This window comes from Strongylocentrotus purpuratus, unplaced genomic scaffold (assembly GCF_000002235.5).
Source record: "Strongylocentrotus purpuratus isolate Spur 01 unplaced genomic scaffold, Spur_5.0 spur5_scaffold_14, whole genome shotgun sequence".
Taxonomy (NCBI): Eukaryota; Metazoa; Echinodermata; class Echinoidea; order Camarodonta; family Strongylocentrotidae; genus Strongylocentrotus; species Strongylocentrotus purpuratus.
Window position 1 is genome coordinate 16,979,338 of NW_022145599.1, and position 138,049 is coordinate 17,117,386.

A 138,049-nucleotide genomic window follows, 5' to 3' on the forward strand; every position below is an offset into this window, starting at 1 on the left:
AATTGAAAATGCTACTGTTAAGAATCATGATTATAATAAGGATCTATCATATGTAGTCATTTTTCAGAGATGCTTTAGATAATATATATTGATTAAATTAATGCTCAAATGCCTCCTTTTCCCTTTTCTCTCTCTTTCTGTCTTGGAAGGCGTTTTTAATTTTAATACATGGGCCTTTCTACCTTTAATGCATTTTTTTTTCTTTTCAAGAAAAAACAAGTATAATAACCTTTTAATATACCATTTTAAGATCTTTATATAATGAAAAATAAATTTGCACTAGATAATCATTCTACTCATGTTTCAGAGTGTAATTTTCTTGTTAATCCAAACGTGTCTAATGTTGTGTTTAACTTGATAAGGACTTCATTTAAAAGCACACATTGCTTCCTAAAGGTCGTGGCCTATTATTTACTCTGTGTTTATCATCTGTACTTGATTTCTTTTTTGATGATGCCAAATAGATTGAGTTGATTTTAATTGAATTTTCTTCAAATGTTACTCATGGCGCGGTGGAATAGATGATTCCTTATTGTCTGGTCTTCCTCCTCATTTTCAATGCTCATAGTGTTTCTAGGCTACAGTCGTGTTATCTGAAATAGAATTAGATTCAATAAATTCAATTAAATGTAAAAGTTTTTTTTTTGTATTAATAATATAAGTAAAATTATATAATGTTTTTTTTTCTCATAACGATCAACAACTGTTATAGAGCATATTAACACAAAGACGACGGTGTAATGTAATCCTAGTTAGCATAGGCCTTTGAGGGAAATGGGAATATACACCTGTATAAAGACAATATAAATATACGTGTAAGAACGCAAGGAGAGAATGATGAAGATGAAGAAAGGAAAAGAACTTAGGTGGTAAGAATGGGGAAAAGAATTTCAAGTAAAGAGGTTGGAAAAAGTTCGACAGGCTGGAGGAAGAAATATTTACATGAATTAAAAATGAAGGCCACAACTCCATTCTCAATTTATATTTACATATAAATTGGGGGTCGTGAATAAACAATAACAACATTTAACCAATTCATTATTCAATTTTAAAAATGTTTGGGGTATTGGCATGTGATTTCATTCATAAATAGTTAACTCCTCGATGCTAACTATTTGTTTAAAATTTTACTGTTTTCTTTGTCTGTATTTATGATAATAACTTAAGCCTTTAGATTTTGATGACTTTAGACTGAGAATTTGGGGTGTTATAGGGGAAAAGAGGGAGGGGGAAGTGAGAGAGAGAGATTTGGTGCTCGTGTGGGTGTGTATGTAAGTGAAAATGAATGAGAAACGACATTTTTGTGTTGTGCAAGTTACTACTAAAAATTTAGTTATAAAGTAATAACATCATCAATAATATTGCTTATTTAGGAACGCTTACACAAACTTCTATTCCAACCGTAGTTCAAAAATATTCAAAGGAACAGAGTTTTTAAACCCTAAAAGTTATCATATTCTTATGTATGACAGATGATACACTTACCGTTCATAATCCATAATAGGAATATATACTATAAGATAGTTGTCGAGTTCCAGGCTGGAATTTAAAAAAGTAGAGAAACATGGCTTACAGTATTACATAACTAGAAATATCGCAATCTGTATTGCCTCGCAATGCCAATGTATCCCCCGGCATGGGTAGCGATTTTGTGCCATCCTTATATTCGAAGGAGGGACAAAGATCCTCTCTCCCCTCCCAGAAACATAAGGATGGCGTAGAGATCACCACTTGTGGCTTGGACCATTGTCACGACTAGGAGCAGCATCACCAAAAAAACATGTGACTAGACTAGAGTATAATGCATCTCTGTAGAAAATTTGAAAGAAATCTGTCAATAAATGTGGCACAAAGAGTGCACAAAAGACAGCCACCAAAATATGACCTTTGACCCTATAACTGACGGAACACAAGTGACGGCATCACCAAACACTAAAGATGTATAGATTGTACTAAGACACACCTCCATACAACATTTGAAAAAAATCCGTCAAGAAATATAGTAGTTAGAGCGCATAAAAGATATATGACCTTTGACCATATAAAAGACGGAACAATGAGGACAGACTCGCCCAAATGTGAAGATGTGTAGGTTGTACCAAGATACATCTCCATTCGAAATTTGAAAGAAATCCGTCGTGAAATATGACCTGCAGAGCGCACACTAGACACCCACCAAAATATGAACTTTCGACCTTATAAAACACGGGACACTGGTGGCAGCATCACCAAAAACTATAGGTGCATAGATTTTACCACAAACACTTCCATACTGACAGGTGTGTAGATTATATCAAGATACACCTTCGTTTAAAATTTGAACAAAATCCCTTGAGAAATGCGGCCTATAGAGCGCACACAATCCACCCCCAAAATATGGTCTTTTACCCTACAGAAGACAGAACACTGGGGGCAGCATCACCAAAAGTTATAGGTGTATAGATTATACCAAGATACACCTCCATAGAAAATTGGAAATAAATCCGTCCAGGAATGATGCAGTTAGACCCCACAATAGAGTGCACCCAAGCTATCTATCAAAATATGACCTTTGACCCTATAAAATACGGAACACTGGAGGTAGCATCAATAAAATCTACAGGTGTGTAGATTATGCCAAGATACACCTTCGTTCAAAATTTGAACAAAATCCCTTGGAAAATGTGGCCTACAGAGCGCACACAAACCATACACAAAAGTATGGCCTGTTAACCTATAAAAGACGGAACACTAGGGGCAGCATCACCAAAAGGTATAGGTGCGTAGGAAAACGCCAGCAACCGCGGACCACTCCATAGAAAACTACTTCAAACCGCGGACGTACCTGCAAGCAGCCGCGGACCACTCCATAGAAAACTACCTCAAACCGCGGACGTACCTGCAATGGGGGACCGTCCACGGTTTCGATACCGGTTCCGCCGTATCAAATTTACGACGTAGGGGGCGTTTGAATATTAGATGTCACAGCGTGTAGGCAACATCGACTGGATCAGTCCGATGTGTATCGCGAAATGTCACAGCGCCCCCTTTTGACTGCGCGGGAGAGGCTCTCGCTACCTGGATCATCCCATAGGAGGTACGTCCGCGGTTTGATGTAGTTTTCTATGGAGTGGTCCGCGGTTGCTGGTGATTACCTACGCACACACACACAAGTACTAAACTTGGTCCACGGTTGACAGCATTTCCCTGTAGTGGTAGATAAAACCAAGGAAATCCGTCTGGGAATGTGGCAGTTAGTGCGCGTCGTAACGCTGCTGAATCCACAGTACCCCACCGGCATCGAAATCAGTTGAAACGGAATTTGAAGAGTACCATTTCAGAAATATTCAACACTTAATTTGTCAAACCATGACTGAGAAGCAAACTTACCTTGATGGTATTCACAATGCTCTCCATAATATCCATCTGGACAGAAACACGAAGATGAATTTCCATTGCTGTAACACGTCCCACCGTTCAGACAGGGTGCAAAACTACACGGGTCGCTCCCGTTTCCTATTTAAGAAAGTTGATGAAGATTTTCACTCTTATATTTTCTAAACAATGAAGAAGGTCAACAGACGCTGAGGCACTCCATACAGATTTATTTCTTTTTTGGGTCTCAATTGCTTAGGCGATTTGAGCCTGAGGATCTCCTCTTTTACCCTACTTAGTAAAATTAAAAGTTAATTTCATGTTTGAATTATTAAAATGTTTCAAAACTGAGATAAATTTTCATCGAAATCAGTTGAAACGGAATTGGAAGAGTACCCATTTCAGAAATATTCAATACTAAATATGTCAAACCATGACTGAGAAGCAAACTTACCATGATGGTATTCACAATGCTCTCCATAATATTCGTCTGGACAGAAACACGAAGATGAATTTCCATTGCTGTAACACGTCCCACCGTTCAGACAGGGTGCAAAACTACACGGGTCGCTCCCGTTTCCTATTTAAGAAAGTTGATGAAGAATTTCATTCTTATATTTTCTGAACAATGAGGAAACAGTCAACAGACGCTTTGGCCTTTCATGCAGAATTGCTTCATTTTTGTGTGAAAATGTTTTATAAGTGAGATAAATTTTCATCGAAATCAGTTTTAACGGAATTGGAAGAGTACCCGTTTCAGAATTATTCAATACTTAATTTGTCAAACCTCGACTGAGAAGCAAACTTACCATGATGGTATTCACAATGCTCTCCATAATATCCGTCTGGACAGAAACACGAAGATGAACTTCCATTGCTGTAACACGTCCCACCGTTCAGACAGGGTGCAAAGCTACACGGGTCGCTCCCGTTTCCTATTTAAGAAAGTTGATGAAGATTTTCACTCTTATATTTTCTGAACAATGAAGAAGGCCAACAGACGCTGAGGCACTCCATGCAGATTTATTTCTTTTTTGGGTCTCAATTGCTTAGGCGATTTGAGCCTGAGGATCTCCTCTTTTTCCCTACTTGACTTACTTGACTTACTTGACTTAAGCCGTCCACACCATCACTGGGATGTATGATGGCTTCTGTTTCACTATGGCTTGCCACACCTTCCTGTCTTCTGTTAACCTTGTAGCTTTAGTCAGGGAGTCAACTTGTCTGTTTTTGCAGTCCGCCTTGATGCAGTCTGTCCATCTCTTAGCTGGTCTTCCCCTTGGGCGTTTGCCATGTATATTTCCATTGAGAAGGATGTGGGGGTATCTTTTTGAATTCATTCGGTTGATATGTCCAAAGTATCTCAGTCTTTTTGTGGCAACCCTGTCGATGATAGTTTCTTCCATATTCAGTTGTGTTCGTATGTGTGTGTTCCTTAGCCTGTCATATCTGGTCACACCCATGATTCTCCTGAGGCATGCCATCTCAAAAGTGTGAAGTCTATTTTCATCTACCTTCTTTAATGTCCATGTTTCTGCACCATATAACAGAATAGACAACACCAGGACTTTGTACAGATCTACCTTTGTTGAGCAGCGTATATCTTGTGATGCCCAGATTTTCTTGAGTGCTTGGAATGCTCCTATTGCCTTTCCAATGCGGTGCTTTACCTCTTCCGAGCAGGATCCTGTCTGGCTTATTGTTCCTCCCAGGTACGTGAACTTATCTACTTGTTTTAGCTGTTCTCCTCCAACGTTTATATTCAATAGTTGAGGCTGTTTGCTTATGGCTTGTACTTCTGTTTTGGTAATGTTTATTTTCAGTCCAAAGTTTGAGCTGCTCTGATGTACTAGGTCAACTATTGTTTGGAGGTCTCTGTCATTGTCAGCTATAAGGACTATGTCATCCGCAAATCTTAGGTTGTTGATTAGCTGTCCCTGTACTCTTACGCCGATCTTGGTGTCAAATCCAAGGCAGTCTACACAACAATCAAACAAATCACTAAGAAATCTAGCATCAGAATGCAGGCAGTGAAAAGCAAAGATGGAGAAATCCTTACCGAGATGAAAGATGTTAAAGAGAGATGGAAAGAAAGCTTTGAGGAACTGTACAATCACCAGAACCAAACAAATGGAGAAGCTACTAACATACCTCAGATGGCCAGCCTCGAACCGGTTCCAGACATTCTGCGAGATGAAGTAGAATTTGCTGTACGAAAACTCGCAGAAGAGAAAGCACCTGGATTTGACAGCATCACAGGAGAGGAACTCAAAGCTACTGGGCCAACAGGAATCACCATACTTCACAAATTGTGCAACATAATATGGCGGGAAGAAAGTTTTCCGGCTGACTGGGGAAAAGCCATAATAACACCAATCTACAAGAAAAAAGACAAACTCAACTGTGGAAACTACAGGGGTATTAGCCTGCTAAGCCATGCAGGGAAAGTATTCAGTATCATCCTCCAGCGAAGGATCATGAAGAAAACAGAAGAAGTGCTGTCCGAAGCACAAGCTGGATTCCGACCAGGACGTTCCACTATGGATCAACTGTTCACCCTCAGACAGATAATGGAAAAGCGCCTTGAAAGAAATCAAAGTCTCCTATGCTGCTTCATCGATTACGAAAAGGCATTTGACTCAGTCTGGCAGGAAGGGCTGTGGAAAGCAATGAACTTCTTTGGATATTCATCAAAATACATACACCTACTTCAAGCACTCTACCAACAATCAAGCAGTGCAGTCAGAGTGAATGGTGAATTGACCGACTGGTTTAAAACCACAGTTGGGGTACGCCAAGGATGTGCCCTGTCCCCACAACTTTTTAACATCTTACTCGAAGCTGTGATGCTTTACGCTATACATGACACCAAGATTTTCCCTACTTAGTTAAATTAAAAGTTAATTTCATGTTTGAATTGTTAAAATGTTTCAAAAGTGAGATAAATTTTCATCGAAATCAGTTGAAACGGAATTGGAAGAGTACCCATTTCAGAAATATTCAATACTAAATTTGTCAAACCATGACTGAGAAGCAAACTTACCATGATGGTATTCACAATGCTCTCCATAATATTCGTCTGGACAGAAACACGAAGATGAATTTCCATTGCTGTAACACGTCCCACCGTTCAGACAGGGTGCAAAACTACACGGGTCGCTCCCGTTTCCTATTTAAGAAAGTTGATGAGGAATTTCATTCTTATTTTTTCTGAACAATGAGGAAACAGTCAACAGACGCTTTGGCCTTTCATGCAGAATTGCTTCATTTTTTGTGAAAATGTTTTATAAGTGAGATAAATTTTCATCGAAATCAGTTTAAACGGAATTGGAAGAGTACCCGTTTCAGAATTATTCAATACTAAATTTGTCAAACCTTGATTGAGAAATAAACTTACCTTGATGGTATTCACAATGCTCTCCATAATATCCGTCTGGACAGAAACACGAAGATGAACTTCCATTGCTGTAACACGTCCCACCGTTCAGACAGGGTGCAAAGCTACACGGGTCGCTCCCGTTTCCTATTTAAGAAAGTTGATGAAGATTTTCACTCTTATATTTTCTGAACAATGAAGAAGGTCAACAGACGCTGAGGCACTCAATACAGATTTATTTCTTTTTTGGGTCTCAATTGCTTAGGCGATTTGAGCCTGAGGATCTCCTCTTTTTCCCTACTTAGTTAAATTAAAAGTTAATTTCATGTTTGAATTGTTAAAATGTTTCAAAAGTGAGATAAATTTTCATCGATATCAGTTGAAACGGAATTGGAAGAGTACCCATTTCAGAAATATTCAATACTAAATTTGTCAAGCCATGACTGAGAAGCAAACTTACCATGATGGTATTCACAATGCTCTCCATAATATCCGTCTGGACAGAAACACGAAGATGAATTTCCATTGCTGTAACACGTCCCACCGTTCAGACAGGGTGCAAAACTACACGGGTCGCTCCCGTTTCCTATTTAAGAAAGTTGATGAAGAATTTCATTCTTATATTTTCTGAACAATGAGGAAACAGTCAACAGACGCTTTGGCCTTTCATGCAGAATTGCTTCATTTTTTGTGAAAATGTTTTATAAGTGAGATAAATTTTCATCGAAATCAGTTTAAACGGAATTGGAAGAGTACCCGTTTCAGAATTATTCAATACTTAATTTGTCAAACCTCGACTGAGAAGCAAACTTACCATGATGGTATTCACAATGCTCTCCATAATATCCGTCTGGACAGAAACACGAAGATGAACTTCCATTGCTGTAACACGTCCCACCGTTCAGACAGGGTGCAAAGCTACACGGGTCGCTCCCGTTTCCTATTTAAGAAAGTTGATGAAGATTTTCACTCTTATATTTTCTGAACAATGAAGAAGGCCAACAGACGCTGAGGCACTCCATGCAGATTTATTTCTTTTTTGGGTCTCAATTGCTTAGGCGATTTAAGCCTGAGGATCTCCTCTTTTTCCCTACTTAGTTAAATTAAAAGTTAATTTCATGTTTGAATTGTTAAAATGTTTCAAAAGTGAGATAAATTTTCATCGAAATCAGTTGAAACGGAATTGGAAGAGTACCCATTTCAGAAATATTCAATACTAAATTTGTCAAACCATGACTGAGAAGCAAACTTACCATGATGGTATTCACAATGCTCTCCATAATATTCGTCTGGACAGAAACACGAAGATGAATTTCCATTGCTGTAACACGTCCCACCGTTCAGACAGGGTGCAAAACTACACGGGTCGCTCCCGTTTCCTATTTAAGAAAGTTGATGAGGAATTTCATTCTTATTTTTTCTGAACAATGAGGAAACAGTCAACAGACGCTTTGGCCTTTCATGCAGAATTGCTTCATTTTTTGTGAAAATGTTTTATAAGTGAGATAAATTTTCATCGAAATCAGTTTAAACGGAATTGGAAGAGTACCCGTTTCAGAATTATTCAATACTAAATTTGTCAAACCTTGATTGAGAAATAAACTTACCTTGATGGTATTCACAATGCTCTCCATAATATCCGTCTGGACAGAAACACGAAGATGAACTTCCATTGCTGTAACACGTCCCACCGTTCAGACAGGGTGCAAAGCTACACGGGTCGCTCCCGTTTCCTATTTAAGAAAGTTGATGAAGATTTTCACTCTTATATTTTCTGAACAATGAAGAAGGTCAACAGACGCTGAGGCACTCAATACAGATTTATTTCTTTTTTGGGTCTCAATTGCTTAGGCGATTTGAGCCTGAGGATCTCCTCTTTTTCCCTACTTAGTTAAATTAAAAGTTAATTTCATGTTTGAATTGTTAAAATGTTTCAAAAGTGAGATAAATTTTCATCGATATCAGTTGAAACGGAATTGGAAGAGTACCCATTTCAGAAATATTCAATACTAAATTTGTCAAACCATGACTGAGAAGCAAACTTACCATGATGGTATTCACAATGCTCTCCATAATATCCGTCTGGACAGAAACACGAAGATGAATTTCCATTGCTGTAACACGTCCCACCGTTCAGACAGGGTGCAAAACTACACGGGTCGCTCCCGTTTCCTATTTAAGAAAGTTGATGAAGAATTTCATTCTTATATTTTCTGAACAATGAGGAAACAGTCAACAGACGCTTTGGCCTTTCATGCAGAATTGCTTCATTTTTTGTGAAAATGTTTTATAAGTGAGATAAATTTTCATCGAAATCAGTTTAAACGGAATTGGAAGAGTACCCGTTTCAGAATTATTCAATACTAAATTTGTCAAACCTTGATTGAGAAATAAACTTACCTTGATGGTATTCACAATGCTCTCCATAATATCCATCTGGACAGAAACACGAAGATGAACTTCCATTGCTGTAACACGTCCCACCGTTCAGACAGGGTGCAAAGCTACACGGGTCGCTCCCGTTTCCTATTTAAGAAAGTTGATGAAGATTTTCACTCTTATATTTTCTGAACAATGAAGAAGGTCAACAGACGCTGAGGCACTCCATACAGATTTATTTCTTTTTTGGGTCTCAATTGCTTAGGCGATTTGAGCCTGAGGATCTCCTCTTTTTCCCTACTTAGTTAAATTAAAAGTTAATTTCATGTTTGAATTATTAAAATGTTTCAAAACTGAGATAAATTTTCATCGAAATCAGTTGAAACGGAATTGGAAGAGTACCCATTTCAGAAATATTCAATACTAAATATGTCAAACCATGACTGAGAAGCAAACTTACCATGATGGTATTCACAATGCTCTCCATAATATTCGTCTGGACAGAAACACGAAGATGAATTTCCATTGCTGTAACACGTCCCACCGTTCAGACAGGGTGCAAAACTACACGGGTCGCTCCCGTTTCCTATTTAAGAAAGTTGATGAAGAATTTCATTCTTATATTTTCTGAACAATGAGGAAACAGTCAACAGACGCTTTGGCCTTTCATGCAGAATTGCTTCATTTTTGTGTGAAAATGTTTTATAAGTGAGATAAATTTTCATCGAAATCAGTTTTAACGGAATTGGAAGAGTACCCGTTTCAGAATTATTCAATACTTAATTTGTCAAACCTCGACTGAGAAGCAAACTTACCATGATGGTATTCACAATGCTCTCCATAATATCCGTCTGGACAGAAACACGAAGATGAACTTCCATTGCTGTAACACGTCCCACCGTTCAGACAGGGTGCAAAGCTACACGGGTCGCTCCCGTTTCCTATTTAAGAAAGTTGATGAAGATTTTCACTCTTATATTTTCTGAACAATGAAGAAGGCCAACAGACGCTGAGGCACTCCATGCAGATTTATTTCTTTTTTGGGTCTCAATTGCTTAGGCGATTTGAGCCTGAGGATCTCCTCTTTTTCCCTACTTAGTTAAATTAAAAGTTAATTTCATGTTTGAATTGTTAAAATGTTTCAAAAGTGAGATAAATTTTCATCGAAATCAGTTGAAACGGAATTGGAAGAGTACCCATTTCAGAAATATTCAATACTAAATTTGTCAAACCATGACTGAGAAGCAAACTTACCATGATGGTATTCACAATGCTCTCCATAATATTCGTCTGGACAGAAACACGAAGATGAATTTCCATTGCTGTAACACGTCCCACCGTTCAGACAGGGTGCAAAACTACACGGGTCGCTCCCGTTTCCTATTTAAGAAAGTTGATGAGGAATTTCATTCTTATTTTTTCTGAACAATGAGGAAACAGTCAACAGACGCTTTGGCCTTTCATGCAGAATTGCTTCATTTTTTGTGAAAATGTTTTATAAGTGAGATAAATTTTCATCGAAATCAGTTTAAACGGAATTGGAAGAGTACCCGTTTCAGAATTATTCAATACTAAATTTGTCAAACCTTGATTGAGAAATAAACTTACCTTGATGGTATTCACAATGCTCTCCATAATATCCGTCTGGACAGAAACACGAAGATGAACTTCCATTGCTGTAACACGTCCCACCGTTCAGACAGGGTGCAAAGCTACACGGGTCGCTCCCGTTTCCTATTTAAGAAAGTTGATGAAGATTTTCACTCTTATATTTTCTGAACAATGAAGAAGGTCAACAGACGCTGAGGCACTCAATACAGATTTATTTCTTTTTTGGGTCTCAATTGCTTAGGCGATTTGAGCCTGAGGATCTCCTCTTTTTCCTACTTAGTTAAATTAAAAGTTAATTTCATGTTTGAATTGTTAAAATGTTTCAAAAGTGAGATAAATTTTCATCGATATCAGTTGAAACGGAATTGGAAGAGTACCCATTTCAGAAATATTCAATACTAAATTTGTCAAGCCATGACTGAGAAGCAAACTTACCATGATGGTATTCACAATGCTCTCCATAATATCCGTCTGGACAGAAACACGAAGATGAATTTCCATTGCTGTAACACGTCCCACCGTTCAGACAGGGTGCAAAACTACACGGGTCGCTCCCGTTTCCTATTTAAGAAAGTTGATGAAGAATTTCATTCTTATATTTTCTGAACAATGAGGAAACAGTCAACAGACGCTTTGGCCTTTCATGCAGAATTGCTTCATTTTTTGTGAAAATGTTTTATAAGTGAGATAAATTTTCATCGAAATCAGTTTAAACGGAATTGGAAGAGTACCCGTTTCAGAATTATTCAATACTAAATTTGTCAAACCTTGATTGAGAAATAAACTTACCTTGATGGTATTCACAATGCTCTCCATAATATCCATCCGGACAGAAACACGAAGATGAACTTCCATTGCTGTAACACGTCCCACCGTTCAGACAGGGTGCAAAGCTACACGGGTCGCTCCCGTTTCCTATTTAAGAAAGTTGATGAAGATTTTCACTCTTATATTTTCTGAACAATGAAGAAGGTCAACAGACGCTGAGGCACTCCATACAGATTTATTTCTTTTTTGGGTCTCAATTGCTTAGGCGATTTGAGCCTGAGGATCTCCTCTTTTTCCCTACTTAGTTAAATTAAAAGTTAATTTCATGTTTGAATTGTTAAAATGTTTCAAAAGTGAGATAAATTTTCATCGATATCAGTTGAAACGGAATTGGAAGAGTACCTGTTTCAGAAATATTCAATACTAAATTTGTCAAGCCATGACTGAGAAGCAAACTTACCTTGATGGTATTCACAATGCTCTCCATAATATCCGTCTGGACAGAAACACGAAGATGAATTTCCATTGCTGTAACACGTCCCACCGTTCAGACAGGGTGCAAAACTACATGGGTCGCTCCCGTTTCCTATTTAAGAAAGTTGATGAAGAATTTCTCTCTTATATTTTCTGAACAATGAGGAAACAGTCAACAGACGCTATGGCCTCTAATGCAGAATTGCTTCATTTTTTTTTGTCTTAATGCTTAAATTAATTGAGCCTGAGGATCTCCTCTTTCCCCTTCTTTGGTAATTTCAAAATTCAACATCAAATTCTGTAAACAAAATTGCGGGACTTATAAATATGTCATGTATGTCCTATCTGTATAATCTAAACTTTAGCAGTTTCCAAATCTTCAAATTATGCAGAGAAACCTAACAGTCGTTATACTCACACTTAAAGACATTTCCAAGCTTCCTATTTCGAGGGAAGTCCTAAATTAGTATTATCTTTCAAATGCCGTTGGAATTTAACCTTTTCATTTTAGGCCTGCAAATTGGACAAAGTACCTTTAATGCTTAGGCGAGTTGAGCCTGAGGATTTCCTCTTTTTCCCTACTTAGTTAAATTGAAAGTTAATTTCATGTTTGAATTGTTAAAATGTTTCAAAAATGAAATAAATTTTCTTCGAAATCAGTTGAAACGGAATTTGATAAGAACAGTTTCAGAAATATTCAATACTAAATTTGTCAAACCATGACTGAGAAGCAAACTTACCTTGATGGTATTCACAATGCTCTCCATAATATCCGTCTGGACAGATACACGAAGATGAATTTCCATTGCTGTAACACGTCCCACCGTTCAGACAGGGTGCAAAACTACACGGGTCGCTCCCGTTTCCTATTTAAGAAAGTTGATCATAATTTTCACTCTTATATTTTCTGAACAATGAGGAAACAGTCAACAGACGCTATGGCCTTTCATGCAGAATTGCTTTATTTTTTGGTCTTAATGCTTAAATTACTTGAGCCTGAGGATCTCCTATTTTCCCTTCTTTGGTAATTTCAAAATAAATTTTATGTTTGAATTGTTAAAAATGTTTTAAAAGTGAGATACATTTTCTTCGAAATCAGTTGAAACGGAATTGAAAGAGTACCCGTTTCAGAAATATTCAATACTAAATTTGTCAAACCATGACTGAGAAGCAAACTTACCTTGATGGTATTCACAATGCTCTCCATAATATCCGTCTGGACAGATACACGAAGATGAATTTCCATTGCTGTAACACGTCCCACCGTTCAGACAGGGTGCAAAACTACACGGGTCGCTCCCGTTTCCTATTTAAGAAAGTTGATCAAGATTTTCGATCTTATATTTTCTGAACAATGAGGAAACAGTCAACAGACGCTATGGCCTTTCATGCAGAATTGCTTTATTTTTTGGTCTTAATGCTTAAATTACTTGAGCCTGAGGATCTCCTATTTTCCCTTCTTTGGTAATTTCAAAATAAATTTTATGTTTGAATTGTTAAAAATGTTTCAAAAGTGAGATAAATTTCCTTCGAAATCAGTTGAAACGGAATTGAAAGAGTACCCGTTTCAGAAATATTCAATACTAAATTTGTCAAACCATGACTGAGAAGCAAACTTACCTTGATGGTATTCACAATGCTCTCCATAATATCCGTCTGGACAGATACACGAAGATGAATTTCCATTGCTGTAACACGTCCCACCGTTCAGACCGGGTGCAAAACTACACGGGTCGCTCCCGTTTCCTATTTAAGAAAGTTGATCAAGATTTTCGATCTTATATTTTCTGAACAATGAGGAAACAGTCAACAGACGCTATGGCCTTTCATGCAGAATTGCTTTATTTTTTGGTCTTAATGCTTAAATTACTTGAGCCTGAGGATCTCCTATTTTCCCTTCTTTGGTAATTTCAAAATAAATTTTATGTTTGAATTGTTAAAAATGTTTCAAAAGTGAGATAAATTTCCTTCGAAATCAGTTGAAACGGAATTGGAAGAGTACCCGTTTCAGAAATATTCAATACTAAATTTGTCAAGCCATGACTGAGAAGCAAACTTACCTTGATGGTATTCACAATGCTCTCCATAATATCCGTCTGGACAGATACACGAAGATGAATTTCCATTGCTGTAACACGTCCCACCGTTCAGACAGGGTGCAAAACTACACGGGTCGCTCCCGTTTCCTATTTAAGAAAGTTGATGAAGATTTTCACTCTTATATTTTCTGAACAATGAGGAAACAGTCAACAGACGCTATGGCCTTTCATGCAGAATTGCTTTATTTTTTGGTCTTAATGCTTATATTACTTGAGCCTGAGGATCTCCTATTTTCCCTTCTTTGGTAATTTCAAAATAAATTTTATGTTTGAATTGTTAAAAATGTTTCAAAAGTGAGATAAATTTCCTTCGAAATCAGTTGAAACGGAATTGGAAGAGTACCCGTTTCAGAAATATTCAATACTAAATTTGTCAAACCATGACTGAGAAGCAAACTTAACTTGATGGTATTCACAATGCTCTCCATAATATCCGTCTGGACAGATACACGAAGATGAATTTCCATTGCTGTAACACGTCCCACCGTTCAGACAGGGTGCAAAACTACACGGGTCGCTCCCGTTTCCTATTTAAGAAAGTTGATCAAGATTTTCGATCTTATATTTTCTGAACAATGAGGAAACAGTCAACAGACGCTATAGCCTTTTATGCAGAATTGCTTTATTTTTTGGTCTTAATGCTTAAATTACTTGAGCCTGAGGATCTCCTATTTTCCCTTCTTTGGTAATTTCAAAATAAATGTTTTGTTTGAATTGTGAAAATGTTTTATAAGTGAGATAAATTTTCATTGAAATCAGTTGAAAAGGAATTTGAAGAGTACAGTTTAACAAATATTCAATGCTTAATTTGTAAAACCATGACTGAGAAGCAAACTAACCTTGATGATATTCACAATGCTCTCCATAATATCCGTCTGGACAGATACACGAAGATGAATTTCCATTGCTGTAACACGTCCCACCGTTCAGACAGGGTGCAAAACTACACGGGTCGCTCCCGTTTCCTATTTAAGAAAGTTGATCAAGATTTTCGATCTTATATTTTCTGAACAATGAGGAAACAGTCAACAGACGCTATGGCCTTTCATGCAGAATTGCTTTATTTTTTGGTCTTAATGCTTAAATTACTTGAGCCTGAGGATCTCCTATTTTCCCTTCTTTGGTAATTTCAAAATAAATTTTATGTTTGAATTGTTAAAAATGTTTCAAAAGTGAGATAAATTTCCTTCGAAATCAGTTGAAACGGAATTGAAAGAGTACCCGTTTCAGAAATATTCAATACTAAATTTGTCAAACCATGACTGAGAAGCAAACTTACCTTGATGGTATTCACAATGCTCTCCATAATATCCGTCTGGACAGATACACGAAGATGAATTTCCATTGCTGTAACACGTCCCACCGTTCAGACCGGGTGCAAAACTACACGGGTCGCTCCCGTTTCCTATTTAAGAAAGTTGATCAAGATTTTCGATCTTATATTTTCTGAACAATGAGGAAACAGTCAACAGACGCTATGGCCTTTCATGCAGAATTGCTTTATTTTTTGGTCTTAATGCTTAAATTACTTGAGCCTGAGGATCTCCTATTTTCCCTTCTTTGGTAATTTCAAAATAAATTTTATGTTTGAATTGTTAAAAATGTTTCAAAAGTGAGATAAATTTCCTTCGAAATCAGTTGAAACGGAATTGGAAGAGTACCCGTTTCAGAAATATTCAATACTAAATTTGTCAAGCCATGACTGAGAAGCAAACTTACCTTGATGGTATTCACAATGCTCTCCATAATATCCGTCTGGACAGATACACGAAGATGAATTTCCATTGCTGTAACACGTCCCACCGTTCAGACAGGGTGCAAAACTACACGGGTCGCTCCCGTTTCCTATTTAAGAAAGTTGATGAAGATTTTCACTCTTATATTTTCTGAACAATGAGGAAACAGTCAACAGACGCTATGGCCTTTCATGCAGAATTGCTTTATTTTTTGGTCTTAATGCTTATATTACTTGAGCCTGAGGATCTCCTATTTTCCCTTCTTTGGTAATTTCAAAATAAATTTTATGTTTGAATTGTTAAAAATGTTTCAAAAGTGAGATAAATTTCCTTCGAAATCAGTTGAAACGGAATTGGAAGAGTACCCGTTTCAGAAATATTCAATACTAAATTTGTCAAACCATGACTGAGAAGCAAACTTAACTTGATGGTATTCACAATGCTCTCCATAATATCCGTCTGGACAGATACACGAAGATGAATTTCCATTGCTGTAACACGTCCCACCGTTCAGACAGGGTGCAAAACTACACGGGTCGCTCCCGTTTCCTATTTAAGAAAGTTGATCAAGATTTTCGATCTTATATTTTCTGAACAATGAGGAAACAGTCAACAGACGCTATAGCCTTTTATGCAGAATTGCTTTATTTTTTGGTCTTAATGCTTAAATTACTTGAGCCTGAGGATCTCCTATTTTCCCTTCTTTGGTAATTTCAAAATAAATGTTTTGTTTGAATTGTGAAAATGTTTTATAAGTGAGATAAATTTTCATTGAAATCAGTTGAAAAGGAATTTGAAGAGTACAGTTTAACAAATATTCAATGCTTAATTTGTAAAACCATGACTGAGAAGCAAACTAACCTTGATGATATTCACAATGCTCTCCATAATATCCGTCTGGACAGATACACGAAGATGAATTTCCATTGCTGTAACACGTCCCACCGTTCAGACAGGGTGCAGAAATACAAGGATCGCTTCCGTTTCCTATTTAAGACAGTTGATCAAGATTTTCGATCTTATATTTTCTGAACAATGAGGAAACAGTCAACAGACGCTATGGCCTTTCATGCAGAATTGTTTCATTTTTTGGTCTTAATGCTTAAATTACTTGAGCCTGAGGATCCCCCTTTTTTTCCTTCTTTTTCTTTGGTAATTTCAAAATTTAACATCAAATTCTGTAAACAAAATTGCGGGACTTATAAATATGGCATGTACTATGTCCTATCTGTAAAATGTAAACTTTAGCAATGTCCAAATCTTCAAATTATGCGGGGAAACCTAATAGTCGTTATATTCACACTTAAAGACATTTCAAGCCTCCAATTTTTATGGAGGTTCAAAATTAGTATTATCTTTCAAATGCCGTTGGAATTTAACCTTTTCATTTTTGGGCCTGCAAATGGGACATAGTACATTTAATGCCTAGGCGATTCGAGCCTGAGGATCTCCTCCTTTTCCCTTCTTTGGTAATTTCAAAATTAATTTCATGTTTGAATTGTGAAAATGTTTTATAAGTGAGATTAATTTTCATTGAAATCATACAGTTTCAGAAATATTCAACACTGAATGCAATTGAGAAGCAAATTGAACTAACCATGATGATTTTCACAATACTTTCCAGTGTACCCATCTGGACAGTAACACCAAGATGAGTTTCCATAGCTGCTACACGACCCACCGTTCAGACAGGGTGCCGAACTACAGGGATTGCTCTCCTTTTCTGTATGATGAATATACAACAGGGTACTTTTCTTTCCTCCATTTGAACTTGACCGTATGTTACGTTTGGATAATAAGATTAGGAGATATATCAAAATATACGATTAATTAGAAGTAAAGGACTAGTATTCCAGTCGTTTATACACTTGAATGGAGATGCACAGGTCGTGGGTACAAACCATACATTGCACTTTTGTCCTCCAGCCATATATTTTTCTTGAGAAAATAAACTCAACGTCGCTTTTCTTCACCCATGTGTTAGATAGGTGCCCAGTACTAAAGATGCGAAAGTCATTGAGGTTACACTGCCCAGCATCCTGAGCGCCTAAACAAAGGCGCCGGGCTGGAATGCTCCTCTTCAGACGTATGCCTTATAATTATTTGGTTACATTCCGTAAATGGCTCATTGTGGGTTACTTTTTAGTTGTTTCCATATCATATACGAATTTTTGTTCAATAATGTGTACACACACGCACACACCACATACACACACACACGCGCACACACAGACCGTCGTATACACCAATCGCACACGCATAGTTATTTCAACTGACTCTGTCTGGCCTAAACCGTGAGTATTGAAGGTTTGAAGAAATGAATAAGTTACCTTGGCATCTCTCCCCAAAATACCCAGAAGGACAGGTACATGTAAACGTTCCCCCAACACTGTCACAGAATCCACCGTTCTGACAGGGTGTTGACTCGCAAGGATCTGTAGAAACACCGAAGTTAATAGGCTAAGCACATAATATCAGCAGGCACAGACTCTAATTTATCACTAGAATACACTTCAGCCTTCAGCTGCACCTAACACTAGTCTAGGGCTTTGTCAGGGCAGCTATGGTAAATATCCTTTTGGGTACAAGAGACCGTTTAGTCTGCAAGGGCTTACGCCTACAAAGTACATTATTTCAGCCGTTTTCATGAACACAATCACTCAAAAATCAACCTTCGCATACTCTCAAGTCACTAGCCCTAGCCATCACATTTTGAATTTTGCGAATAATGCAATGACTTCAAACATATAGCCCGAACATTTTTTCACAAGGCGTCATTTTGCTTGCGCTAGGGACTTTTAGATTTGCACGTCGACATAGTGGACTGCTACGTGTGACACATGCCTTAAAAGGACGTCACACGTAGTAGTCTACTATGTCGACGTGCATATCTAAAAGTCCCTATTACCTGCGCTAATTAAACCTTGGGAAGCATACAATTAATGCGCATACGTCATTATCATGAAAGTGTGTACACTGTTATTAAGCAATGTGTCATTGTTCAATTTAAAAAGTCCTACAACTCGTTGGCGCTTGCCTAAAGTCAGTCAGTTTACGCCTGGTGTTTAACGAGCTTTAAAATTAGAGAAGCGAGGTAGCCATGCTAAAGAACTGTGAATGTTTTATAAGCACTGGGAATTTTAGCCCTTCAAACACTTTTGCTTTCGAGCAGTTTGAATTATCAAAATTTACCAGTGCTATTGGTAAATTTCAAATATTTTAAATAGCTACTAAGGCAATTCCATGGTAGGTGCGACCATGAAAATCTCAGAAAATGCAGTTCTTATATATAATTTCCAAATGAGAATAGCAGAATAGCAAATCGTTCGATTGTAGTCAAGAAACATTGTTTTAAAGCTAAAATAATACCAGTCTTGAAATGGAACTTTACAACATAAAGAGTTTATTATTTACAATTTTATCACTAACTCGATTGCCACCGCGAAAACGCTCATTGAATATTGTAAAATGGCATATGCTTCCAATAATTATATTCATTTGAACCGAATTCATGACCCCATACCAGGACTTTGTATTTACCTGTAAGACAATGTCCTAGGAATTCTCTATAATTATAAACAATAGTTGATCTATTAGGCCTTCAGAGATTTAATTGCCCAAACACTTACCAGCACAGTGCGTTGCGTAGTCTGAGCAACAATCACCGGCTGTCTGGCAATAATTATCGCAATAACAATTATTGCCACCCATAAAGCCGCAGTCACAGCACCCTTCGCACGACCCTGAAAATGAATAAAATCAAATTTATTCACCACTTGCCTTTAAAAAATATATCATGCAATCACAAAGAATACAATACATACATAGTTAACAATAACACGAAAAATACATTGTAGGAATTTATGAATTGGTTGAATGTTTAAAACTTAACAAAAACTTATATTAGGTAAAGATTATCTTAGACAAAACGCAAAGAAACAAGTCAAAACGACAACGAAATGATAATTACAAACATAAACAGCGGTTATTAATTTATCTTTAAAACACGAGATAGATAATTATGTTTAAGCCATTATTTATGTACGTATTTTCCCTATTTTTAAACTAGTGTGGATTTTTTGTATATAAATAATATGTGCCAAAATACTTTTTTAAAGGGTAGTAAGTAACCTATCAAAAAATTCTAGGCTGTATTTTAAGCATTATAAATTTGACAAAAGTAGATTTCATTTAAATTAATTTTGTCACCACTCTATACAAAAATCCTTTGAACAAAATCCTTTGAATTTTCAAAATTAGGTCTTAGACGAACCAAGGCCATGAGATCTGTACATATCTGTGCTTTATATGGAACACGTGAATACTTTTGTGCATCGAACTCGCCAATACATTTGAGAAACGCCACTACTAATGATGCTGCTGCTGCTGCTACAACGTGTGTCCCACTCCCCGGCCTAATACCATAGCATCGTCTACAAGTGATGTCTACATCTATGAATAAAATAAGAACACTTACCCCTTTGAGCGGAGACATGATGAGAAACGAGTCCAATGACGACCAAGCAAAGTACCAGACGACAGTCCATGGCGGCCATTTCTTCTTTCTACCGATGATATGAGAATATCAAATGCAAGGTCTATGTCTATTCTGAAAGAGACGAAGACGACTTGTTTTCTGCTAAGTGGTGCTTTGGTATTTATACATTTTTAAGGTAATTTTGTCTCATTGTTTAGCAGCTGAGGCAACATTTGGGTTGGAATCGAAACGTTGATAGTTCAAATATATCGTCTTTCGTTAATTGTTAAGTTATTGATTGTTCATATAAAACGCAATTTCCTGTAAGAGTAAATGTCAAAGAAAGTATAGATGTAGAAATCGTCAATAGTTGTTAATACATAAAAAGTTTTTTGTGTGCTTTTGAGACAACTTGAAATATTTCTGCATTTCATTTGTGCGCCAACTTTTGCAAAGTTTAAAACACCTGTTCCCATTGTCAGCAAGTTTCATAATATATTATCTTTAAAAAAATAATTTTTCCAAAATCTTTTAAACAGTAAATCACTAATAAATGTTATAGTTTAAACTAATCCCGATGTTTTGATTCTGATTTGAAAATAATTTAAAAAATTACATACGAGCTTAGATTTAAAGAAAACAAGTTGTCAGAGAAATGTAAAAAGGCATCTTTTGGATGGCGGACTTGAGGAGTCTTGTTAAGCCGGAGTGAAAATATCACAATTAAACATATAATAGGCTTAACAAGTTTTATTTAAGTCTAAAAACTAAAGTTCGAAGGGTTTTAGAAATAGGAGAGAGAGAGAGAGGGGGATAACGATAGACTGCGTAGGTGTTAATATTTTGCAACGTGTGCTCAACCATCTCTTTAAAAAAATTGAATGAAAGGTAGAAGAAGAAAAGTGTGTTGCAAAGGCTTCATTTAGATATTGTTATTATCAGGACCATTTACTTGTCTGCACATTATGGTCTGTAATTCACGTCAAAGCTAAGGCTCGTCCAGGTGTGAACCGGCAACACAAATCGGCGGTCTATAAAGATGTAAAATGTTATATGTGTCATATTTCTGTATCTATATACTAACGCAGAGCTGACTGAATATCCGCAGGAACTTTTTTCCGCACAGTTTTCATTCATTTACACATTAAAGAAAGAAACAAACCGCGGCAGCTTGTTTTTGCCGGTCGTTTACCAGGCCATATGTGAACGAGCCTGGAGGCTGTTTCGATAAACTTTTCAGTAATCGCACCTGGCCAACATGAAACTAAACTTCATAAAATTAAATCTAACAATATCGAGGACCCAACGTTTGCTTACACGGGGGTGGTGTTAAAACTCAAATAGTACGATCGTTATTTCAATATAAAAAAAAAAAGAACGCTTAATAGCTAGCAGGTGCAAAGAAAAATGAACTACCAACATGTCTGTAGAAAAACTGTTTTGCCGGCTGTTTCGACAAACTTTTCAGTATTCGCACCTGGCCAACATAAAACTAAACTTCATAAAATTAAATCTAACAATAACGAGGACTTAACGTTTGCTTACACGGGGGTGGTATCTAGACTAAAATAGTACGATCGTTATTTCAATATGAAAAAGAAAAGAACACTTAATAGCTAGCAGGTGCAATGTAAAAATAAACTATCAACATGTTTGGAGAAAAACCGATACACCTGCTGCCAGTTCGGTTTTTTATGAAATAGTCAACCATTGACATAAAAATGCACGGCATGCCATTTAGGAAATTTAGCCCATTTATCGAACGACTCACACGAAAGCGAGCGAAACGTTTACTTTATTTGTCGGCTATTATTATCCAGTTCCAATTATCAAATAATAACTAAAAGGAACTAGTAAGTTTACACTCAAATCATTTTTTGGGCGGCAAAACTTATACATTAGTCACACCACCAAGCGGACTTGAAATCGATTTTTAAATCGACAGATCTTTGGCCATTCAGTGTAAAACACGGTACCACCCCCCCCCCCCTCCCCCGCCCCGTAAAAAAAGGAAAAAGGAAAAAAGAAATAGCATTCTTCCAACAGTAAAATGGGGTTTAACTCAAGGAACCAGTGCAAGGTGGATCTTATTTTGTGAAAATCGATACCAAGATTGATGAATTCGGTCAAAGTTTTTGTTTTTGTTTAGCGTCGCATTATGTGACGCAAGGTACAAATTTGCTTAGTATCAACAAAACTGCATTTTGAACTATTCATCGCGCGACCACCCGACCGGACGCCATATCATTCTGGCTTACTTCGGATCATCGGGTCATCGCGTCTGGTCGGGTACAACTGCACACAACGAAATATCTGCGCGTATTCACGAAGCTCTGTGGTATTAGGATTACCGAAATGCGACGGGTATTACACTTTACGTCATTAAAGACAGCCAATTTTTGTTTGGTCGGGTCGTTTTTTAACGCGAGCCCTTCTCGGTGTGAGCTATACTATAATTGTAGACCAGTAAATGGTTTCAGTAATCACATCATCAAAATTGAGCCTTTATGACACACTTTTTTTTTCTTTTTTTTTGTTAACTTCTACCTGTCATACAGTTTGTCTCAAAAGCACACAAAAAACTTTTTTATGTATTAACAACTATTGACGATTTCTATATCTATACTTTCTTTGACATTTACTCCTACAGGAAATTGCGTTTAATATGAACAATCAATAACTTAACAATTAACGAAAGACAATATATTTGCACTATCGACGTTTCGATTTGAACCCAAATGTTGCCTCAGCTGCTAAACAATGAGACAAAATTACCTTAAAAATGTATAAATACCAAGCCACCACTTAGCAGAAAACAAGTCGTCTTCGTCTCTTTTAGATTCGACATAAACCTTCAATTTGATATTCTTATATCCTCGGTAGAAAGAAAAGTTGGCCGCCATGGACTGTCGTCTGGTACTTTGCTTGATCGTCATTGGACTCGTTTCTCATCATGTCTCCGCTCAAAGGGGTAAGTGTTCTTATTTTATTCATAAATGTAGACATCACTTGTAGACGATGCTATGGTATTAGGCCGGGGAGTGGGACACACGTTGTAGCAGCAGCAGTAGCAGTAGTAGTGGTAGAGACGTTTCTCAAATGTATTGGCAAGTTCGATGCACAAAAGTATTCACGTGTTCCATATAAAGCACAGATATGTACAGATTTAGTGCCCTTGGTTCATCTAAGACCTAATTTTGAAAATTAAAAGGATTTTGTTCAAAGGATTTTTGTATAAAGTGGTGACAAAATTAATTTAAATGAAATCTACTTTTGTCAAATTTATAATGCTTAAAATACAGCCTAGAATTTTTTGATAGGTTACTTACTACCCTTAAAAAAAAAAGTATTTTTGCACATATTATTTGTATACAAAATATCCAACTAGTTAAAAAATAGGGAAAATTTGTACATATGCATGGAATCTTAACAAATGAAATAATGGCTTAAACATAATTATCTATCTCTTGTTCTTGATTATCTTAATATTATTTTTGTGGAAACTAGTAACCGCTGTTTATGTTTGTAATTATCATTTTGTTGTCGTTTTGACTTTTTTCTTTGCTTTTTGTCTAAGATAATCTTTACCTAACATAAGTTTTTGTTAAGTTTTAAACATTCAACCAATTCATAAATTCCTACAATGTATTTTTCGTGTTATTGTTAACTATGTATGTATTGTATTCTTTGTGATTGCATGATAATTTTTTGTAAAGGCAAGTGGTGAATAAATTTGATTTTATTCATTTTCAGGGTCGTGCGAAGGGTGCTGTGACTGCGGCTTTATGGGTGGCTATAATTGCTATTGCGATAATTATTGCCAGACAGCCGGTGATTGTTGCTCAGACTACGCAACGCACTGTGCCGGTAAGTATTTGGGCAATTAAATCTCTGAAGGCCTTAATAGATCAACTATTTTTTATAATTATAGAGAATTCCTAGGACATTGTCGTTTAAAAGGTAAATACCAAGTTTTGGTATGGGGTCATGAATTCGGTTCAAATAAATATAATTATTGTAAGCATATGCGATTTTACAACATTCAATGAGCGTTTTCGCGGTGGAAATCGAGTCTAAAGTGATGAAATTGTAAATAGTAAACTCTTTATGTTGTATAGCTCCCTCTCAAGACTGATATTATTTTAGCTCTAAACCAATGTTACTTGACTACAATCGAAAGATTTGCTATTCTGCTATTGTCGTTTGGAAATCATATATCAGAACTGCACAGTAACTGCATATTCTGAGATTGTCATGGTTGCAGCTACCATGGAATGGCCTTAGGCGCTATTTGAAATATTTGAAATTTACCGGCATTTACCGGCATTTACCGGCATTTACCGGCAGCACCGGCAAATGTTGATAATTCAAACTTCTAGAAAGCAGAAGTGTTTTAAGGGCTACAATTCCCAGTGCTTATAATACATTCACAGGGGCATCCAAATATATCAACATTTCAAAGAATTACTATACATCAAATGTTATGCATTACATTTAACTATGTTCTTTAGCATGGCTACCTCGCTTCTCTCAATTTAAAGCTCGTTAAACACGAGGCGTAAACTGCCTGAATTTAGGCATGCGCCAAAGAGTTGTACGGCTTTTTAAAATGAACAATGACCGATTGATTAATAACAGTGCACACATTGTCATGATAATGACGTACGGGCATTAATTGTATGCTTTCCAAGGTTTAATTAGCGCAGGTAATGTTCGCACAATTCAAAATGTGATGGCTATAGGGCTGGGTTGAAAGTATGCGAAGGTTTATTTTTGATTGATCGTGTTCATGAAAACTGCTGAAATTAAATAGTTTGCAGGCGTAATTGCAGACTAAAGGGTCTACTGCACCTAACAGGATCTGTACCCTGGCTGTCCCTGACACAGCCCTAGAATGGCTGTGTTAGGCGCAGCCGAAGGCTTGATATGAAAATGTATTCTAGTGACAAATTAAGGTTTGTGCCTGCTGATATTATGTGCTTAGCCTATTAACTTTGGTGTTTCTACAGATCCTTGCGAGTCAACACCCTGTCAGAACGGTGGATTCTGTGACAGTGTTGAGGGAACGTTCACATGTACCTGTCCTTCTGGATATTTTGGGGAGAGATGCCAAGGTAACTTATTCATTTCGTCAAACCTTCAATACATTAGCTCAAAACTGAAAGGTTACAATTATTTGTAGCTACAACGTTGAAACTGATTAGGCCAGACAGGCTCAGATGAAATAACTATGTGTGTGCGTTTGGTGTATACGACGGTCTGCGTGTTCGTGTGTGTTGTTATGTTGGTGTGCGTGTGTGTGTGTGTACACATTATAAGAAAAAGGGACGCTTTATTTCCGTATATGATATCGAATCAGCTGCTTGTTATATGAATTCAATCATTCAACTAAAAAGTAGCCTACAATAAGCCATTTTCGGAATGTAACCAAATAATTATAAGGCATATGTCCGAGGACGAGAGTTCGAGCCAGGCGCCTTTGTTTAGGAGCACATGATGCTGGGCAGACCTCAATGACTTTCGCATCCTACTGGGCACCTATTTAACACATAGATGAAGAAAAGCAACGTTGAGTTTATTTTCTCAAGAAAAATATATTGCTCGAGGACAAAAGTGCCACGTATGGTTTGAACCCAAGACCTGTGCATCTCCATTCAAGTGTCTTAACGACTGGAATACCAGTTCTTTACTTCTAATCGTAACACAAGGTAAAGTTAAAATGGAGGGGAAAAAGTACTTGATGCCCTGTTATATATTCCTCATACAGAAAAGGAGAGCGACCCTTGTAGTTCTGCACCCTGTCTGAACGGTGGGTCGTGTAGCAGCGATGGAAACTCATCTTGGTGTTACTGTCCAGATGGATACACTGGAAAGTATTGTGAAAATCATCATGGTTAGTGCAATTTGCTTCTCAATTGCATTCAGTGTTGAATATTTCTGAAACTGTGGTCTTCAAATTCCGTTGCAACTGATTTCAATGAAAATTAATCTCACTTATAAAACATTTTCACAATTCAAACATGAAATTAATTTTGAAATTACCAAAGAAGGGAAAAGGAGGAGATCCTCAAGCTCGAATCGCCTAGGCATTAAATGTACTATGTCCCATTTGCAGGCCCAAAAATGAAAAGGTTAAATTCCAACGGCATTTGAAAGATAATACTAATTTTGAACTTCCCTCAAAATAGAAGGCTTGGAAATGTCTTTAAGTGTGAATATAACGATTGTTAGGTTTCCCTGCATAATTTGATGATTTAGACACTGCTAAAGTTTAGATTTTACAGATAGGACATACATGACATATTTATAAGTCCCGCAATTTTGTTTACAGAATTTGATGTTGAATTTTGAAATTACCAAAGAAGGGAAAAGAGGAGATCCTCAGGCTCAATTAATTTAAGCATTAAGACCAAAAAATGAAACAATTCTGCATGAAAGGCCGTCTGTTGACTGTTTCCTCATTGTTCAGAAAATATAAGATCGAAAATCTTGATCAACTGTCTTAAATAGGAAACGGGAGCGACCCGTGTAGTTTTGCACCCTGTCTGAACGGTGGGACGTGTTACAGCAATGGAAATTCATCTTCGTGTATCTGTCCAGACGGATATTATGGAGAGCATTGTGAATATCATCAAGGTAAGTTTACTTCTCAGTCAAGGTTTGACAAATTTAGTATTGAATATTTCTGAAACGGTACTCTTCAAATTCCGTTTCAACTGATTTCGATGAAAATTTATCTCACTTATATTAATATCGAAATTACCATAGAAGGGGAAAAAAGGGAGATCCTCAGGCTCAACTCGCCTAAACATTAAAGGTACTATGTCCCATTTGCAGGCCAAAAAAATAATAATATTAAATTCTCACGGCATTTGAAAGATGATACTAATTTAAAACCTCCCTGAAAAAAGAGGGCTTGAAAATGTCTTTAAGTGTGAAAATAACGACTATTAGGTTTCCTTGTATAATTTGAATATTAGGACACTGCTAACGTTTGAATCTTACAGATAGGACATACATGACATATTCATAAGTCCTGCAAGATTCAACAGAACTTTATGTTCGCTGCGAAAGGGACATAGTATCTTTAAGACCCCCCAAAAGGCAATTCTGCATAGGACGCCCTAGCGTATGTTGACTGTTTCCTTATTGCTCAGAAAATATAAAAATGAAAATCTTGATCAATTGTCTTAATAAGTGAGTATTGTGGATATCATCATGGTAAGTTTGCTTCTCAGTCATGGTTTGACAAATTTAGTATTGAATATTTCTGAAACTCTACTCTTCAAATTTCGTTTCAACTGATTTCAATGAAAATTTATCTCACTTTTGAAAAATTTTCACAATTCAAACATGAAATTAATTTTGAATTTACCAAAGAAGGGAAAAAGAGGGGATCCTCATGCCCAAATCATCTAAGTATTTAGACAAAAAAAAACATGTACTCCTTAGAAGCATGATAGTAGCGAACACTGCTTATTCTACTTGGAGGAAATCTGTATGGAGTGCCTCAGCATCTGTTGAATTTTCTTCATTGTTCAGAAAATATTAGTGTGAAAATCTTCATCAACTTTCTTAAATAGGAAACGGAAGCGACCCGTGTAGTTTTGCACCCTGTCTGAACGGTGGGACGTGTTACAGCAATGGAAATTCATCTTCGTGTATCTGTCCAGACGGATTTTATGGAGAGCATTGTGAATACCATCAGGGTAAGTTTGCTTCTCAGTCATGGTTTGACAAAATTAGTATTAAATATTGCTTGAACTGTACTCTTCACATTCCATTTAACCGATTTCAATGAAACTTTATCTCACTTATAAAACATTTTCACAATTCAAACACGAAAATAATTTCGAAATTACCAAAGAAGGGAAAAAGAGGGGGTCCTCATGCTCAAATCATCTAAACATTTAGACAAAAATACATGTTCTCCTTAAAAGCATGATCTTAACGAACACTGTTTATTCTACTTGAAGCAATTCTGTATGGAGTGCCTCAGCGTCTGTTGACTTTTCCTCATTGTTCAGAAAATATAAGAGTGAAAATCTTAATCAACTTTCTTAAATAGGAAACGGAAGCGACCCCTGTAGTTTTGCACCCTGTCTGAACGGTGGGACGTGTTACAGCAATGGAAATTCATCTTCGTGTTTCTGTCCAGACGGATATTATGGAGAGCATTGTGAATACCATCAGGGTAAGTTTGCTTCTCAGTCATGGTTTGACAAAATTAGTATTAAATATTGCTTGAACTGTACTCTTCACATTCCATTTAACCGATTTCAATGAAAATTTATCCCCCTTTAAAACATTTTCACAATTCAAACACGAAAATAATTTCGAAATTACCAAAGAAGGGAAAAAGAGGGGGTCCTCATGCTCAAATCATCTAAGCATTTAGACAAAAATACATGTTCTCCTTAAAAGCATGATCTTAACGAACACTGTTTATTCTACTTGAAGCAATTCTGTATGGAGTGCCTCAGCGTCTGTTGACTTTTCCTCATTGTTCAGAAAATATAAGAGTGAAAATCTTAATCAACTTTCTTAAATAGGAAACGGGAGCGACCCGTGTAGTTTTGAACCCTGTCTGAACGGTGGGACGTGTTACAGCAATGGAAATTCATCTTCGTGTTTCTGTCCAGACGGATATTATGGAGAGCATTGTGAATACCATCATGGTAAGTTTGCTTCTCAGTCAAGGTTTGACAAATTTAGTATTAAATATGCTGAAACTGCTCTCTTCAAATTCCGTTTCAACTGATTTCGATGAAAATTTATGTCACTTATAAAACATTTTCACAATTCAAACACGAAATTGATTTCGAAATTACCAAAGAAGGGAAAAAGAGGGGGTACTCATGCTCAAATCATCTTAGCATTTAGACAAAAATATATGTTCTCCTTAAAAGCATGATCTTAACGAACACTGTCTATTCTACTTGAAGCAATTCTGTATGGAGTGCCTCAGCGTCTGTTGACTTTTCCTCATTGTTCAGAAAATATAAGAGTGAAAATCTTAATCAACTTTCTTAAATAGGAAACGGAAGCAACCCCTGTAGTTTTGCACCCTGTCTGAACGGTGGGACGTGTTACAGCAATGGAAATTCATCTTCGTGTATCTGTCCAGACGGATATTATGGAGAGCATTGTGAATACCATCAGGGTAAGTTTGCTTCTCAGTCATGGTTTGACAAAATTAGTATTAAATATTGCTTGAACTGTACTCTTCACATTCCAATTAACCGATTTCAATGAAAATTTATCTCACTTATAAAACATTTTCACAATTCAAACACGAAAATAATTTCGAAATTACCAAAGAAGGGAAAAAGAGGGGGTCCTCATGCTCAAATCATCTAAGCATTTAGACAAAAATACATGTTCTCCTTAAAAGCATGATCTTAACGAACACTGTTTATTCTACTTGAAGCAATTCTGTATGGAGTGCCTCAGCGTCTGTTGACTTTTCCTCATTGTTCAGAAAATATAAGAGTGAAAATCTTAATCAACTTTCTTAAATAGGAAACGGGAGCGACCCGTGTAGTTTTGCACCCTGTCTGAACGGTGGGACGTGTTACAGCAATGGAAATTCATCTTCGTGTTTCTGTCCAGACGGATATTATGGAGAGCATTGTGAATACCATCAGGGTAAGTTTGCTTCTCAGTCATGGTTTGACAAAATTAGTATTAAATATTGCTTGAACTGTACTCTTCACATTCCATTTAACCGATTTCAATGAAAATTTATCTCACTTATAAAACATTTTCACAATTCAAACACGAAAATAATTTCGAAATTACCAAAGGAGGGAAAAAGAGGGGGTCCTCATGCTCAAATCATCTAAGCATTTAGACAAAAATACATGTTCTCCTTAAAAGCATGATCTTAACGAACACTGTTTATTCTACTTGAAGCAATTCTGTATGGAGTGCCTCAGCGTCTGTTGACTTTTCCTCATTGTTCAGAAAATATAAGAGTGAAAATCTTAATCAACTTTCTTAAATAGGAAACGGGAGCGACCCGTGTAGTTTTGCACCCTGTCTGAACGGTGGGACGTGTTACAGCAATGGAAATTCATCTTCGTGTTTCTGTCCAGATGGATATTATGGAGAGCATTGTGAATACCATCATGGTAAGTTTGCTTCTCAGTCAAGGTTTGACAAATTTAGTATTAAATATGGTGAAACTGCTCTTCAAATTCCGTTTCAACTGATTTCGATGAAAATGTATGTCACTTATAAAACATTTTCACAATTCAAACACGAAATTGATTTCGAAATTACCAAAAAAGGGAAAAAGAGGGGGTCCTCATGCTCAAATCAAAAAATACATGTACTCCTTAGAAGCATGATCGTAACGAACACTGTTTATTCTACTTGAAGCAAATCTGTGTGGAGTGCCTCAGCGTCTGTTTAATTTTCTTCATTGTTCAGAAAATATTAGTGTGAAAATCTTCATCAACTTTCTTAAATAGGAAACGGAAGCGACCCCTGTAGTTTTGCACCCTGTCTGAACGGTGGGACGTGTTACAGCAATGGAAATTCATCTTCGTGTATCTGTCCAGACGGATATTATGGAGAGCATTGTGAATACCATCAGGGTAAGTTTGCTTCTCAGTCATGGTTTGACAAAATTAGTATTAAATATTGCTTTAACTGTACTCTTCACATTCCATTTAACCGATTTCAATGAAAATTTATCTCACTTATAACACATTTTCACAATTCAAACACGAAAATAATTTCGAAATTACCAAAGAAGGGAAAAAGAGGGGGTCCTCATGCTCAAATCATCTAAGCATTTAGACAAAAATACATGTTCTCCTTAAAAGCATGATCTTAACGAACACTGTTTATTCTACTTGAAGCAATTCTGTATGGAGTGCCTCAGCGTCTGTTGACTTTTCCTCATTGTTCAGAAAATATAAGAGTGAAAATCTTCATCAACTTTCTTAAATAGGAAACGGAAGCGACCCCTGTAGTTTTGCACCCTGTCTGAACGGTGGGACGTGTTACAGCAATGGAAATTCATCTTCGTGTATCTGTCCAGACGGATATTATGGAGAGCATTGTGAATACCATCAGGGTAAGTTTGCTTCTCAGTCATGGTTTGACAAAATTAGTATTAAATATTGCTTGAACTGTACTCTTCACATTCCATTTAACCGATTTCAATGAAAATTTATCCCCCTTTAAAACATTTTCACAATTCAAACACGAAAATAATTTCGAAATTACCAAAGAAGGGAAAAAGAGGGGGTCCTCATGCTCAAATCATCTAAGCATTTAGACAAAAATACATGTTCTCCTTAAAAGCATGATCTTAACGAACACTGTTTATTCTACTTGAAGCAATTCTGTATGGAGTGCCTCAGCGTCTGTTGACTTTTCCTCATTGTTCAGAAAATATAAGAGTGAAAATCTTAATCAACTTTCTTAAATAGGAAACGGAAGCGACCCCTGTAGTTTTGCACCCTGTCTGAACGGTGGGACGTGTTACAGCAATGGAAATTCATCTTCGTGTATCTGTCCAGACGGATATTATGGAGAGCATTGTGAATTCCATCAGGGTAAGTTTGCTTCTCAGTCATGGTTTGACAAAATTAGTATTAAATATTGCTTGAACTGTACTCTTCACATTCCATTTAACCGATTTCAATGAAAATTTATCTCACTTATAAAACATTTTCACAATTCAAACACGAAAATAATTTCGAAATTACCAAAGAAGGGAAAAAGAGGGGGTCCTCATGCATAAATCATCTAAGCATTTAGACAAAAATACATGTTCTCCTTAAAAGCATGATCTTAACGAACACTGTTTATTCTACTTGAAGCAATTCTGTATGGAGTGCCTCAGCGTCTGTTGACTTTTCCTCATTGTTCAGAAAATATAAGAGTGAAAATCTTAATCAACTTTCTTAAATAGGAAACGGGAGCGACCCGTGTAGTTTTGCACCCTGTCTGAACGGTGGGACGTGTTACAGCAATGGAAATTCATCTTCGTGTTTCTGTCCAGACGGATATTATGGAGAGCATTGTAAATACCATCATGGTAAGTTTGCTTCTCAGTCAAGGTTTGACAAATTTGGTATTAAATATGCTGAAACTGCTCTCTTCAAATTCCGTTTCAACTGATTTCGATGAAAATTTATGTCACTTATAAAACATTTTCACAATTCAAACACGAAATTGATTTCGAAATTACCAAAAAAGGGAAAAAGAGGGGGTCCTCATGCTCAAATCATCTAAGCATTTAGACAAAAATACATGTTCTCCTTAAAAGTATGATCTTAACGAACACTGTTTATTCTACTTGAAGCAAATCTGTATGGAGTGCCTCAGCGTCTGTTGACTTTTCCTCATTGTTCAGAAAATATAAGAGTGAAAATCTGAATCAACTTTCTTAAATAGGAAACGGAAGCGACCCCTGTAGTTTTGCACCCTGTCTGAACGGTGGGACGTGTTACAGCAATGGAAATTCATCTTCGTGTATCTGTCCAGACGGATATTATGGAGAGCATTGTGAATACCATCAGGGTAAGTTTGCTTCTCAGTCATGGTTTGACAAAATTAGTATTAAATATTGCTTGAACTGTACTCTTCACATTCCATTTAACCGATTTCAATGAAAATTTATCTCACTTATAAAACATTTTCACAATTCAAACACGAAAATAATTTCGAAATTACCAAAGGAGGGAAAAAGAGGGGGTCCTCATGCTCAAATCATCTAAGCATTTAGACAAAAATACATGTTCTCCTTAAAAGCATGATCTTAACGAACACTGTTTATTCTACTTGAAGCAATTCTGTATGGAGTGCCTCAGCGTCTGTTGACTTTTCTTTATTGTTCAGAAAATATAAGAGTGAAAATCTTAATCAACTTTCTTAAATAGGAAACGGGAGCGACCCGTGTAGTTTTGCACCCTGTCTGAACGGTGGGACGTGTTACAGCAATGGAAATTCATCTTCGTGTTTCTGTCCAGATGGATATTATGGAGAGCATTGTGAATACCATCATGGTAAGTTTGCTTCTCAGTCAAGGTTTGACAAATTTAGTATTAAATATGGTGAAACTGCTCTTCAAATTCCGTTTCAACTGATTTCGATGAAAATGTATGTCACTTATAAAACATTTTCACAATTCAAACACGAAATTGATTTCGAAATTACCAAAAAAGGGAAAAAGAGGGGGTCCTCATGCTCAAATCAAAAAATACATGTACTCCTTAGAAGCATGATCGTAACGAACACTGTTTATTCTACTTGAAGCAAATCTGTGTGGAGTGCCTCAGCGTCTGTTTAATTTTCTTCATTGTTCAGAAAATATTAGTGTGAAAATCTTCATCAACTTTCTTATATAGGAAACGGAAGCGACCCCTGTAGTTTTGCACCCTGTCTGAACGGTGGGACGTGTTACAGCAATGGAAATTCATCTTCGTGTATCTGTCCAGACGGATATTATGGAGAGCATTGTGAATACCATCAGGGTAAGTTTGCTTCTCAGTCATGGTTTGACAAAATTAGTATTAAATATTGCTTTAACTGTACTCTTCACATTCCATTTAACCGATTTCAATGAAAATTTATCTCACTTATAAAACATTTTCACAATTCAAACACGAAAATAATTTCGAAATTACCAAAGAAGGGAAAAAGAGGGGGTCCTCATGCTCAAATCATCTAAGCATTTAGACAAAAATACATGTTCTCCTTAAAAGCATGATCTTAACGAACACTGTTTATTCTACTTGAAGCAATTCTGTATGGAGTGCCTCAGCGTCTGTTGACTTTTCCTCATTGTTCAGAAAATATAAGAGTGAAAATCTTAATCAACTTTCTTAAATAGGAAACGGGAGCGACCCGTGTAGTTTTGCACCCTGTCTGAACGGTGGGACGTGTTACAGCAATGGAAATTCATCTTCGTGTTTCTGTCCAGACGGATATTATGGAGAGCATTGTAAATACCATCATGGTAAGTTTGCTTCTCAGTCAAGGTTTGACAAATTTAGTATTAAATATGCTGAAACTGCTCTCTTCAAATTCCGTTTCAACTGATTTCGATGAAAATTTATGTCACTTATAAAACATTTTCACAATTCAAACACGAAATTGATTTCGAAATTACCAAAAAAGGGAAAAAGAGGGGGTCCTCATGCTCAAACAATCTAAGCATTTAGACAAAAATACATGTTCTCCTTAAAAGTATGATCTTAACGAACACTGTTTATTCTACTTGAAGCAAATCTGTATGGAGTGCCTCAGCGTCTGTTGACTTTTCCTCATTGTTCAGAAAATATAAGAGTGAAAATCTGAATCAACTTTCTTAAATAGGAAACGGAAGCGACCCCTGTAGTTTTGCACCCTGTCTGAACGGTGGGACGTGTTACAGCAATGGAAATTCATCTTCGTGTATCTGTCCAGACGGATATTATGGAGAGCATTGTGAATACCATCAGGGTAAGTTTGCTTCTCAGTCATGGTTTGACAAAATTAGTATTAAATATTGCTTGAACTGTACTCTTCACATTCCATTTAACCGATTTCAATGAAAATTTATCTCACTTATAAAACATTTTCACAATTCAAACACGAAAATAATTTCGAAATTACCAAAGGAGGGAAAAAGAGGGGGTCCTCATGCTCAAATCATCTAAGCATTTAGACAAAAATACATGTTCTCCTTAAAAGCATGATCTTAACGAACACTGTTTATTCTACTTGAAGCAATTCTGTATGGAGTGCCTCAGCGTCTGTTGACTTTTCCTCATTGTTCAGAAAATATAAGAGTGAAAATCTTAATCAACTTTCTTAAATAGGAAACGGGAGCGACCCGTGTAGTTTTGCACCCTGTCTGAACGGTGGGACGTGTTACAGCAATGGAAATTCATCTTCGTGTTTCTGTCCAGATGGATATTATGGAGAGCATTGTGAATACCATCATGGTAAGTTTGCTTCTCAGTCAAGGTTTGACAAATTTAGTATTAAATATGGTGAAACTGCTCTTCAAATTCCGTTTCAACTGATTTCGATGAAAATGTATGTCACTTATAAAACATTTTCACAATTCAAACACGAAATTGATTTCGAAATTACCAAAAAAGGGAAAAAGAGGGGGTCCTCATGCTCAAATCAAAAAATACATGTACTCCTTAGAAGCATGATCGTAACGAACACTGTTTATTCTACTTGAAGCAAATCTGTGTGGAGTGCCTCAGCGTCTGTTTAATTTTCTTCATTGTTCAGAAAATATTAGTGTGAAAATCTTCATCAACTTTCTTAAATAGGAAACGGAAGCGACCCCTGTAGTTTTGCACCCTGTCTGAACGGTGGGACGTGTTACAGCAATGGAAATTCATCTTCGTGTATCTGTCCAGACGGATATTATGGAGAGCATTGTGAATACCATCAGGGTAAGTTTGCTTCTCAGTCATGGTTTGACAAAATTAGTATTAAATATTGCTTTAACTGTACTCTTCACATTCCATTTAACCGATTTCAATGAAAATTTATCTCACTTATAACACATTTTCACAATTCAAACACGAAAATAATTTCGAAATTACCAAAGAAGGGAAAAAGAGGGGGTCCTCATGCTCAAATCATCTAAGCATTTAGACAAAAATACATGTTCTCCTTAAAAGCATGATCTTAACGAACACTGTTTATTCTACTTGAAGCAATTCTGTATGGAGTGCCTCAGCGTCTGTTGACTTTTCCTCATTGTTCAGAAAATATAAGAGTGAAAATCTTCATCAACTTTCTTAAATAGGAAACGGAAGCGACCCCTGTAGTTTTGCACCCTGTCTGAACGGTGGGACGTGTTACAGCAATGGAAATTCATCTTCGTGTATCTGTCCAGACGGATATTATGGAGAGCATTGTGAATACCATCAGGGTAAGTTTGCTTCTCAGTCATGGTTTGACAAAATTAGTATTAAATATTGCTTGAACTGTACTCTTCACATTCCATTTAACCGATTTCAATGAAAATTTATCCCCCTTTAAAACATTTTCACAATTCAAACACGAAAATAATTTCGAAATTACCAAAGAAGGGAAAAAGAGGGGGTCCTCATGCTCAAATCATCTAAGCATTTAGACAAAAATACATGTTCTCCTTAAAAGCATGATCTTAACGAACACTGTTTATTCTACTTGAAGCAATTCTGTATGGAGTGCCTCAGCGTCTGTTGACTTTTCCTCATTGTTCAGAAAATATAAGAGTGAAAATCTTAATCAACTTTCTTAAATAGGAAACGGAAGCGACCCCTGTAGTTTTGCACCCTGTCTGAACGGTGGGACGTGTTACAGCAATGGAAATTCATCTTCGTGTATCTGTCCAGACGGATATTATGGAGAGCATTGTGAATTCCATCAGGGTAAGTTTGCTTCTCAGTCATGGTTTGACAAAATTAGTATTAAATATTGCTTGAACTGTACTCTTCACATTCCATTTAACCGATTTCAATGAAAATTTATCTCACTTATAAAACATTTTCACAATTCAAACACGAAAATAATTTCGAAATTACCAAAGAAGGGAAAAAGAGGGGGTCCTCATGCATAAATCATCTAAGCATTTAGACAAAAATACATGTTCTCCTTAAAAGCATGATCTTAACGAACACTGTTTATTCTACTTGAAGCAATTCTGTATGGAGTGCCTCAGCGTCTGTTGACTTTTCCTCATTGTTCAGAAAATATAAGAGTGAAAATCTTAATCAACTTTCTTAAATAGGAAACGGGAGCGACCCGTGTAGTTTTGCACCCTGTCTGAACGGTGGGACGTGTTACAGCAATGGAAATTCATCTTCGTGTTTCTGTCCAGACGGATATTATGGAGAGCATTGTAAATACCATCATGGTAAGTTTGCTTCTCAGTCAAGGTTTGACAAATTTGGTATTAAATATGCTGAAACTGCTCTCTTCAAATTCCGTTTCAACTGATTTCGATGAAAATTTATGTCACTTATAAAACATTTTCACAATTCAAACACGAATTGATTTCGAAATTACCAAAAAAGGGAAAAAGAGGGGGTCCTCATGCTCAAATCATCTAAGCATTTAGACAAAAATACATGTTCTCCTTAAAAGTATGATCTTAACGAACACTGTTTATTCTACTTGAAGCAAATCTGTATGGAGTGCCTCAGCGTCTGATGACTTTTCCTCATTGTTCAGAAAATATAAGAGTGAAAATCTTAATCAACTTTCTTAAATAGGAAACGGAAGCGACCCGTGTAGTTTTGCACCCTGTCTGAACGGTGGGACGTGTTACAGCAATGGAAATTCATCTTCGTGTATCTGTCCAGACGGATATTATGGAGAGCATTGTGAATACCATCAAGGTAAGTTTGCTTCTTAGTCGTGGTTTGACAAATTGGGTATTGAATATGAAATAGTACTCTTTAAATTCCGTTTCTACTGAAAATATATCTCACTTATAAAACATTTTCACAATTCAAACATGAAATTAATTTTGAAATTAACAAAGAAAGGGAATAATAAGAGGAGGTCCTCAGGCTCAAATCGTTTAACTGGGCAAGTATCGGAATCACAGAAATGTAGAGCAGCAGAAGCGAGAGCAAGACGCCTTCACACACAGCCGGGCGGAAATCATCGGAATCGATGTATAGCGCCGATAAACCCAACGACAACAACCATTTCATTGTCTGAAAAGTGTTGGAATTGTTGAATGCAGGGACAGGAAGAGCAAACAAAAAAAAAAGAAGAAGATTGAACAAAGAAAACTATAATATTATTGTTTCCCCCGGCAGTGTGCCGGTGGGGAACTTTGGATTCAACAGCGATACGACGCGCACACAAGAATATAACGCGGTGGACGCGGTCCGCCCCGTTATATTCTTATGTGCGCTCTAACTGCCACATTCCTTGACGGATTTCCTTTAAATTTTGTATGGAGGTGTATCTTAGTTTAATCTACACACATATAACTTTTGGTGATACTGCTCCCAGTGTTCTGTCTTCTATAGGGTAATAGACCATATTTTGGGGGATGATTTGTGTGCCCTCTATAGGCCACATTTCTCATGGGATTTTGTTCAAATTTTAAACGAAGGTGTATCTTGGTATAATCTACACACCTGTCAGTATGGAAGTGTATGTTGGTAAAATCTATGCACCTATAGTTTTTGGTGATGCTGCCACCAGTGTCCCGTGTTTTGAAAGGTCAAAAGGTCATATTTTGGTGGGTGTCTAGTGTGCGCTCTGCAAGTCATATTTCATGACGGATTTCTTTCAAATTTTGAATGGAGATATATCTTGGTACAACCTACACATCTTCACCTTTGGGCGATGCTGCCCTAATTGTTCCGTCTTTGATATGGTCAAATGTCAAATATCTTTTATGCGCTCTAACTGCTACATTTCTAGACGTATTTTGTTTTCAAATGTTGTATGGAGGTGTGTCTTAGTACAATCTATACATCTTTAGTGTTTGGTGATGCCGTCACCTGTGTTCCGTCTGTTATAAGGTCAAAGGTCATATTTTGGTGGCTGTCTTTTGTGCGCTCTTTGTGCCACTTTTATTGACAGATTTCTTTCAAATTTTCTACAGAGATGCATTATACTCTAATCTAGAAACATGTTTTTTGGTGAAGCTGCTCTTAGTCGTGACAATGGTCGGAGCCACAAGTGGCGATCTCTACGCCATCCTTTTGTTTAAGGGAGGGGAGAGAGGATCTTTGTCCCTCCTTCGACGGTAAGGATGACAAAAAATCGCTATCCCTGCCGGGGGATACTTTCGCATTGCGCGGAAATACAGATTGCGATATTTCTAGTTATCTAATACTGTTTTTAATAGTCATGTTTCTATAATTTTTTATATTCCAGCCTGGAACTCGACAACTATCCTATAGTATCTATTCCTATTATGGATTGTGAACGGTAAGTTTACCATCTGTCATAAAGTAAGAATATGATAACTTTTACGGTTTAAAAACTCTGTTCCTTTAAATATTGTTGAACTATGGTTTGAAAAGAAGTTTGTGTAAGCGTTCCTAGATAAGCAATATTATTGATGATGTTATTATTTCATGAATAAACACAAAAATGTCGTTTCTCATTCATTTTTACACACATACACGCCCACACGAGCGCCAACTCTTTCTCTCTCTCTCTCACTTCCCCCTCCCTCTTTTTCCCTATAACACCCCAATCCTCAATCTAAAGTAATCAAAATTTAAAGGCGTAAGTTATTATAATAAATACAGACACAGAATACAGTAAAAATTTAAAATAAATAGTTAGCATAGAGGAGTTAACTATTTATGAATAAAATCACATGCCAATTTCCCAAACATTGTTGAAATTGAATAATGAATTGGTTAAATGTTGTTATTGTTTATTCACGACCCCCAATTTAAATGTAAATATAAATTGAGAATGGAGTTGTGGCCTTCATTTTTAATTCATGTAAAATTTCTTTCTCCAGCCTTTCGAACTTTTTCCAACCTCTTTACTCTAAATTCTTTTCCCCATTCTTACCACCTAAATTCTTTTCCTTTCCTCATCTTCATCATTCTCTCCTTGCGTTCTTACATGTATATTTATATTGTCTTGTCTTTATACAGGTGTATATTCCCATTTCCCTCAAAGGCCTATGCTAACTAGAATTACATTACACCTTCTTCTTCGTGTTAATATGCTGTATAACAGTTATTGATCATTATGAAAAAAAATACATTATATAATTTGACTAAAATTGCAAATATAAAATAATGAAAAATAACTGTTTCTTTTAAATGAACTAATTGAATCGAATTCTATTTCAGATAAAACAACTGTAGCCTAGAAGTACCACGAGCATTGAAAAAGGAGGAGAAAGACCACACAATAAGGGATCATCTATTCTACCGTGACATGAGAAAAATTTGCAGAAAATTCAATTTAATCGATTCAATTTATTTGACATCATGTAAAGGAAAAATTAAGTACAAACCAATTTAGGGTACATTATAAGACAGGACCACTAAAAAGCAACGTGTGCTGGTAAATGAAGCCTTTATCAAGTTAAACACAATATTAGATACGTTTGTATTAACAAGAAAATTCCATTGTGTAACATGAGGAAAATAATTATTTAGTGCATATCTAATTTCATATATCTAAAGATCTTGAAATGGTATATAAAAGGTTATTATAATGGATTTTTCTTGAAAATAAAACAATCGCACGATAGGTAGACAGGCCCGAGTATTAAGATTCAAACCGCATTCCAAGAGAAAAAGAGAGAGAGAAAAAAAAGAAGAGGAGACATTTGAGCACTAATTTCATCAACATAAAATATCTTAGAAATAATTCATATCAAATATTTTTTTATACCAGTCACGGTATTTGTATACGTTAATCCAACGCAAACCATCCATAAAGAGCATTATAGCAGTTAAATGACGTCCATACGTCTTTTAAAAACAACGCACCACTAGCTTCATATGTTTACAGTTACTGTATGGATTTCAGAAAAGCTTAGTTTTCTTTGGTATAGAATAATATGCCACTATCTGAAATTCGAATTCCTAAAAAACAAAAATTGGATTTGAATTTGAATTATTTATCCGCCGGAAGTTTCTGTAATGGATTACCATTAATATCATTGTAATAAATCAATATTGGTCTTCCCTCAATAAACCAGTTTGCTGTTGTTTGTATGTGTCCAGTATGTAGTGTTAAATCATTAAAAATATTACGTGAAACCTAAATGTAAATTTTTCGTAAGGTCATTTTCCATTTTAAAAAATTAAAAAAAAACTTTTTTGGTTCTGAATACATATTAAATCACTGCTACTCATAAATAGTCCTAAACGAATAGTTCTACCTCCTATCGTTCATATATACGTCCCATTAATGAATTAGTCTAATGAAACCTAACCCTAATTCACCCCCAACAAAAACTCTTCCCGAAGTCTTGGTTGTATGTTGAAGTTTTCAAACTTATAACGTTGAAGTGAGCCTACCCCCTTCCCCACCCCCACCCCTTCCTAACAATTTCCCCCATTAAGCATATGGATCACTACAACGTATGACTTAATCGGATATGAGATGGGGACAGGAAGAGATAGAGGGTGGTGATTGGTAAAATCGTAAGATATATTGATAGAAAAAGAGGAACAGATACAAAGGTGGCAATTGATACAAATTCGAGATCTGAAGATATACATACAGAGAAAAAGAAAGGAGGGAATTCAGACAGAAAGACATTGGTATAAGAGAGGGTGAGAGAGAGAGAGAGAGAGAAACAAATTCGGAAAGAAAGATATTAAAGAGTAAGATAATTTTTTTGAGATCTAGAAAGATGGAGAGACAGATATCCAAAGGAAAGGACAGTTTACAAATTATTTCATTTACCTGTTACGAATAAATGTTTTTCAATATTCAGAAAGCGATTTGATCATATTAATTGTTGTAAGGTAGGACAAATATTATTTTTTTTAAATACGTACATCCATACAGCATCCAAAAGTGAGTGAAAACGCTGCTTCATCTCTTTACAATATGACGAATACATAAATAATTAATCTTCGTGATAGGCTGATAGGCTGCATAGTCGTTTGTAAATTATTAGAAGTAGAAGAAGAAGAAGGAGTAGAAGAAGAATTAGTAAAAGAATTTGCCGATTTCTGGGTTGATTACAATTTTCCTCACTCGTTCACCTATGAAACCAGACCCTTTCCTATCCGTAACTTTGACATAAACTACTAACCTAGGGCCACGCTATCTAAAATAATATTACGTAGACAGACAAATAATGGGAGAATAGCTCTACACCGTAATACAGGGGTGTCAACAAAAAGAGGAAACACAAGTCTATGGGTGAATTTAATAAACACAAACTCTATTGCTTAATGTGCACCTTATACACAATACATGAAGGCTATACCTCATCTAGTGCCACAGGCTTTAACCTTTGAATCTACAATACTTGTAACATAAATCGCCAATGTTCTGATCGTGGGGCTGGTTTTTATCGATCAAAACATTTTGCCCCTCCACATTTATGATAATTACATCCATTTTTTTTTCTGTTCAAGCGTAGCATATATTTAGAAAGTATTTCTTTCAACATTATTAAAGGTTAACTAGTAGAAAACGATGGTCGTAAAACTTGAAATTGCTGTTCTATGAGCTAATAAAAACTTATATCGGAAAATTTAATATTAATGATTGAAAGTTGAATACCTCAAATATAATTTTGTTTAGACTGGATTAACTGTTGATGACTATATTACAAATGTATGATGTTTGATGATTTATTGTTGCTCATATGGAAGATATATCTAAGTGAATATCTATGAAGAAATTAAAAGCATCATACTTATCAATTAGATCTTAGCTGTGCCTTTGTATTGTTGTTGTTTTCTTTTGTAGAAGTATAGAAGCGCCTCAATCGCAAAGATAATTCGCGATATCAACTAATAGACAATCTTGATACCCATTGTATTGCCTATCCTGTATAAATCTCATTCAGATTATGTCATACACTGTTTGTCACTGTAATGTTTGTACATGTCAAAGGTGAAACACAAAGCACAAAATTATCCAAATTGCATTGATATTTTGAAAGTCTTTGACATCGCATTCAGGTACAAACATTTGCATTTATACACACCAATAAACCATAGGAAATGTAACCTATTGCTTTGGAGGTGAGCAAAAAAAACTAGAGAAAAACACATTTAAAAAACGTGATTAAAAAACGAAATCTAATGAGAAAGTTTAAAAAAAGTTAGAGCGTTGAAATTTATACTAAATATGGGGAAATCTCAAAGTGGTGAATTGGTTATGATTGTTTGATGTAATCAATGTATACTAGAAGGGATAGCGGAATGTTTCACTGATTTCTCATTCTGGCCCCTTAAAAACAACAGATAAGTGATAATTATTTGTTGGTTAAATGACCCCGGTCTATGACAATGTGAATAGAAAATCAAATGCCGATAATGTAAGTATAGAAGAAGATAGGTGAGTTCAGACTGTAAATATAACCGAAATTTAATTCCTGTGTAAACACAATAATTTACAACCCATTTTAGATTTGAATCAACTGTATCTGGATAAATGGTAACTGGATAAATGTTGTAAACAAGAAGGCCATGCAACAATGTTCTTGATTGGTCATTGCCATTTTGCGAATAATGGCAAATCTCTTCGATATATATCGTGTTTACACAGTGATCGGCATCGAGGGTTGAAGCCGGGTTGAAGCCGGGTTGAAACCTGCAGTTTTATGTGTGTAAACGGGATCCCAGTGAGGATTGAAGCCGGGTTGAAGCCGCCCCTTGAATCCACCAGAATTGCAGGTCTCAATCCACCTCGCGGCTTCAATCCTGCAACTTGATGTCGTGTAAACGGGATCTGATCCGCCTCGAGGGTTGAAGCCATGTGGGCCGACGTGAGCAGCCAATGAAAATGGTAGTACTGATATGCACGCATAGCTTTCCTTTAAGCGCAACCTTAAAAGTATAAATAGGTCGCGCGTATGAAGCTGACGTAGGTCAAATTTCCCGCATTGTGACGTCATTGTAATCCGTCTCGAGGGTTGAAGCCGCCTTTTTTTTCCTGCTGTGTAAACACGATCACATTTGCGCGCTTTAGAGGCTTCAACCCCCTTGCGGCTTCAACCCGGCTTCAATCCTCGAGGCGGATCATTGTGTAAACACGGTAATACTCACCTCGGGAATGATAATTTTCCAGTCTGTCCGCGCTTTCCCTTAGCCCAAAATTACCGTGTTTACACAGTAATCCGCCTCGAGGATTGAAGCGGGGTTGAAGCCGCAAGGGGGTTGAAGCCTCTAAAGCGCGCAAATGTGATCGTGTTTACACAGCAGGAAAAAAAAGGCGGCTTCAACCCTCGAGACGGATCACAATGACGTCACAATGCGGGGAATTTGACCTACGTCAGCTTCAGCTGGGGTCCATTAAAGGCCCGGTCACACAGCCCTCCACGGGCGTATCGCGGCCGAATCACGGCCAAAAATTTCTGCCCGTGAAGCAGACGCTGTTGGACGCTTTGAGGTCGCGATAAAGACGCGATACAGCCGTACTTTACCCGTCGTTACACGCGGTAAGAAATTCACACGCGGTTGGCCGCGCGAAAAAGTTTTGGGCTACCCAAAAATTTAGACCGCGGGTAATCGCAGGCGGTACACGTGGTACACGTGGTACACACGCGGTAAAGACGCGGTACAGACGCGGAACGAACGTGCTAGGACGTGCTACGGCCGCGGTTAAGACGTGGTTACACGCGGAATTGGACGCGAAATTTTAGCGGGTAATCGCGGGTGGAGCACGGTCATAGCACGTTTGTTCCGCGTCTGTACCGCGTTGTTATCACGTGCATTAGCGTGTGTACCGCGTGTAAGCGTGGTAGGCCGCGGTACCGCCGCGCTTCACCCGCGATAAGGACGCGGAACAGTCGCCGACGTCTATTCCGCGGGCATACCACGGGTAAACCGCGGGTAAGCCGATTTTGCACATTTTCCACCACGGGCAACCGCGGGCAAAAAAAAATCGCGAAATTTTACCCGCGATACAGATGCGAAAGGCTGTGTGACCGGGCCTTGACATATACGCGCGGCCTATTTATACTTTTAAGGTTGCGCTTAAAGGAAAGCTATGCGCGCATATCAGTACTACCATTTTCATTGGCTGCTCACGTAGGCCCACATGGCTTCAACCCTCGAGGCGGATCAGATCCCGTTTACACAGCATAAAATTGCAGGGTTGAAGCCGCGAGGTGGGTTGAGACCTGCAATTCTGGTGGATTCAAGGGGCGGCTTCAACCCGGCTTCAATCCTCACTGGGATCCCGTTTACACACATAAAACTGCAGGCTTCAACCCGGCTTCAATCCCCTCGCGGCTTCAACCCGGCTTCAACCCTCGATGCGGATCACTGTGTAAACACGGTAATTGTGTTAGCTGCGCGCTGTCACAAATTGCGCACCATTGTTGCGTCAGAGTAATGCTATAGAAACTTGCTACTTGTTGACCGATATCGGGCCCCCACATAGCCTATAATCTAGGCGGAGTGCCGAGCTTTTTTCTTTGCTGCTAGACTAACCCTAAGCAGAACGTCTGATACGGCGAGACTACGAACCGTGAGTCGCGAAGCGGCTCACCGCCTATAATCACTGGTCTAGCTAATCAATATTCATATATATTCAAAATGGCGGATCTATGAATCATTCAACAGCCCTACCAAATAAGGTACACCTATGTTACGTTCGACTAATCAGATGTAAGAAACCGAAACGAAAAAAGATTGCGCTCGTCCATTACTAAATAGAGGTAATAAAAAGGAAGAAGGGGAGATGAAACCAAAAAAATCTTTAAAATGATCATTTTACTACTGTGAAATATCAAAAAATTAAAATATTGTAGTTTTATGTGAACAATAAAACATATATCTTTGTATGGTAAAACAATTATCGTATCAAATTTACAATGACGAATTAGTGGTTCCCCCTTGCTTTGAATGGACCGCTAAATAGTCTCGAGTCATCATGATCATAGAATCCGTGGTCGCGTAGAAAATCACAGCACAAGGGGATTGCTTGATATATTGCACTCTTTCCAAAACCAGTAGGTAATGCAACAAAAATATCCCTGCCGGCTTCAATAACGCTACGAATAGCGGATTCCTGCAGTTCTCTGAATTTTCCATTAGGAATGCCTAGTTTGTTGGCCGCATATGATAAACTTTCTCGCAGAAGATCGTCGTCGTATGAACTACGTACCCGCCATCTTGGATAAAGAAAATGACGTAATGTCACGTGATTTATAATATGCATATGCATAGACTCTTCTCCATACGTGTTTCTGATTGGTTGAGTTCATTTCGTATTCATGAGGTTTTTTCGTACGAAAAACGGCCACGGATTAGCCGCTTCGCGACTCACGGTTCGTAGTCTCGCCGTATCAGACGTTCTGCTTAGGGTTAGTCTAGCAGCAAAGAAGAGGACAATTTTTTTTTTTTTTTCGGTCTCGAAATTTGAAAAATTGACATTTTGCTCTGTTGGGGGGGGGGGTGAGGTCACCTTTCTTAGGTCAGCCATGGAGGGTTTTTTTTTTTTTTTTTTTAATAATTAAAAAAAAAAATCCAAAGGGGGGGTTTTAGGGTTTTTTAGGGGGGTTTACACACATAAAAATACCAAAGGGGGGGGGGGGGGTTTAACCCCCCAAACACCCCCCCCCCCCCCTGTGACGCGCCTGCAACGAGGTAAGTCGTGTGATTTTCTTCTTCTTTGCGTTTGATTTGTTGTCGTTCTGTTTCACCATTATCATTGTCATCATCACCATTATTTATGCATTTGAGCTCTATGTGTTCTTATTTTCAGATGTGCTATAGATACTTGTTAATGAAAACTAAACAAAACCTATTTTTGCCTTTGTGTCGTTTCCAAAAACGTTCAATTTTGTATTGTCTTAAGTTTCGATATACTAAATAAAAATTGTCAGGGCTAAAGTCATATAAGGACGTATAAGTAGGCAACTGCACTGTTTGCCGAACTTTCTGCAATAGTTCAGTATAAATTACATTGGATTGGTGTCGCCTACCAGATATAATACATAGTTTTCGTTATATCCTATATTTATGATTGTGTTTCTCTCTGACTTGTATACAGTTCCTCTCCACTGGCAACTATTACCCCTATTAACATGAAAAGAGTTGTACCTATAATCGGGTAACCGTCACCCCACAGTCTGGTAGCAAAGTGGGATATTTTTTATATCTTATATATTTAAAATATATTACAATCGAATTCAATTGAAGGACTCGCCCGCTAGATTGAAAGATTCTCTTCTTCTAGGTATCTTCTCATCAAAGTCCTTTCTCTGATTTCTTTCCTACATGATAGGGTTCGGGTTAAATCTCACCATATATTATTCTTTGATATCCCTCTTGCTGAATATCTCTCTCTCTCTCTCTCTTTCAATAACTTTATCAATGTCCTTCTGCTGATCATCTCTTTCTCTTTCTCTCAAATTATATTTCAATATCTTAATCAATCGTCACCTTTGTATCTGTCTTTCTTTTTCTATCATTATATCTTCAGATTTTAATTCTGTCTCATCTCATATCCGATTTAGTACTACGTTGTAGTGATCCATATGCTTAGTGGCGCATATTTCGGATGGGCAGGGATAGGGTGGGGTGGGGGGAAGGCCCACTTCAACGTTATAAGTTCCATTACTTCAACATACAACCAAGATTTGCGAAGAGCTTGTGTTGGGGTGAAATAGAATTAGGTTTCATTGGACCGATTAATGGGACGTATATATGACCGATAGGAGGAAGAACTATTTATTTAGGACTATTAGTAGAAATATTTATTAGCAGGACTACACATGTTGAGTTGGCGCATTACAAATACTCTATATTATTATTATTATTATATACTGATTTAATTATGTACTCAGAACTGAAAACTAAATATATATGAAATAAAAAGATGAAATGAAAAATTTACATACGCTTGTTTCACAGAACCTTTTCATTGATTCACCAAAATATAATGGACACATACAAACGAGAGCAAACTGGTTTATTGAGGTGAGACCAACAGTGATTTATTACGATGATGATAATGGTTACATAATACATTGGAGAAACCTCCGACAGATAAATAATTCAAATTCAATTTTTTTTTTTTTTAAGAACTCGAATTTCAGATAGTGGACTAGTTTATTTTGTGGTAAACTAAGCTTTTCTGAAATACAGTACTCGAAACATATTAAGCTAGCAGTGCGTTGTTTTTAAAAGACGTATGGGACGTTAACAAACTGCTAATATGCACGTTATAGGTGGTTTGCAATGGATTCAATAACGTATACAAATGCCCTAACTGCTTATATGAATACAAATATTGAAACCCTCACTGATATGAATCGTTTTCATGATATTTTGTTTAATATTCTTTAACATTTATATATTAGAATGAATGACTTAATTATCAAAATCAAAGAACAATATTAATCATGCAAAATCAAGTACTACAATCAAAGTTGATGCGCTATAATGTCAATTTTAACCTAAAAGTTGGAATTCTGGATGTGGGTATGAAATCGTACATCAATTGAAAATGCCGCTGTTAATGATTATTTATGTCAGATCTTTCAAATGTATTCATATTCAGACGTTTCTTTAGGTAACGTTTTAGCCATCCATAGGCTTTTTTATTGAGTCAAACAAAACATTTTACAATTCATTGAAATGAGAGATGAGACATAAACAGAGATGTTTCTGACCACGAAGTGGTTATCAGAGCAAAATCCGTTTAAAGAGTCTTCATCTAACTACGATTTTGAAATTTAAATGTGACTTAGGGAAGTTACATGCTTAGGGGAAAAAATCCATGAATAATACATTGTAAGTTTAATTTATTTTGTAATTTAATCCAATATTGTGTTTAACTTGAGAGGGGGCTTTATTTAAAAGCGCAAATGGCTTCTTAGAGGTCCTGGCCTATTATTGACTCTTTATTGATGATTTATACTTGATTTTTTTCGATTAATGATGCCAAATAAATTGAATTGATTTAATTTAATTTTCTTCAAATGTTACTCATGTCACGGTCGAATAGATGATTTCTTATTGTTTGGTTTGCCTCCTCATTTTCCAATGCTCATAGTGCTTCTAGGCTACAGTCGTGTTATCTGAAATATAATTCGATTCAATCAATGCAATTCAAAGCAACAGTTACTCGTTATTTTTTTTTTCCTTTACATTAACAATATAAATCAAGTTATTCAATGCATTTTTTTTCTCATAACGATCAATAATTCGAAGAGCATATTTTAACAAAAGGCGTAATGTAATCCCAAACAGCATAGGCCTGTGTGGGGAATATACATATAAGAACGAACGGAGAGAATGATGAAGAAGAAGAGGGGGAAAGACGGAGGAAAAAATTGGGAAAAGAATTAAATAAAGAGGTTGGACAAAATTGAAAGGCTGGAGGAAGAAATAATTACATATAAATGAAGGCTACAGCTCGTTCTCATTTTACATTTAGATTGGAAAATGAAATTAAGGGTGTGTTTAGTGGCGGATAATGGGGGGGGGGGTGTCGTGGATAAACAAAAACACAATTTGAACAATTCCTTAGTTTTAAAAGTATTAGGGACATTGACAGGTGATTCTTTTCATACATGGTTAAGTCCTCGATGTTTACGTCTGATTAAAAGTTTACTGTTTTCTCTGTCTGTTTTTTAAAACTATAAATAACTTATACGCCTTAATTAAATTCGATTGCTTTAGATTGAGATTTGGGGTGTTAGGGAAGAAAGAGAGAGGGAAAAGTTAGAGAGATAGAGGGTGTGAGAGAGAGTGTGTGTGTGACAGAGAGAGAGTATAGGCGGTGTCACACAGAGGCCAAAAATCTTTATTGCTGTCTGTCATTAATTCAAAAATCCACTAACAAATCAAAAAAAATTCAAGGGATTTTTTAAGGGATTTTTCTGTGTGACACCGCCTAGTGTGTGTGTTTGTGTGAGATAGAGAGAGGGAGAGACAGAGAGAGAGCGGGTGCTGTATGGGCGTGTTTGTTTGTGAAAATGAGTGAGAAATCATGAGAGTCTTTTGTCGTGCATTTTACTATTACTAAAAATTAATCATAACAATAATAATATCGATTATTTAGGAAGGCTCACAAAAATCACAGAATTTGAAGAGGAGACATAAAATACATCAACTCATGAAATAGGTACATCATTATTATATCAATGACTGAAGAAAAAATGTTTAATTAATGGTATCAGGGATACTTTGGTCAATCTGTAGCATATCGCTCGTGGTTTCGATTAGAGGAACAAAATAAAAGTTGAGATATGACCCTAGAACATTCTTTTATATCCAATTTGCAGTCTTTGGAGGAGAAAACCAAGATAAATTTAATCAAATGGAAGTGATCTACACAGCATATTTTTAACTTTTCTAACCATATTGCATGGGTATTCAAAGCAACAGAATATTTCAATAGTCATAGTCTTATTATAAGATGAATAATAAACTTACCGTTTATACTCCATAATAGGCATAGATACCTACATTAGGAAGTAATATTGCCACCAGTCAACTGGAATATAAAAAAGTAGAGAAATATGGCTCATACTAGACTCTTAATCATAAACTAGTGTCTTATAGACTTCAATTAATTCAGGGTGGTTAAAAAACTTACAAAACGCTAATCTATTTAGTACAGAGTTGCGATTAAAGATAAAGTTGAGTACTGGTAAAAAAAAGAAAATTATTTCTCACAGAATCAAACGAAACTTACACTGAATGTTCAAGATTACAAATAAATGACATGTGCCAAACAATTTTGGAAGAAAATGTATACTGGCTGAGTAATGAGCATAGAAAGACAAGGAATCAAGGTAGTACCAACCCCGACACCATGCGTGTTGTCCCATACATAGCTTTCTGTGTATGTGCTTGTTACTTTACCAAGACTCGGTCAAATTTATTATGATTTTGATGACTCCAGAACCTTGCAGTGCACACCAATACTTACATGCTACATGATCAACTGTTTCTGATCCTTTCCACACCATTTCTTTCACAATGCAATCGCATTACCAGTACTAAAGTTTATCTTTAATATCATAGATAAAGTTGAGTTTTGGTCATGCGATTGAATTTCAAAAGAACTGCCTGGAAGCAATTAGAAAAAGATAATCATGTAGCACATATAATGTCTGGTAATGTTGTTTACTTTGAGGTTTTGGAATTATCAAAGTTATTATAGATATAATGGCCTTAAAGTGACAAGTAGTCAAACAGAAACGTATATATGGGACCACACAAACATGTTGCATGAATGTGGTCCACACAGTCTCTAGGCACTTTTTCATTTGTAGAGCCATTATGTTGATACAGGGGACATTTTTTGTATGACACTCTTTCACGCTGACATAAAAAGAATGAAAAAGCCCTCAAATAGTTCTCACGTTCACAAAAATAAACCTTATTTTTTAATTCCGCTCGATTTGTAGTGTACCTTAAAACAATTTTTAAAATTGCGGGGGGCTGTGTGAGTCGACGCTTTGTTTTGCTTTATCAAGTTATTGAACATTGCTATCGATCCGTTTATCCACCCCCTAGCCGTTCTGTTCAAAGATTCATTGGAATAAAGACTAGCTTTGATTTTATTTTATTTCTTAAAAATATACATTTACAACATGGAATGTGTAACAGAGGGAAGAAAGATACCTTTACTTGCAATAATGAAATTACAGTGCAATTATTGAAAAATATTAAATATTTGCTTATGTATTTATGATTAAGCTGTCATTGTGATACAAAATTAACACAAGTTGTTTTTGTTCTTCTTGTTCTACTTCTTGTTCTTTTTCTTCTTAATGTTATTATTTATTTCGATAGTATTATTATTATTAATATAACTATATATTTATTAGTATTATTTCCCTGATTAGAGGGCAGGTAATAACGCCATCGAACCGATGTGCAGTGGGTTCAGAGGGCTCAAGTTTACACGAACCCTGCAGTTAACAGCACTTTTACATGTCGTATAGAATAGGCCTACTTTATATAAAGTGTGTATCAATAAAAGTATCTATCATCTCTTCCATCTAATTTTCATGATGCGTTGCCGTCTGAAGCATGTAGGAAACGTGCAGTGTGGGGCTCACATCCATATTTGAAGAACACAAAGCATTCACTTTATCAATAAACTTGTTTTCTTTCCTAAATTTCTAATTCACCATGCAACACATTGTGTCTTGTGTCTTTGTCATTTAAGATTATTGTAGATAACAAATAAGATTTTCCCCCCTCATTCCAACACTTTCTAGACAAAAACAAAAAATGGGTTCCGATGCAGATGATGGTGATGGGCCAGTGGCGTACATATTCAGCACGGTAAAGCTGGTGTAGCTTCCCCTTGAAGGGCCAGGAAAAACTCATTGAAAAATTGCTATGAGGTTGCAAGAAAGAAGCTGACCAAATTTATTTATTGAACCCCTATCGTTGGAGGATGCTGCTTCTAGTTCTCACTTTTCTCAATTTCTGGCAACGCCACAGCTAGACACAGTGCATAGACAGCTATAGGTATAAGGCTATTATTGATAGTTAACCGAAGACATGCAGTAAGTGCCTGATTTGCACTCTGATCGAGTCCAAGGCTTAAACACTTTTGTGCAAACCACAATATTTGCGAGTTTTTCGAAATTGGCTAGTGCTCAATCAAGCGTAAAATATTGTCAATATTTTTTAGTTCTTTCCAAAAAATAGAACGCCAATAATTTCCTGAGAAAAAAAAAATCATACATATATATCCTTTTGGAGGAGGTTGTGAGTAATAATTCTTTTTCTTCTTCTTAGGCCCCAGAAATTTGAAAATCGCGCAGACCGATATTTTGCTCAAAAAAATTGAGGGGGGGGGGTTGACCCCCAAAACACACTCCCTTCCCTACGTACATGAACTCGCCTGCATGAATGAATGAAAAGGATGAGGTATATAAAGACTTCTCTGTAATCGGATGATGGTGAAAATTATCACTCCCTCGGTGGTGTTAATACCGGCCCTTCTATCACCCCGGAGGCGAAATATGTGTATGCTATTTCTAGTACTACTAAAATCACTACGATATTAAAAAAAGGATACTATATAGGTCCTATCATCTTACAATCGCTAACAATCTCGCAATGATGCCCATTCAACCAATAAGGACAGTTACAGTAGTAGCCCAAGGCGGTCCACCCAGTACTTTCGCACCGTCCTCCATTTATACACGGATTCGACTCGCAACCGATGGATTCTGTGCAAAGAAATATACACAAACAAATGATAAAGAATGAGCTGTTAAATCAATAATATTTGGGGGTCTTTTTAACCAGGAGAGCTAAACCATTATTCTCAATTCATACACTAATTCGACTTACAATCGTTGACTTTTGTTTACGCTTCTTGTTGCATGGCTGAGTAACTTGAAGAATCTATAAGAGAAAAACATACGCTAGGGCTATCTGTCTTCATCTTCTTGTACACCCTTACTTCGGCACTGTCCTTCCAATTCCTCGTTAAAGTTAAAATTTGTCAACATTAATTGATCAAAATCTGTAAATCATAACGTGTTCGAAAACCATTCCATCAGTGCAATATCAAATTCAATTGAAGATCAGACAGATTTCAGGGAATTTATAGATGACAGACTAAAAGATTGATCAAGTTATCGCAAAGGACTATAATTGCAGATGTACTTCACTCTATCGAAGATTGTTAATCGATGACAGAAAACCAGTCTTACCATAATATCCGTCTTGACAGAAACACGCAGATGAATTTCCATCGCTGACACACGTCCCACCGTTTAGACAGGGTGCAGGAATACAAGGGTCGCTCTCGTTTCCTATTTATTCACTCGAATTTCTGAACCTGCTGCATACAGGAACCGAGTGATTCTTGATTTGAGCCTTTGGAAACGAGAGGATTCAATTTTCGACATACCCTACGACGATTCTAGATTTTGTTTTCAAAGTAGTAAAGAGTGTTCATCGAGATTTTGTATTTCAGGATTAGATATTTTTGTTGTTTTCTTAATGCTTGGGTTATTCCAACCCGAGTGTGTGATCCCCATCTCCTCTTTCGGAATTTACGACTTGCTTTAAGGTTTGAAGTGGGAAACCGTTTCATCATTGAGATAAATTTTCATTGAAATCGTTTCGAACACAACTTGAAGAATATAGGATTCAGAAATATGCAATACTAAATTCGTAAAGTGATAACTGAGAAGCCGTCTTACCATTTTCACAATATGGTCCATAGTATCCACTTTCACAGGAACACCAAAATGAATTTCGACCGTTGTAACACGTCCCACCGTTCAGACAAGTTACAGAATCGCAACGGTCAGGCCCGCGTCCTATTTAAAACAAATGATCAACATTTTCATTCTAATATTTTCTGAACAACGAGGGAATAGCCAACGCACAATAGGCCCTTCCTGCAAATTGCTTTCACTACTGTTATAATTGTGTTCGTCAGGATCTTGTATTTGTGGAATACAAGTTTTTTTTCCTTGGTACTCGGAATATTCTGGCCTGAGGATCTACACTCCTTTTCCTTTGCGAAAATTTCGGATCTAATTTCAGGTTTGAATTAGGGAAAAATGCAATTTCAGAAATATTCAAACTAAATTTGTACAACCATGACTGAGAAGCCTTTTTGCCATGATATTGACAAAATTCTCCATTGTCATTTATTTTGGCAGGAACACCAAAATGAATGTTCTTCGATAACACAGTACTTATACAGTTCAGACAGGGTGCAGAAATACAAGGGACGTCCCCATCTTCTGTTTAAAAAGATGATCAAGATATTTACTTAAATTTCTGAAGCAGTTCCATGCAGAAACCGGGTTATTCTTGTATTAAGCCTTTACAAACTAGGGAGTTCAGTAGTCAACGGACACTATGACCCTTCCTGCAAATCTGCTTTCAGTATTGAAAAACAGTGTTCCTCAAGATCTTGTTTTTGAGGAGTACATAATGTTTTTTTCTTCGTAATGCTCGGAATAATCATATTGGCCTGAGGACCTCCTCTCCTCTTCCTCACTGGGAATTTCCCAATTAATTTTTAGGTTCCAGTTGAGAAACCAATTCATCAGTAAGAATTTACTTTCATTGAAATCGGTTCAAACGTAGTTTCAGAAATATTCAATACTAAATACTAAATTTGTCAAACCGTGTCTTACCATCTTGACAATGATCTCCATAGAATCCATTTTGACAGGCACACCGTACTGAGTCGCGATAGGTGTCGTAAACGCACACCCCAAGGTTGAGACAGACTACAGAAATACAAGGGTCGGTCCCGTTTCCTATTTACGAAAGAACGAGGGGAAAATGAGGGAACAGTCAACTATGACCCTTCCGCAAATTTGCTCTCAGATATAGCAAACAGTGTTCCTCAAGATCTTGTATTCAGAAGTACATGTATTCTATTTCTTGATGCTTAGATTATTTTGGCCTGAGGATCTCCTCTCCTTCCCTCTTTGAGAATTTCAAAATTGATACTAAGTTTGAAATGCGAAATAGTTACATTGGTGACCTAATTAGCATCAAAATCGGTTAAACAAAACCTAAAAATTACAGTTTCAGAAATATTCAATACTAGATTTGTGAAAACAGAACTTGGAAGTCGTCTTACCATTTTGACAAAATGCTCCATAGTAAAAATCTTGACAGGAACACGAAAATGATTCTCCCCTGCTGCTACACTCCCCACCGTTCAGACAGGGTGCAGACATACAAGGGTCGATCTCGATTATTTCTATTTAAAAAACAACGAGGGAACAGTGAGGGATTAGTCAACGGACGCTATGACCCTTCCTGCAGATTTGCCTCCAGTATAGCAAACAGTGTTCCTCAAGATCTTGTATTCAGAAGCACATGCATTCTTTTACTTAACGCTTATATTATTTTGTACTGAGGATCTCCTCTCCTTCCCCTCTTTAGGAATTTCTAAAATGATGTTCATTTGGAATTGCGAAACATTTTCATAAGTGAGATAATTATCATTGAAATCAATTAAATAACAACTTGAAGAATACAGTTTCAGAATATTAAATACTAAATTTGTCAAACAAAGAACTGAAAAGCTGTCTTACCATTTTGACAATATTCTCCATCGTATCCATCTCGACATCTACACTCAAAATATGTGTCATCTGAGTGATATAAGTATTCACTATAACAGTACCCACCGTTCAGACACGGTGCGGAAAGGCAAGGGTTACTCTCGTTTCCTGTTTAGAACGAAAAGATAATCACGATTTCTACTCTAATTTCTGAACAATGAGGGAATAGTAAGCGGACCCTATGGCCCTTCCTTCAAATTTGCTTCCAGGATAATAAAGAGTGTTGTCCAAGATTTTGTATTTAAGGAGTACATTGTTTTTTTTTGTATTGATCCTTGGTTTATTGTAGCCTGTCGATCTCCTTTTCTCCTCCTTTCTGGGAATTTCGGATTTGATTTCAGGTTTGAATAGGTAAACCGTTTCATCAGTGATAATTATTATCATCGAAATCGGTTGAAACGCAATTTAAAGAAAACCGTTTCAGAAATATTGAATGCTACATTTTATAAGCCATGACTTAGAAACCGTCTTACCTTGACTTTGACAATATGCTCCATAAAATGAATATGGACATGTACACCAAAATGAGTCTCCATCGCTGTCACACGTCCCATTGTTCAGACAGGGTGCAGAAAAACAATGGTCCCATCCTGTCTCGGAGACAAATGAATAAATAACAGGGTAGCTAGTACTCTGATTTACTCCATATTCATTCAACCTAATGTTATGTTTGCATTATAAGTTTAGAGTTAGATTAAAATATATGATTAGAAGTAGAGGTGTCGTATTCCGGTTTGTTTAAACTCTTGAAGGAGAAGCAAAGGTCGTGGGTTCAAACCCTGTATGGTCTTTTGTCCTCAATCAATATATTTGTCTTTAAACAAAAAAACACTCTACTTTGCTTTTCTTCATCCAGGTGTTAAATGGGTGCCCAGTAGGATTGCGAAAGTCATTGTACTTTGCTCAGTATCGTTAGCGTCTGAAAATTGGCGCCTGGCCAGGGTAATAATTATCTGTTAAGCGCGTAGAAATGTCATCGATGTATTGACTCTTATTAGGCGGTGTCACACAGAGGCCAAAAATCCGGATTTTAGTTAGCCGGATTTTAGTTACCTCTCAATTCGATGTCTGTCATCAATTATCCCTTTAAAAATCCCTTTAAAAATCCCTAAAATACAGCTACTTGAGAGAGATGGTAACGTCACCGGAAGTTGCTTACGGTTGGTCAGGCATTTCATGAATCTCAAAATATTTTCCTCTCGTAGAGAGTGTACGTGGGAGGGAAAAGTTTGAAGCGGAATGATTTAACGCTACGACCCTTACCTGCCCCACAGTACTCATCGAAGTCAACACAGCATTCACCATATATATGACACCTTGAATCACAACGGCATTCTCCATCGCTAAGTCCGCAATTACCTTCACAGGATCCTTTATCAGAGGAATTGAAGAAGACAGCGATTAACTTAATAGATTCGTTTCTTTTTTATCAATCGTACTTCATCAATATTTGCAAGAAAGATTATAGATTAAGAGCAAAGACACTCACCACATTGCATGTGTAATATGGAAAAAAAATGCATGAAAAGCCGTTACAGATGTGCTTTTTTTCTTATCGAGAAATTACACGATATAGAAACGATTTTCTTAAACCTTTTCACAGAACGTAATCTTCTCTTCACGTCTTTATTTGATATGGAAATAGCCTAATTGTGAAAAACATATACTTATCTCAATGAGTAGCAAATACAACAGGTAACTTTAATTTAGTGATTGTGGTGTTGCGTTGCGAGTCACATGGAAAAAACTGTTGAAAAAAAGTAAAAAATTCCTGAAATGCGGTAAGTCTTACTTGTACCTAGTTTCAAAGGTTATCTCACCTTTTTCATTCGTCGATTGACAGATACTTCCATAAAAGCCGTTTGGGCAGGAACAGCTGTAGGCCCTTTCGTATTCTACCTCATTGTTACAGGTTCCACCATTGAGGCAAGGAGCCGACACACACGGATTGAAGACTGTATTAAGAAGAACAAAATGTGTAAACAAGATAATTTCGAATACTATTACCTTCAACAACAAATATTATTATTATTTATAAAAAAAATCGTTCACCTCTCTGTCTCTCTGTCGCTCTGTCTCTCTCAGGCGGTGTCACACATAGGCCTAAAATCCGGATTTTAGTTATCCGGATTTTAGTTACCCTTTTTAATGGCTATCTGTCACAATTATCCCTTCAAAAATCCTCATATGAAGCAAGATAATTCTCTCTTGAAAGGATGTTTCATGGGTTTTTTTAAAGGGATTTTTCTGTCTGACACCAATGTTGTAATAATCCCTTTAAATAAGCATTGTGACATCACACGTTGAAATGCGCGCATTTAAACGTGTGATGTCACAATGCAATGCTTAGCTACCTAAACGGCGCATGCGCAATGGCCAATCAAAAATCCGGATTTTAGTTATCCGGATTATTCTTAGCCTGTCTGTCACCAGTCTGTCACCGACGTAAATGAAAAAAAATTGATTTCTAAAATCGGAATTTTTCTGTGTGACACCGCCTATTGTGACTTGTTCCACCATTGTGGCAGGGAGCAGAAACCACGGATCTATTACTTTATTAAACACAAATTGTAAAGGATAATTTGAATCGCACCTTTTTAAAGATAAAGGTGAGTTCTGGTCATCCGATTGCATTGTAAAAGAAAAGGTGTGGAATGGAGCAGTAAAAATTGATCATGTAGCATGTAGGTATTGGTGTGTACTGCAAAGTTCTGGAGTCATCAGAATCATAATAAATTTGCCCAGTCCTGGTAAAGTAACAAGCACTGTACACAGAAAGACGTATATGGGACTACACAAATGGTGTCGGGGCTAGTAACCTTGATTTCCCAATGTTTGTATGCTCTTTACTCTCCCACTAGTATACATTTTCTACCAACATTGTTTGGCTAATGACATTTATTTGTAATCTTCAACATTCAGTGTAAGTTTCGTTTGATTCTGTGAGAATTCTTTTTTTTTTTAAACCAGAACTCACCTTTATCTTTAACTTTTAGTCTCGGTCACACCATGTATTTATGACTATCAGATAAATAAATGCAACTATAAATTATTTACCAATATCCACGCAGAAAGGATATTGAATATATATGCTATCTAACGTATTATGAGCCTTTCGCACCGATTTTCCCAGATTCAATACTTAATTTTCCAAGACAGAACTACCAAGGCCTAGTTCTATTATTTTATTGTTATTTTTTTCTTCATAGTAATCGTTAACACAATAATAATAATAATAATTATCAGAACAAAATGATAGTAATAGTGATACTACTACTAATAATGATAATAATTTTAATGATTATCTTCCTGTGGGCCATGCAATTATTATTACCCCTATTTACACCTGGGTAGAGAGTGGCAAATATAGATTAATCTCTTGCCAAAGGATGTTGTTGCTGGGCTGGGAATCGCAACCTCAACCCTTGGATTAAGAATTACTACTATACCCTATCCCCCAAATTATCGCTCTTGGTAATCTGCCGGTCTTTTCTAAATTTGTTCTGCCAAGGACCAACTTTTATAGTTGTATTCATCAATTAGCCAGCTTAAAATTATCTCAATGAGTCAATTCACGCTTGTTGTGGTCTTCGGTGTTAATATATATATTTTTTTTGCCGCGAAATCATGATTATAACACCGAACATGAAATGTTGGGTATTGACCGCCGATTTTCTGACATATACCGGTCGTTGTTGTTTCTTTTCATCGAATGTCGTCGGCTTAACCTAAACAGTCGGTGTTTAATTTCATGTGTACTATAGCGCTATACTCTTAGCGATTGAGAAATATTTATACCACGGTCGGTGTCGGTGCTAGTGTTACTATCTTTGGGAAATTATAGCTTTTATGCCGTGAGAAACAGAGGCAAGAAGAGTATTCAAAATATTAAATCCAAAGTGTATAGTTTTACAAATTAACATTAATCAAGGGAATCTAGGCCTACATTATTTTGACCTACATTTATCGGGATGGACCTACTTTGGGCAATTTTCACATTAGACTTTAGATTTTTCGGTAGTAAAAAGAAGAAGTGGGGAATCCACTTCATTGTTCATGTTGGGCCCTAACTCAATATTTACAGAATAGCACAGCTATTCCGAGCCGATGTGCGAAAGTTGGCTTCATGCAGTGGGCGCACTGCACCGATAGATCAGAATCTAGCTGTAAAATCTACCCAGGGAGGTGATAGAGAAGGAGTGGAAAAAAGCCGCTCTCCTTTGACCCCATGCTCCAAGCCGCCGAAAAGTTGCAACTAATCTGCAACTGTTGACCAGATGGTGAGATAAGAGAGCGCATGAAATATCAGGATTTAGAATTCCTACATCAGAAAATGAAATCTCAACAAATGTTCGCTGTTCCTTTCAATAATTTCTCATCATTTCGTTGAATGTGTAATGAGTTAAACAAGCATCAAACACAAACTATTGTAATTTCATATTCTTTTCCAACTGCAAAAATACAACGCATTATGATTCTAAATCATGGATTAAATGACGGGACATTAAAACATGCGAAAATAATCGGATTATCCTACAATACTGATTTTTTTTCAGGATCCAATTTTTCTTTTACCAACTCTGGCACACAAATTATAGCAAGGGCGGAGTACTACATTTCAAAAATTGTTTCCAATACGAAAACTGGTCGTTTAAAATTGAAACCCCCAATTGACTTTCATCACTTCTACTTTTACTAGAGCTGAGAGTTTGATAAGCCCTAGGTAAACACTAGCGCTGTAATCCACCCCCACCTGGGCGGGGCTTAACGTGACCTCGAGCGAAAGGAGACCAGACCTCTCATTTCCGCTTCCATTATGACCGAAGTAGCAAACTGCGCACCTATACGACATTTCGCTGTAGAGTTTCGGGATTACTTTCTTCTGTGTGTGGACATCCTGGAATTTATACGATGATTATTAATACGACGTTTCTTGTGTGTGGACACTCTGAAATTTATACGATGATTCTTTATACGACGTTTCGTTATAGAGTTTCGGGATAAATTGTTTTGTGTGTGGACACGCTAAGCATGGTAGAGGGGGAAATGAAGGGAGAAGGGAGAAAGAGACACATGCAGTTTACACGCGCTAGTTTACCGAGTTCGCTGCCAGAGTTAAAATTGTTGTTGTGTCGCCAATTATGGGTCATTTTGCTACGTTCGAACTTTCATTTTGGTCTTCATCTAACTTATTCGTGACTTTTGGACATGAAAAATATCTTAAAACAAGTAAAATACTTATATCCTACTTCTAATTTCCTTTCAGGCAGATCGAGCCCCAGTAAGAGTTCGTTTACACTAGTATTACGTAATATGATGAAGAGTCCAGCTGCAATCAAATATTTTTAATCTCTCACTCAGAGTCTCAAGGCTCTGTCCAAGTTTTTAACGAAAGAAACGAAAATGAGGTAGTGGTACCCAATCATAATTACATTGGTGCCTTTGTAAGAGTAGAAGAAGCTCTCTCAAAGTTTTAAGGAGAGAAACGAAAATGGGTTTCTGACAACCCACTAGATTACATTGACTCCTGGGGTATAGTTTTAACGTAATGCGTAATCACATCGAGACTGAAATTGCTGATGTTAAAGTCCTTTTGCAAACGATCGAAATAATGTAAGAGCTTGATTTGATTGATGTAAATGTTGTTTTTTAATTCTTCGTCCAATATATCATAATCACATCGAGACTGAAAATGTTTACAAATTACTTAGAGAAACAAGTGAAATAAGAATCATAATGATAACTTCTTATATAGCGTAAATTAATGCCCATCACAACCCGAGGCTCCTGGGGCTCCAATATTATGATCCCGGTCATAGCCGAGCGGTTAAATGTATGTAGTTCATTTTACAATACTCTTTTAAAACAGAGAGAATGAACAATTATTGCCAATTACAGTAATATAATTCGTAAAGAAAAGGCAATGTTAGAGTCACCTTCATTATAATAATGTAACAAATTTCGTCATTTAAATTATATTGCATTATCTCTGCAAACTTCTATATTACCTGTACACATTTGCATCAAAAATCAATCCAGAGCTTACCTTCACAGTAATCCCCCTCGTACCAATATGAGCAGGTGCAAGAATAAGATACACCGCCTTCTTCTTTGTAACAAGTACCACCGTAACACGGCGAGGACGCACACGGGTCGAAGTCTGTGAATTCAAGGGATAAACAGATTTAGACCTGGGCCCTGTTTCATAAAACTTGATATCAATAACAAGTTACAAGCTACTGTTATAAGCTACTGAAATCAAGGCATCTGATTGGCTGAGAGCAAAATTATCATAGAAATTCGTCATTTGTTATAGATAAAAAGTTTTATGAAACGGGCCCTGATGAAGTGGGGATATCCAAGTAAACCAACGGCGCACATGCATACAGTAATATAATTCGTAAAGAAAATGCAATGTTAGAATCACTTTCATAATAATCATGTAACAAAATTCGTAATTTTAATAAGTTTACCTCCCCTGTACAAACTTGCATATTACCTGTACACATTTGCATACCAAATCAAACCAGAGCTAATTACCTTCACAGTTATACCCGTTGTATCCATATGGGCAGGAGCAATCATGAGATAAACCGCTGCCATAACAAGTACCACCGTTCATACAAGGTGACGAATAACACGCGTCGAACTCTGTTAATTTAAGGGATAAACAAATTTAGACATGAAAAGTTTGGAAATTCCAGCAGGCCGACGACCCACGAGAGTCCTGGTATTGGTCTCGTGAAACCTCGGAAAGTTTAGAGAAAGTTATCTGCTAACAGGTCATTTTCGTAATGGAAAGAAGTTTAATGCAAACGTCTTTGTGAAATGCCTCCATCCATATTATTTCATTCAACGGATACGAATAATAGTATCTCAATAGTCAGGATGCGAATTGCCTAAGCTAGTTGTTGCTAGTTAGGACAAACATTATGGCTTGCCATATCTTACAACACGTAATACTTATATGCAATTTGCATACCGACTATTGAAATACAGGCAAATGAATCATTCGCATTGAGGCACTTCACAAAGACATATACATACAATTCGGTTACATCACAAAAATGGCGTATTGTGGATTACTTTTTAGTGGTATCGTATTCACAAAATGCAGCTGTTTCCATATCCTATACGAAGATAAAGAGTTCCTTCTTCTTATAATGTGTACACATCATTTTTTGTCTTCTTCAATTTTCTTTTATTTCTCCAAATGTGTAATACAAACAAAAACAATTGAATATAATTGAAAATAATAAAAAAAAAAAAACGTTTTCCATGTTGATATGAATTGCTTATACATAAACATAATCAAACAAAAGCTCATTTGCAGTATATAACTTGGCAACAAAGTAAACTTAAAGTACTTAGACATAATTTATAAGTCAATTGCACGTTATTCACTTTTTTTTTTAAAAGCCCTAACAAATCTGGAGGTTATTTCACTGGTGCAATGCTTGCCCCACCCTGCCCCCTCCCTCCCACAAACACACACGCACACACACACACACACAATAACACACACACCCACACACACACGCCCACCCACCCACACACACACTCACACATACGCGCACACACACCCCATGTTATAGTATATACACCACGCGCACAGACATACTTATGTCAACTCAGTCTGTCTTGCCTAATCCTTGTCAACGTTGTGGCTTCAGTTTATTGTCACCTTTCAGTTTTTAACTGATTTAAATGTAAGTATTGAAGGTTTTGAAGAAAACGATAAGTTACCATCGCAAATCATTCCAGAATATCCAGAAGGACAGGAACAATCGAACGATGGCCATTTCCCAGATTTGACACATGATCCACCGTTTAGACAGGGTACCGAATCGCAAGGGTCGCCTGTGTCTGTAGAAACATCAAAGTTAATAGCACATAATAATACCTTCAGGCACAGACTCTAATTTTTCACTCGAATACAGTTCCGTCAAGCCTTCAGCTGCACCTAACACTAGTCTAGGGCTGTGTCAGAGGCAGCTATATGGTACAGACTCTATGGGGTGCTGTAGACCGATTAGTCTGCATTGTCTCACAGTTCAGACAATATGTTACTCTGAACACGATCACACAAAAATTACCCTTCTCATACTTTCAATACATTAGCCTTATATTTTGAAATATGTGAACAAAGCCATGACTTAATTCATACAAAGCAAAAAGTCCCAGATCATTATTTCACGAGGTGTCACCTTGATCGAGTTAGTAGGGACTTTTAGATTTGCGTGGACTGATACGTGTGACGTCCATTCAAGGCAGTGCATTTAAAGGACGTCGATCGTAACAATCCACGTTGTCGTTGTGCAAATCTAAAAGTCCCTATTACCTACGCTCATTAAACCTTGGAAGGCAATAAATGCGTATACGCAACTATGTTAAGAAAGCAATGTGCTATACACTGTTCATTTAACAATATATTTATGTCACATGTAGTGCGCGTCAAAAGCCGTTCAACTCGTTGGCGCATGCCCAAAGTCAGGCAGTTTTCGCCTCGTGTAATAATATAATAATAATACGTTTTTTATATAGCGCTTATTACCATCACCAAGCTTATTACCCCGGATTTAGATGTGCTGCCATTACGGTGCTCGCATCTCAAAGAATTTATTCCTGCCAGATACAACAATCATTAAATGGAGAGAAGCGACGTAGCCATGCTAAAGAAAGTAGATAAGACAATGTCCTAGGAATTCACTATAATTAACATCAGTTAATTTATTATAGGCCTTCGGAGTTTATGATACAAACATTTCATTGCCCAAACACTTACCGAGACAGTGCGTCGCGTAGTCTGAGCAACAATCATGCTGATACTTGCATATATGATCGCAATAACAACCGCCATCCACTTGGCCGCAGTCACAGCACCCTTCGCACGTCCCTGAAAACGAATTTAATGAAATTCATTAAACCTTTTCCTTTAAAAAAAAATCATACAATAACAAAGAATACAGTACAAACATAATCAACAATAACACGGAAAATACATCGTATGAATTATTGAATTTGTTGGATCATCAAATAGTCATATAAACTTGTAGGTAGGTAATGTAGGTTGGAATGTCGCGGTCGAGTGGTTTACGGCGCTTGACTGGGGATGCGAAGATCGAACGTTCGAATCCAGACACGGCACAACAATCTGTTGGCAAGACATTAACCTACACTTGCTACTCTCCACCAAGGAGTTAAAATGGGTACCCGGTAGGATGCGACCGTCATTGAGGCTGTTCACACCGGCAGAGATAGCGCGCGCTAGACCGCGCTATCTCTGCGGTTTGGAAGGTACAACGTCGTTTCGGTCAAGCCAAAACGGCGTGCCACTGGAGCACCTCTTGGGGGTGGTCCACGAGAGATAGCGCGGTCTAGTGCGCTAGAAAAAAGGGGGTGCTACGATAGACCGCGCTATCTCATTGCGGTGTGAACAGCCTTATAGTTGGTCAAACAGCTTTTGAGCGTGAAGTCACGCCTGGCTGGAACGCTCCCCAGGGAATAGAGATTGTGTTCACATTGTGTGCGGGCAAGCACTGAATCCAATGAACAGGGGTGATATTATATTTGTAAAGCGCTTAGAGACTTTCGAGATATAATAAGTGCTATATTTAAAAAAAAAGCTGAAGCTGAAGATGATAGTCTTACACAAAATCCAAACGAACACGTAAAAGACAACAAAATGATAAAATGATCATTAAAAACATAAACACAGTGGTTGTTAGTTTCCACAAAAATAATTAAAACAAAATTTTCTTTAAAAAATAGATATGTTGAAAGCCATTACTTTATTTTTTTATTCCATGCATATAAACGCATTGCTCCGTTTAGTCTCATTTCACAACGCCCCGATCGTCAGAGTCAGCAGCCTAACATGTTAGCCTATGGAATGTTACCCCTAAAAAAATCGTTAAAATTCACTTTTTGTTTAAACAAAAACCACATCCACCCGACGTACGTAATCACTAGCTCTTTCATTGGAACCCTCATGTCCTATTGACTTTTGAAAGTTCAACCACCGTACTTTGATCAAAATAGGTTGCAAGCTCGTCATTGCCTATATACACATGTGAAACCAGTCGAACTTTGGACTCAGTTTGACAAGCGATTTGAAGATTATAGGTCAAGCACACGAAGGATAAGAAGCATCAATTATCATAGATCACTTCTGCTTGGTTCATTTAGTCCATTCCATCCAACCCCCACCGTCATTTTTCCATTTAGTAAAAGCAAACATTTTGCCGAGGTAAGCAAAAACATGAATATTCATGAACGGTCAGACAATACAGCCTTTTAGTACATATCGTAAAGTGAATGGGAATGGGCGATGATCCGTCCAGGGGGTAAAGGTCAGTGGTTTGTGCTGACAATGTTCCAGCGAGCGAAAATGAGACAACCGGAGCCATATGTTGATCTTATATTAAAAAAAAATACTTTAAAGAGTAGTAATTAAGCTATAATAAGTATCAGGCTGTAATTTAATCACTGGTAAAGTTGAAGAAATTAGATTTTATTTAAATCCATATTGTCATTATAATACAATATCTCTTTAACAAAACAAAACAAAAGCAAAATATTCTCTGAGTTTTCAAATTTGATTTTCACTATTAGACGAACCAAGGCCGTACAATCTGTACATATCTGTGCTTAATATGAAACACGTGAATACTATTGTGCATCAAACTCGCCAATACATTTGAGAAGCGCCACTCCTAATGCTGCTGCTGCTACTACTACTACTACTACTACAACTACTACTACCACTACTTCTATTACTACTAATATTACTACTACTTCTCCTACTACGTGTACTACTAGATACTCTACTACAACTACTACTACTTCTACTATTACTTCTACTACGACTACTATTACTACTACTACTACTACTACTTGTAGTAGTAGTAGTACTACTAGTACTACTGCTACTTCTTCTCCAACTACTGCTAGGGCTACTTCTACTACTTCTATTACTACTGCAACTACTACTGCTACTACTTTTGTTAGTACTGCTGCTGTTACTACTACTACTTATAATAATATTTTAGCCCTACTAAAATGATATTTAGAAAAATTTCCAGTCCCTTCCTAACTCCCTTCACTTTATTTCTTTATTGATTGATTTCTTTTCCTGCATCTCCCCCTCTCTCGCTCTCTCTCTCTCTCTCAAGCTACCCACCTATATCTACCTATCTATTGACCTAACTGCCATAATTGAATTATTGATCTACCTAACCTTTTTTTCTCTCTCCCCCTACCCTCTCTACTTCTCGATATCTCTCTCTCTCTCCCAATTTTACCTGTAATATTTTGTATTTTTGTTAACCTTTTTTCTTCTTCTTCTCAATCTAGTGTATGTGTATTTTCTTTTCCTATCTATAAAGTCAGTAGTTTAATCAATGAGTTTTAGGAGCTGGATACCTAACTGGCAACAAATTATTCCAAGCAGCTGCCGTTGTCTATGGTTGCACAATAGAATTTACTGGTGTTCTGTTACCTTTGATGTCTGAGGTTCGAAGCCGCCTATATCATTGGAAAGGTCGAGTAGCGATTTTTTTTTTCTCACAAAGAACTATCCTTTATATTTAATTTTTTATTTGAACTAACAAGGGAAAAATCGAACAGATGATTAAAATATGAATAAAAATTTATATAGAAAAATTACTTTTTAAAGAGTAGTAAGTAAGCTATAATAAGTATCAGGCTGTATTTCAAGCACTGGTAAAGTTGAAGAAATTAGATTTCATTTAAATCCATATTGTCATTATAATACAATATCTCTTTAACAAAACAAAACAAAACAAAAACAAATCGTCTGAGTTTTCAAATTCGATTTTCACTATAAGACGAACCAAGGCCATACAATCTGTACATATCTGTGCTTAATATGAAACGCGTGAATACTATTGTGCGTCAAACTCGCAAATACATTTGAGAAGCACCACTCCTAATGCTGCTGCTGCTGCTACTACTACTACTACTACTACTACAAATACTACTACCACTACTTCTATTACTACTACTACCACTACTGAACTACTCCTACTACGTGTACTACTAGATACTCTACTACAACTACTACTACTTCTACTATTACTTCTACTACTACTAGTAGTAGTAGTACTAGTACTACTGCTACTTCTTCTCCTACTACTGCTAGGGCTACTTCTACTACTTCTATTACTACTGCAACTACTACTGCTACTACTATTACTTCTACTACTACGACTACTACTACTACTAGTAGTAGTAGTACTGCTTCTTCTTCTGCTACTTCTGCTAGGGCTACTTCTACTACTTCTATTACTACTGCAACTACTAACTGCTACTACTTTAGTTAGTACTGCAACTGTTACTACTACTACTACTAATAATTATATTTAAGCCCTACTAAAACAATATTTAGAAAAGTTTTCAGTCCCTTCCTTACTCCCTACTACTTTATTTCCTTATTGATTGATTTGTTTTCCTTCATCTCCCCTCTCTCGCTCTTTCTCTCTCTCTCTCTCTCTCTCTCCCAATTTTAGCTGTAATATTTTGTATTTTGTTACCTTTTTTCTTCTTCTTCTCAGTCTAGTGTATGTGCATTCTGTTTTTTTTGTTTTTTTTGTAGTTGTAGTTTAATCTGTAGTTTAATCAATGAGTTTTAGGAGCTGGAGACCTAACTGGCAACAAATTATTCCAAGCAGCTGCCATTTTCTATGGTTGCACAATGTAATTTACTGGTGTGCGGTTACCTTTGATGTCTGAGGTTCGAAGCTGCCTATATCATTGGAAAGGTCGAGTAGTGATTTTTTTCACAAAGAACTATCCTTTATATTTAATTTTTTATTTGAACTAACAAGGGAAAAATCGAACAGATGATAAAAATATGAATAGAAAAGCCTAAATGTGTCAAGAAATTTACTTACATTGTAGGATAACAGCTTTAATTTGTGAAAAATAGTATAATTTTACAGTCCTAAAACCTGGAATTTGACACTTTTCCGATTACCTCCGGCTCACGAAAATTAAATGTGAATTAGTTCATGTAAAGTTCTTTATGACGTTATAACTATGTCAGATTAGTGCCCACACATGCCCAGTCGAGTAATTTTGATTAATATTTCAGGAAATTTTGCTCCATTTCCTTTCGCTTGCCTCCTAAAGGCAAGCACTGTGTACTGCTCGTATTATCAGACGAGTGGTAGCGAAAAGTAATAATGATGACTTAAGCATACATCCCTTGACAGTGGCCCGATAGTTTGCAGCTAGGCAGGAATCTTTTGTCTACGTTTGTGCAAGGAAGATCCAGTTAAGCACATGCCTGACATCCTTTGTGACTCTCTATTCCCCTACATTCTCCTAAAAACAGCGCCATGTACCCCCCCCCCCCCTTCCCGGCTGCTATCGCCTCAAGCTTCTTTGCTTATGGTAGTTGGCCTCTGCATTTATCTTGATTATTTTTTACTTACCTCCATACTTTCAAGCTTTCAATTATGTATTTTTTTTAAAAATATTTTATTTTGTGTGTATTAAGTTGCCACCCTTGATGTAAATCAATTATATTATATACTATTATTGTTATTTGAATGTTTTATATTTGATTTATCAATAAATGCAGAAACATCTGCTAAAAAAAAAAAAAAACTTTCTTCTGGCGCCATCGAAGATGGTACAATGGGAATTAGTTAGGACTCCATCTCTTAATACTCTTTGGTTTAATTCAGTAAATCCAAACGGAACAAGCCCAGTTTCAAGTAGGTTCACTTTTTATTCCCGTAATTAATATTTTACAGGCCATTTTTTCACGTCATTAAATACTATAATTCAGGATTTTTTACCTAAAGAAATGTTAATATTTTCAGAAATGCATTGTGCTGTGTTAATCTTGCATGGTGTATAAATAAAAGCAATCAATCAATCAATTAATGGTTCAAAAACTCAAGAACCCTTGTCAGGACACAAATACAATGTAACAATCACGCGAATAACTCAGAATGTGACATTGTAATAACAGTTTGAGAAAGGAGAGAAAGGGTAAAAGATAAAAGACAGAGGAGATCTTCAGTGACATGCATGGAACTATAGGCATATAGTTGTGTTTGTGAGTGCATGTCCATGTACATTGACAGAAATGGTATGAAACCGCGTACTACACGCCAATGAGGTAAAACCCTTGTGTTATTTATGCTTCAAAATGTTATAATATTCAGAATGGCAGATTGGGGGCGTCACTACAGATGTGTTATTGGATGGATCCCCTCACCCCATCCAAAGCAAGATTTCCCTCCGATTCGGTCCAAAGCCAATCCCAATACCATGTTAAATCGCGTTCAACAATATACAAGGGTGAATAGAATGTTGACTGTAACATAATCAAATCTTTGTTCACAGAGTGTTAATAGGCCCACGACAAAATTATGTGCGTTTACCAAACGGACAACGAACATAATTAAAGGGATGGTCTTTTAACCAATTTAATTTGAGCACCTTGAGCAGTCTTTTAGAATGGATATGTGCGCTTTATAAGTTAAAATTATTATCATTTATGGTAGTTACTTTGTGACTCGACTCCTGCAAATGTTTGTTCTGCTCTTTAGATTATATCCATTCAGTTATGCGCAAGCTACAAGAACCCCCGCATAAAAAAAATATATCAAATACTCTTCAAGGGGAGGTATAAGCATGGCAGTTGGCGATTGCTAAAGGGAGATTTAAACAAATGAAATGAAAATTAAAATTGGGAGAACTTTTGTTTTGAAGGGAGAAGGCTTGTAATTTCTTTTAGACTTGTGCCCCAGCATAATACGACAAATTATGTCTTGAACTTGAACTTGAACTTGAACACTTACCACTTTGGGCTGAGACTTGATGGTGAGAAACGAGTCCAATGATGACCAAACAAAGTACCAGACGACAATCCATGACGGCCAACTTTTCTTTCTTACGATTAGATGAGAATATCAACGGCCAAGTCTTCTTTCTAACGATGAGGTGAGAATATCAACGGCCAATACCTCTTTCTAACGATGAGATGAGAATATCAAATGCAACGTTGTGAAAGAAACGAAGACGACTCGGTGTCTTTTAAGTGTTCCCATGGTATTTTATACATTTCTAAAGTAATTTTTTCTCTTGTTTAGCAGCTGAGGCAACACTTGAGCTCGAATGGAAACGTCGATAATGCATGCAAGGGTTATTTTATTAATAATTAACTAATAGATTGCTCATAACAAAATGCCCATTGAGTGTTAATGCCAAAGCAAAAGAGCTCTAGAAATCGTCAATAGTTGGTAATACATAAAAAGTTTTTTTTTGTGCTTTTGAGACAACTTGAAATATTTCTGCATTTCATTTTGTGCGCCAACTTTTGCAAAGTTTGAAACGCCTTTTCCCATTGTCAGCAGGTTTCATAATATATTATCTTTTTAAAAATGATTTTTCGAAAATCTTTTAAAGAGTAAAATCACTGGTAAATGGTACTTTAAATTAATCCCGATAAATGTTCTGATTCTGATTTAAAAATCAAGAAAAAAAAAGTAGAGGAGCTTAGATTTTTTTTTTTTTAAATGTTGTCAGAGAAATATGAAAAGGCATCTTTTGGATAGCGGACTAGAGGAGTCACGTTGAGCTGGAGTAAAAATATCAAAATAAAACATATAATAGGCCTATCAAGTTTTATTTAAGTATACAAACAAAAGTTCAAAGGGATTTATAAGTAGGAGAGAGATAGAGAGAGGGATAACGATTGACTGCGTGGGTGTTAATTGTTTTGGCAACGTGTGCTCAACCATCTGTTTAAGAAACTGAATGAAAGGTAGAAGTAGAAAAGTGTGTCTTAAAGGCTTCACTTAGATATTGTTATTATTTGGACCATTTATTTGTCTGCACATTGTGGTCTGTAGTTCACGTCAAAGGCTCGTCCAGGTGTGAACCGGCAACAAAAATCGGCGGTCTATAAAGAAGTAAAGTGTCATACGTGTCATATTTCTGTATCTATAATACGCAGAGCTAAGTGAATACGCGCAGGAACTTTGTTCCGCACAGTTGTCATTTAAGAAAGAATCCGCGGCATCTTGTTTTTGCCGGCCGTTTACCACGCCATATGTGAACGAGCCTAGAGGCTGTTTCGACAAACTTTTTCAGTAATCGCACCTGGCCAACATCAAACTAAACTTCATAAAATCAAATCTAACAATATCGAGGACCCAACGTTTGCTAACACGGGGGTGGTGTTTAAACTCAAATAGTAGGCCTACGATCGTTATTTCAATATGAAAAAGAAAAGAACGAGCCTAGAGGCTGTTTCGACAGACTTCTCAGTAATCGCACCTGGCCAACATAAAACTAAACTTCATAAAATTAAATCTAACAATATCGAGGACTCAACGTTTGCTAACACGGGGGTGGTGTCTAAACTCAAATAGTACGATCGTTATTTCAATATGAAAAAGAAAAGAACGAGCCTAGAGGCTGTTTCGACAAACTTTTCAGTAATCGCATCTGGACAACATCAAACTAAACTTCATTAAATCAAATCTAACAATATCGAGGACCCAACGTTTGCTTACACGGGGGTGGTGTTTAAACTCAAATAGTACGATCGTTATTTCAATATGAAAAAGAAAAGAACACTTAATAGCTAGCAGGTGCAAAGAAAAATAAACTACCAGCATGTCTGGAGAAAAACCGATACACCTGCTGCCATTTCTGTTTTTCATGAAATAGTCAACCATTGTCATAAAAATGCATTTTGGAAATTTAGCCCATTTATCGACCGACTCACACGAAAGCGAGCGAAACGTTTACTTTATTAGTCGGCTATTATTATCCAGTGCCAATTATTAAATAATAACTAAAAGGAACTAGTAAGTTTACACTCAAATCATTTTTGGGGCGGCAAAACATATACATTAGTCACGCCACCAAGCGGACTTGAAATCGATTTTTAAATCGACAGATCTTTGGCCATTCAGTGTAAAACACGGTCCCACCCCCCCCCCCCCCCCCCCGCCCCGTAAAAAAGAAGGAAAAAGGAAAAAAGAAATTCTTCCAACAGTAAAATGGGGTTTAACTCAAGGAACCAGTGCAAGGTGGATCTTATTTTGTGAAAATTGATACCAAGATTGATGAATTCGGTCAAAGTTTTTGTTTTTGTTTAGCGTTGCATTATGTGACACAAGGTACAAATTTGCTTAGTATCAACATAACTGCATTTTGAACTATTCATAGCGCGACCACCCGACCGGACGCGATATCACTCTGGCTTACGTCGGATCATCGGGTCATCGCGTCTGGTCGGGTACAACTGCACACAACGAAATTTCTGCGCGTATTCACTAAGCTCTGTGGTATTGAGATTACCGAAATGCGACGGGTATTACACTTTACGTTATTAAAGACAGCCAATTTTTGTTTGGTCGGGTCGTTTTTTAACGCGAGTCCTTCTCGGTGTGAGCTATACCATAATTGCAGACCAGTAAATGGTTTCAATAATAACATCATCAAAATGAAGCCTTTAGGACGCACTTTTTTAAACTCCTACCTGTCATACAGTTTTATAAAGAGGTTAAGCACACGTTGAAGAAAAAAAACGTAGTCAATCGTTATCTCTCTCCTACTCTCTCCTTTTTCTGATTTCCTTCGAACTTTTCTTCGTTAACTTCAATAAAACCTTATAAGCCTATTACATATTTGAATTTTATATTTTCACTCCGGCTCAAAGTGACCCCTCAAGTCCGCCATCCAGAACATGCCTTTTCATATTTCTCTCACAATTATCTTCTTCTTTTTGTTTAATCTTAGTTCCTTTGTAACAGGTAAATTAGAAACAAAATCAGGATCAATACATTTATCGAAAGTGATTTATATACAAGTCAGTACCATTGATCAGTGATCATACTCTGCGAAAGATTCAAAAACAAAACAAGCATAACATAATATGAAACGTGCTGACAATGGGAACCGACGTTTCAAACTTACAAGAACTTAAAAAAAAATATGAACAAATATTAACTATTTCTACAGCTGTACTTTCTTTGACATTTACACTTAAGGAAAATGTGTTTAATATGAACAATCGATAAGTTAACAATTAACGAAAGACAATACATATGCACTATCAACGTTTCGATCCGAACTCAAATGTTGCCTCAGCTGCTAAACAATGAGACAAAATTACCTTAAAAATGTATAAATACCAAGGCACCACTTAGCAGAAAACAAGTCGTCTTCGTCTCTTTCAGAACAGACATAGACCTTGCATTTGATATTCTCATATCATCGTAAGAAAGAAGACTTGACCGTCATGGATTCTCGTCTCGTACTTTGCTTGGTCGTCATTGGACTCGTTTCTCATCAAGTCTCCGCTCAAAGGGGTAAGTGTTCTTATTTAATTCATAAATGTAGACATCACTTTCAGGAGACGAAGCTATGGTATTGTGCCGGAGAGTGGGAGACACTAATAAGTGTCAGTAGTAGCAGCATTATTAGTGGCGTTTCTCAAATGTTCGATGCACAATAGTATTCACGTGTTTCATATTAAGCACAGATTTGTATATATTTCATGGCCTTGGTTCGTCTAAGATCTAATTTTGACAATTAAAATGATTTTGTCCAAAGGATTTTTGTATAGGTTACTTACTACCCTTTAAAGAAGTATTTTTGCGCATATTATTTATATACAAAATATCCCCACTAGTTTAAAAACGGGAAAAATACGTACATACATAATGGCTTAAACATAGTTATCTATCTCGTGTTTTCAAAGATAACTCTCTTAGTATTATTTGTGTGGAAACTAATAACCGCTGTTTATGCTTGTAATTATCATTTTTATCATTTTGTTGTCGTGTTCCATATGAAGCACATAGTGTGGTACGGTATGTCACTGAATCAGCTCCCGTAGGATTTTTGTGCCAAAGTTGAATTTTTTTTTTTTGCATTTCTGGATTCATTGGGATCCAAGCTATTAGAAATTAATGGGGTTCAAATTTTCCCGACGACACCAAATTTCCCTATTGTACGTTATATAAACCATTTTGGCGCCCAATAGGGACCCCCAGGAAATGAAGGAGGGGTCTGAAAATTTGAACCCCATCATTTTTGGCCAATTGGAACCCTTTTGAAGCCAAAACAGCAACAACAAAAAAACAACTTTGGCACAAAAATCCTACGGGATTACACACCATACCCCACTAACAGATATGTACAGATTCCATGGCCTTGGTTCGTGTAAGGTCTAATTTTGAAAATTTAAATAATTTGGTTCAAAGGATTTTTGTATGGATTGGTGACAAAATTAATTTAATTGAAATCTACTTTTGTCAACTTTATGATGCTTAAAATACAGCCTGGAATTTGTTATAGGTTACTTACTACCACTTAAAAAAGTATTTTTGCACATATTATTTATATACAAAATATTCCCACTAGTTTAAAAGCGGGAAAAATACGAGCATATGCACCGAATCTTAACAAATGAAATAATTGCTTAAACATATCTATCTCTTGTTTTTAAAGATAATTATCTTAATATTATTTTTGTGGAAATTAATAATCGCTATTTATGTTCGTAATTATTGTTTCTTTGCGTTTTGTCTAAGATAATCTTTACCTAATATAATTTTTCTTAAACTTTTAAAGATTCAACCAATTCATAAATTCCTACATTTTCCGTGTTATTGTATGTATGTATGTATTGTATTCTTTTTGATTGCATGATAATTTTTGTTAAAGGCAAGTGGTGAATAAATTTAATTTTATTAATTTTCAGGGTCGTGCGAAGGGTGCTGTGACTGCGGCTTCATGGGTGGCTATAATTGCTATTGCGATAATTATTGCCAGACAGCCGGTGATTGTTGCTCAGACTACGCAACACACTGTGCCGGTAAGTATTTGGGCAATTAAATCTCTAAAGGCCTTAATAGATCAACTATTTTTTTTATAATTATAGAGAATTCCTAGGACATTGTCTTATAAAAGGTAAATACCAAGTTTTGGTATGGGGTCATGAATTCGGTTCAAATAAATATAATTATTGTAAGCATATGCGATTTTACAACATTCAATGAGCGTTTTCGCGGTGGAAATCGAGTCTAAAGTGAGGAAATTGTAAATAGTAAACTCTTTATGTTGTATAGCTCCCTCTCAAGACTGATATTATTTTAGCTCTAAACCAATGTTACATGACTACAATCGAAAGATTTGCTATTCTGCTATTGTCGTTTGGAAATTATATATCAGAACTGCACAGTAACTGCATATTCTGAGATTGTCATGGTTGCAGCTACCATGGAATGGCCTTGGGCGCTATTTGAAATATTTGAAATTAAACGGGAGCACCGGCAAGTGTTGATAATTCAAACTTCTAGAAAGCAGAAGTGTTTTAAGAGCTACAATTCCCAGTGCTTATAATACATTCACAGGGCATCCAAAGATATCAACATTTCAAAGAATTACTATACATCAAATGTTATGCATTACATTTAACTATGGTCTTTAGCATGGCTACCTCGCTTCTCTCAATTTAAAGCTCGTTAAAGGTAAAGACCAGTATTGGAAACGCCCCAATTTCAAAAAATGAAATGGAAGCTCTCATTACCAATCATGTGAAAGAATATGTTTTGACTAATACATGATGATAAAAAATTTGCCGGAAAACCGCCTACTAATTCATATATTTGGTAAATTTGTTTCTCTCATGGTCTGTGAGAGATATAGGGTAGTCCCATATACATCTTTCTGTGTATAGTGCTTATAACTTTACAAAGAAAGGGCCCAATTTCTTATCATTTTGATGATTCCAGAACCTTGCAGATGCTAGATGCTAGATGATCAACCTTTTCTGATCAATTCCACAACGTTTCTTTCACAATGCAATTGCATGACCATAACTGGTCTTTACCTTTAAATACGAGGCGTAAACTGCCTCAATTTAGGCATGCGCCAACGAGTTGTACGGCTTTTCAAAATGAACAATGACCGATTGATTAATAACAGTGCACACATTGTCATGATAATGACGTATGGGCATTAATTGTATGCTTTCCAAGGTTTAATTAGCGTAGGTAATAGGGACTTTTAGATTTGCACGTCGACAAAGTGGACTACTACGTGTGACGTCCTTTTAAGGCATGTGACATCCATTTATGGTACACGTAGCAGTCCAAAATGTCGACGTGCAAATCTAAAAGTCCCTATAGCGCAAGCAAAATGACGCCTTGTGAAATAATGTTTGGGCTATCTTTGAAATTATGGCATTGTTCGGACAATTCAAAATGTGATTGGCTATAGGGCTGAGTTGAAAGTATGCGAAGGTTGATTTTTGATTGATCGTGTACATGAAAACTGCTGAAATTATATAGTTTGCAGGCGTAAACCCTTGCAGACTAAAGGGTCTACTGCACCTAACATGATCTGTACCCTAGCTGGCTGTCCCTGACACAGCCATAGACTGGCTGTGTTAGGCGCAGCCGAAGGCTTGATATGGAAATGTATTCTAGTGACAAATTAGAGTCTGTGCTTGCTGATATTATGTGCTTAACCTATTAACTTTGGTGTTTCTACAGATCCTTGCGAGTCAACACCCTGTCAGAACGGTGGATTCTGTGACAGTGTTGAGGGAACGTTCACATGTACCTGTCCTTCTGGATATTTTGGGGAGAGATGCCAAGGTAACTTATTCATTTCGTCAAACCTTCAATACATTAGCTCAAAACTGAAAGGTTACACTTATTTGTAGCTAGAACGTTGAAACTGATTAGGCCAGACAGACTCAGATGAAATAACTATGTGTGTGCGTTTGGTGTATAGGACGGTCTGTGTGTTCACGTAGGTAAACGCCAGCAACCGCGGACCACTCCATAGAAAACTACCTCAAACCGCGGACGTACCTGCAATGGGGGACCGTCCACGGTTGCAATACCGGTTCCGCCGTATCAAATTTACGACGTAGGGGGTGTTTGAATATTAGATGTCACAGCGTGTAGGCAACATCGACTGGATCAGTCCGATGTGTATCGCGAAATGTCACAGCGCCCCCTTCTGACTGCGCGGGAGAGGCGCTCGCTACCTGGATCATCCCATAGGAGGTACGTCCGCGGTTTGATGTAGTTTTCTATGGAGTGGTCCGCGGTTGCTGGTGATTACCTACGCACACACACACAAGTACTAAACTTGGTCCACGGTTGACGCCATAACCCTGTATGCATGTGTGTGTGTGGTTATGTTGGTGCGTGTGTGTGTGTGTGTACACATTACAAAAAAAGGGACACTTCATTTTCGGAATGTAACCAAATAATTATAAGGCATACGTCTGAGGAGGAGCATTCGAGCCAGGCACCTCAATGACTTTCGCATCCTGCTGGGCACCTATTTAACACATGGATGAAGAAAAGCAACGTTGTGTTTTTTTTCTCAAGAAAAATATATTGCTCAGGGACAAAAGTGCCATGTATGGTTTGAACCCAAGACCTGTGCATCTTCATTCAAGTGTCTCAACGACTGGAATACCAGTTCTTTGCTTCTAATCGTATATTTTGATATATATCCTAATCTTATTAATATTATCCAAACCTAACACAGGTTTAAGTTAAAATGGAGGAAAGAAAAGTACTTGATACCCTGTTATATATTCCTCATACAGAAAAGGAGAGCGACCCTTGTACTTATAAAACATTTTTACAATTCAAACACGGAATTAATTTCGAAATTACCAAAGAAGGGAAAAAGAGGGGGTCTTCATGCTCAAATCATTCAAGCATTTAGACAAAAATACATGTTCTCCTTAAAAGCATGATCTTAAAGAACACTGTTTATTCTACGTGAAGCAAATCTGTATGGAGTGCCTCAGCGTCTGTTGACTTTTCCTCATTGTTCAGAAAATATAAGAGTGAAAATCTTAATCAACTTTCTTAAATAGGAAACGGGAGCGACCCGTGTAGTTTTGCACCCTGTCTGAACGGTGGGACGTGTTACAGCAATGGAAATTCATCTTCGTGTTTCTGTCCAGACGGATATTATGGAGAGCATTGTGAATACCATCATGGTAAGTTTGCTTCTCAGTCAAGGTTTGACAAATTTAGTATTAAATATTGCTGAAACTGCTCTCTTCAAATTCCGTTTCAACTGGTTTCAATGAAAATTTATCTCACTTTTGAAACAATTTTACAATTCAAACATGAAATTAATATTGAATTTACCAAAGAAGGGAAAAAAGGAGATCCGCAGGCTCAACTCGCCTTAAGATTAAAGTTACTATATCCCATTTGCAGGCCAAAAAAATAAAAATGTTAAACTCCCACGGCATTTGGAAGATGATACTAATTTAGAACTTCCCTGAAAAAAGGGGGCTTGAAAATGTCTTTAAGTGTGAAAATAAAGACTATTTGGTTTCCTTGCATAATCTGAATGATATGACACTGCTAACGTTTGAATTTTACAGATAGGACATACATGACATATTCATAAGTCCTGCAAATTTCTACAGAATTTGATGTTCGCTGCAAAAGGGACATAGTATCTTTAAGACCCCCCAAAAAGCAAATCTGCACAGGAGGCCATAGCGTCTGTTGACTGTTTCCTCATTGCTCAGAAAATATGAGAATGAAAATCTTAATCGACTGTCTTGAATAGGAGAGTATTGTGAATATCATCATGGTAAGTTTGCTCTTCACCCATGGTTTGACAAATTTAGTATTGAATATTGCTGAAACTGTACTCTTCAAATTCCGTTTCAACTGATTTCAAAGAAAATTTATCTTACTTTTGAAACATTTACACAATTCAAACACGAAATTAATTTCGAAATTACCAAAGAAGGGAAAAAGAGGGGATCCTCATGCTAAAATCATCTAAGCATTTAGACAAAAATAAATGTACTCCTTAGAAGCATGAAAGTAACGAACACTGTTTATTCTACTTGAAGCAAATCTGTATGGAGTGCCTCAGCGTCTGTTGACTTTTCCTCATTGTTCAGAAAATATTAGAGTGAAAATCTTAATCAACTTTCTTAAATAGGAAACGGAAGCGACCCGTGTAGTTTTGCACCCTGTCTGAACGGTGGGACGTGTTACAGCAATGGAAATTCATCTTCGTGTATCTGTCCAGACGGATATTATGGAGAGCATTGTGAATACCATCAGGGTAAGTTTGCTTCTCAGTCATGGTTTGACAAAATTAGTATTAAATATTGCTTGAACTGTACTCTTCAAATTCCGTTTTAACTGACTTCGATGAAAATTTATCTCACTTATAAAACAATTTCACAATTCAAACACGAAATTAATTTCAAAATTACCAAAGAAGGGAAAAAGAGGAGATCGTCAGGCTCAACTCGCCTAAACATTAAAGGTACTATGTCCCATTTGCAGGCCAACAAAATAAAAATGTTGAATTCCCACGGCATTTGAAAGATGATATTAATTTAGAACTTCCCTGAAAAAAGGGGGCTTGAAAATGTCTTAAGTGTGAAAATAACGACTATTAGGTTTCCTTGCATAATTTGAATATAAGGACACTGCTAACGTTTGAATTTTACAGATAGGACATACATGACATATTCATAAGTCTTGCAAATTTCAAAAGAATTTTATGTTCTCTGCAAAAGGGATATAGTATCTATAAGACCCCCCAAAAAGCAAATCTGCATAGGAGGCCATAGCGTCTGTTGACTGTTTCCTCATTGCTCAGAAAATGTAAGAATGAAAATCTTGATCAACTGTCTTAAATAGGAGTGTATTGTGAATATTATCATAGTAAGTTTGCTTCTCAGCCATGGTTTCAAAATTTATTATTGAATATTTCTGAAATGGTACTCTTCAAATTCCGTTTCAACTGATTTCGATGAAAATTTATCTCACTTATAAAACATTTTCACAATTCAAACATAAAATTAATTTTGAATTTACCAAAGAAGGGTAAAAGAGGGGATCCTCATGCTCACATCATCTAAGCCTTTAGACAAAAATACATGTACTCCTTAAATGCATGATCTTAACGAACACTGTTTATTCTACTTGAAGCAAATCTGTATGAAGTGCCTCAGCGTCTGTTGACTTTTCCTCATTGCTCAGAAAATATAAGAATGAAAATCTTCATCAACTTTCTTAAATAGGAAACGGAAGCGACCCGTGTAGTTTTGCACCCTGTCTGAACGGTGGGACGTGTTACAGCAATGGAAATTCATCTTCGTGTTTCTGTCCAGACGGATATTATGGAGAGCATTGTGAATACCATCATGGTTAGTTTGCTTCTCTGTCATGGTTTGACAAAATTAGTATTAAATATTGCTTAAACTGTACTCTTCACATTCCATTTAACCGATTTCAATGAAAATTTATCTCACTTTTAGAACATTTTCACAATTCAAACATGAAATCAATTTTGAATTTACCAAAGAAAGGGAAAAAGAGGGGGTCCTCATGCTCAAATCATCTATGCATTTAGACAAAAATACATGTACTCCTTAAATGCATGATCTTAACGAACACTGTTTATTCTACGTGAAGCAAATCTGTATGGAGTGCCTCAGCGTCTGTTGACTTTTCTTCATTGTTCAGAAAATATAAGAGTGAAATTCTTGATCAACTTTCTTAAATAGGAAACGGGAGCGACCCGTGTAGTTTTGCACCCTGTCTGAACGGTGGGACGTGTTACAGCAATGGAAATTCATCTTCGTGTTTCTGTCCAGGCGGATATTATGGAGAGCATTGTGAATACCATCATGGTAAGTTTGCTTCTCAGTCAGTCTCGTTTCAACTGATTTCGATGAAAATTTTTCTCACTTATAAAACACTTTCACAATTCAAACACGAAATTAATTTCGAAACTACCAAGGAATGGAAAAAGAGGAGATCCTCAGGCTCAAATCGCCTAAGCATTTAAGGTACTTTGTCCTATTTGAAAGGTAATACTAATTTATAACTTCCCTGACAAAAGTGGGCTTGAAAATCTCTTTAAGTGAGAAAAGACGACTTTTAGGTTTCCTTGCATAATTTGAATATTAGGACACTGCTAACGTTTGAATTGTGCTGCAAATTTCTAAAGAATTTTATGTTCGCTGCAAAAGGGACATAGTATCTTTAAGACCCCCAAAAAGCAAATCTCCGTTCCAACTGATTTCGATGCCGGTGGGTACTTTGAATTCAGCAGCGTTACGACGCGCACTAACTGCCACATTCCTTGACGGATTTCCTTGGTTTTATCTACACTTGGTGATGCTGCCTCCAGTGTTCCGTCTTTTATAGGTTAACAGGCTATACTTTTGTTAATGGTTTGTGTGCGCTCTATAGGCCACATTTTTCAAGGATTTTGTTCAAATTTTGAACTAAGGTGTATCTTGGCATAACGCCTGTAGATTTTAGTGATGCTGCCTCCAGTGTTCCGTCTTTTATAGGGTCAAAGGTCATATTTTGATAGATAGCTCGTGCGCACTCTAGTGTGGGGTCTAACCGCATCATTTCTTGACGGATTTATTTCCAATTTTCTATGGAGGTGTATCTTGGGATAATCTATACACCTATAACTTTTGGTGATGCCGCCCCCAGTTTTCCGTCTTCTGTAGGGTAAAAGACCATATTTTGGGGGATGGTTTGTGTGCGCTCTATAGGCCGCATTTTCCAAGCGATTGTGTTCAAATTTTAAACGAAGGTGTATCTTGGTGATGGGCGTCAATCCTGGGGGGGGGGGGGACGGTGGGACACGTCCCCCCCCCCCCCACAAATATTCAGGTGGTGAAATGTCCCCCCATGATTTGGGGTTAAAATCTTCTTTTTTTTCTTTTTTTCTTTCTCTCTTTCTCTCTGTGTTGAGATAAATCAAGCCAAATCAGGCGATTAGATTTTATTAATAGAAGCGTCATTAATATTACATTCACATTACCGGAAGTTCAAACATTGGTTTACGATGAAAATCACCAACTAAAAAAAAAATCTAATTAATCCCTTGTATCTTCCAAACCTTATGGCTGATTGTTCAATGGATACGACAAATTCATCTATCTACCACCCACCCCCCCCCCCCCCCCAACCTTGCGTTCTTGTTCATGTTAGTTTAACTTAAGACTGTTTTTTTTTTAATTTGGCAAAAAGTATGCCCCAAATCAAGCCATCTATCCATCAATTTCAACAACAAAGAATCAACTTCTGAGGGGGCTCCCCTCCCCCCTCAGACACCCCCGTCGTTCTACTGTTTTATTTTTAATTTGGCAACAAGAATGCACCAAATTGAGCCATGTATTCATCAATTTATAAAAAAAAAACTTCAATTTCTCAGGGGGGCACATCCCCCACAGATACCCCCTGCGTTCTCGTTCTTGTTAGTTGAACTAAAGACTGTTTTCTTTTTAATTCGGCAAAAAGTATGCACCAAAGCGAGCCATTTAAGCATCAATTTAAAAAAAAAAAATCGTCATCTTCTGAGAGGGCACATCACCTCAGACACCCCCCCCCCCCCCCTGCGTGGCACGCCCATTAGCCCCCCTTACAAAATAACCTGGCGCCGCCCTGTCTGAACTTGTGCCATCCCCCCCCCCCCCTCCCACGGTCTAATTTGGATTTTTTTTTCTTCAAATGTTGTATGGAGGTGTGTCTTAGTACAATCTATGCATCTTTAGTGTTTGGTGATGCTGTCACCTGTGTTCCGTCTGTTATAGGGTCAAAGGTCATATTTTGGTGGCTGTATTTCGTGCGCTCTTACTGCCACATTTCTTGACAAATTTCTTTCAAATTTTCTACAGAGATGCAGTATACTCTAATCTACACACGTTTTCTTTTGCTGTGATGCTGATCCTAGTCGTGACAATGGTCCGAGCCACTAGTCACGATCTATACGTCATCCTTTTGTTTCAGGGAGGGGATAGGGGATCTTTGTCCCTCCTTCGAACATAAAGATGACACAAATTCGCTGCCACTGCCGGGGGATACATTCACAGTGCGGGGGATACATTCACAGTGCGCGGCAATACAGATTGCGATATCTCTAGTTATCTAATACTGTAAGCAATGTTTCTCTACTTTTTTAAATTCCAGCTTGGAACTCAACAACTATCCTATAGTATCTATGCCTATTATGAATTATGAACGGTAAGTTATCTTCTGTCATTTAATAAGAATATGATAACTTTTAGGGTTTAAAAACTCTGTTCCTTTGAATATTTCTGAAGTATGGTCGGAAAACAATTTTTTGTAAGCGTTCCTAGATAAGCGATATTATTGATCATGTCATTATTTTATAAATCAATTTTTAGTAGTAAATTGCACAACTAAAAAATGTCGCAATTTCTCATTCATTTGCACACACATACACGCCCACACGAGTACCAACTCTCTCTTTCTCACTTCCCCCTACCTCTTTTCCCCATAACACCCCAAATCTAAATCTAGTAATCCAAATTTAAAGGTGTAAGTTATTATAATAAAAAACCGACAGATAATACAGTAAACTTTTTTTTTTAAATAGTTAGCATCGAGGAGTAAACCATTTATGATAAAATCACCTGCCAATATCCCCAATATTTTTTTAATTCAAATGTTGATATTGTTTGTTCCCGACCCCTAATTTAAATGTAAAGTGAGAAAGGAAATGTGTCCTTCATTTATAATTCATGTAAATATTTTTTCCTCCAGTCTTTCGAACTTTTTCCAACCTCTTAACTCTAAATTCTTTGCCCCATTCCTACCACATTCTTTCCCTTTCTTCTTCTTCATCATTCTCTCCTTTAGATCTTACATGCATATTTATATTGTCTTGTTTTTATACAGGTGAATATTCCCATTTGCCACATAGGCCTATGCTAACTGGGATTACATTACGCCTTCGTCCTCGTGTTAATATGCTCTATAACAGTAATCGATCATTATGAGATCAAAAATACATAATTTGATTTATATTGCTAATATAAAAAATAAGAAATAACTGATACTTTTAATCCAATTGATTGGATCGAATTCTATTTCAGATAACACAACTGTAGCCTAGAAGCACTATGAGCATTGAAAAATGAGGAGAAAGACCAGACAATAAGGAATCATCTATTCTACTGTGACATGAGAAACATTTGCAGAAAATTCTATTTAATCGATTAAATTTATTTGATATCATTTAAATGAAAAATCAAGTACAAACTAATTCAGAGTACATTATTGGACAGGGCCACTAAAAAAAAAACATGTGCTTGTAAATGAAGCCTTTATCAAGTTAACACATTATTAGATACGTTTCAATTAACAAGAAAACTCCACTCTGAAACATGAAGAAAATAATTATCTAGTGCATAATTATTTTTCGTATATAAAGATCTTGAAATGGTATATAAACGGTTATTATAATGGATTTTTCTTGAGAAAAAAAAATCGCACGATAGGTAGAAAGGCCCTATTATTAAAATTCAAAACGCCTTCCAAGAGAAAAAGAGAGAAGAAAAAAAAGAGGAGACATTTGAGCACTAATTTCATCAACATAAAATATCTAAGAAATGATTCATATCAAAGATATTTTTTATCATATCAGTCACGGTATTTGTATACGTTAATCCAACGCAAACCATCCATAATGAGCATTATAGGAGATAAATGACGTCCATACGTCTTTTAAAAACAACGCACCACTAGCTTCATATGTTTACAATTACTGTGTGTATTTCAGAAAAGCTTACTTTACTTTTGATATTGAAAATGCCACTATCTGAAATTCAAATTCCTAAAAACAAAAATTGAATTTTAATTTTAATTATTTATCTGTCGGAAGTTTCTGTAATGTGTTATGTTACCATTATTATCATTGTAATAAATCAATATTGGTCTTCCCTCAATAAACCAGTTTGCTGTTGTTTGTAATTGTGTCCAGTATGTAGTGTTAAATCAATAAAAACGTTACGTAAAACCCATGTAAATTGTTCATAAGTTCATTTTCCATTTAAAAAGAAAACAAAAATTACTATTTTGGTTCTAAATACATATTAAATCACTACTACTAATAAATAGTCCTAAATAAATGGTTCCGTCCCCTATCGTTCATATATACGTCCCATTAATTAATTAGTCCAATGAAACCTAACCCTAATTCACCCCCAACAAAAAATCTTTCCAAAGTCTTGGTTGTATGTCGAGGTTTTCAACTTATAATGTTGAAAAGGGCCTACCCCCTTCCCCACCCCCAACCAACCCTTCCTAAAAGTTGCTCCCATTAAGCATATGAATCACTACAACGTATGACTTAATCGGATATGAGATGGGGACAGAAAGAGATAGAGGGTGGCGATTGATAAAATATAAAGATATATTGATAGAAAAAGAGGAACAGATACAAAGGTGACAACCCGGCCCCCACTCAGTGTTATTTAGGGTACGCGTATGCTCGTTCCCTCTTTTTGAAAGCACCCCCTATCTGAGTACTGCCAACATTTCCGAACCCCCCTATCGTGGGCTTTTCGCGGACTTTTCCTGCCTTGGAAACCCCCCTAAATACGGAAAAATGCTCAATGTACACCCCTAAATTCGGAATAATTTCTCAGGAGTCCAAAGAGATGAGAGAAAAAAAGAAAAGGTGAAAAGTCAAATACACCCCTTTTTTTTTTTTACAATTCTCGGGCCGGACTTTGTCGCACGAAAAGTACCCCTTTACCAGACATTTTGGTAACACACATGCGGTCATTCCGACCCCGGAGTGGGGGGGGGGGGGGGGGGGGGCGGGGGTGACAATTGATAAAAAATTTGAGATCTGGAGATATACATACAGAGAAAGAGAGAGGAGGGAATTCTTTAAAGGCAGAATGACATTGATAAGGAGATTGAAAGAGAGAGAGAGAGATTCGGAAAGAGGGATTTTAAAGAGTAAGATATGATGAGATCTTACCTTAACTCAATGGAGAGAAAGAAATAATCAAAAGAACTTTGATGAAAAGATAAGAAGAGAATGGGAGAGAAAGAGAGGTTGAAATGTGGAAAATAAAATACTAAATGGTCGAATACAGGTACAATTTCACCTAAGGGACGACACCACCTCTCTGAGTAAAACTTTCCAGTCTTTAAACACTAGCGGGCGAGTCCTTCAATTGAATTCGATCGAAATATACTTTAAAAATATAAGATATGAAAAATATCCCACTTTGCTACCAGACTATAGGGTGGTTACCCGATTATAGGTAAAAACTCTTTTATGTTATAGGGGTAAAAGTTGTCAGTGGCGAGGAACTGTATACAATTCAGAGGAAAATCATAAATATAGTGTATAACGAAAACTATATATTATATCCGGTAGGCGACACCAATCCAATACTGAACTATTGCAGAAAGTTCGGCAAACAGTGCAGTCGCCTACTTCTACGTATTTATATGACTTTGGCTCTGACAATTCTTATTTAGTATATCGAAATTTAAGACAATAAAAAAAAATCAACGTTTGTGGAAACGACACAAAAGTAAAAATAGGTTTTGTTTTGTTTTCGTCAACAAGAATCTATAGCATAAAACATCTCCATATGAAAAGTAAGAACGGATCGAGCTCAAATTCATGCATAATGGTGATGATGATAATGATAATGGTAAAAATGTAACAAAGGGAAAGAAAACATGTGCTCTAACACAGAACGAGAACAAATCAAACCCAAAGAAGAAAATAAATATGGCGACTTACCTCTCAGTGTCCTATATTATCCGCCTTGGGGGGGGGGGGGGGACTGCAATGGTATTGAGCGAACAGAATAAAAAATAAATATTTGTGCCGCGTAGTCACTGTGGGGGCCCGAAATTGGACAAGTAGCACGTTTCTATAGCATTACTCTGACGCAACAATGGTGCGCAATTCGTGACAGCGCGCAGCTAACACAATGTCAATGGGCTAAGGGAAAGCGCGGACAGACTGGAAAATTATTATCCCCGGGTTGTGTATATTGTCTTAGAGATTTGCAATATTCGCAAAATGGCAATGACCAATCAAGAACATTGTTGCATGGCCTTCTAGTTTACAAATCTTATCCTCAACCGATCAGATTAGTTGATTCGAATTTGCAATGGACTGAAAATGACTTTGTTTACACGTGAATTAAATTTCGCTTATATTACAGTCTGAATTCACCTATCGTCTTCCATTTGATTTTCTATTAGATCGGGATCATTTAACCAACAAATAATTATCGCTTATCTGTTGTTTCTAAGGGGCCAGAATGAGAAATGAAACATTTCACTATCCCTTCCAGTACATTGATTACATCAGACATTAATAACCGATTCACCACTTAGAGATTTTCACACATTTAGTATTAATTTCAACGCTTTTCTTTTACTTTTTTTAATGTGTTTTTCTAGTTTGTCTGCTCACCACCAATTATAAGCAAAAGATTACATATCCAATGGTTAATTGGTGGGTAAAAATGAAAATGTTTGTTTATATCAGACAAAGTATGGCTAGTATATATTTATACCACCTTGGGTTTTGTACTTGAATGCGATCTCAAAGACTTTCAAAATATCAATGCAATTAAGATAGTTTTGTGGTTTGCGTTTCACCTTTGAAATGTGCTAACATTACAGTGACAAACAGTGCATGACATAATCTCAATGAGATTTATATAGGATAGGTAATACAATGGGTATCAAAATTGTCTATTAGCCGATATTGCAGGTATCTTTGCGATTAAGGCGTTTCTATACTAGCTGCTACAAAAGACAACAACAACAATAACAAAAACAGATAAGAACTAATTGATAATTATGATGCTTTTAATTTCTTCATAGATATTAACTTAGATATATCTCCATATGAGCAACAATACATCATAAAACATCTTAAATTTGTAATGTAGTCATCAAAAGTGAATCCAGTCATTTGAAGTAGTCAACTTTTAATTATTAATATTAAATTTTCTGATATAAATTCATTAGTTTTTATTAGCTCATAGAACAGCAAGTTTAAGTATAGCGACCTGCATTTCCTACTACACTATACTGATGTTTACTTTAATAGTGCTGACTGAAATACTTCCTGAATATATACCACACTTGAAAAGACAAAAAAAGGTATGTGATTATCATAAATGTGGAGGGGCAAAAAAAATTTTGATCGATAAAAACCAGCCCCTCGATCAGAACATTGACCATTTATGTGACAAGTATTGTAAATTCAAAGGCGAAAGCCTGTTGCGCTAGAGGAGGTATTCTTAAACATATTCATTCAGTTGTGCTGCGATATTTTGTCAAATTGCAATTCATGTGTAAATCTAACTATAAAGTCAGAACCTTTTATCAGTAGTATATTTAAACACTGTTACTTAACTTGAATTTTCACTGCTCATTTCATCTATATCTGCAGAATGGTGGACTCTATCATTCTAACATAGCTCTGCTATTCTTAGACGCTTACAATCTTTTTTCTCATAGAAATCACATTTATATCTTAGATATCAGTTCGTCATGGCAAGCCTCGAAAGTGCAGATAAATATTTAATTATTGATAATATATAAACTATATCTTTTTTTCACAAATATACAGGAGAAAAACAAAAAACAATTTGATAACTACATGCAAAATTCATAAATGGGCACATTTTCGGATCTTTCGACCCTGAAAATAAGTAAATAAGTCAAGGGTTAGTGAATACAGAAGCTATTTGAGCAGAATTCAATCCTGTTCTTAAACAAGGGTGTTAGTAAGCATTTGCAGACGATGATACATGTGCCATTTAACATGACAATCTCAAACCAAATAATATCAAAACTTTTTCCTGAATATTTTTGTCACCTTTAGCCAATTACAATTAAGACTTTCTTTCCATGTGGCTGTTTCCAGTGACTTTTGACATCATCTAATTCATACTGTAAACCAAATTGCTTGTATAAATCAACAATAAACTGCATTTAGTGAACAACCCGAGAGAATTCCCACACTACTTTCCCCCTGCCTTAATATGCGTAAGCCAGGTTTCTTTGAAACAATAAATGTAACACAGTGGTTTATTTGAAATTGTGATTACAATAATAACAAGCAATGATTTAAGTTAGCATAGTACACTAGAATTATAACCCTCACAGATTGGTCAAATTCAGGTATCAAACAAAATATTCATTGTCAAACTGATTTCTTTGACCTAAAACTGAGAGTAAGAAGGAAGAAAATTATTACACAAAGGGCCACTAACCTCCACCAAATGGAGTTGTAATAGGGAAGCTTGAATTACAAGAAAACTTATGCTACAAATGCTATTAATGAACAAACAAACACAAAGGGAAATAAGGTACTTTAAGTGCAACGTACTCCCCACATACAAACACAACAAATATTATTTCCATTAAATGAAATAAATGAAGTCATAATTCTTGTTTCTATGTTTAATTTAGTACTGCATCAATCTATAATGGCATAATTAAATGTAGAACAAAGTGATGATGATGAAGGTGTTGAAGGTGAAGATGATATTAATGATGATAGTGATGGTGATAACGACAACAATTACAGTGTTAATTTATGACGATGGTGTGATAGTGTTGCTGTTGATGATGATGATGATGATGATGATGATGATGATGATGATGATGATGGTGCCTGTGATGCATATGAAAGATGATAAGAAAATTATCAGTGTGCAATTTAAACTGACATTTGGACTAAATATCCATGAACACAAAGATAAGCAAAATTGAGCATCACAAAGATGGAGAGAAAAAAATCTTGAAACCATGAAGGTATTTCCTCAAATAGAATTGAAAGTGATGAAATGATGGAAAAAGGGTAGATGAAATATTTCAGAAGTATTAGAGCTACAGTATAAACCTTCATTAAATGGTGTATAATAGCATTTACGTTTCTTGCATGACTAAATAACAGGTTATAAAATGATGGCAATCTAATTACGTAAGAAAGTGGATACAGTAGGCAATATCAGGGGCGGATCTTTTTTTTTCACGATTGTGACTTCAGCATGAAGCAGTGCACTTTACCCAATTATTAAACCCCAGTGCATGAAATTTATCACAGATTTTCTTCTTTTTTTTGGTGGTTATTTCTTTCAATTTTAATCATTTTCTTCCTTATCTCTTGCAATATATATTAGGTAGCTAATGTATACATAATCAGTTTTTCTTCACACACATATTCATTTGCTGTTGTTTTTAAGCTCGATTTAGCTTGATTACGGTAGCTTTGCCACACCGATAGGCGCAAGAACCAACAGTCAAAATACAAGCCATGGCAGTACTGCATCTCTTGACGCCACTTGAAATTGCACGATCTAACAGCTGGTTTGTGACATTGCTAGAGAGAACAACCTTCACCTTGAAACACCATCGATCAAGTTTGATCGAGGGTTAACTGATACCGGCTTGTTTCAACTGGGATTTGAACTCGCTCAGGGTGTGCTGTAGGCTGATGATGAAGCCTTTAGATAAGGGGAAGAGGGAGTATGGAGGCATGGAGCTACTGCCATCATCCGGTAAGGAAGCTCCGGCTCCGGGGAATATCTGGCTCCAGCCCGACTCAAGAGTGGTGCGTTCTGGCTTGGATGGTGATGTAGGGACTAAAGAAGTACATTGTTGTGTGGCTTCTAGTGACGAGGAAGGTGTGGTAATGGTGGTGGAGGGTGGAGAAATGGTTTTGGAATCTGTTTGGGAGACTGACGTCGTCTCTGTTGCAGGGTCAGACGGGAGATGTGACATAGCATCAGGCTTTGAAGTGTTTGATGATGATGAGGAGGAGGAGGAGGAGGAGGATGAGGAGGAGGATGAAGATGGTGGTGGTATTGTTGTTTTCGGACCTTCACAAACAGATTCTTTTAGACTACTTGATGCTCCATCTTCTGTAGAGCCTGTCTTTATCGTAGCTTCTTCATCGGGCTGCATCACTTGGTCTTGCTGACATGATGGTCCTGGACAAGTCCCTGCTGCAGGTTGGCTCATGGCTTTGGGGATGTCTTCCGACCTTAATGCAAGATCAAGCCAAGATTCAAGCCGTCTTATTAACCTGATTAAAAGAAAAAAATGAAGATAGTTAAAATTTTGTCATCACATTACAGGCAATACAGAGTAACATAATAAAAGTGATGATATTCTACAACAAGATGACACTTAATAATTTAAAAGAATCTCAGAAATAAAGACAGACTTTACAGACTTACAGAACTTCTTAAAGGAACACTGGTGGTACTTTCAGGGTCATGAGACAACATTTCATATACAGTGAAGACATCAAAAAGCAAACATAAAAGAAACAATTGGAATGACTGTTATCAGAATATATAACTCTTGGAATACTTTTGATCAATGTATAACCATTGGAGAGAATCATTTGCTCACATAAAAAAGTAGTAAATCAATCTCTGTCCTCACCTGACACAATGTTTCTTGCAAAATAAGAGCGCTTCTTCCTTGAACAAGAATGGCGGAGACGACACCATCTTGCTCATGGACTAAAGAGAAAACAAACAAAAATAAAATCATCTCTTGATGAAACAGGTTATCCAACAATTGCTTCAGTGACAACTGCTCTGGGCTTTGTTTTATAAAACTTGTTATCAATAACAAATTGCGATCACTATTATAAGCTACTGAAATTGTTGCATTTGATTGGCTGAGAGAAAATTTGAGACACTTGTTAATATGGATAACAGGTTCTATGAACTGCGCCCTGGGCTTTATTTTGTCAAATGTATAGGGTTATGATAAGGGTCGCAATTGGGTTTCAACTTAGGTTTAGAGTTCAGGTTAGGTTCAGTATCGGGTCCACAAACTAATTTCTGTGTGCATTGCATATGTTCTTCAACAAAACTGAGTCGATCTATTTCCATTTTAATCGTTCCGAAAACTCACAGTATACATCAATTCTTGAGTACAACATAATTGCCCTTTCCAAATTGTTTCCAGACATTTTCTTTTACCTTGCAATCGCAATAAACAAGTACACAGATTTATTTTTAAAACACTCAACATTTCACTCTTAACCCACCTGCACAAGTTTAACCAGGGCCATCTCGTTGTACATGCGACAGTTTTCCATACTCTCCGTGGTTCCACGGTGTTTGTCATAGCCAGCCTCATTGTAGTATGGTTCGTTAACAAGAATCAAGCCTTGGACAGAGACTAACAGCTGAAGAAGGTTAGACGATGATGTCCACATCTCGTTACCCTGTAGACAAGAAGGAAATGATAATCAAATCAATGTTCATATTACTAATGATTTACTGATAATCATCAAAACCATAATGCATATATATTGTGCCATTTTTCTCAGTGCATCACTTATTTAACCCCTAATTCTAGCCATACTTGATGGATTAATCCCTTTAGCAGCTCACTCAGGAAGCTATACTGGAATTGTATATCCAGTGCAAGTAAAAACCATGCCAGTAAACTTAAACCATGTGAGAACCTTCAGGAGGCTGCATCATAATAACAAAGGGTAGAACAGCATCCTTCAAGTAGGTTGTTTCTTTTGCACTAACTGTTGAACCTGGTAGATGGTTACAGATCCTCATTGATCCTGGATAGGAGGAAAACCTGAAGGAGTCAATGGTTGCATTAGGCATTACATGCTTCAGGTTGTGGTCGTGTCTTCGGAAGTATGTAGAAGGGATGAAAATAGATGGATGTAGTATGGAGACAAGACGGTGATAGTTCACAGAAGAACCAAAAATGCTGACTTTAATAAATGATGATGATGATGTTGATTACGATCCCTTTTGCTTTGTTTTGTGGTTTTATTTGCTTTGTTATTTTCAAATTATGTTGTATTTGGACCAGCACTTCATCCCCCCCCCCCCCTCCCTAAAACATTCTGCCATGAAACTCTCCTGCCAACTGACCTTTCCTGACCATGTTCCAAGCAGACTGAGGCACACCTTGCCGTCACTGTAGAGATTGGGGTTGAGACGACCGCTGCAGAAGGACAGGTAGTGGACCTTGGGCGGGGTCTTTGGGTAGTCGCCTAGCAACCGAATGTCAAAGAAGAAAACCCCATCCTCGTAAGGGGTGTTGACAGGGCCCTCGATCATGACGGAGAACATGTCCTGTGGGGGTATCAAGAGGCATGCACATATTTAGGATTGGTGATGAAAGAATAGTATCCAGCTTGAATCACATTAGAAGCAAAGATTGGACATAAAGTTAAAAGCAATATGATTCATAGGCCTACCCTTAACAAGTTTCATAATTTGTTTGATGTATGTGAACAATTGTTATGTCCTGATTGATGTTTCTTGAGAATGTGACATTTTCAAGCTTACATCTAAAACTCAGTATTCAACAAAACCCCTAATTCAACCAGCCCACTGTTAATTCTTAAGTTACGAAAAACACGCAAAAAACAAGGGGTACCTGTATGAATAATTTAGTTGTTAACTGTATATTTAGCTTTGGCGATCAAACAAAAGAAAATCTGATTGGAATTCCGCTAGAAGCAAAGTTTACACATAGGGACCCTTCATTGGGAAAATTATCTTCTGTACAGTCAAATTGTTTGATTAAAGAGTGGCCTACTTGGGATACTGACTAAACACTGTTTTGTATACAAACATTTCAAGGCTCCGACTCACAGGCCCAGGTTTACAGTCTTTATAAACCAGCTCGCTGATCTCACATTCTTATTCATATCGTCCAGAAACCGCGCGAGTCTTCTCATTCTATAATATATCCCAAGTTGGCCACCCAATATTCAAATGTGCATCTCCTTTTCTATCTTCATATATCAAATTGAAATCCAACTTCCACAAACACCTGTGAATCTTGATGTACACCCCCTCTTTCTTATTTTTCATACATTACTGCATCTGTTTGGAATCAGAATAATGTTTAACACCTTTCTAGCTCCAAACAGCTGCCTTCCTCATACACTTGTGTGCACATTATGACACATCTCACTTTATGTCTGTAGTATTTTTTTGAGTCAGTTTCCCTTATTCCATCATCTTGTCTATATCTAAATCAAACTAATAAGATCTTGAGACATCAGATACCAAAAGAACAGAATGGAGTTAACCAGTTCTTTTTTGAGGTAATGTAACATGTCAATGAGTAAGATGTACAAAGATGGGAGCGTACCATTCTGTCCTCAAAGGCTTTCACCAAGATCCCTTGAGGGAGAGCAGTCTGGAGCAGACGAACCTTCAAAGAAAAACAAGATGAGTGGGATATCAAGACTCATAGATATGTCATAGGTCATGATAGGTCATGGGTCATAGTTCATCCTGGGGACATGATCACTGCATCTTTTTTTCTTTTTTTTCCTTCTTTTGGGGGTATTTTATTGAAACAATCAAATACAATCAGAATATTTTCAAGTAATTATAAAAAGATTACAAAAAGGCAGTACAATGTAGATCAAAACCTCACAAAAAGTAAATTTACACTAAGATGCGGGCAATTAGATGCACATGTACCTATATACAACATTATAATCACTGCATCTAGCTTGCATTAGGTAGCCTAAGGCTGTACCCACATTTTGGCCTTAGAAAGAGAGAGTGGTATGGGCATCTTGTATGCACGACTGACTCCTTGAAGACGTCATGGTTGCACTGTATCTTAAGTACATTATTCACGATTTTTACTCATCTCTTATCATGTTATCGCTGCTTATTTTCTTTTGTTGACTCACAAATGATATGACGTTGATAATATTAAAGTAATATTCTCACCTCTTTTTTCCAAGTCTGTAGGAACTGTTTTTGGTTGGTTGGTTCCTGGGCGCTGCTGAAGTAGTGACATTCTGGTAAGGAGGATACCACTATGAATCCTAAATGAAAACAGAAAGCATGTCCATGTATATTATATATTTTGAAAATTGTCATTAACACTTCGTTTGCTTTCTTTGCTTCTCTGCATGGTCCCTAATTTGCCAAACATGCACATTTTGTACAAAACAATAGGCACCAAGTGACAACGGCTTGCAGAAGTACCTATTTCCTGCCTTGATTACCTCCATCACAACACTTTTAACACAAGCATAGATTAATCTTGCACTGGAAACAGTCTTGAAGCCTTTGGGATAACTATCCCATGATAAATACAACGTAAGACAGGGAGATTTAATAAACTTCAAAATGCCCCCTTTTTCTTTTAAAAGCTGATGATCAAAACACTTAAGGAAGCTTAACAAAAGGTCATGGTATACATAAACATGCATCCTGAATGCAAATGCATAGTTGCTGAAAATCATAATTTTAGAGGACAGATCGAGGTAAAACGTACCATTAGCAAATAGTGATGGTCAATACCTATTCATACATGTTTTATAGTCTAAATATTTATGCAGTATTTCCAGTATATATACAAAACAAGCAAGAAGTCAAACAGAATTTTATTTCATGTACTTAAGAAAATCTGCAACACTGATAACAATGTGATCAGATTACTGGGAACAAGTTACAGGTAATTGTATAAAAAATTCCCAAAATGGACTATAAACATGAACCACGAAAGACTTACTGCTAGCAGCATTAGGACTCTGAAGTCCATCTTCAGCCCAGCTCAGATCTTTGTCCTGGTTGACTGGCACCTCTTCTTCTACTGCCGCCGGAGTGATTTGAAGCTTCATCATCGCCTCTCCTTTCTCACTTTTGATATTTGTTATCCGTCCTTCAGCCTGGATGTCACTCATTTCTTCTTTGGCCACAGCCTCGTGTTCTTTACCCTCTGCGATGTCTGCGCTTGATTGCTGTTCAAAAGATAAGAAAAGAACAAAAGAGTATATGATTAGGGCCCCGTCTTATAAAGGGTTACGATCGATCAAAATCAATCCTAAGTCCTCCAAATAAGTTGTGATTGATATCAACTCTTTAAAAGACAGGGCCTAGTTCTCATACATGCAATGACTAAGGCAATGTTTTATAAAGCTAATTATTACATTTTTATAACAATGATACAGACAGCAGTACATGGGAAGAAGAAAAAAAGGGGGAAAAGATGACAAAGATTTCCATACAGCAATCTTACTCCAGTCTTATTCAAAATAACCCATTGTTTTAGTAGCATCTTCCAGAGTTCAGTGAAATTCATTATTCATGAAGGAAAAAAAATACAAAGATTTCCATACAGCAAACTTACTCTAGTCCTATTCAAAATGAACCATCGTTTTAATGTGTAATTTCCAGAGTTCAGTGAAATTAATTGTTAAAGATTTTCCCTCTACACCCATAGCATTGCACAAAGGATACACAGCATTTGCTGCAATGCCCCGTCACTGGTTAGTGTCCCCCTGACATAGCTTCAGGCCATATGGTCAAGCGCATCACTCAATTTGGTGGTGGTGGTGGTGGTGGTGGTTGTTAGTTTACCTGACTGCTAAGAAAGCATAAATGCTTGTAAGTAAGCAACCAGACGGCCGACGGCTTTAGATCCTCTCCGAAGGAACTGGGGGTGGGGGGGGGGGGGGGTGTTTCACTCTAAGTTGGACTTAAAATTATGGACAGCCATTGGAGTCTTAAAATGAAATATATTCAAAAGCAGAAATTCAAGTATTTTAGATTTTTTATAAATTCTACATCCAGAACATGAAATCTCCTTGATGATAGAAAATATGAATGATTTGAATAAACAATTAATGCCTTTCAAAATAACTTTTACGAAATATTTTCAAAGTTGCTAATGGCTTTCCATAATTTTTAAGTCCAACTTAGGATCTTCATGAAACACCCCCTAGGTAACGAGGATTGATGCCTTACCAAAGGGCACTAGCGCATCGCCTTGGTTTTGAACCCGGGTCACCGGATTACGAGACCACTGCTCTAACGATTGAGCTATCGCGCCTCCCCAGAACAAGGATATATTCATTCCTGTCCGTTAACCAGTAGGGTGTTTCACAAAGATCCTAAGTTGAACTGAACTCTAAGTTGGACTTAAAAATTATGGAGAGCCATTTGTAGCCTTAAAATAATATATATTCAAAAGCGAAAAATCAAATATTTAGACTTTTTATAAATTCCACATCATGAAATCTCCTTGATAATAGAAAATATGAACGATTTGAATCAACATTGTATGCCTTTTAAAATAGCTTTTACAAAATACTTTCATCGATGCTAATGGCTTTCCATAATTGTTAAGTCCAACTTAGAGTTAAGTTCTACTTAGGATCTTTGTGAAACACCCCCCTGTCCGTAACATGGTCTGAAACTGCACTTCCTACCTGCAGTACTGAGCAGTCACTGTTGGTAGACATTGGTTCCTCCGTCTTATCTGCCGTCTCTACCTCTCCCGTTCTCTGGGCCTCCGTATCCGGGGGCTCCGTCTTGCTGATGGTTACCGAGTCATCAGGAACATGGGACATTTCATCCTCGCATTCGTCCTCTTCATCCCTTTTGAAATTGAATTAAAAGTTAAAGAGAAGGTTTAGTTCTGGGAAGAGGTGAAAAATAATTGGTGAGCATTATCATTGTTATTATGCAAGTGTGGAAAAACATCAGATAAAACATGTTCCCTGAAAAGCATGACTCTTCAAGCGCCTTCATATTTTAAATATGACATGTAACAGCGTAAAAATCGGGGCAGATTTTTATGCCACATGTTCATGTAGTCCCATATACATCTTTCTGTGTACAGTGCTTGTAACTTTACCAAGACTGGGTCAAATTTTGTATCATTTTGATGTTTCCAGAACCTTGCAGTACACACCAATACTGATATGCTAGATGATCAACCTTTTCTGATAGATTCCACAACGTTTCTTTCACAATGCAAAATCGCACGACCAGAACCCAACTTTATCTTTAACACAGAAATAACAATGATTTCCGTTTCATTCATACATGCAGAGTATGACAAATGCTCTGGCAGTAACTGATTTGTTGTTTGTTCTCAACACTAACCAAATTTCTAACCTCAACACTGGACCTCACAATGTACTACCAGGTAACCCTAACCCCAATCCTAGCCCTAACCTAAACCTCATATGCAACCAAGTTGGAACCCTAACCTGAAACCCCCTCACCCTAAATCTTTGACAACATTGAGCCTGGGACAAAAGACACAACCAAAGAAATCTTCAACCAGTGTACATGTATATGCCAATATCGAATGGAACTGTAATGTACAGAAAGGTAAAGGTTATACAGTGTAGACATTATGAATTAAGTGTCAACATTATGAATTTTGTAAAAATATGTCTTCCTTTGTGCATTTTGGTGGTGTAAGACCAAATTGATGATCCCAACTCAAAGATCGGTTTTGATCAAATACCAATAACAGTATTTAAACTCACTCTTCATGGCCTTCATCTCCCGACTTGCCACTAGCAGTCTCCCAGCTGCTGTCAGAAGAGGTGTTGTCATGACTACTGTCTCCTCCTCCTCCTCCTTCTTCAATCATCTCCTTTGCTGCTTCCAGGTAATCAGTAATGGACAGCTCAGAGTCAAACTCACAGTCCTATGAAAAATCAAATTGAAGAGGGGGCGGGGGAAGAGAAAGAGAAAGAGAACGAGAAAAAAAGAGAAATACAGGGGATGGAGAAAGAGAGAGAGAGAGAGAGAAATACAGAGAATAAACAAATATATATTTTTGCAATACTTATAAATAAGTGGGGGATAACAATTACCATGGTGATTATAGTTTTTGATACATAAATGCATATAATTTAAATAAATTATTATTGAACTAGTTCTAGTTTGTAGGATGAAGGAGAGAGAGAGAGAGATACAGAGATGATGAAAATATATGATACAATATTGTGATACCCTGAATAACGAAAACTGGAGGATAACAATCATACTTACAATAATGATGGTAAGACAGTGCTTTCCTTATATAAATGTGAGAATGTAAAAATATTTTTCATTTCCTATGCATGAAATGAAATCTGCAACCTGAACCTACTATTTATATAAATGATGCTTACCACCAAATAAAAAGAAATAAATAGCATTTTTACTTCAAATTCCTATTATTTTGTAGTAGAGGTGTCGTGGTCGAGTGGATACCACTCTAGACTGTGGATCGCGTGGTCCGTGGTTCGAGTCACTAATGTCCATTTGCAAGACATTAATCTACATTTGCCACACTCGACCCAGGTGATGTAAGTGGGTACCTGGCAGAATTGATTCCTTGAAATGCTGGAGTGGCATAATGGTAGCCATGCTATAGCTGGGGTATTAGTATGGAGCCCCAGGAGTGTCAAGTCTGACAGACATGAGGGCTATACAAGAATCCACTATTATTATCATTATTTTATTTTTTTTGGTGACACTTGTTTGGATTATAGACACACAAGTAGAGCTAGAACAACCATCTACGAAGAGCCAGAAGAGCATTATCCCTATCTCCTTCTTGAACCCGTTTCACAAAGCCTTTTTTCAATGACAAATGAAAAAAATCAGTGACAAATCTGTTGATAACCAATCAGAAGCAAGGATTTCGGTAGCTTATAACAAAGACTGTCATTTGTCACTGATGATAATTTTTGTGAAACGGGCCCTGGTGCTAAGCAGACAAATCGATTAACAGCACTCACTTCTTCAATTCTGTAGAGCTGATGAGGGAAGACCTTGGACAGGGTGTCATCGACCCATCTGATCGTGATGGAGCCATCGCCATTCACTACCTGCACCTGTGTCATGGATTCAAAACAAAAGAATGGCATGATTAACATGACTCAGTAACATTGCCTCAGATTCTGAAACAAAATCCTGGAATTAGCTCATGCTGCAATGATAATTATAAGTCAGGAACCCCATGACTTTTACAAGTCGATCGCCTGTCTGTTTATCAAGATATTTATGATTGGAAATCGAAACCAAATTTTGCGTTTTCCTAACAGTTTCATAACACTACAGTCTATTGGGAAAACGAGTATGGTAAAACCGGTTACTGCATCTCAGATTTAACATTGTTAAACGATGCCTTTAATATTCATTATTAGTAGAGCATTAGAGGCAATATTCCTACATAGATGTAGGTAAGATTCTAGATCACTAAGTAATAATATATTGTAACACATCTTTGGACAACTGTCATTTAAAATCTTGAGGAAACAATGTATCACTTAGAGGGTACTTCATATAAATCAGGGTAACCCTATCTAGACCACTATTGCGTCTTCAACAGCCCAAGGACTCGCACTATGTGCGAACGCTGAGCAAAATATCTTGAGCTTATTTCTCTAGGTCATGTCTCGAGCTGATGAAGCCTGGATTTGTAACTTCAGGATTATTTCCCAAATCAGAAATAGTGGGCTATTTGACAATCTCGAGCTGATGAAGGCAGACCTTTTGTTTCTGTGCTTACCTGGCCTGCAGGAGGCAGGTCTTGTGCAGACTCTTCTTCTTCTTTAGAGTTGTGGGCGATCCTGACGACTACATCGTCTGTACTGAACACAAAGTCCTGATGTGGGGAGAGCTCATACACGCTGTGCTCCTCGGTACTCGTGAGGGGCCTATCAAAAGAAGTATAACAAAACACTTTAGGTGATATTCTCGAAAGCAGACTAACTTAAGTCCATGGTTTAATCCACCGACTAAGTATGGAATGCCAAGTGTCCATGTGAATATGTTTTTGAATAACTTAATCTGTCACTAAATTAAAATAAAATGTAATAACATAATTAATAAACAACAATATAACTATGATATATCTATGTTATCATTGTAATTTAGGGACATATCAAATTATTCAAAAACATATTCTTATGGACACTTGGCATTCCATACTTAGTCGGTGGATTAAACCATGGACTAGAGTTAGTCCGCTTTCGAGAATAACACCCTATGAAATAAACATGAAAGGAATACCATCATTTCTATTGACTGCTGACATCGTCTAATGAACAGATACCCATACATATCTCTGTTCCTATCTCAATTGATAATATAAGCAATATTGGCGCCTTAATTAAAATAGCACTCACATCCACTAAAGTGAGGTGCTCAAAGTGCTATTACCCTGGCTTCAGCTAGCCTAATTTCAATGCTCACAGAATTCCAGGAATTCCTTCCCACCCATTACTGCACCTGGGTTGAGGATGGCAAATGAAGAATAATGTCCTTCTTACAGGACATTTATGCCATGCAGGGGCTTAAAGAGAAGGTTGTGTTCTGGGAAGAGGTGAAAAATAATTTGTGAGCGTTATCATTGTTTTTTATGCAAGTGTGGAGGAACATCAGATTAAAAATGTTCCCAGAAAAGCATGGCTCTTCAAATGCCTTGATATTCTAAATATGGCGTGTAACAGCATACAAATCGGGACAGATTTTTATGCCACATGTTTGTGTAGTCCCATATACATCTTTTTGGGTGCAGTGCTTGTAACTTTGACAAGACTGCATGGGCCAAATTTCTGATCATTTTGATGATCCCAGAACCTTGCAGTACACACCAATACTTACATGCTAGATGACCAGCCTTTTCTGATCGATTCCACAGTTTCTTTCACAATGCAATCACATGACCAGAACTCAACTTTATCTTTAAACCCATACTTTCATACATACAATCAAACTCACTGAGAAGGGTTTTCCGGATTTCTTGTTATCCAGCTGACACCACAAGTCCTTTCCTTGTTGTCTGCCTTGGTGATAACACCATAGCCCTCTTCAGTAGCATCTGGTAAAACAAATTTGTTTAGAATGTTGTCATGTCCATCGACTGATCTTTGTCTCAGAGAGAAGATTAGAACTGACTTCAATGGGTTCTGTTTCAATACTTTCCTGAAGACCATTCTATTATACTTGAAAGATGTTTTGTTCAATGATTCAATTTGTCCATGAACCGAATTGTATTGACTCTCCCGGTCTTTAAGTTTGTTCAAGTGATATGTTATTGTCTAAGTGGCCCAACCATGTGGGAGCAAGGTCTGCAGGGCTATGTGTAGCTGCAAGGAAAAGGCGCTATATCAAACACTTTTGGGATTGGATTGGGTCATTAATGGAAACTGCATGATCAAAGTCTGGAGGTTCTGTTTTAATAAATACGTTGAGAAGATTTGGTTTCAAAATTCAAAAAAAGTGATGTCCATCGATCACCTCTATTTACTCCAAGGAGTTACTACATGTATAACCGTATTCTGTATGTCCCGATGTAATAAATTGTCAAGGGTTCTCGTTTGATTTTTAACTGATGTGTATTACTTTCCTCCCGCTACTTTGGTAACAACTTCATAAGCACCTTCTGTAGCTCAAATTGAGAACCTGATGAGCGCTAACTCTGTGTTACAGAATGTTTAATAGTAAAATTCTGGCTCTATAATAATAATAATATTTAATTTTTATATAGCGCTTAATACAAATGTCTCTAAGCGCTTTACAAATATATACTATTACCCCGGTCATTGCAGAATTATATGTATTAAGATTGTCTTTTCATTACAAACAAAATTGTATGTCCATCCAATCATACTATTACTTAGATTTCATCCCAGGTCTTTTCAATTAGGTAGTGAACAGAGCCATGGTTTACCTTTGCCGAAGCTGACAACGTCTCCTGGGAAAAACTCCAGCTCATCCAGCTGTCTGCAAGGCACAACATCAGTAGAGATGATACCTGTCTCATATGAACCATCCTGTTCGGTAAGACAAAACAAGATTAGAATTCTCTACATCCGAGCATAAACAATTTTTGTAGCTATTTTTCTTTTTTTCTCAGTACCAAACACATTGAAAGGAGAGAAAGTTCAATCCTTCCTCGAGTTTGCCTCAATAAACTCGAGTTTGCCTTAATAAAAGAATAATAATATAAAGAAACACATCAGTGGTGGTTTTAAGGATGGTCTCATAAAGAATGACAAAACCTTAAGTTTTGAACTTGTGATCTGTCTGACAAAAGTATTGAATTCTGTGACTTGCAATTTGATATTTACACATCCCTTCTATGGAATACAGTCAACCTCGCATAAGTCGATCTTGACGGAATTAAGTGAAATGCGTCGACTTGGGTAATTACAAATCTTCAAAAAAATCTCTGGCTTTCATTTTCAACATGACATTTCACACAAAATTACAGAGAATAAATATATGAAGTCTAATTTTGAAACGGTTTTGAGAGTGGTAGTAAATGATGTAAATCTATATCCGATGCCACTTTCCATAAAAAAGTTAACTTTGTGGCATATTCATCTGAAGTCTGCATTGAAGGAAGATGATCGGGGGATTAGAGAGAGCGAAAGGGAGATAGAGAGATAGAGAAAGTGCAGAGATAAGAAAGGAGCGGTGGAGAAGCGTGCACAAGCAAGTCTGGAGTACATGTATGCAGCTGGGCCAGGTTTATTGTGTAAACAACATCGGTGTGTGCATGGCGCATTGGGGTCTCATTGAACTTCTGTGATGTGATTTTAATGCTTTCTGTTTGCAACTGTTCTGGGAATTAGATCTAATACAGAGGATCAACACAAGTAATTTTATAGAGAAATATTTGGATTTTTTATTATCATCAACATCAACTTGCACAAGGTTGACTGTAGAACTATTCCTTCATCACACTCATCTTGTTCTGTCTGCATTTTAACCCATTATCTATTGGAACTGGATATTCCTGTTTTATGCCGATGGGAGTGACAACATTCAGCATTCTATGGGTTAACTTGACTCACCTGCCATAATACATCTACCACGGTGGATGTATGGGTGACCTCCACACAAATCCACTGCCCAGGCTGGATCGGATCCGCTTTAACTGTTTGTGCTTTCCGCTTCTTTGATTGTGCGCCGGTCTGCTTCTGTCGCTTGGTTTTCTTAGCAATAGTCTTCTGGGAAAGAGTCTTGGAATTAGCTTTCAATGATTTGTCTTCCCCCTCTCCTACTTCTCCCCGATCATCAGAGTCTTGTTCTTCATCACCCTCTTCAATCTCCTCCTCTTCTTCTTCCTCCTCCTCCTCCTCCCATTCCATTTCTTCTCCCGAAGAAGCGACATCTAGTACCCCTTCACCTTTCTTCTCCTTACTCTCCGCTTCTGGTTGTTCATTTGGAATCCTTTCTGCAGCTGCATGCACATTTTGTTTACTAGTTTTCTTACCAGAAGATAGATTGCTTTGAGTAACTTCTCTGAGTAATTGGATCTGACCCTGCATGTCTTTCTGAGTGTCCTCAAACATCTTGTTGTAAGATGCGCTCGACAAGCTTCCCGACGCAAGACCGCCTAAGGATTCCTGTAAAGTTTCAATTTCATTGTGTAGCCTCTCAAAGTTACTGAACAGCGAGCCTAGTCGACCGTCTTTCTTCTTATTTGAGCACTCTAGTTGAGTCTCAGACGCTTCTCTGCTTCCTGTGCTACTATTCATAAGACAGAAGCCAGGGTTCAGAGAAACCCTTGCTATGTCTGAGGGACTGGGAAGATGGGGAAGATTGCGAAGGTTTCTTTTAGCCTGCCTAACAATGTTTTCTTTCTGAAGTAAAGAGGACTCATCCACATCGTTTGCATGATCCTCAGTTTTTGCCTCTCCTACTTGTGACAAAATTTGGTCATACGAATCAAGAAGTTTCAAGACCGATTCATGGTAGCCAGCATTATCTGATGTTTCCGGTCTAGTCAATTTGCTAGCTTCACCATGTTCATTCTCCGGACAAGAAAGTGTGTCCTCTGTTGCAGAGTTGGGGCTAGTGACTGTTGCCTGTCCTGGCCCACCAGATTGCACTGATTGTTCACTACCTCCTCCACATCCCACTCCTGACTCTCCATCAGCCATCTGCTCTTTCATTGGTTCCTGCAGAACTGCATCTTCCACAGGATCATCCTTAACTGCCAAATTCTTGAAATCGAGACCTAACCCCTTCATGGCTTGAATTATGACAGACTGTATATTATCTTTCCCCTCACACTTCATGTTTTCTGTGACAGATTTCATAGAACCCTCTGCAACACTGTTCTGGCCAGGTTTTCTGAAGCACAGGAAAGAACCCTTGGTAACAGGTTCCGGGTAACCTAGATCCTCTTCCTTGACTTTGTACATACACTTGTCTCCTATCTGGACACTTGCATGGGCACTGAAGTTCAGCAGCTTTGTTCTGAGGATGTATTAAAAAAGTAGAGAAACAAAATCAGAAAGTTCCATGTCATATAAAACACATCTATAATTTCAGTATCAGCCTGGTTACTTGGAGGTTGCTTATTGATGAATGAAATATATGTTGCCAAAAGCCGACCCACTTGTACATGCAGACTTCTCCGTCTTGAATTCATACGAGGACCATTAGGGGGGCATTTCACAAAGCCTTTTTTCAATGACAAATGACAAAAATCAGTGACAAATCTGCTTATAAACAATCAGAAGCAAGGATTTCAGTAGATTATCACAAAGACTGTCATTTGTCACTGATGACAAGTTTTGCTAAACGGGTCCCGGGACTCCAATTCATTCTTACCTCTCTAGATTCTTGCCTTTAATGCACATAGGTGGTGGCTTGAGGTCATCAGTGTTCTTGGTTACTGCTCTTGAGCACCACTGAATATCCAGACCGGTGTTCTTCACCTGCAAAACAATGAGGAGTCGGTTGCAATCATCAGGGGGGTGTTTCACAAAGATCCTAAGTTGAATTTATCTTTAAGTTGGACTTAGAAAGATGTTAGCATCTATGCCAATATTTTGTAAAAGTTGTTTTAAAGGCCCACTGCACTACTTGTAGCTACCATACCCTATATATTACAAACAATGCCTAAATGGTGAACATTGGTCCCCCATGATCCTCTTTTTCTTATGTTATTTGAGAGCTGAGTTGATGAGATAACCACCTGTCCAGTGACCTTGCAGTGTGATCTACGCCCTCCTTTACACCAGTACTGATGAGCTTTAAAAAGCATAAAATGTTGATTCAAATCATTCATATTATCTAATATCAAGGAGATGTCATGTTCTTGATGTTGAATTTATGAAAAGTCTACAATACTTGATTTTTACTTTGGAATATATTTTATTTTAAAGGTACTATGTCCCATTTGCAGGCAAAAAAAAAATGAAAAGGTTAAATTCCAATGGCATTTGAAAGATAATACTAATTTAGAACTCCCCTTAAAGAAGGGGGCTTGAAAATGTCTTTAAGTGGGAAAATAACGACTATTAGTTGCCAAATCGACTTAGGAGCTATAGAGCCAATAAGTAATAGTCTTGATTTTCACACCATTGTACCGCATGGTCATACGTTTTATACTGCGCAAAGATTCAATCAGTTTAATTTTGGCCATAACATGGGGGCTACATGCATCCTACATTAACAATGTTAATGATAACAACCTCAAGCAAAACAATACATTGCATTTAAATTTCAGGTATAATTAAACAAACCTGTTTAACCAAGAGAGAATGGCAAAATTTCCCTAAATTTTAAGTTCTCATGAGTTTCATTATCTGACATCAGAAACTACATGCCCTGTTGTTCCCGACTCACATACAGTAAGCAAACAATTATGGTGTAAGATATATCAAGTGATAGTCTGACCCCCAAAAAAATGCCAGAGCAATTGTTGATCTGTCGGATCAATATTAAAACAAATATGTGATGAGATGGACTCACCTCATCAACAGTGACCCTGAACCTAGTCTTGCTGCCGAGGATTGGACGTGGTCCTCCCAGCCATTTGGCTCCTTTGAAGACCGCTGCAGGACCCTGGAGGATCTGGCCTGGAAAGAACCCCACTTCTTCCCCAAAGACAGAATTCTGATGGAAATTAAAGAGCATATGAGGGTTAAGCGACACAAAGACGCAACTCCATATTTTGCCCAAATGAGTATTTGATATCAAAATGTTCAGAAAAATGTGGGCTTTCCAGGAAACACAAAGACTTAACTCCACCCAGCACCCCATTGAAGTCAATGGCTAGTGAAAAATGGACTTAATTCCGTAAGTGTTCAGTGACACATAAACCACTTTTTCCAAAATGGAGTAATGTCTTTGCGTCACTGAACCCTTGATATTATAGTTGAGATCGTCCATTATGGATCTAAAGATGATATTTTCCTTGACGGTAACCCCATCTCCCATATATACTTTGTAAATGAAAACAGAGTCTAGCGAGCCTACATCAAGGCATATCAGCTAACTATTGTTATAATTATTTTGTAGGGTTAAAATCAGAAACCCTTGCTGCTGATAAGTAACAATAATAAATGAAACAGTGAAGCCATTATGATTAAGCCATAAGCCATCAACCAATTAATTCAAGACAAATACCCTGATCTACATTGGCATATTCAAATGAGTTACTGTCAAGCAATCCTTGTCCAGACAAATAACCAAGGACAACTACCGGTACTCCCCAATACAGCTACCCCCATTATAAATTCACAAATGTAAATCTTGTACAAACTTCAATAATGAAGAGGAAGCCATCATCATTTAGTAAGAAGTTAATATCCAAGGTCATTTATCAAAAGATAACAATTTTTAAAAGAGAAGTTGCCATAGAAGGTAATTGGTTGTTCATTAGAGTAATCGTCCAAAGGACTAGTGGTGATAGGGAGAAGCAGTTGTCTGGGATCAACCTCTCAATACAACACAATTTATTGTTAAAGATAAAGTCGAGTTCTGGTCATGCGATTGCATTGTGAAAGAAAAGGTGTGGAATGGATCAGAAAAAATTGATCATGTAGCATGTAAGTATTGGTGTGTACTGCAAGGTTCTGGAGTCATCAAAATCCCAATAAATTTGGCCCAGTCTTGGTAAAGTAACAAAGCACTGTACAAAGAAAGATGTATATGGGACTACACAAATGGTGTCTGGACTATTTACTTTGATTTCCTTATCTTTCTTAGCTCATTACTCAGCCAGTATATTCAGCCAGTATACCAAAATTGTTTGTTTTGATTTGTAATCTTGAACATTCGGTGTAAGTTTTGTTTGATTCTGTGAGAATTAATTTGTTTTTTTAACAGAACTCAAGTTTTTCAATCCTACCTCATCACTGATGTCATGGACGTCCACTAGCCGACAAGCGCTATCCTCACACACGGAGCATCTGGCGTCACTCTTGAAGCGCACTACCACATTGTTGTAGCTCTCCCTGACAATGCCTACCCAATCATCCATCACGACATGGTCCCCTACTTGGAATGGCTGAAGAAAAAAAAGTAGTTGAAGACTTATCAGCAGGGTCGGAAATAAACGGGGGCACGGGTGACTTCGCCCCTCTGAGTCTCAAAATAGCCCCCTAAAATCCCCCTGAAAACCATACTTGAAGGGGCAACTTTCCATAGAAAAATTGCCCTCGTATGTCGCAACTGATTCTGAAACCTCTAAGAACTTAGGTGGATTATGATATACGAACAAGTTTTTTCCTGAGGTTCTAAAATCAACAACATAATACTGAATTGACTAAATCCTGTAGAAAATCAGAAACTATGCAAGGCATTATAGACACAGACAGGGGTATATTGGACTACACATGCACATGGCATCAGACTTTTGTCTAAAGTTGTAAACTATTTAATATGATTTTTGAAACTTGAGAGGGCTTCATGCAAACACAGTCATAACTAATGAATAATAACAATAATGAAGTATTCCTTAAAATCATCAGCAACTATGTTACTAACTGCAGTGACCCTCAATTTAAGTGTACCAAGAGCCTAATAAAAAAATAATTTGTATACAGCTAGTATGTATAATATCAACCTTTAAAAGTTTTCCTGGCATTCTATAGATCAATGATTAAGAAGTAAGAACAGAACATGGGATAACATAAAATGCCATGTACGGAACCCAACTCTAACTTGCGTTCCTTGCACACCCTATTTTATGCGAGTGCGAGTGCGTACTTGGTGTTTGCTCAACAAGTGTTTGTCTCCTCAACTAGATGCTTTACAGTTCATTTAAAATGCAATATCTCTTTGTCTTTGCAGAAGTAACATTTGAAGCTCATATTTTGAATAGAGTATAGTGACATGTAGCCCCTAACATCAAGAGCAAAACATGTTTTTGTGATTGGTACACTTTAATTAAAACCTGTCTGCACTAGTTTGGCCAGGGGGGTTAGACCACCCAGGAAGGTCACTGACAGGTGGTTATCTCATCAAATCAGCTCTCAATTACAATAAGAAAAAGGGGATCATGGGGTACCAACAGGCACTGATTAGGCATTGTTTGCTATATACATGCAGAGGAAGCAATTAGCTATAAGTAGTATGATGGGGCTTTAAGCTTCAAAGAGGTCGATAGTTTTAAAAAAATGCAAAACTACTCACCACAATTGGGGTTAGCTGTTGACTAGGAATGTTATAGATCATCTGCTTGGTGGTGAGGACTTGTAGATTGCACATAACATTGATTGACTTGACGAGTCCCTTCTGCGCCTGGGTCGAGACATTGTACTTGACAATGTCGCCTGGTAGTAGACATCGGTCATGAAGGGTTACCTAATACAAGAGAGAAAAGCAGTGGATTAGTTGGCTTTTGAATGACTTGTTTGATTTGATATAATCTAATTCTTTCATTTGTTTTGATTTATTTGACTGGATAGAGCACTTTGATCTATATGATTAATATACTGCTCACTTCCACTTCCCTCCAAATATCACAATTTTCCCATTTAAAACAACAACCCGTTAACAAAAACCAAATAAACCCAGTGTATAACATCTACATGGCTATGACCATCAAAATGTTTGATGGCTCAATGTTAGTGGCATTTTTTCCACATAATGTTGGGTTCCCTTTTATGCCTTGCATTTTTTCTTCTTTCTTGTTTAATAGTAATTTTATATAGTCTAGGGCAGTTTTGTATAGAGTAGCCTAAGTTGCTAATTATCTGTAATTGTTATTATCAGAATTATGTATTATTATTGCTGTAGACTATGCTTAATTTACGTTGTACCTTGTTTTTACAGCGATTAGAAATTGTATGAAGTGCTTTATAAATGCAATTTATTATTATTATTATATTTTTTTATTGATTTGAAAGATTGGTTGGTTTAATCATATATGACTGATTTTGAACAATGTAGACTGATATATTTTTTTCTGCCATGTTGAAAGTATACAAATCACTCATTTAACAGGAATGGCAGTGAATTACAGATGAATAAATGATTACATCTTTGTATTTGTTAAGTTTACATCTATTCAAGTGTGGTGTGTTTTGCTGATCATTCTTCCAATTTGTTGAGATACACATGGTACATGAACAGTCAGACCAACACTCTTTGCATACATACGGGATAGCAAAGATGCTATGAGTATGAATGCCACAGCATTGCCATCTCATCCAATGGCAATGCCTCCTCCTCCTCCTCCTCCTCGTCCTTCTCCTTCTTCTTCTTCCTCCTCCACTCCTAGAAATATTACAATGCATGGAGTCTAACCAAAATAGCACATCTTCTTTTTTGTTCCTTCCTTCTTCTCCTTCTGTGTTCCTTCCTTCTTGTTGTTTTTGTTCTTGTTGTTCTTGTTTTCCGTTCTTCTTCTCCTTCCTCTTCTTCTTCTTCTTCTTTTTCCCTTTGAAAGCCTTTGGCTTTGGCTTTATTATTCAGTCAAATAAATTAGAAATTCATCATTGATGATAATATTGATACACTTGCCTCCTACTCATGAATATTTTTGGCATAGATCTAGCTTGAAAAACAAATCATTGCATTAATCTTGATGCCATGTAAATAAGAGTCGGATGACTTCCAATTAAGAAGACACGGGCGCTATCATATTTTACAAACAAATTTTGTATCATATGGGACTAGACAATCCCCTCCCATACATACCTTGTCCTCTGCAATGACCTCTTCACGTCCTTTTGGGTACCATGCAATCCGAGCCTCGCCATTCCTGACGATGTCCGAGGCGTCATCGTCCTCGTCTTCAGAGCTGCTGTCGCCCGTGTAACTGTAGGTCACAAGACCAAGTTGTATCTGGCCCCGATGTTTCCTCCTCACAACATCTTCTTTCGATAAGGTCGTCGCCATTTTGATGCATAGAAAATCACGATCTGCGCGCATTACAAAATGCATGCAATGTATCGCGCATGCATATTCTAGAGCTTTATTAAGATGTTGAAGTATATAACTCCTTGCTAAAAGAGCACAAAAAAGCCTTTTCAGGTCCAGAGGTGGCCTTCTGAGGGTGGGGGCAGGGGGCACAGTGCCCCCTCACTTTTCAGGTACCCTAAAAATCCCCCCTTTTACGAAGGAAATATGCCCCTTTAACTCATAGAATTAAGTGCCCCCTTTTTACATAGAAAAAGTGCCCTTTTCATTTTGGCACGTGCCCCCTTTTCCTTAATTTGAGAGGTGCCCCTTTTCACTTAAGTGCCTCGTTCACCTCTGATAATTGCCCTATTCAAATCTGAGAGGTCCCCCTTTTACTTTAACAATTAAGCACCCTTTTCCTTTGAAAGAAGTGCCCCTTCCCCTCTTAATATTTACCCTCTTTTTAACTCAGGCGCACCTTTTATTTTCACATATGCCCCTTTTCCATTCTAATAAGTGCATATGCCTTCTCCTTATATGTGCCCCCATCTAAAAAAAATAATAATAAGAGCCCCTTTTCATCTCTGGTACGAGAAGTTACTCCTTTTCACTTCAGATAAGTATAATTTACCGATAATTGCCCCTAATCAAATGTGAGAGATGCCCGTTTTACTTGACAAGTGCCCCTTTTCCTCCTGATAAGTGCGCTTTTTATCTCTGATTAGCTAGCCCCCCCCCCCCTATTCACGTCAAGTAACTGCCCCTTTCATTTTGACACGTTCCCCTTTTCCTTTCAAGTTTTTCTTTCTTATAAGTGCCCCTTCCCCGTTTTATAATTGCTCCTTTTTATCTCTGATCGGTGCCCCTAATTTTCTTTCAACAATTTTTTTTTTAATAAATGGGGGGGGGGGGTCATAAAAAATCACACACATTAAAAAATTGAGGGGGGTTCAACTCCCCTCCCCCGCTGCGTACGCGCCTGCATTGTAGGGCATATACCATTGTCTTTACAAAATTGTATAATTCGCTTTGGGATTTCTTTTTGCAGGTGTCCTTTTTTCCAGAAAGTGCCCTGTTTTGTTGGACCCCCCCCCTCCCCCCTACTTTGGAGGTCGCTCAGCCGCCCCTGACTGGGTCTAAGAAAGATGCAAAGAAGCGAGGCATTGTCCCATGCACCCAGGGTCCAAGAACGCCCATTTGCTCTATAATTAATGGCCCGATAATATCCCCTGTCGATCAACAACAAAAACTGGGCGGGGCTTCAGACATACCAGCTGCATTCGAAACACAGTAAATCATTTTTAGCAAATCCACAAATTTGTTACTGTAATCACCTTTCCGGCATAAAAATAGGAGAAGTTTCAATTTGTCAGTGCTTGCCCCTCGATTGAGCTTTCGGTCTCTCCTCTAACATGTCATAGTTATCCAAAACCATGTATCAAGTGCCAATAGTCACACCTAAAAAATGTCATATCTTTCTTAATTTTCAGGGAATTAAAACAATTTTTATATCAAATGAAAGGGCTTGATAAGCTTTAACAGGCCATATAAGAATAATATAACCAAAAATTTGGTCTCTCCCCTTTTTTTCTGGAAAAGTTGTAGTTGTACTACATCATGTTAGTACTTGTGATAACTTTGATTTTTCATTTTGCTCCTAGTTTGCCTATTTGGACTTTTTTCTTTTAATTTTCATGATATTAACTTCTAATTACCATCAACATGTGGGGAAAATATTCAGACAGCAAAATAAACATGTTTCCTTTCATTTTAATAAACAATTTTTTTTTAAAATAATTTTTAAAAGTGATATCTCTAATCTGGCCGAGAGGACAAATTTCTCCAAATACCGCCAAATTTGTAATAGTGATCCGATTTTTGTATTTTTCAATGATCTATAAAATCATTAATAATTGACAAAAGATGTCCATATTTAAAATCTATGATAATAAAGTAGACTCCTAAGTGGCCATAATAGAGAAATGTTGTCAGAAATAAGAAATTTTGTGTAAAAACACAATGAAATTTCTTTAACAACCTGTAAATATAGCGCCCTCTTGTGTTGAGAATGAGTAGTCTGCATATACAGACCCATATGAATATTTTAATATGTAATATGTGTAAAGGTAGCAAGGACTGTATAAAAGATTAAATAAAAATACATTTTAATAAAGAATTATATTAACTCTATAATTTTGAATAATTTAAGGCAACGGTATGAACAAAATTAACCGAATAAGAAATAAAATATGAATATAGGGTCTGTTTCATAGAACTATTGCAAGGGATTAGGGTTAGGGCTAGGGTTAGGGTTAGGGCTAGGGTTAGGGTTAGGGTTAGGGTTAGGGTTACACTTGGATAGAATCCCCCCCCCCCCCAGTGGTTATTATGTTATTTTATGTACAGCAGATTAGCTACTGGCTGTATGTGCCTCTTCAAATTTTTGCTGCCTTAAGTGCCCCTCCCCCCCCCCCCCCCCCCAAAAAAAAAAAAAAACGCTTACAAATCAAGTGCGCTGGCTGACTTCTTAATAAGCGGAGGGCTAAAGTTAAAAAAGAGGGGTTCGGTACTTGTTAATTCAAAAGATCTCAGAGCTGTACCTTAGGAAATTTGTAGCGGTCACCCCTAAACCGGAGGGGGCGTCAAAAATAGCGGGCCATTTGGGGAAAATATCATTTTGTAATTAATATTGTAAGAAACCCTTGCACCACCATGAATTTGGGTTCATATCAGGATAAATGAATTATCTACTTTCGAAACCAATTTCAATGGAATCGGTATTAATTAACATGAAAATAATGGTTCTACTTTTAAGACAATAACCCCTTGGGCAATCACCCCCATTACCCACCTGAAAATTACCCCCTAAGGAAAACCAACTTATTATCAGGGTAGACTTCCCCTTTAATGAAATGTGGGGGGGGGGGGGGGGTAATTATCCTTGATTGACCTTAGGGGAAGGGGGGAAATTGTCCTAGTGTGTTAATTTTAGGGGTGGGGTAAATGTCCTCGGGGGTGGTTGTCCAGGGGGTAATTGTCCTGATACCGACGATGATAATTATGAGGATGAGGATGATGATGATGATGATGATGGTAATAATAATAATGATGATAATTATAATAATTATAATCATGATAAGAATAAGAACAGTAATAATAATGATTATGATGATGATGATAATATTCATCATCATCATCATCATAATAAAAATAATTATAAATTAATGATATTTTAATACAAGATGAATTGATAATCATATTTGAATTGAAATTATCAAAATTAATAATGATGATAGGCCCTAATGATAATGATGATAAAATGAATAAGATGCTGATTTGTGAACATTTCCTTTGGTACCCTGTTGGTAAAGCTTGGTAAATAATGGCCCCAGTGCTTTATCAATGTTTTAAGTTGAATTGAGAAGAGTGGGGTGTTATCAATGCGAGAACAAAGTTATCATTACTTTTTCATTCATATTTTGAACAACTCATTCTCCATGATGACATGATAATGGTAGCTTTTGAACTAGCTGATCCACCGTTTCCACTAACTTTTGTATTTATTTGACTAAAGGTAACAGTACAGCTTTTATTATTTGACATTCCATATATTTGACCTTTGACTTAATGGCAGCAAGTTCCATTGACAAAACCAATACTGAAATCCAATATCAACAAACACAAATAGGATTTGAATAGAACAGTTTTAATCTAAATGTGTGTGTATTTATCAGCAAAAAAGAATTACTTCAATATGGGCTAACATAACATTTGTCTTTTTCTTCCTTTTATCAATACCTCACTCTGCTTCTCTTTCTTATTGCCTACAATTTAAGTGCTCTCCAATTATTCCAATAAGAAGTCAAGATTATTCACAGAAATAACAGAAAAGTCTAATAATTTTTCCACCATACTTTTCCCTCCACAGGGATTTTTAGATGCATTAACATTGCCAGACAATGTTAGCATAAAGGATTAATCTAAAGTTATAAACGTGTCTTGAAACTGAATGACAAGGTATACCACGTGGCTGTCATCTTTTGCGTGATTTTGTATGTTGGCCCTCCTAATACCTTATCTAAAACAATCTTACATTTTAATAATTTCTCCTTGATAATTATATTTTGTACTACAAGCAATAAATATGATCACAAACAGTAAATATACATCTTTGTATTTACTTTATATATAGGCATGGTGTTGTTCGTTTTACCTTTTCTTCTTGTCTTGTCCTTTCTGTGCATATTGTAACAAATGTAGTTTTATCTATTTATTGTGAAATTTGTTATCAATAATTTGGATTCAACTCTATACTCTTTTACAACAGAAATTTGTGTGTAAGAAAGATTATTTTCTCTTCAACTGTTTCAAGACTATCTACATTTATGATGTTATTCTTATCTGCTTAAATGAAATAGAGTCGTGAATGCAGAGATGAATGTTATTCATTCATATTTGCAGACTCTACATTGGCCTCAATCAAAATATATAATTTGAATAGATTTGTTCTAACTTTTAAGGAGATTAGTAGTAATATTCCGTTAAGATATTGCATTAAAACTGATTTAAGTTTTTTTTTTTGTTACTTCAAAGTCATGTCAAAAGTAATATTTTGTATACAATAATAATAAAATACTTTTACACTCCCAACTTCTTCTCTAATTATATGGCAGTTGTTTTTCACACTTTCAAATTAATAATTCTCAGTTAATTCATTTACACTCTCTTTTTCTTTTAGTCAAACACGTATCTGCAATTTTACCAACATTAGAGGGGATAATCTATGTAGGAAAGGGATCTAATTTGTTTTAATGCAGACTATTCCCCCAAACCCCCGGGAGGGAGGGAGGGGGGGGGGGGGAGCATAAGAGGTGGCGATAGAAAAAAAATAGCTGATTACGATTTAAACAATGATAAAGAAATTATCCCCTAGAGGCCTGGATCAAGATGTGTTAGGGCCAAATATTGTGCTACACGTTTTCAGGTAAAAAAATATAGCTGAATGAGTTCATTGGGTAGCCCCATGTGACCACGAGGGGTAAAACGGGGAAGGGGGGGGGGGTAGTTAGATTCATTCACATTAAAACAAATTACCCTTGAAGTTTGTCTGAAGACCATTTAACATCGCTAATTTAAACCAAGCTTTAAGGCAAGGGGATCCAAACTAATTATGATGGAAACTTTTCCGCCCCGAGAGGGCGAGGAGGAGGGGAGGGGGGGGGGGGGGGGTTGCCAAGTGCCGAGTAGATAACAAAGTACATGTTATCAAAGGAAATAAAATGAAATATGAAAACTTCTTCTTTATATCCAGAAGTGTTACAGTTGACATATTTGTTTGTATTTTTTGGAGTAAATAATTACGGTTTTCCAATGGTCCAATGGTCACCCAATTATCCCTTGTGGCTGTAGAAGGGGGAGGGGGAGGGGGGCTTTGGAATGAATAATTTACAATTTGTATTCATCTTTTCTTTAAACACATGGCTAAAATTCCCCCCAAAATTAAGGCAGTCATGTTTGTAGGAAGGGAGTGTATTTTTTACAAACAATGGAGAACCTGGTGCATGAATGGTAGTTCCCTGGGTAGCGACCCCTTTTGCCCCTGATTGGGTAACGCAGGTAGAATAAAAAATTGGCATCTTGGCATCTTACTTCGATGGGGCTATGGATTTTTGTCTGAGGTGACTGGTCTCATGTTTGTATCATTGTTGTTCAAAGAACAAAAAACTGAAATAAGGGATTTCAAGTTGTTTACATATTATATGGATTTTATCTTTGCTTTTTATTGTTGAGGTTTTTTGTGTGTTGGTTTCGTTCTTGTTTTTCTTTTTCATGGGGGTGGGGGGAGGAAGGAGTGAGGCTTTATCGTTGTCTTTGCCCCATAACAAAGATATATAAATTTACAAAAGTGTATTTCGTTCGTGACGTTAAGGGATGCAGTGTTATTCGGGTATTCACAATGGCACAAAATACACTCGGCTACCTCGTGAATTGTATTGCACCGTAGAGAATACCCTCATGCGCTGCATCGACCATAAACGCACTCGCACCTATGTATTATTTGGATACCATCACAGATTGGTAACAGCTGGAGAAAAATGGCATGCATTTCAAAGAGAATCTGACCATACTTCAGCTAGTTCCATGGGTCGCCCCTTTCACCCCTGATTGTGTAACGCAAGGGGGGGGGGGACGGCAGTTGGTAAGAATCTTCTATATTTTGTCGCACTTGTCAATCCATTTCAGCCCCATTATCCCACTGGAGGGTTAGAGGCTTTAGCCATGGGTAGAAGCTCTTATGCACGATAACTGCCTTTTTCAAATGTTAGAGCAAATAGACCAGTAGTTTTGAAATGAGAAGTGAATAGATTTCTTTTAATTTATTTCAATTAAGCAATCGTGTCAGCCTCGCTCCTAGTCAAATTTGTAACAAAAAATAAAAGAGGGGGGGGGGGGCACAGTTGTTTTTTGCTTAATTAAATGGCTAATTCAAACCAAACTTTGAGGGAATTAAATTAAGGGGATCAAGACTAGTTATGATGGAAACTTTTCCGCCAAGCCGAGGGCGATTTATTTTCTTGCCAAAAAGCTTCTACCCATGGAATTTCTTTGAAATTGGGAGGGTGTGTAAATAAGATAAGATAAGATATTTATTGGTCTTTCTTTTAAATGTCACGTAGAGTATAACATTATATCATTACATATGAAATGAGGGCTAATACCTTTATTAGGTGGGGGGGGGGGACAATTATTAAATTCTTTCATCTTTAAACAAAATTCCTCAAGCCCATGACTGTACTTAAGCTAAACCTTGGAAGAATTGTATTAAAGGTGGCGGATCTAAAATATTTTTTAAATGGTATATTATTTCCATGGGGCTATGGATTTTGTCTCTTGTTTTATCATTATTGTTCAAAGAACAAAATGCTGAAATAAGGGATCTCAAGCTGTTCGTATATTAATTTATTATAATATTTTATTTTTGCTTTGTTGTTGCTGTTGTCGTTGTTCTTTTTTTTTTGGGGGGGGGGGGTGAGGGGCTTCATCGTCGTCAGTGCCCCCATACAAACAATATTTATAAATACATAATAACACCAGTGTATTTCCTAATAGAGAGTAACATAACAGGAGAAACAGCTGGAGAGAATGGAATGTGATCTAGATAATATCCGATTATATTTCATTATCTTTGAATGTCTCTTTACATAAAATTTGTAGGATTAATATGAATCTATATCCGAAATAAGCCATGGAAATCTCTGGATGCCATATTTGGCCACATAGAGGAATAATAATATTTGAGAGGAATTCGGCGAATGGAAATTCAGATTGTGTCTTCTTTAGAATGCATAACTGTATATCAACCAAATATTGAATTTACAATTTCAAAAGTAATTTCCTTAGTTTAGATAGTGCATATTGGTTGCCACGTAATAAAAGTGTTCCAATATATCTATTCTTTATAATAATCCCAGGTATTTCAGTAAGGATCTGAAGATAACTTATTTTGTGCTTTAGTTGAAATCGATCAAATTATTTTATAACAAAACCAAAGAAAACTTTCTAACAAAGCTAAGCTTATTTTCTAACAAAGCTAACAAAACTGACAAATTCAATAAAAAATGGATAAATTTTGAGAGGATTTTGATCATTTAATAGGAGTATATTGAATTTCCAACATCATTTTCAGTCATGATGTTGCATTCTTATTTTTTTTCTTTCTTTCCCTAATCTACATGTATGTTCTGTATATACAGTATTATGGTTGATATTCGTTATGTATATCTTATTCTGAAATATTATATAATATTCATTGGAACATGTGTTCAATATGTTATCTTGAGATTGATTTTCAATAAATGGCCTGTTGGAGGGTCCAAAAAATGGAGAAAAAAAATTATTTTCATTCCAAAAAATAGATGATAAAGGTGAACTCGGTTAATTTTAGGGACATCATTGCAGGGCTTTAGATGTTTTGGCATATATGTAGGAAATTGTTTATGTGTAATAACGATACTTCTGATAAATACGTATATTTATATACGTGGTCCGTGATGTATATATATATATATATATATATGACGGACCATATAGTTTCTGATCCCTTCCCCAGCCCATTGTAATACCTATCATGATTGAAATCAGTCCATTTAATTTCATGCGAAGTACCTCAAAATATTTGCTAGATAAGAGATAATTCTTTAAAAAAAATATATAATCAGAAATATAGTTTTGGAAAGAAGCATAGTAAAATGAAACCACCACAGCAATAATCAAACAAAACTTGGAACCAGTGCATTGCCATCCACAAGTGCTTCGGATGTTACATACTGTTAAAATCCGCATAGTTTTTCTTAGTTGAATTGCTTTTCTTTTGGTACGATTGGTCTTTCACAGTAATTGTTTGAAGCAAAATACTTCTTTAACATTGATGAAAAACGAATCTACACATTGTGCAAATTTTAATCAGTTTAGCACATATGCATGTGTGTAGTTTTCTTTATCAACAACTCAATGCTTATGAATGTGATCTAATAGAGAGTAAGATATGAAGCTAATAACAATTGTAAACATCAAAACTCCTTCGAAAATTCACTTGCAAACATTCACTCTGTGGCATGTTATGAAAGACAGTGTAAGCTATGGTTTGTTTCGGATGTTACATAATGTTAACATGTCAAACAAATGATCAATTTCTACAAACTGTACACTATAGATGTTTAATCAGTTTGCTTTGCTCTTTGCTTCAAATTACAGTGTGTCTTTCTATAATATCCCTTACATCTAATTTTAAGAAAAAGAATCTTAAAGAAATTTCACCAGCCTTTTCAGTATTAAAAATAAGGCAAACGAAGTGAGTGCATTCATCTTTCTATCTTCTTAAATGAAATAGCGTCATGAATACAGAGATTAATTTTATTAATTCATATTTTCAGACTCTATATTGGCCTCAATCACAAACATCCAAACTAAACAATGAAAATATGACACTACTGTCTCATAGCCGACTTTTTTCTTCTTTTTAACCCTTTCAGGGAACTTTATTTCACATATCTACAGCGTTAACAGATGAGACAATTCATTTGACATCTGATGAAATGAATGGACATTAATCATTTTGAATTTTAAAAAAGTTCAAATTTCATAGCATAGATGCCAATATAATATATCCCATGCAGTCCCAAATTATACATGATTGTACTTCTGTATCAATTTAAACAAATGAAGAAAAAAAGAACCTCCATCAGTTGTCGTCCCTTACTATAGAAGCCATTGTAGGAGTTTTACTTACAGAACCATCACATGACATAGTCATAAGTCCCTATTATTATCATCACTAATTGTTGCCTGGAGGCATTGTACTTAATAAATACTCATTTCTGGGTATCTTGGTTACAACATTTTCTATTGTTTTTCTCTCACATAATTCATTAAAAACTAGATGGAACTTCGACTGCGCGCAGTCGAAAATGATGCCTCCGTCATAGAGCAATTTTATCACGAGCTGTTTTTGCATACATAATGTGCCCTGTGGCCTTTGACCTTTGACCTTGTGACCCCTACATCTAATCAGTTCATCGGCTCTGCAAGTAACATACATGACCTAAGTTTGGCAGCAATCCATCAATCGGTTCTTCAGATAACGCGATCACAAGCTCGTTTTGCATACATAATGAGCCCTGTGGCCTTTGACCTTTGACCTCGTGACCTCAAAATCTAATCAGTTTTTCGGCTTTGCAAGTAACATACATGACCTAAGTTTGGCAGCAATCCATCAATCAGTTCTTCAGATAACGCGATCACGAGCTCGTTTTGCATACATAATGAGCCCTGTGACCTTTGACCTTTGACCTCGTGACCCCAAAATCTAATCAGTTCATCGGCTCTACAAGATACATACATGACCAAAGTTTGGCAGGAATCCATCAACCAGTTCTTCAGATAACGCGATCACGAGCTCGTTTTGCATACATAATGAGCCCTGTGACCTTTGACCTTTGACCTCGTAACCCCAAAATCTAATCAGTTCATCGGCTCTACAAGATACATACATGACCAAAGTTTGGCAGGAATCCATCAACCAGTTCTTCAGATAACGCGATCACGAGAACGGGACGTATGTACGTACAGACGTACGTACGTACGTACGTACGTACGGACGTACGGACGTACGGACGGACGGACAACCCGAAAACATAATGCCTCCGGCTACTTCGTACGGAGGCATAAAAACACAGATTCAATTGTAAAACATAATTGTAACAAATTCTAGCATATAAAAGCATTACAGACTAGGATAGTCATGAAAGACATGACAATACAAGGAAGAATTATGTATTTACTGATACCAGGGACGGATCCAGGGGGGGGGGGGGGGGGGGGGGGGTGCCACAGGGGTTCACAGGTGCACGTGACCCCCCCCCCCCCCCCCCCCCACTGACCGTATTTGCGCCGTCGCAATTTTCAAATTTTTCGGAGCAAAAAAAATTATATATGTCCACTTATTTACCCCCTCCCCCCCTCTGCTTATTCAGCGGCTGGCTGAGTCGTGAAATTTTCGGCCCCTTTTGTGCCCCGCCCCTGGATACACTTCATCTGTTCACCGTTCATGTTTTGTTTGTTTTTTATCTTGATAAGTTTTATTGGTCAGAAAACACAATGATTTACAGAATATGCATTACATTTTTTTTGCAGAAAAATAAATGAATTATCATATTGTTTTACACTTACAATCATGTTGTTTTACATTACAGTGTAACATTAAAAAAACACATAGCATGATACTTCTGCATACCCCAACCGCACAGACGATATGACCATCAGATCGACACAAAATGGAAAGAGAGAGGTTAAGAACATATAGCCCCCCCCCCCCCCTCCCTCGGCTGCACCGCCGGGACATAACGCGCAATATAATCTGACCTTTTCTATTACATAATAGAATATAGTACATCAAATACATCACAACAGGAAAATAAAATTTTGTATAAAAAACAAACAAATCTATCCCTTGAAACGTTTTGTACGCAGAAATACTTGCTGATGTTTTGCCATATGCCTCTAAAATTTGTGGTGGTGGTTTAGTGGTGGTTATTTTACCTGACTACTAAGATAGCTTAAATGCTTGTTGGTTAGCAACCAGAGGACCGACGGCTTTAGGTGCTCTCCGAGAAACCTGGTAATGAGGATTAATGCCTTACCAAAGGGCACTATAGCGCATCGCCTTGGTTTCGAACCTGGGTGTCCGGATTACGAGACCACTGCTCTACCAACTTTTCTTTTTTTGCAATATCTTCTTCAGTGGATTTATAAGACAAAACATAATTATTAAATTGTTGCAAGCTAGGCGTAATCTCTTGATATTTACAACATAAAATGAACTGTTTACCGAGTATAGTAAGAACATTAAAAGCTAAGTTGGCTTGACTTTTTGGTTCAGTAATTCCAAATAAAATGTTTTTGCCTGAAAGAAAATAATCAGGATTAAAATCCGTCGCTCTTCTGCGTAGCCATTCCAAAAGGCTGCAATCTTAGGACATGTAAAAAATAAATGATCCATTGTCTCGGGTGTAGCATTGCAAATTGAGCACAGTGAACTACTTTTCCTTCCTGTACGTGCCAGGCATTCATTTGTTGGTATTAGATTATTCAAAATTTTAAAGTGCGTATAAATTCGAAGTCTGGAGTCAATAGCAACATTTGCTGGTAGAGTGAAAAGATTTGACACTTGTTGCTCATTCATATTATACAGCTCATTGAAACGAGTAAATACTTTTGAGATTTCAGGGTTATTAAGTCTTAGAAAAGTTCGATAAAGTTGCTTCGTCGTTATGTTATGAATTTGTTTGAATTCGGAATCACAGAAAACAGAAGAAAAATATCTTAGATCTTTAACTAGATGGTGATAGTTATGCTGCAAAAAGAAATGCTTCCATGCTCTTGGTATCTTTTTATAATAGTCTAACAATACAAAAAAAAATCAGTGAACTTTAGTTCCTTTTCTACAGTCTTTCCATCGCAGTGGACGTCCAAATTTATCTAACATATCTGCAATTTTTACAAAACCCTTTTCTTTATTTCTGGTTTAAATATAGATTTTCTGTTTGATATATATAGTTTGTTATTCCAAATACATTGATTAGCATGCAATATCAGTTTTTTCTATTCAAAAGACTCTATGTTTCTAAAATTTCCCTGAACCTGTTTGACACTTCAATGTTTAAATATTTCATATCAAAATTACAAAAAATAATTATTTTCCGCCAACTGGTGACAATAATTCTAAGCATATGTTTTTCTAACCTATAGAAGTTGATGTGAATAGTCTTGTAACCCATTCGAATACAAGTCATCTTTAAAACTTCCATCACTTTTCTCTTTTACCAAGTTTTATTCCATCTGGGCCGCCCCATACACATTCGTATAGTACTGTGTTAACCTTATGAATAAATGAATCAGGAATGGAAACTATGCTGGCTACATATATCAGCTGGGAAATAGCAAAAGTTTTAACTATTTGAATTTTTCCATATAGTGACAGATTCCTGGCTTTACATAAGTTCAGTTGAGATTTGATATTGGATACAATTATTTGGAGTTGTGCCATTCTATCTTCAAAAGAGTAGGAGATATCGATTCCGAGATTGTCAAAACATGATCAAACCTTATATTTATTGGAATTAATGGGTTTTGTACGTTAAAGTGTCCTATAAAACATTGCCTTCGTCTTTTCATAATTCAGTGAAAGTGACGAACAAATTTGAAAATCATGAAGCATAGCCATTTAGAATATGATTCGAAATTTAACAAAAAGTATTGTTATGTTGTCTGTGTACATAGAGAGTTTTATTTTGTGAATATCGTTTAACTTTATGCCCTGGATTTTTAGGGTTTATTCTTATATTTGTTGCCAGTGTTTCTATTGCTAAAATGAAGAGGTATGGAGAAAGAAGGCCCCCTTGTCTTACTCCTTTTCCTCCTGGAAAAAAATCTAGTTTAAATGTCATTGTTCATTACGCAGGTTTCCATGTCCCTACAAATTAAAGAACATTGACAAAATTGCAAAATTATTTCCGAAATTGAGACATTTTTGAACACTTCAAATAGAAATTGATGATTTAGAGAAATAAAAGGCTTTTGAAATCGAGACTTAATAAAAATTTCCCAGATTCGTTTAAACCTAGAGTAAAACATAGTCTCGATCACTGTTCTCACAGTTTCTCTGATGAATCTATTTTTAACAAAGGCAACTTGGTTTAGATGATTTTGATGGTAAAATAGTTTTAAGTCTCCGCGCTAAGGCTTTAGAACCAATCTTAATATCAACGTATTATGAGTCTATAATTTTCTATAAACATTTTATCCTTGCCCTTTTTTGCCATGGGTGATTATGCCTTGTCTCTGTGATGTGAATAGCTAAAATTTAGGGTGTCTACAAGCCATGGGCGGCAATCCCGGCGGGAGGGGGGACATTCCCCCCCCCCCCCCCCCCCGGAAAATTTTGAAAAAGTGCAAAACAAATTGTATAGCAAAAACTGACTGAATACTGCAACACACTTTTAGGCTCTGGTGGGCCTAAAAGTGCAGCATTTAGACAAATAAAAATGCAAAAATCTTCTCACTTGGGAAATACGCTCCCTCACATCCTTCAAATGTACAAGTAAATATTGCAGCAAAGTGCAGTGTGAAAAAAGTAAATTACTTGTTTATATCCAATAGTTTAGCTAAGGAATGAAAACAAAACTTCAAAAACCAGTGAGGGGGCAGTCACTTCCATCACCATCACTGCTTTTTTTTCACTATGCTCCCTAGCACTGGCGTACTGATGCCCCCCCCCCCTAATAAAATGCATACATGATTTCAAACGTTGCTGAAATGGCATGATTTTTCCCTGAACTTCCGGGGGTCTGCCGTGGACCCCACCAAGGGCCCTTAAGCAGGCCCCTGGTTGTTCATCTGACTGTGATTAAATGCCTAAACCCTTCCCTGAGCTGCTGGGGCTCTGCCCCCTGACCCCACTCCAATTAATGACTTGCATGTCAGTGTCACAAATAAGGTATCTAAATATGCTCATCTGACGTAATTAATTGCATAAAATAAAACCCCTGAGCTTCTGTAATGGAGGCAAATATATATCATTAACTTATTCTATAATTGATTCAGATTTTTTTATGATACCACATGTTATAAGTCCACAAATAATTATAACATACATTCAGTTACAGAGTGATACTCTTCTCGTGCCAGCTGGAGAAGGGTTAGTCTCTTGTCTTTGTCGGAAACCTTGTGTTTATAAATCAGGTGGCGGGACATCTGATCTGTCAACGTGGGACACATTGGGCATCATCTCTTAATTCTCTGCTTCTACAAACATATAGAGAGAAATATTTGAAAGTAATTAAGAAAGCATATATAGGTATGAACACATAATACTCATTAGATAGATGGATAGATAATGGTTTTATTGAGAATAAAAGAACAACAATGCATCGCGGCCTACAAGGCCGAATTGGGCAATGTTTTACAAATGTAAAATACAGTATATAAAACATTCATATCAAATAACCTCAAATTAATGAACTAACTTGAACGAGTAGATTGTTAAATGCAAAAGATTTAAAGCTTTTCTAGGAGAATTTATTGACCTTAAAGCTTTGACCTTGAAAAGATTTAACTCACATTCTAACTTAACATTAGCCTTCATGAATCTATTATTTGAATTAGTGATTCGACCAGAATTTTGTAAAAATTGCAAGGAAACATTTGTTGACAGTATTTATAAGTCTACTGTGGAAGCGATTGGGACAGTAAAGTGAAATGCATTTACTCTTACATAAAATGAATGTATATGACACTGATAACAATGCTTCAGCATTTAAGAGGAATAATACCAATATAAATTATTTAGAGGAATCATTACCAGTATCATTAATATTTGCATTGGGCATGATATTTTCTTGTATCAACTTCAAAGCTTTTAAACATAAAACAGTATTACCTTTTATGAATACACTATCAAGCACATACATGTAGCTTTGCTCCTACATGTACGCAGATGAAATTAAGAGTATCTTGTTTTCAAGTAAAAGAGAAGATGTGGGACTCAATAAAATTACAGAATTGCCATCCAAGATTTTTTTAAAGGATTAACAATGAAATCAATACCTTTTTAGTTGCTTTATTGGCCATAGTTGCTGCCAAATTGCAATCTGAATTAAATCAATATAAATTTCAATGTGTACATGTAAATGCACAAATTAATACACAAATGTTGTTGGTTGGCCGGTAAAAGTCTCATCTCAAGCTGTTTAAGTTTAAGCAACTACTTCTCAAACGCTATAAACGACATTGTTTCTATGTTCCATATCTAGCCAAAACTATTTTTCGAGAAAGATATTTACCAGATTGATTATGTTTTCAAATTAATTTGCTAGTATATCTTTCATTTGCATATATTATGGTATTTTAGCTACGCAATGTTTTTGCTGGGAACAAAAAAAGCCAGAACAAGCAATTAACTTCCCGGCAAAAATTAATTGTCATAATTATAAACGTGTTTTAAAATATTGTATTACTTCAGAATTGATAGAAAACCAATTATAACATCCCCTAATTTACATAAGCTAAACAAAATTTGGTTACAGACTTGTATCAACTTGTTTTAGTATTCATGCAGCAATAGCCTAACAATGTTTCTTTACCATTCTTTTTCAACGGCATTAATTATAATGTTTTTGATAAGCACCAGTGAATAAAAAAATTAAAAACTTACCATCTTCAGGAGGTTCGGCGCTAACACCATTATTCATGTTATCTTCTACATGTACGTCTCCTAATTGCCAATCAACAACAAAAAAGAGAAAGGAAGAAGTTGTTTAATGTATTGCTTCACACTCTTTGTTGTACGTTCTTGACTGGGATGGCATTTTCTTTTATACAGTGATAGTAGTATAAGTTCACCATGATTTTGTAATTAGTTACCTTCAAACCTGGTAAATTAAATGACCATAAGGTATAGTAGTATAAATCATGTATACCAATAATATTGCAATTGTACCACTTAATACAGGAAAACTTTATAAACTTAATTAAACACTGTTTCTTGCTGTACCTAAGCTGGAATTATACCACAATTTAAATTGCAAGATAAGTTCAATGTTATACTAGTCAACTTCTTGAGGATTAAGAAAAAAAAGTTCATAACTTCAATTTGTGGAATGGAGCGGATAGGTTTCACTGTGTTATTAAAGAAAATGAATACAAATGTGAACAACATTACAAATAGTTGGTATCTGGGCCATGGCTTGATTTAAACTTTTTGAGGATATGCACAGGGCCAAATTAATTTTTTGTCCACGGGGCTCTTCCAAAAAAAAAGCGCTCCCCGTGAGCCTTCTCACGGGGGCTCTTTTAGTGCTGACGGGGGCTCTTATTTTAATACAAATTTCCATTGAATTGGTACCCATGAAACTCCTAAATTCCTTTGTATTTTATCATTATCATTGATTTAAGTCGGCATTTTCCCTCTTAGATTTACTTGTTACATACTGTTATTGACTTTTATCCCCGTGATGACATCCCTCCATTGCTTTCCCGTTCTCTACATACTGTCCTCTTCATTATTTGGAGCAACCTTATTTACATTCTTTCTTTATTTTTTAGTCTTTACCAAATCCTTCCAAACACGTACAGGGCGGATCTAGCTTTTTGCTAAGGGTGGGGGGGGGGGGGGGTGGGGGGGGGGGGGTCTGGGGAGGGGGTAACCCAAATACGATGTGGAGGCCACGAGGCAATTTTTTGTGTTGCTATTTCCATTCCATGGTCACAGCCGCGAAGCGGCGAGGGATTTTTTTGTTTTTGTGCTATTTGAACCCCCGTTATGTTTCCTGGCATCTAACTGTGTAGGTCTGGACACATGATAGCATTTTTCTATGCACATGACTTTTCACGTGGCAGCCCAAGGGTTAGGGGGGTTTAACCCCTAAACCGCCTAGATCGCTCCTTGTAATCTTTGCTGGTCTTCTTCTCATATTGGTTTACTGGTCGAGTTCATTATTTGCTGGTCTTTTAGAATAACTAGATTTCAGAGGATTCACACACTTTTCACAACGAAAAACTTCTCCATGTTTCAATCCTACTGCGATCGTCTCCAGCTCCAGCAGATATTGGGCGCCAGCGTGCACACCGGTACTACCGGCGCAGTTTACCACTGCTGACGGCATTAGCTTGCACTGCGAGCTTCCGTTGTTTGTATCGTCATACTCGTAGAGATGGGAGAGAAAGCGCCATCTAAGTTCCATTCATTGGTTTAAGGTTTGAAAATTGATACTCATATTGTGTTAAAGTTTATTCAGAAAAGATAATCTTTATTTCATAATTCCACGGGGCGATTTTTCATTTTGCAATCGCCCCCGTGAGCAACCTGACGGGAGCGATTATGGAGCTCACGGGGGCGAATCGCCCACCGCCCCCGTGTTTTTGAGCGCTGGATATGCAGCATATTCTGTTCTATTGCATATAAACATAGTTTTTAAAGACAGCATACAGTTTTTGCAGGTTACCCCTCCCCCCCCCCCATATAAATGGAGCTTAAACATTTGAAGGTAGTAAATACATCACAATACATCTCAACAAAACTGACGACCCTGTATATGAAAAGGAGCTCATCACCAATTAGGCTTGAATTTCATGCACACACAAAATAAGATACACAGCCCTGGAAGTAAAACTTTCCTCAAATCCAGGGTGTATCTAAATTTTTGACAAGCACTGTAAATATAGAGGTCCTGATGATTCCAACATCAGGTATAATCTAACAGTTTGTCATAGGAGGTTAGTGCCCTAGGTAGAGAATCATTATTCTAGGGGCCTAAATTTAAGTAAATGTATTTTTTTCTATTTTAGTTTGCATACATATAAGCAAAAGTTAAGATCCCCCCTCCAAAAAAATAACACCTTCGTCTTTCTTTCAACATTTGGTTGAAAGGTTACGTGAGATTTGATTGTGTCATGTTTGCCCAAAATTGAACACAGATCAATATTTGGTATATTTTTTGGTTGTGTATAAAGTAATACTTTTCATAAATTGCCTTTCTGCCTTTGAAATTGAGTATTTATCTGTGATATTGAGTACTTACATGGACTCATTAGAGAGATCTTGAAGAACTTGCTGGCCCTCCATCAACGTAGATTATTTGAAGCTGGAAAACAGAAAAAAATGAATGATCAAATGTTAATACTATCACTACATTAAAAAAATATTGGAATCTTGTATTCACAGGTCAGAACAAGACCCAAGTATACAGTGCGTCCCAGAAAAAACGAAACCGGAGAATTATCAAAGTTTTATCATAATTATAATTTATAAAAGACACATATTTGTAAAGCGAAGTTCCTCCTCTTTCATTTGATGCAACTCGTCAGTATGATAAATATTTCACGTATGAGTGATTAAAAACAATTTGAAGAGAGGAAACCAAAAGTCATTTGGCGGGCAATATCTGAAAGTATCTAGAAAGTTCAAATTCTGGCCTTTCATACGACACCTCAATCAGGAAAATGAGCCAGGAATAACAAAGTTTCTGTTTGTTTAAATGCTTGCATTTCAATATTAAACAATATTAAACAAGTTCCCCCCCCCCCCCCCCCCATGGCTACACGAACTACATTTCATTACGCTTTTCTCACAATGATGTTCAACCAAAATTGCGGTTTTTAATTCTCTTTAATATAGAGCCTGTATAAGGCGAGCCCCCCCCCCCTTCCCCCGTGGCTATCTGAATCACATTTCCCTGCTCTTTCTCGACTATGAAACATCAGACTGAAATCATAGATTTGTTATATTGTATCTCTTTATTTAATACAGAGCTTGACTCAGGCAAGCCCCCCCCCCCCCCACCCCCTCTCCCCCTCGTGGCTACACCAACCACATTTCCTTACTCTTTCTCGAGTATGATACGTCCGACTGTAATTAAAGTTTTTTTTCTCTTTATTTAATACAGAGCCTGTATTAAGCTAGCCCCCCCCCCTACACCCAGTGGCTACACACCAATTGCTTTCCCTATTTCCTGACTACAGGTATTATATGTCGACTGAAATTACAGTTTGGTTTTACCTTCATGTAATACAGTGCCTGTATTAGACGAGCGTCCCCCTCCCCCCCCCCCCCCCCCCCCTCCATGTCTAACAAACCACATTTCCTTACTGTTTCTGGACTATGATATGTCCGACTGAAATTAAAGTTTGGTTTTACCTTCATGTAATACAGTGCCTGTATTAGGCGAGCGTCCCCCTCCCCCCCCCCCCCCCTCCATGTCTAAACCAACTACATTTCATTACGCATTCTCAACAATGATATGTTCAACCAAATTTGTTTTTTAATTCTCTTTAATACAGAGAGCCTGTATAAGGCGAGCCCCACTCCCCTTCCCCCCGTGGCTATCTGAATCACATTTCCCTGCTCTTTCACGACTATGAAACATCAGACTGAAATCATAGTTTTGTTATATTGTATCTCTTTATTTATATAGAGCTTGAATCATGCAAACCCCCCCCCCCCCCACCCCTCCCCCCTCGTGGCTACACCAACCACATTTCCTTACTCTTTCTCGAGTATGATACGTCCGACTGTAATTAAAGTTTTTTTTCTCTTTATTTAATACAGAGCCTGTATTAGGGGGGGGGGGCTTCCTCACCTTTTCCCTCGTGGCTACGCCAATCTTATTTCCTTACTCTTTCTGGACTATGATATGTCCAACTGAAAGTAAAGTTTTGTTTATCTCTTTCTTTAATACACATCCTGTTTTAGGCATGCCCCACCCCCCCCCCCCCCCCCCACGTTCCCGTCGTGGCTAGCCAACCACATTTCCTTACTCTTTCTCGAGTATGATACGTCCGACTGTAATTAAAGTTTTTTTTTTCTCTTTATTTAATACAGAGCCTGTATTAAAGCTACCCCCCCCCCCCCTACACCCAGTGGCTACACCAATTACATTTCCCTTTCCCGACTACAGGTATTATATGTCGACTGAAATTACAGTTTGGTTTTACCTTCATGTAATACAGTGCCTGTATTAGACGAGCGTCCCTCCCCCCCCCCCCCCCCCCCTCCATGTCTAAACCAACCACATTTCCTACTGTTTCTGGACTATGATATGTCTGACTGAAATTAAAGTTTGGTTTTATCTTCATGTAATACAGTGCCTGTATTAGGCGAGCGTCCCCCTCCCCCCCCCCCCTCCATGTCTAAACCAACTACATTTCATTACGCTTTCACAACGATGATATGTTCAACCAAAATTTGTTTTTTAATTCTCTTTAATTCAGAGCCTGTATAAGGCGAGCCCCACTCCCCCCTTCCCCCGTGGCTATCTGAATCACATTTCCCTGCTCTTTCTCGACTATGAAACATCAGACTGAAATCATAGTTTTGTTATATTGTATCTCTTTATTTAATATAGAGCTTGAATCAGGCAAGCCCCTCCCCCCCCCCCCCCCACCCTCTCCCCCTCGTGGCTACACACCAACCACATTTCCTCACTCTTTCTCGAGTATGATACGTCCGACTGTAATTAAAGTTTTTTTTCTCTTTATTTAATACAGAGCCTGTATTAGGGGGGGGCTTCCTCACCTTTTCCCTCGTGGCTACGCCAATCTTATTTCCTTACTCTTTCTGGACTATGATATGTCCACTGAAAGTAAAGTTTTGTTATCTCTTTCTTTAATACACATCCTGTTTTAGGCATGCCCCCCCCCCCACATTCTCGTCGTGGCTAGCCAATCACATTTCCTTACTCTTTCTCGAGTATGATACGTCCAGCGCTCAAAATACACGGGGGCGGTGGGCGATTCGCCCCCGTGAGCTACATAATCGCCCCCGTCAGGTTGCTCACGGGGGCGATTGCAAAATTAAAAATCGCCCCCGTGGAATTATAAAATAAAGATTATCTTTTCTGTTATAACTTTAACATAATATTGAGTTTCAATTTTTAAACCTTAAACCAATGAAATTGAACTTAGATTAGCGTGCAAGATTTCTCGTTTTTATGAGTATAGGCCTATTCAGCTCGCAGTGCCGCCGTCAGCAGTGGTTATAGGCCTACTGCGCCGTTAGTAGCGGTATGTGTGCACGCTGCCGCGCCATGTCTGCTCGAGCTGGAGGCGATCGCGAATTACGAAAGGGCAGAAACATGGTCATGAAGAAGTTTTTCGTTGTGAAAGCGTTAACCCGCTGAAATCTGGTGATTTCAAATGACCAGCAAATAATGAACCTCGACCAGTAAATCAATATTAGGGACTTTTAGATTTGCACGATGAGAACGTGGACTGCTACGTGTGACCTCCTTTTAAGGCAGTGCCAGTGCTTAAAAGGACGTCACAGTCATGTGACTGCCAGTGCACGTCCACGCAAATCTAAAAGTCCCTATTGAGAAGAAGAGGAAGACCAAGATGTCGTGGAATAATATGGTAACATGGGCAGATCTACGGGGGGAGGATTAGGGGGTTTAACCCCCTCCTCCCAGCCCCCGGCGCCCCCTTGGGCTGCCAAGTGAAAATGTGATATTAAAGCGGGGGGGGGGGGGGGGGGGGATGCTGGAGAGGAGGACTACTCTATTTTATTTTTTTCAGGGGGGGGGGAAGTGAAGCGCCGTTTTAGCATGACTTTCTTTTTAACTCTTACTTTCACCTATCTCAGATAACCTAAGTTTCTGGTTGCTGCTTTATTATGTAGTTGATAATGCATGATTAAAATAAAGAGAGAGAGAGAGAGAGAACCACCATCATTTTGCAATGGTTCAGGGTTCGTGTAATATGAATTTGAAACCATTTCTTAGCGTCTCAATCCTAAAAAAAATAGCAAAACTATTTTTGAGGAAAAGCATTATACTGAATTAAATGAAGAATAATAGCTTTATATTGGATCATACTAATACTGATACGGGCTAAAGACAATGTAGTATTTGTATAGAGGTATTCCAAAAAGACATTCTGATAATCAACATTTGTTCTGGTATCATAAATGTATATACGCATAATACCACTGATCTTTATGATTTCTTAACGTGACATAGCTTCTTCTCCCCCTGCAAACAAAAAAGAAAACAAGGTTATTTAATAAAAGGATCATGCAAAAAAAAAATCATTGTGATTCAAATTGATGCAAGGATTTTTTTTGAATAAGCAATGCTTTTCACCAGAATCTTCTTTGTTAAAACGACTTTTACAAATCTCAGCCATGCAAATCTGCCACTGTGTTTTAAGATCACTTTCAGATTAGGAGAAGTGTATTCTTTAATGAGTATTTTACATTGAATGGAACGTCTCAACTCAGTATAAAGCATGGCTGAGATTTGTAAAAGTTGTTTTTACAAAGAAGATTCGGGTGAATAGCAGTGCTTATTCAAATAAATATTCGCATCAATTTGAATCACAATCATTATTTGTCGCTTATCCCTTTTAATGACCTTGTTTTCTTTCTCGTTTGCAAGGGGAAAGAAGATATGTCACGTTAAAGACATCATAAAGATCAGTGTTGTATGCGTATATATTATATACACAGGCCAGTAACAGCTATGTAGCTTGTAAATTTGTAAGAGGGAAAATGCTGATTGAAATGATAATGATGAAATAGCACATAATTGAGGAGTATCATAGGTACCAATTCAATTGATATTAGTATAAAAAAAGAGCCCCGTCAGTACTAAAAGAGCCCCCGTGAGAAGGCTCACGGGGGCTCTTTTTTGGGGGGAAGAGCCCCCGTGGACAAAAAATTAATTTGAGCCCTGGATACGTCCGACTGTAATTATAGTTTTGTTATCTCTTTATTTAATACAGAGCCTGTATAAGGGGGGGGGGGCCTCTTCCCTACCTTTCACTCATGGCTACACCAACCACATTTCCTTTGTTGTCTCTTTATTTTAGTGCCTGTATTAGGCAAGCCCCCCCCCCCCCACCCCCATGGCTATACCAACTACATTTCATTACGCTTTCTCAACAATGATATGTTCAACCAAAATTTGTTTTTAATTCTCTTTAATACAGAGCCTGTATAAGGCGAGCCCCACTCCCCTTCCCCCGTGGCTATCTGAATCACATTTCCCTGCTCTTTCTCGACTATGAAACATCAGACTGAAATCATAGTTTTGTTATATTGTATCTCTTTATTTAATATAGAGCTTGAATCATGCAAACCCCCCCCCCCCCACCCCTCTCCCCCTCGTGGCTACACCAACCACATTTCCTTACTCTTTCTCGAGTATGATACGTCCGACTGTAATTAAAGTTTTTTTTTCTCTTTATTTAATACAGAGCCTGTATTAGGGGGGGGGGGGGGCTTCCTCACCTTTTCCCTCGTGGCTACGCCAATCTTATTTCCTTACTCTTTCTGGACTATGATATGTCCAACTGAAAGTAAAGTTTTGTTATCTCTTTCTTTAATACACATCCTGTTTTAGGCATGCCCCACCCCCCCCCCCCCCACGTTCCCGTCGTGGCTAGCCAACCACATTTCCTTACTCTTTCTCGAGTATGATACGTCCGACTGTAATTATAGTTTTGTTATCTCTTTATTTAATACAGAGCCTGTATTAAGGGGGGGGGGGCCTCTTCCCTACCTTTCACTCATGGCTACACCAACCACATTTCCTTTTGTTGTCTCTTTATTTTAGTGCCTGTATTAGGCAAGCCCCCCCCCCCACCCCCCATGGCTATTCCAACCACGTTTCCTTACGCTTTCTCGACTATGATACGTTCGACTAAAATTATAGTTTTGTTATCTCTGTATTTAATACAGAGCCTGTATTAAGGGGGGGGGGGGGGGCCTCTTCCCTACCTTTCACTCATGGCTACACCAACCGCATTTCCTTACTGTTTCTGGACTATGATATGTCCAACTGAAATTAAAGCTTTGTTTTCTCTTCATGTAATACAGTGCCTGTAGTATTAGGCAAGCCCCCCCCCCCCTCCCCCCCCCCCCATGTCTAAACCAACCACAATTCCTTACGCTTCTCGACTATGATATGTCCGACTAAAATTAAGGTTTTTTTTCTCTTTATTTAATGCAGAGCCTGTATTAGTTTTATTCAGGTTCTCCGATATGGAATTACCAGAACCTCACAACACTAATTTGAAACTAAAATGCACTTTTAAGAGAAGGAGAGGAGAATATAAAATCTTTTTAAATGGAAATGCATTTTCGACCTGAATGACAAGAGTTGGGAAACCTATTGTTATTCAATATTTCGAAAAATAAATAAATAAATCCCTAGTGGTCAATACACATTTGCATTGACCCGAGGTTGCCGGCCCTTGAGTGAATTCAACTTGTTTTGAGAGTCCAACTAAATTTGCAAACTATAGAGACTAGATCTAGACTAGACCTACACTACCCAGAGTGACAGAGTCAGCATGGTCAGACTCGGAGACTAGGGTCTAGATTCTACTTTATGTCTAGTAGGCCCCTAGTAGTACTAGAGTAGACTTTGCTAACTTGGACTTTGCCTACAACAAGAGTCTTAGCTAGTGAAAGAAATGTTGATATACCCTACTCCTAGATCTAGATCTAAGTTTACATCAGAATTCTATTTGAGCTTTTAGTTAAGATCTAAGAAAGCATAGTTTTTAGGACCCCCTATCATCAGTATCAAGGTTCTTGACATTGAAAACACACCGAATTGCATGCATGGGACTGAAAAATTCATATCTACCATAGATCTTACTTTTTATAGCAGTTACAAGACATACAGGTCAGAGTATGTGTATAGAAATTACACATATCATTCTTTCATCAAAACCTCTAATAAAATTACAAATAATAATGCACCATTAATACTCACCAATCAATTTTAGCCTTTCAAGTTTCAGCTTTAGTCACCGCACTCATTGGCACAAAGTTTGATGAGATCACACACATATCGATATTGTGTGTGTGTATCGATATGCCTATGGCATGCTGCGTGTAAATGCACACATTGCGTGTGTTTGGATAACTATTACAATTGTAATAGGGATCCCTGATCACCATTACATGTTAGAGAGATTGGGGCATGTCGCGTGTGTTGAAGGTGGATCACTATTACAAAAGCGAGGATCACAGTTACATGTTAAATCTCTCTCTCTCTCTCTCTCTCTCTCTCTCTCTCTATCTCTCTCTTCCCTCTCTCTCTCTCTCTCTCTCTTTCTCTCTTGCTCTCTCTCTCTCTCTCTCTCTCTCTCTCTCTCGATCGCTCTAGCATCTATAGGAAGGCGTTTAGCAAACCCTGAAAATTTGTTAATTAAAAAAAGTATTCCTTCATTATGATCATGTCGATCGTACCCTCGACCATGACTTGTGTTAGAAGTCTTTGATTTATACTATAAAAAGGGGGAGGCGGCCGGTAGTCCTATATATGACGACATAGTTTGAGAAAATCATGAACAATTTTGTTTAAGAAGAGGGGGGAATAACAAGATAGAAGAAAATGATTAGAAGAAAAAAGAGGAGAAAGGAAATTAAAACGCTTGGGAGCAGGAAAGGAAAATGAAAACTGAGAAATAAGAGAAGAAGATATAAAGAGAAAATAATGTTCTACGATGGAGGAGATTACTCAATTACTAGAATAAAAGACTCTGTTGGGACGTGTCTAGCTATATACCGTATACACTATGAAGTATGAACATATAACGGAAAAAGAAACTTAGAGGACAAAATATACAGTTCCTCAGGTAGACAAAGGAACATCCCTTCACTGCTATTATGTAAAAATGTGTAGAACAGGTGTCACATGCATATTCACCTGTTCTACATATTTTTACATAATAGCAGTGAAGGGATGTTCCTTTGTCTACCACAGTAATTGTTGAGGGTAGAATGAGGAATTGTATATTTTGTCCTCTTTCTTTGTCCGTCATGTTCATAATGATAGCGCTGGTAATATAGCGAGAGGGGTGGAGGTGGGGACTCTGGGGAGCTGCGAGCCACTTTAACTCGTATTTCGCGCTGAGTCCTAAAACAGGCTAGAGAGCGCATCCTTTATTACGTCAGAGCTAGTACGCGTGATGCCATAGGAACTGGGTGGGTGTTTGCATGCATGACTTGTATTAGATTCGCGTTGGCATACAATTGATAACGATCTTGAAGTCATGGATTATCACAAATTTGGAATCATATAGGACAATAATTGGTGAGTGTTGAAGGTTATTTGTTCATTATTATAGCTGATATTTTACATGCTTGTTACCTAATTATTGTGCCTATTATAGTCTTCTTGTCGATTAATTTCTCTATTTTTAGGCCTAAAAAAGAAAAAGTTGTATTGCCCTTTGCGACCGACCCCAAAATCTTGAAA

At 37.1% G+C, this 138,049-nt stretch overlaps 4 protein-coding genes and 3 long non-coding RNA genes across 28 annotated transcripts; 3 read left to right on the forward strand and 4 right to left on the reverse strand.

Moving 5' to 3' along the window:
* Positions 1–234: 234 nt before the first annotated feature.
* Positions 235–20,359, reverse strand: LOC105440010 (neurogenic locus notch homolog protein 1). 9 transcript variants are annotated; one of them, XM_030984326.1, is made up of 34 exons: positions 20,275–20,359; positions 19,427–19,540; positions 18,128–18,232; positions 17,395–17,520; positions 16,659–16,784; positions 16,221–16,346; positions 15,781–15,906; positions 15,341–15,466; positions 14,901–15,026; positions 14,463–14,588; positions 14,023–14,148; positions 13,583–13,708; positions 13,143–13,268; positions 12,703–12,828; positions 11,949–12,074; positions 11,510–11,635; positions 11,156–11,281; positions 10,718–10,843; positions 10,364–10,489; positions 9,925–10,050; positions 9,570–9,695; positions 9,131–9,256; positions 8,777–8,902; positions 8,338–8,463; positions 7,984–8,109; positions 7,545–7,670; positions 7,191–7,316; positions 6,752–6,877; positions 6,398–6,523; positions 4,164–4,289; positions 3,809–3,934; positions 3,370–3,495; positions 1,486–1,539; positions 235–593 (listed from the first exon to the last, which is right to left on the reverse strand). In XM_030984326.1, exons 1-33 carry the CDS (start codon positions 20,351–20,353, stop codon positions 1,514–1,516), a joined length of 3,978 nt encoding a protein of 1,325 aa, XP_030840186.1. In that variant the 5' UTR covers positions 20,354–20,359; the 3' UTR covers positions 235–593; positions 1,486–1,513. The 9 variants fall into 9 exon arrangements, with proteins under 9 accessions (XP_030840186.1, XP_030840187.1, XP_030840189.1 ...); XM_030984327.1 differs by lacking the exon at positions 16,659–16,784; XM_030984329.1 differs by lacking the exon at positions 11,949–12,074.
* A 2,801-nt stretch (positions 20,360–23,160) lies between these two features.
* Positions 23,161–39,190, forward strand: LOC753699. Of its 14 annotated transcripts, XR_004063925.1 has the most exons (25): positions 23,161–23,245; positions 24,028–24,141; positions 25,284–25,388; positions 26,042–26,167; positions 26,785–26,910; positions 27,858–27,983; positions 28,343–28,468; positions 28,827–28,952; positions 29,312–29,437; positions 29,797–29,922; positions 30,282–30,407; positions 30,750–30,875; positions 31,235–31,360; positions 32,204–32,329; positions 32,689–32,814; positions 33,174–33,299; positions 33,642–33,767; positions 34,127–34,252; positions 34,612–34,737; positions 35,097–35,222; positions 35,565–35,690; positions 36,050–36,175; positions 37,019–37,144; positions 37,503–37,628; positions 39,133–39,190. It is a non-coding gene; the product is annotated as a fibropellin-1 (long non-coding RNA). The 14 variants fall into 14 exon arrangements; XR_004063928.1 differs by lacking the exon at positions 37,019–37,144; XR_004063930.1 differs by lacking the exon at positions 35,097–35,222.
* Positions 39,191–47,847: 8,657 nt separating this feature from the next.
* Positions 47,848–71,008, reverse strand: LOC115918586 (fibropellin-1-like). Its single transcript, XM_030984336.1, has 15 exons — positions 70,798–71,008; positions 64,746–64,856; positions 63,707–63,826; positions 62,501–62,611; positions 62,007–62,120; positions 57,781–57,915; positions 57,224–57,331; positions 56,434–56,550; positions 55,931–56,068; positions 55,471–55,593; positions 55,016–55,141; positions 54,065–54,184; positions 52,949–53,080; positions 50,316–50,376; positions 47,848–48,955 (listed from the first exon to the last, which is right to left on the reverse strand). Exons 1-14 carry the CDS (start codon positions 70,868–70,870, stop codon positions 50,345–50,347), a joined length of 1,560 nt encoding a protein of 519 aa, XP_030840196.1. The 5' UTR covers positions 70,871–71,008; the 3' UTR covers positions 47,848–48,955; positions 50,316–50,344.
* A 3,145-nt stretch (positions 71,009–74,153) lies between these two features.
* Positions 74,154–78,712, forward strand: LOC115923795 (neurogenic locus notch homolog protein 3-like). Its single transcript, XM_030985119.1, has 4 exons — positions 74,154–74,322; positions 75,720–75,833; positions 77,515–77,619; positions 78,591–78,712. Exons 1-4 carry the CDS (start codon positions 74,253–74,255, stop codon positions 78,710–78,712), a joined length of 411 nt encoding a protein of 136 aa, XP_030840979.1. The 5' UTR covers positions 74,154–74,252.
* Positions 78,713–78,859: 147 nt separating this feature from the next.
* LOC115923513 lies at positions 78,860–85,754 on the forward strand. The gene is made up of 6 exons (XR_004063940.1): positions 78,860–78,992; positions 79,964–80,089; positions 81,060–81,185; positions 81,546–81,671; positions 83,974–84,027; positions 84,903–85,754. It is a non-coding gene; the product is annotated as an uncharacterized LOC115923513 (long non-coding RNA).
* A 2,887-nt stretch (positions 85,755–88,641) lies between these two features.
* On the reverse strand, positions 88,642–111,754 carry LOC586721 ((E3-independent) E2 ubiquitin-conjugating enzyme UBE2O). The gene is made up of 19 exons (XM_011669674.2): positions 111,525–111,754; positions 110,016–110,186; positions 108,730–108,888; positions 107,349–107,492; positions 106,203–106,309; positions 104,435–105,845; positions 103,306–103,408; positions 102,354–102,453; positions 101,140–101,287; positions 100,367–100,462; positions 99,122–99,285; positions 98,051–98,219; positions 96,352–96,580; positions 95,562–95,659; positions 94,966–95,028; positions 93,732–93,935; positions 92,876–93,055; positions 92,260–92,339; positions 88,642–91,894 (listed from the first exon to the last, which is right to left on the reverse strand). The coding sequence occupies exons 1-19, from the start codon at positions 111,723–111,725 to the stop codon at positions 91,243–91,245; spliced, it is 4,479 nt and encodes a 1,492-aa protein (XP_011667976.2). The 5' UTR covers positions 111,726–111,754; the 3' UTR covers positions 88,642–91,242.
* A 15,764-nt stretch (positions 111,755–127,518) lies between these two features.
* On the reverse strand, positions 127,519–136,843 carry LOC115923748. The gene is made up of 3 exons (XR_004064066.1): positions 136,559–136,843; positions 129,863–129,925; positions 127,519–127,557 (listed from the first exon to the last, which is right to left on the reverse strand). It is a non-coding gene; the product is annotated as an uncharacterized LOC115923748 (long non-coding RNA).
* Positions 136,844–138,049: the final 1,206 nt, after the last annotated feature.

Excerpts from the sequence above, each read along its gene's own strand:
- LOC105440010 (XM_030984326.1), bottom strand. The coding sequence starts at position 20,353 with ATGGCCGCCATGGACTGTCGTCTGGTACTTTGCTTGGTCGTCATTGGA. Across the intron at positions 13,269-13,582 it reads GCATTGTGAATACCATCAAG|GAAACGGGAGCGACCCGTGT; the intron begins GTAAGTTTGCTT and ends TTTCTTAAATAG. Across the intron at positions 7,317-7,544 it reads GCATTGTGAATACCATCATG|GAAACGGGAGCGACCCGTGT; the intron begins GTAAGTTTGCTT and ends TTTCTTAAATAG.
- LOC115918586 (XM_030984336.1), bottom strand. The coding sequence starts at position 70,870 with ATGGATTGTCGTCTGGTACTTTGTTTGGTCATCATTGGACTCGTTTCT. Across the intron at positions 55,594-55,930 it reads TGGAGAATATTGTCAAAATG|AAATAATCGAGATCGACCCT; the intron begins GTAAGACAGCTT and ends TTTTTTAAATAG. Across the intron at positions 50,377-52,948 it reads TTGCGAGATTGTTAGCGATT|TTGACTGGTGGCAATATTAC; the intron begins GTAAGATGATAG and ends TTTATATTCCAG.
- LOC115923795 (XM_030985119.1), top strand. The coding sequence starts at position 74,253 with ATGGATTCTCGTCTCGTACTTTGCTTGGTCGTCATTGGACTCGTTTCT. Across the intron at positions 74,323-75,719 it reads TCAAGTCTCCGCTCAAAGGG|GGTCGTGCGAAGGGTGCTGT; the intron begins GTAAGTGTTCTT and ends ATTAATTTTCAG. Across the intron at positions 75,834-77,514 it reads CTACGCAACACACTGTGCCG|ATCCTTGCGAGTCAACACCC; the intron begins GTAAGTATTTGG and ends GTGTTTCTACAG.
- LOC586721 (XM_011669674.2), bottom strand. The coding sequence starts at position 111,725 with ATGGCGACGACCTTATCGAAAGAAGATGTTGTGAGGAGGAAACATCGG. Across the intron at positions 108,889-110,015 it reads AACAGCTAACCCCAATTGTG|CCATTCCAAGTAGGGGACCA; the intron begins GTGAGTAGTTTT and ends TTTTTTCTTCAG. Across the intron at positions 95,660-96,351 it reads GAGTCCTAATGCTGCTAGCA|GATTCATAGTGGTATCCTCC; the intron begins GTAAGTCTTTCG and ends GTTTTCATTTAG.